The sequence below is a fragment of the Gymnoscopelus braueri genome, assembly GCF_963280865.1.
Source record: "Gymnoscopelus braueri genome assembly, chromosome: 19".
Lineage (NCBI taxonomy): Eukaryota > Metazoa > Chordata > Actinopteri > Myctophiformes > Myctophidae > Gymnoscopelus > Gymnoscopelus braueri.
The window spans coordinates 24,444,212-24,567,828 of record NC_137621.1 but is presented as its reverse complement, the minus strand read 5'-3'; the positions used below and the strand labels follow the sequence as shown (position 1 = coordinate 24,567,828).

General features: G+C 44.0%; 1 protein-coding gene across 4 annotated transcripts; it reads left to right on the top strand.

Annotated features, from left to right (window-relative positions):
* The first annotated feature begins 4,454 nt into the window (after positions 1 to 4,454).
* Positions 4,455 to 94,428, top strand: qkia (QKI, KH domain containing, RNA binding a). Of its 4 annotated transcripts, XM_080413676.1 has the most exons (9): positions 4,455 to 4,890; positions 33,416 to 33,558; positions 51,590 to 51,706; positions 59,759 to 59,902; positions 83,125 to 83,212; positions 84,438 to 84,569; positions 85,031 to 85,459; positions 88,680 to 88,754; positions 90,291 to 94,428. In XM_080413676.1, the coding sequence occupies exons 1-9, from the start codon at positions 4,743 to 4,745 to the stop codon at positions 90,305 to 90,307; spliced, it is 1,293 nt and encodes a 430-aa protein (XP_080269802.1). In that variant the 5' UTR covers positions 4,455 to 4,742; the 3' UTR covers positions 90,308 to 94,428. The 4 variants fall into 4 exon arrangements, with proteins under 4 accessions (XP_080269802.1, XP_080269801.1, XP_080269800.1 ...); XM_080413675.1 differs by lacking the exon at positions 90,291 to 94,428 and having other exon boundaries at positions 85,055 to 85,459; positions 88,680 to 90,281; XM_080413674.1 differs by lacking the exon at positions 90,291 to 94,428 and having other exon boundaries at positions 88,680 to 90,281.
* The last annotated feature ends 29,189 nt before the right edge of the window (positions 94,429 to 123,617 follow it).

The window sequence follows — 123,617 nt, the reverse complement described above, 5'->3', positions numbered from 1 at the left end:
CACTCATTGTATGTTTAACCAGTTGCCCAGCTCAGCATGCAGCACGTCTCATACACAGCCTCACTATCAGACAGACCCAGCACAAGCGGATTCCCTAAACTGATAAAAATAGTATATTCAAAAGTGCTGCTTGCTTTGCATTGCGCATTTGTTTCTGCCTCTCAGCAGGTTTTATATCCCCACGCTCGCACTCCAGCGCCACAAGCAAGTACAATGAATAACTTGCAAAACTTTGCGGGAAGCAACGGTGTTCCTGTTCTCTGCCACACCTCAGCGGTGTGAAGTCTGTCTGCGGCTGTTGCCCCGGCTTTGATTAAAGTTGGGGGGGGCGGGGGTGACGGGGGCAGGGGCTCCATCCATCATGTGATATCTGTCGCCTTCCTGCTGACTGGATTACAGGTCTAATCCACAACACCACCAAAGTAAACACACGAGGTGTGTGTGTGTGTTACATACAGCAATCTTCCCAAAACTGAGTGATTACAGTGTTAACTGTGAATTTTCACATTAACTGGCACGTGACAAAATGTACATTATACTCTAAATCGCTGGCTAGCACACATGGAACTCATTCTAGTAACCATGTTCATACGGCCACCACATGCTGAGTGCTGACACACACATACACACCCACACACACACAAAAAACTATTTTATGTCGTACCTTTGATAGAAGCTGTACTGAACAAAGATATATTAGGTATTTCTCTGTATGTGCTAGATGTATGCTGTGGTCGCCAGAGGGACATTTATTTCTGTTGTGCTGTGCTCACACCTTCCTCAAAATGTAAATGACCCAGATTCTGCTAGCACTTTTTCTCCCCATAGTCCCAACACTAGTAACTCAAAAGGAAAAAAGGAAAATCTGTTGTTGTGTTTGTTTGTATGTATGTACGGGTCTTATCAGAGCCTGTGGGGGGTGATGGGTGGGGGTGGGGGGGGGGGGGCTCAGTTCTCCTGTGACAGAGCAACAGCTCTTATCACAGACAGCCTTGCCTCACCACAGTAGCCAGCTCAAACTTTGCTTGCTTGTAGCTGGCTACCGCCCCAGGGGCAGTATAGTGCTACAGGGGGCCCTACACTGAGGGCCCTATTGTTTCTGCCAGTTAACAGTGAGCTGAGAACCCCGGGTGCTCTCCAATCATACAGCTTCAGTGAGCTAACAGCCTCTCTTCAAAAGGAGCTAAACGCATGTTCATTAATTATCTGGATCCCTGTTAATTGGATTAATTGTTGAATAGAAACCCGTGTTATTAAAAATGACGAAAACACAAGGGCTGGGGGAGCAATGGAGGGATTAATATCTTCGCCGCTCACTCCCAGGCTGTCAAGAGACATACACACACACGTGCCTGTACGTACGTACTTTCACACACACACACACACACACACACACACACGCACACGCACACGCACACGCACACGCACACGCACACGCAGCAATGGCATGTGACCCGTCTCAGAAAAATCAGTGCTCGGCAAGGTGCAAATTACCATGCGCGCTGATAGAGATAAGAAGCAAACCCATTTTCAAAGCTTGGAATAAATGCCAGATACTTTTTGATGCCAAAAATCTGTGGCTTTTCCCGTCCCTTGTATTCAACGAAGGAGGATATGAGTTTAAAAAAAAAGAAAGAAGAAAATAATATAAAGCAAACACCATGAACGATTTAGACATGAAAAAAACTTGAGTTCTCAATTCCTCTGCTGATCTCTTCATTGTTATCTACCAACATCATTTATCAGAATTGAATCTTTTATCAATAGTATCCTTGAGAGAACACACTGATATTGGTGGTAGGTTTTTGTAACCACCTGTATTCTTATGGTGATCGTGTTATTGACATGGAATTATGCAAAAACATAATATCCATGTTTCCATATTATTCTCATTCAGGAACAAATAATCCTGACAAATTGGAAACAAAAGCTTCACAAAAACAAATCAAGGTTCATAGATACAAGCTGGTTGTAACATACAGACTGAAGAGGTTACAACAAGTTTGAACAATTCATTTCAGTTCATAAAATGTATGTACAAGATGGAGATAAAGGTTATTCACTATGATAATGTTACTTAGAGTTGAATTTGATAAGTAATGATCTTTGTTTAATGTAAGAATTCTGGTTCCATGTAACATTTTGATCTACTTAAATAGGTACCATACTGACTTAAAGTCAGGTTAATTAAAAGGTTAAAAGGTTAATTAAAGGTGCCGTAAGTGATTTATTTTGGTTAAAACAAAGTTTTAGTTAAGAGGTTAAAGCTCTATATTCTGATAGTAATCATTGCTATAGTGTTTGTTCAGTAACAGGGGTCTCCTCATCTCTCCAACTCTTTAGTACATTTTTTTGTTTTCATCACTTCCAATTTCACGTGTTTATCCTGTATCCAGTGTGAGTTCTTTCTCCTGATTGGATGAAATTGGCATTGTGACCTTTAACAAACAGAAAATACATTTTCAATGTATTTTCTGTTTGTTAAAGAGCTGGAGAGACAGCGAGACCCCTGACTGAACAAACACACTATACCAATGATTACTATGGGAATATAGAGCTATTTAACACTTATTTTAACAAAACATATCACTTCCACCCTCTTTAACTAAAAATAAATGGGAATTTGTTTTTGAGGGGAAGTTTTTGTTCATTTTCCCACTCATCTTAAATCAGTGAGTTAATCTAATCAGGCTTTTGGTATCTGACACGACATCAGGGCAGTAGTACTTTAATTTCCTCAAAACCAGGTGGTGCATGTTGAAGTTAGCTCTTGTTTAGGAACCAAATATGCTCTGTCTTAATATGAGGTGATCACCATGATGGTGGTTATGACTGCAACACTGATTTCCATACTAATAGAGCTATATGCAGCCTTTGGCTGAAGGGTAGGGAAACAGCTTCCAGTCACTGGCCACAGTGCTGTGTGGGTTGTTAAGGCAACCATATCTGTCTTCTTGTTATATAGTCCCGAGGGCCTTGTCACCTACCGTGATCCTCCTAAATGCTGTTATCTGAGCTCAAGCTCAGTGCATGCGTTTGTGCACGTTCATGCCTGGGTTTATGTGCAGATTTGACTCTCTCTCTCTCTCTCTCTCTCTCTCTCTCTCTCTCTCTCTCTCTCTCTCTCTCTCTCTCTCTCTCTCTCTCTCTTTCTCTCTCTCTCTCTCTCTTATGTGTGTGTAGTACATGCACATATATTGTGATATTGAGAAGCTGGATGAAAACTAGACAGTTATCCAAGGACAGCCGCACTTTTATGACAGTAACGAAATAATAATAATATAATAATAATAATAATAATAATAATAATAATAAACTTTATTTATAAAGCACTTTTCGAAAACAGTGTATACAAAGTGCTTTACAGTGTCATGATAAAAACCATCCATAGGGATAAACAACAATAGTCAATTTAAAAATCAAACCAAAACATAAACGTATATATATACATAAATACATTACAAGTAACACATTTGAGACAACCAGTGTGGAGGATAATGACACTGACCGACAATTTCTCAATTATATTAAGAATATTCCAGGTTGGATTTGTTTCATGTATTTAACAAACATCCCATACTGAGCATATGAGATGTGTCTTAATATTCTTTGGCCAGGACTGCCATGCTGCCATGGGCCGAAGTGAAGCCAAAAGGTCATGGTACAGCTGTTGGATATTCATGCAAACAGACCGGGGGGACTACTTCCACAAAGACATGAGCGGACAAATTGAGGTCTCAGAATTAGCCGGGCCCCTCTCAGCCAACAGCTGTTAAAATCAAAGCGAGCCAGTCGTGGTGCACCCTAGGCCGGGTGTGTGGGACTGAAGGTGGTAATCAGTCGGTGTGAGTGCGTTCCCATTGATCATGGTGTTAATCTTCAGAGGTTATTAGGAGAGGTCTTCCCAAGGACAGGACAATGAGAGGGCTTCATTGATTAATTGCAACATTGATCAATGGGTCCAAAGACACATAAGATTTACCTTTTTAAGAGGGACCTGTGTAACAATATGTATGTGATACTGAATAGACAAGATAATCCATTTTCATTTCAGCACCATCAATCAGCCTACTAGTCAGCCTATGGAAAGAAACAAGAGATTGTTGTACACCCAGGAGCACTTATTGACTGCTTGGATCTCACAACTGGTTAATAATATCATTTTTACATGAGTGGGCGCTAGGGAATAACAGTAAACGTGTGGAACCCTATGTGTGATCACACCTCTGTTTAGGAGGTCTACTACATGCATTCCTGTGCACTGCACACAATTGGTCCTAATCTCTGTAGATCATTTAGCCAATGGTCGCTATTGGCACTTCACCGCCCTCATGGCTCAGCACTGTGTCCCTATTGGTGCTCTCCTCGATGCCATGAACGCCCTGCTGGCCAATGGGCGCCGAGTAGGACGGAGCCGTTCAGCAGAATACTCTCTGGCGCTGACAGTGGTGGAATCGACCGTTCCCGAGCAGCGCACACCGTGTTAGGAGAGAGTATACGACTCTGTGGAAGAAGGAGATAACGGTTTCTTTTTTCCCCCTCGTCTCTCCACTCTTAACTGCGAGAACAAATCAAACCACATTTTTCGGTTTAGAGGGTCGTCTAACCACAGCGATCGAAACGTGGGGGGGGAACGAGGGATTTGAGCAGCAAGTTTTTTTCTTTTGCCTTTTTTTTTTTCTTTTCATAAAGAGGATTCTGTGTCGGTGGTCGGCTTGTTCTCCACACTCTTCGTCGCAAAGATGATGGTCGGGGGCGAGATCGAAGTGAAGGAGCGACCGAGGCCGAGTCCCGACTATTTGATGCAGTTGTTAAACGAAAAGAAGCTCATGACGAGTCTACCGAACCTCTGCGGCATCTTCACACACCTTGAGCGGCTCCTGGATGAAGGTAAACGGCCCTGTTTGGAGCGTTTTGGTGGCGGTGGTTGGTTTGGGGGGGAGACAGGCAGGGGGAAGCGTGACCACAGCGCAGTCCGGCGCGGGTTCGATCAGGCATGCCTGCTGCATTGCATTGGGGGGGGGGACGCAGACAGACACGCACTAGCATGGGGCTAGATCTCTGTCTGGAATGAGAAAATAAGGATACCTCAACTTAAATAAAAGCAATAAGTTCGTCGCGAACGCATGGGTGTATCACCGGAGAGAGAGAGAGACTACAACAACAAGGGGGTTGGGGTTTTTAGACTTCTCTCTCTCTAGCCGAAGAGGCGTTCAGGAGGAGCCCGACTTTTGTTTTGCACTCTTTTACTTTGTGGCGACGGAAAGGGTCAACTTTATCCATCGTCCATTTTAAAGGGGGTAGTTTACCACAAAAATTACTTATTTTCTATCAATTACACACCCCATGAAGCCTTGAATTCATGGGAGATTTTCATGGCGTGTGTAATTGATAGAATTGACTAAATAAGTCATCTTTTGGGGGGTGGACTACTCATTTTAATGACGATAAATCCTAACAACTCGACGCAACCGCTGCGTTCAATTACAAGCTGTTAAAACAAGTTTGTTGGTGGAAACTAGTTGGGGAGTTTTCGCGTCGTGGCCTGATTTTTGCACGGGCTTCAGTTCAGACACAAGCCAAGAGTTAACTTGTGTGCTGCGAAAACAGCCGATCTACAAGCTCACGAGGTGTCGCTACAGCGAGGCCTTGTGAGCTTGTAGATCGGCTGTTTTCGGGGCGCGACGACGGAGCAAAGCGGGGTCTTTTTTAGCTTTTAGCTGCGTGGTGGTAGCAGCGAGGCACGAGGAAGTGGTGGAGCCGCCGCGTTCCATCAAACCACAGTTGCCAGGTTTTGCGAGAGAAACGAGCAACCAGGTCTACGAAAAACAAGCCCAAAAGAAGCAGCTAATAGGCCACATGAGAACTTTAAACCTATAAACTGTATACATGGGCTATTTGAAAATAGATCTACTAGTGAGGTTGTAGATCTGCTATTTTAAAAACTCTTGTAAAACAAATGTGGAATAATTGGAATATATTTTAAATTAAAAACATTCTAACACAAATGCTCCCTGGCACAAAACATTTTCATGAAAATATTTGAGAACCACTGGTTTAAATAATAATTTAAACATTTGGAAGCAAGCCTAAATAAGCAACAATACATGAGAAACAAGCACCCCAAAACTGCAACCATCAATATTTACAAGCGACTTTACAGAAAAAGAAGACCAAAGTCGCTTATAATAAGCCGACATGGCAACACTGCCATCAAACCCCTCATGGAACCAAACAACAATGTTATATACCAAACTTGTCCCCCAAATAAATCCCTGCTACCTTTTCCTCTCCTCAAGCAAACACCCGAGACATTATAACCAGTTCAGATGAGAGTCCTCGCTCTCCGTGTTTTTGTTTATTTAATGCAAAGATGTGTTTCTTTCTCCTCAATAGCCGTGCTGGATACCAGCAGCACATCGGAATGTGGCTGCTTGTTTGGTCAGACAATGGCCAGTGAGTTGTAGTCAGTGTGGGGGCTGCTGCACAGATAAACAGTCCAACTTTTGCCTGGTCTTTTTTATTTAGTTGCTTTTATTAATTTTTTACGAGAACAAAACGTTCTCTTCGTGATTTGGGTAGCTACGCGATCGCTGTAGTATTTTTCTCCCCCCTCATTTGCTGCAGTCGTGGTGTTTTTGCCAGTGCCTGCCCCACCAAACTGCATCGCCTTTGTCAGCTCCATCAGCACGGGCATTATTTTGTTCTCCTTGGAATATGTCTCCCCTCTCCGTGGTCACACATAACGGCTCTATTCGCCATTGACAGTATCGATATCCTAAGCGGGTTTAGTGTACGGTTTGACTTGAGGTTTATGGCATTGAACTGGGGGACACTAGAGAGCGCCACATCCCCCTGCCTGGCCGTCCCCATAGTGCCATAGGCACCATGTAATTTTGTATTAAAATGCAGCTATTCACACACTATTCAGTGTTACCATGTCGACTTATTATAAGATACTTTAGGCTTCTTTTTCTGTAACTTTGCTTGTAAAAATAGGTGGTTGCGTTATTTTTTGGGGGCATGTTTCTAAAGTGTACTTGCTTATTTAGGCTTGCTTCCACATTTTTTTAATTATTTAAACCAGTGGTTCTCAAATATTTTCATAAATGTTTTGTGTCATGGAGCATTTGTGTTGTTGGAATGTTTAAAAAATATTCCAAATATTCCACATTTTATTTCAAGAGTCTTTGAAAATCTACAAGCTCTGAGCTTGTAGATTCGATATTTTCAAATAGCTGATACATACGTTTAAGTGCTCATGTGGCCTAGTTGCTTCTTTTGGGCTTGTTTTCCTAGACCTGTTTGCTTATTTCTCTCACAGAATAATATGGCAACACTGACTCTATTGTGGGATAAATGATTGCTTATTATCTGAAAGGCAGAGGGCCACCATGAACTTGAGTTTCAGCTGAATATCTGAATGTGTGTGCCGTATAGTTTGTACTTGTTAAACCGGTCTAGAAAGCGTTGTCTTGCGTTCCAACTTCCTTGACATTTGGTAAACAAGCAATTTTTTTGACACTAACTTAAGCATAATGTCAATCTCAAACTCATGTCACCTCAGAAAAGACATATTTTGGCAGTTTTGTGGAAACGATGAAGCACCATGTGTAAACACATTTTTATTCTCTGTAATTCGAGTGCTAGTGACATTCTGTCACATTCCAACTGTAGATGGATAGACCTCTCCGTGGGGAAATTCAGTGTCATTACAGCCGACATAGGCATGAAAAAAACAGAACAGGTAGAAGGGTTAATGAAGATAAAAGTAGGCCTACAGAAATGTAATAAAGAAACAGTTTCTTATCCAATGAAAACAAAAGCAAGTCTCACAGGAGACTCCAGTGGGCCCACTGAGTAATTTCAAAAACTAGTTAAACCTGTAAACACCCAGTGTTGAAATGCTTTATTTTATTTTGTGGGGTTTGGTGGGTCCCAATTTGTTATTGATGGGTGGTAGACAGAAAATGTGTCTGTTGTTTTCCGCCACCCAACCCCCTCAACCTTTAAAACTCTTAACAATTCTCTAGTGGACTGGACAATGAGGGGGAAAGAAAGGACCATGCACACTGTGTGCCTCTTTGCATTTATTCAAATAACTAAACCTGCATAGTCTTACAGTGTACCTCTGTACGACCCAACCCTGTGCGGTTCAGATATTTTGTCTGTCATTCCTAGCATTTTCGTGGATTGCCTTTGGAGTGCACCTTTCTCTGAAATGCAGCACTCATACCTCTTGCAGACTTGTAGTTTTTCGGACTGTATACATATTTTTTTGTGCCACAGCCCAGGGTTCCTGTTATTCGGTTTTGTTTTTCTGCAAGAAAGTATGGAAGCAACTCCTACAATTCCCACAACTTCCCTCCCCAGTCCCTCTGTCTTTCTCTCACCCTTTTCTCTTCCTTCCAACCCAAAGCCACACAACTCCTCGGTTTACTGAGGTTTCCACGGCAGCAGCCCAAACTTTACATATCCGCCAAATGTTTCATGTGTGTGTGATGTAAGCCATCCAAGCACAGGCAGAGTAGGTTTGTCTGACTGTCTGGTTCCCGTTAGCGGGTCTGTTTGGTTTGCTTGCCCTCTGGATTGGGCCAGAGCTCCGTTGCGGTATTTAGGCCATCCTCCCAGTCCCCGTCCCACCCTAGTGTAAACCAACCCCACCCAGGTTAAAAATGTTTAATATATATATATATATATATAATGGCAAAGTATTGTTGCATGGCTTTAGCTTTACACACTTAACACAAAATTTGGGTCAGTTATGAACTTGTGTTTAAATCTTAATACAGCGTGCTGTCTTTAAATAATGAATGTGGCTATAAAGTACAGTGTTAAGCTACTACACATTTTATTTTGATTATTGCAGCTCTTAAGTGCAGACGCCAGTTCTCAATCAGTCTGTGAAGTAATCAATAATGCTATGTGGTTGAGATTTGCCAGGTAGGTTGGTGTGTGGTGTTCCAGTTAGGCAAATATAGAGGCAAGGGCATCAGGCCAACAGTTACAACAAACATCGCACCTCTCTGTGACAGGAAGGATTTCAGACGGTATTCTGTTTTTCTCCCCTCCTCAATCCCATAGTATTGTGGTGTGAATCATGGCTTGTCTATGAAGTTGTTTGTTCTGTGCAGCGTTCTCTCCAGAACATATCGTTGCTATTGAGCAGAAACCTTGTATATCATTCTCCACATGTCAACCTTTTATGTGTTTCCGTAAATTAATTCTCTACTTTGTCATTTAAGTGTCATGCTAAAGTAGCAAAAATTGCAGATCTACAAGCTCACCACCCGTCTGATATGATGCAAAGCGTTGTAGATCAAGAATATTTGAAACATTTTGAAAGTGTTTAAGTGTGTCAGTGGGTTGTATAAATATTTAACCAATGAAAAGTGTTAACAAGAGCTTTTGACTAAATAATTACTACATTTGTATCCATTGGAACACAGATTCTTTGACCATTTTCTGAAAAGTAAACCGTTTTGTACAAAGAAGGTTTCCACCGTGACCCAACAATTGGGAGAGGTTGCGCCGCGTTTGTCTTGCCTTCTAGTCTTGTCCTTCCACAAGTGTTAGTGTTGAGAGGGTGACAAGGAGAACAGGTGCTGCTTGGAAAAAAAGGTATTGAAGCTCATACAGTGGAGTAGAAATATTGTCACTTGTTGGGGAGGGGGGAGGTGTGATGCTGGAAAAAGAGAGGGGGGACAGAGGCAGAAACTGAAGGGCACTCCTTAGCTGTCAACGAGGCGTTGTTGCCTCGTCTCCTTGGGGAGAACATTTCAGCGTGTTGATGAAAATTGGGCGGGCGAACGCCTCTCATGAAACGGAAAAGCGTAAATGGCAGGTGCCTGTTGTCTCTCACTGTAATTTAAATGGCTAAAATATTCTTTGCTTTGTCAGAATAAAGAATATTTTGGTAAAATTCTAAAAGTGACATGGGTAGAAATCGTGCTTTTAGCTCTCGTCTTGTCTCCCTTGAGAGGAACCCCCTCCCCCCTGCACCACAATCCCCCCTGACAGCTGCACACCAACACACGTAGGTGACGAGCATTCCTCCCCACCCACCCTCAACTTTCTGCGTGCATGTTTGTGCTTCTTTTTCCACGGCGAAAGAAAACTGACACCCCCTTGTGCCCCCCCCCCCCCATGTGTAGTGGCCGCTCATAGACAACCCCACTTCAGACGTGTGTGTGTGTGCACGGTGCGTGCACGTTCCTATATCACTCCAGTCGAATATAGAGCCAGTCAAGGTCACTCGGTCAGAGTTGACAGGCCCATCTCTGAAATCCCCTTGTGTTGCAGTTCTTCATCTTCCAGAGGTGACACTCACCATGGTGTTTTTTAATATTTATTTTTATATATTTCACTTTGCGATCCTCACTTCACATTCCAGACGACAAGCTGCTTCAAATTGCTATATTTTCTCTTGGCAGGAAGAGACAGCCCATATCACATCCAGTGACTCTGTAGTAGTAGAAGTGCAGGCACTGTTGTAAGTTACTGGAGCAGATGAGAGAGAGTCACCTTTCTCTCCCCCCCCACACCCCCCCTTTCTTTTTTTTAAAGCGTGTCCTCTGGCAAGTCTCTCTACACGGAACGCAATTGTCGGATTGATCGAGACCATTTGTTCCAAGTCCCCCCACTCCCCCCATTTTCCTTACAGGCTCAATTTTAGCCTTGTTTGTGTAATGGATTTAATAGTCCATTGTTGCAGAGCGTGCTGTGTGGCAGTAACCAGGTTGCGTACGGTCCACGGCTCTGGTCCCTGGCCACAGCATCTCCTGGCATAGAGTTTCATGTCCACCTGCTTGTCCCTGGGCTGTGATTTAATAGGATGCTCCCCCGGTGAGTTGACAATGCTCGAAAGGATGGACGGACAGTCCACTACGAAGCTGCTTCTGTGCGATTGTCTGTGGGACCAGTCCCACAGGAGTACAACCCGTGTTAGATTAGCGCTCTGATAAATGGGAGACGGGGAGCGGTATAAGCTTACTTCCTTATCCGTTTGTCCATATCTCTGTGTTCCCGTCTTTCTTCATGTTTCATGTCTGTCTCCCTGCCTGTTTCCTCCCTGTCATTCCTCTCTTCGTCTCCGTTTCGTCCCCGGTAACCCCCCCCTCCCCCCCGGCTGGACTTTCGATAGCCTCCGACATGCAATCAATGCGGCGGGTAACAAGATTGAATGGCAAGTAAGACAGCTCAGGGCTGCGAGGAGGGAGCTCGCTGATGACAGCGATGGGCAGAAGAGCTTAGTGGCCATGGTGGTTGTTGTTGGTTAGGGGCTATGGTTGTTGTGCAAGCTAAAACCTGACCCCATCCTCTCTCAAGGCACTGCTTATAAGCTGGAATTTAATTAAATGAGCCATTGTGTGCTACTTTGCTGAGCCGCCACACCAGTCGCAGAGCTCGAGACGCGGGCTTTTGTTTTCTAAATCTCGTCTCTGTTTCTCCTTCTTTGTCTTGCTCACACTCTCTCTCGTCTCTGTTTCTGCTTCTCTTTTCTCCCCTACTTACCTCCATGGTAATGAATTAGGAGGTGACAGGAGTCTGACGGGGTGAGGTGTAAGGGTTGTGGTAGGAAGAACCGGTTACAGCCTGCCTTCCCACCTACGTGGAAGTCTCTCTGTCTCTCTCTCTCTCTGATGTGTGTGTGTGTGTGTGTGTGTGTGTGTGTGTGAGCTCCAGTCACCCCCATCTGGTTCCCCTGGCTTAGCTCCATACCCAGCCCCCCTCCGCCTCCTGCAGCCTGATAAAGTCATCTAACGACAGCCTCTGGCTCTTATCTCGGCCCTCAATCCCGCATGTGCTGGGGCCACCTTATCGTTGCAGCCTCTGCCTTGCCCTGCTGTCGCCCTCCCCTGCCTAGCCGACTATCTGGCTAGCTGACTGTCACCAAAACTAAGCGTTCCTCCTCCTCGACCCCCTTCCCTCCCTCTGCTGCTCAGTGTTCGACAACGTAATATTTCAGTGTTCAACAGCGTAATATTTCTAGAGGCTATTTGAAAAAGTTGTCCTCGTGTCTTTAAACGAGCCTGTACTATTTGATCAATAGTAAGCTGACCAGATGTGCAGTGAGAGTATTCTAGATTCAAGGCCTACTGTGTGTTTCCTGTCAAGGAAAGAGTCACTGTTCTGTTATTAGTTAGCCTGGCTATGACACAGCTCGTGTGTGTGAGTGTGCATTTCCAGATGATGACCAGTAGTGTGACACAGAAAGGCGGGTAGAGCTTGTCGGGGGATGTTGTAACAATTATGTCTCAACTTCTCCTCTGTGCTGACTTTTAGTTTACATATACTGGGGTTATTTATTATTTGATGTCCTCAAATTGCAAACCCCTCCCTTTGACCCCGGCTGCATACCCCCTCTTTTTCTGTCACACAAAAGTACACACAGGAGGTAACACCTGTTTTCGGACTGGAATGGTCAGTGGAGGGACCCAGACAGTGGTTTTGTTTTCCCTTCCAGACAAATGGGAGGAGGAGGAGAAGAACAAGAACAAGGGAGTGTCCAGAGAATGGAACGAGGCCTTCTCCCCACTCCCCCCTGCCTCTTCTCTGCTGTTGTTTCCCACAGAGGTTGGTCTGTCTCCAGGCTTTTCCTCTCCGCTCATTTACATTTTGGTTGGGAACGGTCCGTCTGGCACCCGGTGCCGTTTGTTCAGCTCTCCTCTCATTCCCTCTTTACGTCATGCCCGCTGGCGTGCGTGCACACACATGAACCCACATATGTGAAGTTGCTCGCGTGCTCTCACGCACACAAACAGAGGAACACTATTTCTCAGTTGAGACGAGTATGGGCCCCACCCCGTTACATTCTTTGACTGCTTGGAATAGCTCTACCACCCGCCTCTTTACGCTCACTTCGCCCCCTTTTTCACTCACAATATGTCCTCTCTCTCTTTCGCTCTCTCACAATCGCAATGTTTTTCACTGTCTCTTTTGTTAGCGTGTGTGTGTGTGTGTGTGTGTATGTGTGTTTTCTTTTTTTCCTTCTATTCTCTGAACTGCTGTTACAGATGTGGATTCTAACAATTAGGCTCCGCAGGAGGTGTTACGCTGGCATTTGTCACCATTTCTCCCTGTTCCTTTCCCCCGTTGTTCAGTATTCTTCACAGAATAGGGAGGCGGAGAGAGAAAAAAAAAGGAAGAAAAACTGAGCTGAATGCTCACTCTGTCTGTCTCTCTCTCTCGTTGCCCGCCCTTCTTGCGTTCTCTTCTCTCGTTTCGGGAGGAATGGCAAGCAAGTTGACAGCCAGTTCAGGAATTTCACCGGGAGTGCAGTCGAAGCACTTAACCTCCAATCTGCTGTTTGTTTCCCCCCACAATCCCTCATTGTGTGTGTGTGTGTGTGTGTGTGTGTTTTAAATCAATTTTATCTGTGCAGCGTTCAGAAGCTGATGCAAGACACACCATCAGTTAGACAACGAATAACCAGAAAAGATTAATGTGTAATCATATTGCAATTTTGACAGAGCTGTTATTTCACCGCCTGGCAACTTCCACTTCTTTTCCACTCGGGTAAAAATATCAAAGGCCGAAGGGCAAGGTTTTAAAATGTATTTCTTCTGCAGTTTAGAACATCGGGGGTGCACATATCTCAGTGTTAAAGTCTGTTTTCCTTTGCAACATTTGTCTTGGCTCCCTGTCAAATGTTTTTTTCCCCTCCTTTAAAAAAAAAAAACCCTCTTCTGAAATACTGTGCAACCCCCCCACCCCCCCCGATCTCTTCAATAGATCAGTCTGCCTGGGCCGTGGCTTTGCAACTCTCAACTAGGCTTCTTACCCCGTTTGTAGGGGCTGGGCTATAAATCGAGGATGAATAATTCACCTGTCCCTTAGCGGTGTGCGTTGTTTCTGTGTGACTTGCCCCACGAGCAGGCGGCCCCACCGTAACCTTCCCTAAGGGCTTGCAGAGGGCGAGAGGAACAGGGAATCCTCCGATGCATTTCGCCATTAAATATGTAGAGAGGACTCTGACCTAAACCAGGTCAACCCACTTGCTCTGTTCCAACAAACGCTTGGATGTTATGCTCAGCCTCTTTTTTTACATGGTTATTAAGTTCCATGTGACGCAACAATTGCGTACCCCCCACCACCACCACCACTCGTATCGGCTCTCTGCCTATCTTGGAAAACGTGGTATGTATGTAAACACACACAGATTTGACCTCTGCGTGAGAGTGGTGCTGCACTCGGTCAAAGAGAGAGGCAGTTCTTTGTTTATTTTTAAATGCTGTTTTACGTGGGCAGCTTAGAGTGCACACACTCTGACTGATGTCAGTTGTATTTTCTTTTTGGAGTGAGACAGAACAGGTTTGAGCACATGTCAAGCGAATGAGTGTGTAACAGAGGTATGGTTATGGAGGCAAGGCTCGAAGCAGCCATGCCGGAGCAGTTTGTGTGTGTGTTTGTGTGTGTGTGTGTGTGTGTGTGTGTGTGTGTGTGTGTGTGTGTGTGTGTGTGAGACAGAGTGATATTGACAGAAGGGCTCGGTCATTCTACACTGCAGTTGCACGAGTTCATGGCATTTTGAGCCCCCATCACCACCACCTAACCTCACACCACCCTCTCCCCACCCATGGACGTTTTTCTAGTCTCGCAATTGGCCGCCCGTGTTTGTATCTGTGGATCAGGTGATAGGAGCCAAGGGGAGACTTGAGAGAGAGTACTGCTCAACTTGTTTTTCTTTTTCAGTCTGCGACTCTGCGTGTGTGTGAGTTCTGCGCTCTACTTAACTGTGATGAAACATTCACTACATTATAGCAGGGAATGTTGCAGCAAGGAGCAGTCGCATGCATGATGCCACTGCACACAGAGACTTTATGCGCCTAGCCAGTGTTGCCAGATTTCGCGAGAGAAATTAAACTAGTTGTATGAAAACAAGCCCAAAAGAAGCGACTATTAGGCCACATGAGCACTTTAAACCTATTTGTTGATATTTGCCGGCTATTCGAAAATAGCCAAACTACAAGCTCACGATGCAACGCGTTGTGAGCTTGAAGATCTGCTATTTTCAAAAAAATCTTGAGGAAAAAAGTGTGAAATGTTTTTTAAACATTTTAATAACACAAATCTGGAAGGGGGGTCCCTGGCACAAATTATAATTACAGATGGGTGGGGGGTAGAAGGGGGTCCGTGGACAAATACACATTAATTTGGGGGTCCTTGACATGAAAATGTTAGAAAACCACTGGTTATACAATAATATATATTTTTTTAAATGAGCCCAAATAAGCAACTACGAATATTTACAAGCAACTTTACAGAAAAACAAGCCCAAAGTCGCTTCTAATAAGCAGACCTGGCAACATTGCACCTAGCCCACTCTGCATGTTCTCAAATGTTCCAGTTTGCCGAACAGCCCCTTCCTCCCCCGATATCTCGGACACAGTGTGACAACAGCCTAACTAGACGACTGTTGTAGTTGTCTGCCCTCTTGTCTCACACATTATGTAAAACAGGATTTTCTTTTCGTTTGATTCATGCCTAAGGTGTTCATACCCCAAAAGTGACAGAACTGCTGCATGGATGAAGCCAGAGAGACCCGTTGCGGCTGCAGAAGTTTTTATGTCCAAGCTATTTGTTTTTAGTGTTGTGCTGCTGACTGTCTGTTTACACTACGGCTTGAAAGTCTGCACGTCCGTTCTTATCAGTGCACTGGTTGTGACCAGATTACCGAGCAGAGACAATGGCTCAGTTTGTATGATTAGGCTTTAATGACTGAGAAACAAAGGGGCCCCTACAGCACCCGTTTGGAACACAGGAAAGACGTGAATATAAAACACAGATAACTAGCAGGAAAGAATGTGGATGTATCGTGCTCTATATGAAAGGGGTTAGTGAGTGTGCTTTTGGGCCCACTCAATTGATTGGTTGTGTGCACTGAAAGGGGGGGGAGGGTGATAAAGAACAGGGAAAAGAGAGTGGGAGAATTCCTATGTGCTGAGAATGAGGTCATCTGGTTGGCTAAGAGGAAGGTCACTGACCCCTCCCTCCCTCCCTCCATGATTTCTGATACACAAAAGGCCTTTGTGTGGTAATGGGACAGACGTATGCACCCCGGGACATTTTTGAACCAGTTCACAAGCTAGTACACGGTAAAGTGCTAGGTGTTAATTCATAACATTATTTAATGTAATATAACAATACATTTTTAATCGGGTCAATATGGCACTTTAATAGTTAAATTAATGCTGAGGATTTTACTTTGTATGCGCATGTGCGTGCCTGCATGCACTTGAACAAGATGTCCATTTTCGAGTTTGAATTGTGGTTGCGTTATGCGTTATCTTTGCTTCACCATGTCAACATTTAGTTCCAGCCATGACTTGGCTCTAGGGCAATGCTTGTGATTCCACCAGAGGCGTTTCTGACACATCCCAGAAGTGGCTCTCTGCTTTAATTCCGTCACAAATCATAAAACCTGTTTGATAGTTATGAGGACTGCCCCTGTGAGCAGATCGAGAGGATCTTTGAACTCTTCACATATATAATCTGGGCAGATAATTGGTACCGATCAGCCTTGAACCAAGAATTGTCTCCCTGGTTGTTGAGAGGGGCGTTCCTGGCCCAAAAATCTCCCCGATTGTCCTGTGAGCCTGGCTTTAGATTTTCATACTAGCAGATGTACCGTAAAAATCCGCAGTGTTAATTTATCCATTTGTATCTCCAGAATGTACAGATGGAACCAAATAAACCCTAAGGGTCCATTTGGTTCCATTTGTAAATTTGTTGAGTTAAATTAACACAGGATTTTACAGTGTGGTTAAAAGCTAGAGGATTTTACAGTACTGTGGTTAAAAGCGGTCCCTGAATTAAAGATCAAGTGTCAGTTAAGGTGATGGCCATCGCTTAGGCAGCTGCTATATCACCGAGGTGTCATGTCAGCCCTGATGCTTTGAAGTTCAGTCAAAGGAATTGAGCGTCCTCCTGCCATATGAACTAGTGGACAGACGCGGCTCCCGTCCGCTTTAACCCTCAACGTCCTCCAGGCCAGTTGTCTCAGTAAGAGCAACTGGATGCCAAGCCCATAACACGTTCTACAAGGTGTTGTTTTGTTGCACAGGATGAGATTACAGCTGTCTCTGTCTGTCACATATCATTTACTGTGAGGTTGGAGCATGTCCAGTATGGATACACACGCTTAGGTTTCATTTCTGTTCTTGCAGGGGAATCTCCCAGCTGTAAATTTGCTTCCATATACAGTAAACGGTACTGAAGAACACATGTTTTGCATTTTATTTTCTTCTTCACCTTTTTTTTTTTAATGATGATGGAGAATGACATGTGTGACTGACTGTTGTGTAATGCAGAGTCCTGTGGAGAAAGGGTAAAGGCTGCCAGGCTTGTGTGTGTGTGTGTGTGCGTGCGTGCGTGAATACAGTGGGAAGAGAGACAGATGTGGGCATCAGCGAGGTGCCAAGGTGCCAGCTGTTGTGGCACATTCAGGTGAGGAATAGTCTGTCTGGAGATGGAGTCGTCTCTGTCAGCCCCTTTTTTAATACGCCTCCCCTCCCCTCCTCTCATTTCCTCGAGAGAATTTGTCTGACACGAGTTCAGGCTGTTTGTGACGGGAGATCTTCCTCCAGCCTTATTTTTATTGAACGTCTGACACTCTCGATGAACCAGACCCCCGGCTTTATCTCGGTTCCTCCTTTGACTCATCACCAACTGCAAAATCCCTCTCCCCTCTCTCTCTCTCTCTGTCTCCTCCATCTACATCTGTCCCTCCGTGTCTTATGTTTTGCTCTGTCTCTCTCTCGCTTTCTCTCTCTCTCTCTCTCTCCCCTTCCCTCAAAACCTGACACACGTTCTCCTGGTGTGTTTGTGCTACACTGCCATCCATTTTTCAGATGAAGCAGTACAGCGCTCGGTGTGAAAGATGTTCCGTCGTTGGCCCTTGTGTTTTCCACTGGAGGAAATCGCTATCTGTTCTCCCATGGGAATGACTCATTTTTCCTGGCTTTGTCTTTTTTATTGTAATATTTATTTTGGCATCATGACTCTGCAACTCCTGCTGCCCACCCTTCTTTTTTCCCCCACCCTTGTGTATTATTCCTGTTAATTCTCTCATCTCCAGCTTGCTTTCATCAATCCGTCTCTCTCCATTTCCACCTGTGCTTCGTTTCTATCCATTCTCTCTCTCTCTGTGGTTCTGTGTGTGTGTGTGTGTGTGTGTGTGTGTGTGTGTTGTACTGTGGCAGTAATCCAGCCTCGGGGCTACATCGCCTCTCTTTCATGTGAGGACCAGTGTTGAACTTAAAGGCCTGTAACGTTGCCTGTCGGTTTGCATCAGCCCAGCGACAGCGACTCTCTGCACCCAGGACACTACCAAGACACTCCCTTCGTCTGTGACAGCACACACACACACACACACACAGGCTCTCATGGTTGGTAGCAGAGTGCATGCCTGCACATGCTGGCAGTGATTATACAGACACATACTGTAGACTCAGTAAGTCCTCACAACCCGAGCGCTTTGAGGTAGATCAGAGGTTACAGGATTAAGAAGGGTTGGGTGGCTGCCTGGTTAATCATGGTGCGAGTCGTGTGGAAACCGGACTGTCTGTTTATCTCTGCCCTCCCCTCCCCCAGTTTCCTCATCTTGACAAAATTACTTGTCGTGTCAGGCCTCCCCTGCTTTGCCCCCCCCCCCCCAAAAAACGTGGATAAACGACACTGTTCAACAGGACCATGCAGACAGAGCAAAGCCCTTTCCAGGTCTGGAAAGCACTGTTATGTTTCTCTCTCTCTCTGCTCTCCTCTTTTCATTGTCTTTCCCACAAGGCAAGTAAACCATTTAGAAGTGTCTCAGGGATGGAGGGACCATTTCAGCGTTGCCCTAACCGTGCCAAGATTGTTTGTTTGGTTCTGCGCAGAGAGACATAAACTAGTTTTGACAGAGAACTTATAGGCCAAACACTTGTTCACATGCAACGCCTCTCTGGATGGTTGGCCCAGAACAATCTAGCTTTAAGTCCTCCTGATGGCGGCCTGCACGAAATCCATCCAGATAGTTGACACACGTTCCTTATTGTATTTTATTTTTTCATTTAAGTCTAAGAGGTATTATGTGTGTGTGTGTGTGTGTGTGTGTGTGTGTGTGTGTGTGTGTGTCTATAGACATTCCTCTGGGAGATAATATTTTGATCCTGAACAAGATCTCTGAAAGTCTGGCTGTGATGAAAAGGAGAATCAGAGAGAGACACCATAACAAGATATGAGTGCCACTGTTAGTCACGTATGCGGGGACAGAAAAAGAAAAGAAAGGCTGGGACTTGTAGACAGCACCTACAAGACCCAGCATGCCCTGTACTTGAGAAGTAAGGAAGGGAGATACCAGTTCTCTGATCCCTATCCGCCGGCACACACACCTACACAGTAAAATTCTCAGTGTTCATTTAGAGTTAGATTTTTTAATTTGATGAATGAACACTGAAGATTTTACTATAGTGTGATGTAACCTGTTTATCTGGCATGTTTCCCCATGCTGACTAAGGGAATTGATTTCTAGGCTGGTAATCGGAGGCTATAGCAGCTTGTCGGACCCTCTTTCTCTCCACAGCCACAAACACATTAATTGCCATTAGCACGTAACTGTGGGCAATTGTCCTGTCTTACAGATTCTCTGGCCTTCGTTGGTATAAATGGCTCCTCGTTGCCATCGTGTGACCTCATTTCCTGCTAATGAGAGGGAAAGGAATGTGGTTGTTCCTCATTTTCTCTCACCCTGTGTACTCGAAACTCTCACACACACATAAACATGCACAGGTTATAAAGAGAAAGGGATACAATACATACATAGTAAGAGATCCTGAACGTTTGCTGCTTCCAGCTCTACTGCTCCTAATACTAATCACTACCGTATATCATTGCTGTCTGTTGGAAACCTTGTATGTCCAAAACCATTCCTTTTTTATTATTAAAAGAATTGTGAAAATAGCCGATCTTCAAGCTGTGAGATTGTAGATCTGCTATTTTTGCTACTTTTGTTCGAATGAAGTAGGGCATTCATTTACCAAAAGTTTTAAAACGTTGCAATATGGAGTTACAAGGTTTCTGCCCGACAGCGACGATATCATTGCTGATAACAGAAGTTGCTAACTGCTTGTCCTAATCTGTATGATAAAAACACAGCTGCTGTTTGCTAGCCGTCGCTATTTAGGTGTCTGTTTTGACGAAACTGCAATAGAAATGACGATCCCGCCATCTGCAGCCATTACGGTGGCTTTTTGTGAACTTCCTGATAAAGCATTTGCGTTAAGTAGCAATGTAGCTTCCTTTCCCTCGAATACAAAGGCGAGGGGGTAGATCACATGAGATATTTGAGGTTCCTTTCCCCCCCCATCTCACCTAGAAGAAAATGACAATATCTTCTGCCTCCTCCATATTGGCTGTAGGTGGGGTGGTTGTCTCCATGGTTACATAGGTGGGACAGGAAGCAGAAGCGGTACTTATCTCCTCTAGTCACATTGACAGTCAGAGCCCTTCCTTCTTTCCGCCCTTGCTTCCTCTTCTGACAGCTGGACATTTCCTGCCATTGTTGTGTGACGGCGCAGAGGGAGAGAGAGTATGAAAGACCTCTGTGTGTGTGTTTATGCCATGGATGTGAATCTCCAGTTTTTAATGTATGTATGTTTGTTTATGCCATGGATGTGAATCTCCAGTTCTGAACACCACACACACACACACAGCCACACGTAAACACACAGTCACACACAGAGACAAAAGACAGTCCCGCAAGTAGTCTGTCCCTGTCGGCCTCTGTGACAAGCAACGAGGTCTATGAAAACGAGCCCAAAAGAAGCGACTAGGCCACATGAGCACTTTAAACATATACATTGGTTATTTGAAAATAGCCGATCTACAAGCTCTCAAGCTTGTAGAGCTGCTATGTTCAAAAGAAAATCTTGAATAAAAGTGAAACATTTTGAATATTTTTGGAAACATTTTAACACACAAATCTGGTATCCCTGGCACAATATTTTTAAATGGGGAGGGGGGTCGGTGGACAAATGCATATTAGTTTGGGGGTCCTTGACATGAAGATTTGAGAACCACTGGTTTAAACGACATTCGGAAACTAGCCCAAATAAGCAACTACACTTTAGAAACCAGCCCAAAGTTGCTTATAATAAGCAGACATGGCAACACCGATGAAGCCTCTCAGTCGCAGCGCTCTTACTTCCAAGAGCCAGTCTGCCTAGCGACAGGAAGTGTAAATTCTGCCCATGTCCCTGCTGGTGGTACGCAGAGGAAAGGCTTCCCTTCTTTCCAATAGGTAAGAGGAGATGGTTCCAGTGCCACAGTATGAACTAAAATCTGAGGCCTTCCCAACCCATCTCTCTCACACACACGCACACACACAACCTTTCAGCTCGTATCCTGACTCGCCATCCTGTTATTCTCCTCCGTTCTTATCTCATATCCTCACATCTTGGTGTATTCACAACATGCATCCTGCGCTCCATTCTACATCGCATCCCCTACATTGTTTTGGGGTTTCGTGAGTGTGTGTGGGAGTATGCCTGAGGCCATAGTGGGTAAAAATATCTCTGTGTGTATGTGTGAGCGTCTCTACTGACACAGTGACTGTATAGTTAATGGGTTAAAGTAAAGCAGGAGTGTTGAATAGCACAGCATGGTTCAGGTCTCGCTTTTGTTTGGCTGCCTGATTCCTCTGGCAGGTGAAGTCTGTGAAATGAGTTCCCCCGAGATGTGAAGAAGAACCGACAATCTGTGTGTGTGCGCATGCATGTTTTCATGCTGCATGCTGCATGTGTGTGTGTGTGTGTGTGTGTGTGTGTGCACACCGAATAATCCACCAGTTTGGAGTAAGCCTGTCGGCAGCTCGGCATCCTTTTTTTCCCCCATTTTAAGTTTCTCTTTTTACCCACACAGACACAAGCTTTATTTTGTGGGACTGAAATATGTGGTTCCTCCTGGTATCGTTGCCTAGTTGAGCAAGTCTCTCTCTCGCTCTCGCTCTCTCACCAAGTATATCCTTTCAAATTTGTGGAACCGGTTTTCAGCTTATGAGGTTTCCCTTCTTAAAGCCAGTCCGTTAAATGACTATCGCTGTGCCTTCCAATTTAACGCTACATATCCCAGCCTCTTTAGATGGCAGAAAAGCAGCAGTAAGATGGCCTATCTTTGCTTGGTATTTTAGAGTGGTGTGGGCCTAAGTGTGCATTTGTGTGTTAAGATGGCTGTTTCAGCTGAGCGAGGGTATTATTGAGCTACTTTTAAAAGGTGAACTGAGGAAAGGGGAGGAAGTTTCTTGAAGCTGTGTTTTTTTTGTTTTTTACACTGCTCTGTTTGAATCTGCTTTGAATTTGTGTGAATAATTAGCAGGGAAACTACTGTGAAAAATTGCTTTATCAAGCTGTTAAACTGTTAACTGACCCTCTATAAAAGGTAATACGTCCCAGAGGTACAGGTGTGTCCTTTTTCTATTAGTGTCTGGATAATGTGCATGATGACAAACACTGCAGCATTACCTTCTTTTGCTCTGGCTTGCTTGTGCACCCCAGGGTGCCTCCGTGTACGACGTGTATGTATGTATGTATGTATGTATGTGTGTGTGCTCACAAGGTTCACCCCGAGATCCTTCCTAAAGTCCCCGCACATGGAGAATAATGAACGCTGACCCCCTGCGGCAACCATTAAGAGGAGGCCATTATGGCTCAGCATTGAGCCAGCACTCCCTGCCAGTTTCACCTCACGCTATGGCAGACCCCACTGTGTGCGGGAAACTGGCACTCCCATGGCTCATTGAGCCGATAGCGTGCCCCCCACTGGCGCACAGCCCCATAAAGCAGTTCCACATCATCAAATGTGATGATCCCTCTTTCTAATTTTAGGCTGAGGTCTTAATAGCTCTGCAGATACGATGTCGCAAAACCCCTCGCTGCTGGGCGTCGGGCTGGATTGTATAATGAGTGGAAGGGGTGGGGGGGGGGCTGTTACTGCAACTTTGCAGGAACAGCAATTTATCATGTCTATTTTTTGTTTTTGGGTACTTTGCTTTTGCACTAGATACAAATGTGGGTGATCCAAACTAGCTGTCACTAGCGTTTTGATATTATCTATAAGGGTTGTTTCACTTTCTTAGCTTTGCTTTGGTTTATAGCGATTTAAACAGTTATTTGGTTTCCAGAGCCACTGTGTTGTTTTCGTACAGGACAGTAAAATATCCCATGGCAGAGGAACATGCCCTAACAAAGCCATTTCACAAGAGAACACTGCTTTGTTCCTCACCAGCCATCGTTCACATGGCTCCATTTGGCCACATTGCTCTCCCATTCCTCTTTTATGCTTTCGCTGCCTTCTCTCTCATCCCTTGCTGTTCCAAACTTACCATGTCCACTCTTTTCTGTTTGTGTTGCCTAATCACCAGGCTAACATGCTATGGCATATTCTGAGAACGGCAGCCCCATGAAGCCATGTCCAATTTAGCACGTGCGAGCACACAGTCGCTTGATGTGACATAGAGCCTCAGAAAACACTGCATTCAGCGCTGTTGATAAGCATGTCTCTGCGACTTGTCTCGGTGGCTGTCAATATCTACACCTACTTTCTAGTCTTGGCATTCATCTGCACAGGAGAGAGGTGGGCAACCACTGTTTATGTACTTAAACCTCTGCCGTTTTCTTTAATAATGCAATTTTAATGGGTCATGGGTGGGGATGGCCGACTTGGAAGGATTAATTGACTGTAGCCAATCATCATCTCCTCACCAGTCGAAGAGGCAACACAAAAGTGGTGAAATGATTCAGGACAGAAAAGGCGAATGCGGGAGGTTGATGGATGGTTTATTCGTACTTTGGTCCACACAGTTGATGGAAGGATGGATGGATGGATGGATGCGTTGATGCTCACTCAGGTAGTCTGTCATCCTAGTACAAGTTCAGGTTTCAACGTCAAAATGGTTGTTCAGGCATTACGTTAGAGCTGGTTGGGGACGAGGTGTAGATTCATTATAGATGGGAAGGTGTATGTATTGATGGATGGATTGATAGGCATTCAGGTAGTCTTTGTTCACTCTTATCAGCCTGTCATCGGACTGAATGCAGAGGTGTTCAGAGAGGAGGCGGAGGAGGAGGTGTAGTGCTATTTCCTGCTTGTTTCCTGACGTATGTTCAGTAGATTTTCTTTTTCTCTGAGGCGGTACGCTCTCCCTCCTCCTCCTCCCTCCTGGAGTGTTATTTTTGTGGGTTCTCTCTCTCAGGAGAGCCTCGCCTGTGAACACACACAGGCTCATTAGCTTTGTGTGTGTGTGTGTATGTGTGAGTTCTCTAGTGTTTTTTTGGGTCCTTTTTATGTGTGTACTGTATGGACTTTAATTTGTGTCAGGGCACATGCATGTCAGTGCAGTCTTGCAAGGTGATCTTTACATGTATGTATATGTTTGTTTGTGTGTGTCTGTACGCGTTGGCAGTTTCAGTTCCTATCACTGATCAGAGTGCGGAACGAGCTGCTTTTGGGGCTGTAGCTGGCTAGGACACACACACAATCTCTCTCTCGCATTCACACAGCACTCGTATCCTCAGTCCCACATCAATTTGTGCTCTAGTGTTGGATCACTTCAAATGTGGTTGTGTGTGCACGCGTGTGCATAGCTTCTTTTTTTCTTCATTTTTTGTCTTCAATAGTGCGATTGACCACCTTTTCCCAATTTGTGTGAAGTGTATTTCATCCAGCCAGGTTTTGGCTCACTATTTGCCCAGGATATATACAGTATATATGTGTGTGTGTGTGTGTGTGTGTGTGTCTCTTTACTGGGAATGGAAGCTGTGAGGGTTCAGAAACCTTGTTACGCCAGTCGTTTATTGAGTGGCCTATCTGCTTAAAGACCTGACGCTGGAGCTTTTTACCCAGACTGCCCTGGGAGAATCCCACACACATGCAACGTAAATCTCTCCCCACGGCTGCCAGCAAACTGCACCGTCATTTCTTTCTGCAACCGCTTTAGGACGCTCAGCCTGTGTGAGGGCCGGCAATTAATATGCTAGAGTCGGTGTGAACTTGTGTGTGTGTGTGCCTGTCACAATTACATAATCGCCTAATCGCAATTATTCGAGTTTTTTTTTGTTTGTTGAAAATAGCCGATCTACAAGCTCACATGTCGTGAGCTCACGTTTTGAGCTTCTAGATCGGCTATATCCACAATAACATAAAAAAAACAATACAATACTTAAATATGCCCTATTTTGGCCATACTACACCATTTATTTAGATTATTGGTAAAAGTCATTTCTTTGTATTATGCCTTTGTTGCTCGCTTATCGGTGCCATATCTGCTATATGTACTGTAATGACTTCTGTGATATTATTCTCTCTGAGCCTGATGGAATGAGGGATGGGTTATATATTGTTGTTTATATTAAAGTGGGTGTAGTGATATACGGTATACTATATATCTTTGTTAAATAGCTTTATATTCCTATTATTGCTACTGTGTGTTTGTTTAGTAACGGGGGTCTCCCTGTCTCTCCAGCCCTTTAGTAAACAGAAAATATATTTTCAGGTCTGTTTACCAATTTCATCCAATCAGGAGAGAGAACTCATACAGGATAAACATGTAAAATTGGAAGTGATGAAACAAAAATCTAAATTGTGTACCAGTTCTGAAGCCCCAACAGTTAAAATATTTGATTTAATATTATGGCATTTAGTTTTTTATATTTTATATATTAAAGCTATTTGCAAAGAAACATTTAAATAGCAGGGTCATGTTTTCCCACAATGGTGAACAGTCCAATAAGCCATGTCAGCTTCAGCGATGCTGGTTCAGTGTGGGGGACCATGCAAAAAATAAGTAGGTTAGGGTTAGGAACAAGGAAATATCTCCTTAGAGACCATTGCAACATTGAAAAGGAATTCCAGTCCGGGTGTGCAACATTCACAGTAAGAGGAACAATCTCTTGTGTGGGACACATGAAACAATTTGCAGAGTTGAACAGTTTTGATTTTATTGTTGCTTTGGTGTTTGCAGAACCAGAAAATGTACCCCGATTCCAGGGAAGTCACTGGATTTCTCTGTGGAACTGCACAGCGACAGCGGTGGGACATCACAGATTTTAAGTCTTGTTTCTGGCACTGGGTATCTGTAGTGGATGTTCAGTTGCCAAGCTTCACTTGTCCCCAGGGTATAGAAATAACACATTTCAAGACTGAAGCACAGGCGATGTTCCCCTTTTTTTTTCCCTCTTTTTTTTTTTGATAGTAGTGCAGCAACATACGATATCTTCTTTTGGAGTATATGATTTTTACAGCATGCTTATTAACAGCCCTGTAAAAAAATGTGCATATGAACATCAAAGGACCACGCATATAGGCGCTACTGTAGAGATTGACTGGGGTTGGGGTTCTTGGGGTGGGGGTAAAAATAAGACGGAGACATAAGGAAGACAACTTTTATCCCCACCACGCCCCAGAAGAGCGACAGAGACAGAGAGAGGGACGGCTGTAAATTGTCGATAAGCCAGAGAAATGCATCCATTTTCATGGCTCACTCAACCCTAACGATACACACTGCATTTCCTTCCCCCTCCCTGCTTTAAAAGAAGTCTCTGCCTTTTCATATGCCGGCACTGCCAACCCCTCCCCACTGTTGAAGTGGAGTGTCGCTTTTGGATAAAGTCGTCTGTGGAATGAATAAAGGAGAGGCAGTGCATTAAAGCTCAAATCCTTGCCCCCGCAATGGTTAGCTGGGCTTTGTGATAGCTAAAGTGCATGCCATCAAAGTGAAAAAGCTTGTACCTCGCTGGAATCTTGCCTCGCTTGCCACTGGCACATGGAGTGGGGGTTGGGTAACATACATGATGTGCTGCCCCCTCCCACCTGTTCCAACCACACCCCTTTATGTGTCTGTGTGTGTATGCAGTTTTGATTGCAGACCATTGTAAATTTGACATGGCTCTTAGTTTTTGAACCATTGAACATCATGTTGGCTGGAGGTTTAATTGGTGGTGTGCTCAATGGTAGGTATTATCGGCCTAATACCAGGCATCGCAAGGCATCTAAAGCTGCTTTACTGTGGAAAGCTGATCACACCGCTTATTCACTGCTTGCACACACACACGCGCGCACGCACACACACATGTCTGCATATGAAATGGCCTGGAGGACATTTTACATTGAGCTACAGGGTGAGGACAAACCAGTTAAAGTGCCCCTACGGTGCAGGTCTATTTTAGTCTTCTAAATGGGCTACTTTCCATCCTCCTCTAGTGGGACAGGTCTACTTGGCTGATCTCCGGTCCTAAACCTGATTACATTAGCTCCTTCCGGACCTTCCCCTTCATCTCTCTCTCTCTGTCTTCCTCTGTCATTGCGTTCCTCCTTTTTACCTCTCCTCTGTTCCCCTGTCCTTGCCAAAAGTCCTAGTGCTGTGTTTACATTAATCAGATTATGTCGGATCACAGAGGCCCAACTTTGTCTACTCTTCCATCCATGTCCCCCACCCGTCCAGTCCCTGCCTCCCGGTCGTCTCTTCCACATTTTTCTTCCAGATCACTAGCAGCGCCACTACTCTAAATGCCCTGTCATGCCATTTCATCGATTGTCTGTGGCAAAAAATCGGCTATTGTTTTTGCGGTGTGTCCTGCACCATTGGCGGTAGTCAGACATTAGCGGGGTCCTACTGAGAATGGTGAGGAGGGTTGAGATGCTCAGGTTTGGCTGTTAAGCCTGAGCAAATCAGTGCACGAGTGAACAGGGTTTGTCTGGATATCATCAGATAATCCATAATTCATTAGATGGCATGCAGTGAAATAGGGGATTCTCACCAAGCATATATATATATATATATATATATATATATATATATATATATATATATATATATATATATATATATATATATATATATATATATATATATATATATGAGATTCATACGTAGCTGTTGTTAACCATGTTATCAATTTACATATTTTCCTAGACCTTTATCATAATGAGCCAATGTTTATATATAATGACGTGCTCAAAATAGGGACGCCAGGGTTAAATGTGGTTAAAATATTTCCTGCATCGGGCTGGTAGGGCTGGTTAATAAAAAGCTTCCCTCTATCCCCCTGTGCTGTGTTCACACAGAGGTAGCCTGTCAAAGATCACTCACAGATGAGTGGATACATGTAGCACACTTTTTTTTCCCCCTTCCATTTCCCTTGTACACCTATATCTCTCTCTCTCCCTCTTTTGCTCTCTCTATTTTTATTATCATTCCCTCCAGTCAAGGCCTAGTTTTCCTGCGGAGCACCCAGGGGCGTTGGGGGAAGGGTCGTGTGTGTGTGTATAGGTGAAAGTCTGATCTCACACCACTGGGCAGCTACTGCTGCCACTGCCCGGGGAAGCGGGGCCCGCTTGAAGCCACCGGCAGGGGGTAGGAGACACATTCATATGAGTGAGGCGGTGTGTGAGAGAGAGAAAGGGAGAGGGGGATTTGAGGTCAAGGGTGTACCAGGGTGAATGAGGGCTTTCTTGGCGGCTTCTTCCTCACGGAGGGATCGTACGATGGCTGACTTGTTTTTTTTGCTTTGGCCGAAGGTCTGAAGGTCCTATTCTCACCGTGAATGAACATTGATATGTAAATAAAGTTTGATAGTTTTGTAGTGTTTGCTGGAGTTTTGCATTTTATTCGCGTCAGAGTTTTCCATAGAACAAGAAGTTTGGTATTTGAAGTAGCGTATAATGTGTAGCGGTTAACCCATTTAGACCTGGAACGCATCTGTGTCACTTTAGGTTTCTTAGGCTATTCAAAAATAGCAGATCTACAAGCTCATAGGTGCCGCGCTACGAGCTTGTAGATCTGCTATTTTTGAAAAATCGTGAATTTTTTTTTTAATTTTTTTTTTCAAAAAACTGTTAGGATTTAGAAAACATTTTTAAGAATCGCCTCAGGTCTTAAAGGGTTAATGATGTCTGGACTCAGAAATGTAAAGAATGTACAGGCTTTTTTAGCTGTGTGGCCTCCTCTTGACCTCTGAGAAGGCTCGTACGGACTCGCTCACATGTACCAACTCCTTTAGCTTCCAGCCATGTGCTCGGCTTCTTTCCATTCTTGCCGCGATCCCTCGAACCTGCAAGTGAAAGGCCTTCCGTCCTCACTCGCTCGCATAATGTTCACGTTTACTCATGCCGACAGCTGCCCCCGCCCCCGCCGTCTCTCCCATATTCTTCTCGCCTCAAACCACTCTTCCCTCCTCGTCCTTTGATTCCCCCTGTTCTCTCCCCCTCTCATCCCCTCCTCTTGGTGCGCAGCCCCCTAAACGTAATTTCTTGCATTGAGGAGAAATCTTCTCTTTTATGGGAGCTTACACGGGGCAAATAGGGGCTCCACGGACATGGACTGTGACATTTTCTTTATTTTATTTTTCTCTCCGCTGCAGATTGGAGAAGAAAAGGGCAAAACTAGAGAGGAAAGAAAATAGAAAACGGTGGTGTATGGGGGTTGGAGAGAGAGAGGGCAAAATGAAATAAAAAGTAGTTTAACTTGCCTGGAAGCAATGAGGGGCAGCTCGACTCAAACACATTATGACACTTATTTTTTTTAAAGCACCTTCTCTTTCTTGTGCTTTTTTTCCTTTTCTTTTTCTATCCTATCCCTTCCATTCTGTCCTCTGGTCACTCCTCAAGGTCAAGGTTTGTTTCTTCCTGCTTGTCATCTAGATAAAGAGCTGAATAGAGACATTATCCTTTCTAAGTGTGTGTGTGTGTTAGTCTACCCATTGGTGGTTAGACAGGCCTGACAGTGAAACGCTGTGTGTGTGTGTGTGTGTGTGTGACGAGCTTCAGTTTGCAGAGTCAGGTCCTTGGTGACACACTAGCGCTGGGCTGAGAGATGTCTGAGGGGGGAATGACAGGGGATCTGTTACAGCCCTCCCCACCCTCATATAACCTCATCACACACACACACACACACACACACACACACACACACACACACACACACACACACACACACACACACACACACACACACACACACACACACACACACACACACACACACACACACACACACACCGCAAATGACAACGTTCCGCCACAATGTCCTATGTGCAGGCTAATGCCAGAGTTGAAGGACGGCTCTCCTTGCTTCATTTCCTGCTCTTCTCTCCCCCAGTACTCTGTGAGTCCTCACACTCCCTCCCTCCCCTTTCATTTCAAATCACAACATTCCTTCTTTTGTTTTCCTTTTGTCCCCCCTGTCTTCTTGTCGTTGCCAGGACGTGGACGTCTAGACAAATGCTTTTGTCGGCTACGCGAGGCAGAGGGTAATTTTCAGGTGCACGCGGCGCTTCAGAAAAGACCCGGGTGTGGAATTTGTGCTGCGCCGAAATTAGAGGTTGTCAAATGTCGCACGTCTCCGCTGATGGCCCAGCACGGCCCCCTTTATGTTAATGTGGCATTTCGGCAGGAGGAAATGGAATTGCAAAAGGTTGGGTTTGTGGGGGGGGGGGGGGGGGTGGAACGGGTGTCGACGTCTGCGCACATGTTTCCCTTTTTCATTCTGTCGTCATGAGTGATGAATGCTCCTGGTGAAGGTGGTGGGCCGTCTCGTTAGCCAGGTAGAGCCACTTGACTTTCGCAATGCAGACCGTTTAATTCCATTCTAGCCATCATCAACAATGGTCCCCCTCCCCCCCACACACACACACACACCTCTACAGACACACAGTAGCTTGTTTAAACCATTCAATCCGGGAATGCATCTACAAATGTTTTCTAAATCAAACAGGGTTTCTGAAAAACGTATGTTGCTATATCAGTGGTGCTCACACCTTTTCATGCCAAGGACCCCCAAAATGATATGTATTTGGCCGCCGAACCAATCTCAAAATGGGGACCCACAGAAGAAAAGATTTGAGTAAAAAAAAAATCAATTTAAAAAATATGAAATGAAAGATTTGCAAAAATCTTCACGATATAAATAAATAATCAGATCTACAAGCCCATAGCTATGCGCTATAAAATAATGGTTATAGCTATAATATAAAATGACACAGATGCGTTCCCGGATCTAATGGGTTAATAAGGCTCTCACCACCGTTTATTGATGTAGGCTGGAAAACGCCGCTCTATCCAGTTAGCAGCTCAGATGAATCAACGTGGCACACGGTTGATCACTTTTATTTGTTTGATTTTCAGGGTTTAAGTGGTGAACACGCCAAAGCCATATATTTCTAAGTAGCCTTTTCTTTGTCTCTTTTCTTTTTTTGTTGAGTTATTTGTTTTCTTGGTTGGTTCGTGTGTTGTCCAGATCACATTCCCGTCTTGTGTCTCGCTGCCTCCCTCCTCAGATGTTCATAGGAAAACGTAAGTGGAGGATGTGGTCTGTGTTGTCAGTGGTGCCGGTGGGGACAGATGGACAGCGTCCTCCCACTAACCTTGGGCCTCGGCACAGGGAGGAGGATTTCTCCTGTTTCAGGGTGGAGACGAGTGGATTGTGGTCTCTAGACGGAGCAGTGAGCTAATGCGTGAGGGTCAGAATGGGAGTTGGCTCGAGGTTGGATCTCTCCCACCTTGTTTGTACGGTCAGATGTGTCCCAAAGGTGCTGCCCCGCCACTGATCCACACAGCTGTTAGCCAGATGTGTGTGTGTGTGTGTGTGTTTGTGTTCATCAGTGTCAGAGACCCCATCGATCACGCCCCTGTCAATCCTGTTATCAGGGGATTCTGAGCAAACATTTCTTCACTTCCAACAGGAAATTCCCCTCGACCCGTTTTCCAAAGCCGAAACCCCTCTGTGGCTTGCTTCGGTATGCCGATTTTTTGTTAAAGGTAGCGCCAGTTTAACAGAAAATATTGAGGGGAAAGATATCACACTTAGCAATTGCCTATATATATATATATATATATATATATATATATATATATATATATATATATATATATTTTTTTTTTTTATTATTATCCTTCCTTCACCATCCACTATCTTTCCTTATTTAGAACGGTGGTTCCCAAACTTTTTAGCTCAAGACCCAAAAGAGATTTTATAGATTTTATTTTATTTTATTTACTTATGGAATACCTTTGAAAAATGTTGGGATTGTTTTTAATTGACGAAAAGTTGGAGATTTCTTTGTTTAAACTTTTTTTAAATGTAGGAATAAAGGGGATATTTTACTTGCGAGCCATAAAAATTGGTCCGTGACCCGAACATAGGTGATATAGAGGGTCCAGGGGGCTCCAGTCAGGGTCACACTGTGAGGTCAGGCCTAATATTTCGGTAGAAGAGTGTCAGTGTATGGTTTTCCAGCCTGAGTTTTTGAATAGAGTAACAGGGTTTCTGCAAGGCCCTACAGGTAGAGGTATAGCTTTACCCCACACAGCGTACTCCTCTCTGCTCCAGGCGTGCCATAGTCAGTTCTTTATTTCACCGTCAACACTTCTTAAATGATCCTCGCTTCACTCTGTGCATTCTTATTCCTCCCAGTGTTTTTCCTATTGAATGCCTCCTGTCTGCCGATATACAGTATCTCCTGCTCAGCTCTAGGATTGTGTGTGTGTTGTGTTGGGTTTGTTGAATGTGGGAAGTGAGTCGGTGTGACCAATGTGTGTCTCCTGTGTTAAAGGGTGTTACGGCTGCAGCCGTCGACCCTCATCACACCGCTACACACTCGCACTGTGCAGCATGAATGAGCGCTTTGTCTTGCCGACCCCACTGGACCACATTCCTCAGCTCTGTGTGTGTGTGTGTGTAGGCCTATATAATAGTGTGTGAGAAAGAGACGGAGCGAAAAAGAGAGGTGAAATTTGGATGTGCCACGACTCAGTTTTTTTTGTTTTTGTTTTGTATGAGACTCCAACGGAAGTCTCCATTTCCAGAGCCTGTGTGTATGAGAGAGAACCAATCCCTTTAGGTCCATTAGTTTTATCTGACAGGGGGATCAGATCTGAAGGCATATACCTCAGCCTGAGCGATTCTCCTGCTCCCTCTCCTGTCCTGCCCTAGCCACTCAAACAGACTGCTATATTAGTGAAGTCACCGGGGAAAAGAACCCAGGTGTCTGGAGGTGGCCGTAACCCCTTGCGATAAAGACGAAGCGGCAAAAAAAGAACCTACAAGTCATGTTTATCTCACTCAGTGCATTAAGTCCTTGCTGAGTTTCAAATATTAATTATCGCTCCAAGAAGTCGTCTTTATTGCATTTAGTGCATAATTTTTCTTCTGGATGACTTGTGAGGCAATTGCCAGCGTTTCCTCAATTCGTTTTGTATGGTCACAAATGTTAGTGCGGGGTTTGATACTTTTTTGAGTCAAAGCCTGTTGGCTTTAGCACAAATGGCAAATTACTGAGACTTTAATTTACGTGTGCGGTCATACGTTTTTGCACACGGACATAGATGCTGCTTGTCATTCTCTTAACCTGTACTGACCTTATGGCCTTTTGGTTTTATGTTCCAGAGATCAACAGAGTACGTAAGGACATGTACAGTGACTCAGTGAACGGCCTGCAGGACAGACACCCCCTGGAACTGCCTGATCCCCATGGACCCATCATCCACCTGCAGGAGAAACTCTTTGTGCCTGTCAAAGAATACCCCGACGTAAGCAGACACACACACACACACACACACACACACACACACACACACACACACACACACACACACTAGCACGTTTGTATTATATTACTATACTTTGGCTATTTTGTAAATAAATGGGGCTTGAATTTTATCCCAAGCCCTAAACATAAGCTCTAAATGCCTAATCCTAAACTGAATCTTTATAATTGTAAGCCTAACTCTAAAAATCTTTAAACCTAAAATCATCAGTTTCTCTTGTGAGGACCAGGAAAACTGTCCTCGCAATACCTATTTCTATAGTACTTATATTTGGCTCTGACAAGTATAGTAATACACACACACACTAGGGTCCAGTCGGTTTCAGCAGTATCATTGGCAAGCATTTACTCCAAAATTTGCCTTCTGACATATCAATGGCTGTTTAAGATAAAAATTGTTTTGTTCTCCATTAAAATCTGTATTGGAGAGAGCAATGAGTAAGGCACATTTCATAATCTGTCTGCATCGACAAATCAATAGTGATGCTCTTCAAGTATTGGGCCACGGTATCCGAACACACCCGTGGCTGCCGGGGCCCCGGGGCAGTGGATCTGGGTGACGTATCATCAATGTAATGATGGCTGCTGATGGTTCAGCAAACTTGTCACTCACACTCCTCTCCTGCTCTGTGTCCCTGTCTTTTGCACTTAGAACTATCACAATGATTACATAATCGCCTAATAGCAATTATCTTTGCATAATCGTTTCCACGTTGAAAAATATTCATATACTTTCGAACATTTTCAAAAAATAGTGGAAATAGCAGATCTACAAGCTCACAACATGTTGCGAAGCGTTGTGAGCTTGTACATCGGCTATTTGCACTATTAAGGTTTTCTAGAAAGTATAAAGTTATGTCAGTAATTTCTTTGTTTATTTAGGTTATTTGTCATATCTGCCCTGTGCAACTTCAAAGCCTAGAAGCCAAACAGCGATGGAATTTGTATTCACATGTTCCGGTGTTCAACGACTAACATTAAATCGTTAATCGCAAATATTTGTGTGACAATTAATCGTCAAGTGAAATTTCATAATCGTGACAGCCCTGTTTGCACTCCCTCTGCCCCCACACCCTTTTACCGACTTGGAGACTCACAAGTCTGTCTCAAAATGCTTTGCTCAACTAAAGACAATATCCCAGCTTTCGTCGTTCAAACTGGGTTGAAACAATTACAGAGTTCAGGAAAAAACGGAATCACTTTGATATCCTCTCTGTGATCATAGAACTATCTCGGCAAACATTATGTCAATAAGATATCGTCGTTGTCGGGTGGAAACCATGCATGTCCAAAACCGTCCTTTTTTTATGATTCTTTTAAACTCACATTAATCTGCGAAAAGACATACAAGTTGAAATATGGAGATAAGAGGTTACAGAAATATGGAGATAAGCGGTTACAGACAACGATATATACGTTTTATTAATCAAATAATATGGTAATATTTGGTAATGATACCAAAATCTGATTCACTCAGGTGGGGATTAAAAGTTTTGAACTTTTGGGCCGAGACGATTCCTAGGAAAAATATCTCAGATACAGTACACTGGTACATGCTTTCTTTCACAACCGTTCTTTACCTCAACCTTGCTTTAACATGACGCTCGCATTCTCTTCTGTGCCGTTATTTACCAGGGGAGCAGTTGATAGACGCCACCAGGGACTCATTGTTTAGAGTTTCCCATTTCATATGCAATTTTACCAATGCACTCAACACAGAGCGACCCGGTGTGACTGAGCAGTGAGGGGTTTGACATCCTGCTCAAGGACACTCAGACATGTTTTTGTGTGTTAAAAGATGGTAGATGAAGCGCTCGGATGTCTGTCCTTCACTCGGAGAGCTTACGGTTTGAGCTTCAGCTGTCATTTCAGTTGCTGGCAATTAAAGGGGAATCAACATTAAGTGGATATGCTCCACAGTAATTTGAGAGACACTCCTAAAGCCTGGTGAACATCTCATACAAGAACCCTTTGAAGTAGTGAAGTGACGGCTCAACATAACCGGACTTAAAGCCATGACCTTCTAGTTACTCCCCTCTCCCGCTCTCCTTTTCTCTCTCTCTCACACCCCTTATTCTTGCCATAAATGTCCGCTATGTTGTTTTATTTATTTATTGATAGACTGTTTGCTCAGGCCAGTGGACTCGTAGAATGTGTACCAAGTCGCTAATATACGACCGCCACATGGCTGTAACAGCAGTCCGGTCTAAATCTGGCCTGACCAGAGGAAAAAACCATGACACGCTCAGCTGTTCACCGAGGGAGAGAGGAGCAGTGAAACCTACCTCCTCAATAAATATGTTCTATTATAATATATATTCCTAGAGTAGAAAATAGAAAGCTGGTTGGTGGAATGCCTACTGGCAAAGTCTGGAGAGACCAGACGGATGGCGCTGCTTAAACAGATAGAGAGAAACACACACACACACACACACACACACACACACACAGGGTTTAGAGAGCGTGGCCAGGGTAGAGCTGTCAGCCAGACTGTAGAGATGAGGAAGGATGTGACACGAGGAGAGACGAGGCTGGAAGGCTTATCCGGAGGGTGATGGTGAGATGCTTGTGTGTGTGTGAGTGAGTGAGTGAGAGAAACGCGTATACTGTCTTTGCCTTGGTGAGGTATTGTGTGTCCTACTGGATGTTCAGCGGTGTTGTTCGTCTGTGGTTTGTGTAAGGTTGTGACCAGGGTCACTCAACCCTCCTTCAGTCCTTCCTATCCTCACGCTAATCCTAGGTGGTCAGACACGCGCACGCTCGCTCGCTCGCACACACGCATCGCATGCATCTGGATGTGTCACCTCTCTAGCAGCAACATTTCTCTTCCTAATCCCAGCAGCCAGCAGAGAGGAGGATAGAGGGACAGGGGGCAGGGCAGAGCCCAGCCAGGCGTGAATTGCATTTTCCCCCTGACAGGGCTGATAAAGGGCACCCAGGCCCAGCCCGGCCCAGCTCTGGCCTGCCCGCACAGGGCTCATGCTACCCCCACCACCCACTCCCCCCACCCAATACTTGTTCTTATAACCTCCCAGCTACAACTCCATGGCAGTATTACCATGTCTGCTTATTATAAGCGACTTTGCGCTTGTTTTTCTGTAAAGTCGCTTGTAAATATTGGTAGTTGCGGGTTGCAGTTTCTTTTTGGGCTTGTTTCAGAAGTGTAGTAGCTTATTTGGGCTTGCTTCCTAAATGTTGTTAACACATTTACATGTCAAGCAAGGACCCCCAAATTAATATGTATTTGTCCACGGACCTCCCATTTAATTACATTTTATATTCAAAATGTGTCACTTTTTTCAAGAATGTTTTTGAAAATAGAACATCTACAAGCTCACAAGTTTGTGAGCTTGTAGATCGGCTATTTTCAAATAGCCAATGTATATAGGTTTAAAGTGTTCATGTGGCCTAGTCAGCCTAGTTCATAGACCTGGTTGCTTATTTCTGTGGCAAAATATGGCAACACTGCTGCAAGGCTGTAGTTCCCAGATTGTGAAGCCAACATGCAATTGATGAAAGCTAGCTCTTTTTCTAAAGGCAGATGTCAGATTTATTCCAACTGGAGGTGCATTTTATTTTTTTATTCCGTCATTTGACGTTTTAACCTTTTAACATGGAAAAGGACTACCGGTATCTGTCTCAAAATACAGTTTGGCTTTTCGAAGGACATTTATTTATTTTTACAGCATTGGCTACTAACGGTATAATCTCATCTCCAGGCCAGACTGTTCAGTCCCTAACCTTAAGCAGATCCTCTGGTAAAGTATGAGTTCACCATTCCTGGAAGCTCATAAAAAAATTGGATCGTATTATTATACTCGGTCACATGCAATATGTGTAGGGTAGCCATGTGTGTGGTCGTGGGCCGGATCCATTTAAACCTGATTTATACTCCGTTGTACGATGGTGTCCTGCTCAGAAAATCTACAAGCTCACAATGCGTCGCACTGCATCACGTTGTGAGCTGATAGATCTGCTATTTTCCTGAGCGGGACACCATGGTTCAGTGTGGGTACAAATCGGGCATTAGGGTCCGTGGAGGTAGTGCATGCCTTTCTGCCACCCCAGTTAACCTTCCGCACCAGCTGTCAGAGAGGAAACCCAGTAAGGTTTGTGAAAAGGAGTGGAATGGTACTGAATGACATTCACGCAGTGGTGTAAAGTAACTAAATACATTTAGTCAAGTGCTGTACTTTTGTAGTACAATACAATTTTGAGGTATCTTTTACTTTACTGGAGTATTTCCCGATATTCAATACTTTTACTTCTACTCCACTACATCTCAGAGATAAATGTTGTACTTTTACTCCACTACACTGCAATTATTTGCAAACTTTTTAGGTACTAGTTACTTTGTAGATTTTTTACTATTACAAAACATACATTAACCACTTCAGTCCTATATACACCGGCTATTTGACAAGCTCAAATAGCCGGCTTGTAGATCTGCTTTTTTCAAAAGATTTGTATACATTTTGAAAACTTAAAATGAGACAATTCTGCATAAGGAGTACTTTTAGTACTTTTAAGTGCATTTTGATGCCAGTACTTTTACTGAAGTAAATTTTGAATACCGGACTTTTACTTGTAACAGAGTATTCCTACATTGTAGTATTGATACTTTTTTACCTAAGTAAAACATTTGAGTACCCCCCCCCCCTCCCATGCACACCATTAAATGTTGTTGCATCCTGGGCTGACCCCCATGTTGCTTCTCAGCATGTTGTGCAGCTCTGTGCTGAGCTGAGCAGGTTTTGTAACACAGTAATGTCTTTATGAGCTGCCGGGCAAGCCACTAAATTAATTAGGCTACCCCCTGGTGGCCAAGATGAGTCGGTGACGGTCTGAAAACACTCACACGCACGCAACACACAAACACATACACACACACACACACGCGGTATAAGTCACATGGTTTCTCGCTCTATTTTTCACACACACACACACACACACACACACACACACACACACACACACACACGCACACGCAGTGTGGTCATTAAGTCTGTAAGAGGAAAAAAAAGGAAAGGCCAAATAGCATGGTTATATTTAGCCTTGTTGATTGAAACCAGGGGAAATCTGAAGCAGGTCTTCATGGAATTACTGTGAGATGGGAGTGGCTGTGTTGGCCATTATGTCGCAGAACACAGTCATGCTCCTGTTTGGACTGTAGTGTGTGTGTGTGTGTGTGTGGCAGTAACTGTCTTCTCTGGGATTGTATTTGTACTGCATGCTGGTAGCATGCACGTGGATGATGGCAGCTAATATATTTTGTCAAGTCTCGATGGACAGGAAAGAATCCCTTTTTGTCTTCAAGATAGGACGAACCATCTCAGGATTTATCAGAAAGGCATGCAAAGAGTGGAGAATCATTTTATAATAGTGAGAGAGTGTGAGAGAGAGATGGATGAGGAAGAGATGATGAAAGAGAGAAAAATGTCTGCATCTCCGCACCATTAACGACAGAGGACACTGTAATGATAATTATTAGCCGGTGTAATATTTTGCCCCTCTCGCATTTCCGGTGATTCCCCAAATGTTCCCCTAACATGTGTCTATTGAACATGCTGGCTGGCTGTTGTGCATGCACGATTATGGCTAAAGTGATCACCCAGATGTTTTGGCTTAGTACTGTAACCACAAATATAAAGTATTGGTAATTTGTTAATGGGCATCATATTCCATTAAACACTAAAACAAAAATAGATTTTATTGAACCTGATGGATAGAGAGATGGGTTGTACCATGTTTTGGTTATTAACCCCTTTGTAATGGTGAGGAGACAAATATTGGCACAGTGACCAAATAAAATCATGATTTTCGATGAATTGTGCAGCCTTAGCATGCATGCAAGCGTCACAGATGCAATTCCATGTGCTTCCAAACAAGATGTTCCGTAACGAAGTCTGGAGTGTAAATCTAGGGTCCATATTTAAGGGCAGCAGTGACTCTAGTATCTCTAGTTTTGTCTTCTGGCATTGTTGACGTTGCCATGGAAATATGTATTTTCGTCGTCCACTCTCCTCACTTTGGAATACTTGTCATTTATTTTCACCCAGTCATTACAATTACGAAATAAACAACTAACTCATCATCACCTTTCCTTCTCTTTCCTAGTCCCTAATGCCCATGTCACCTCTCTGTCTGACTGACTGACTGTCTGTCTCTCTCTCTCTATCTCTCATTCTCTCCCCCTCTTCTGTCTCCCTCTCAGATAATTAGATTGTCTTGGTGCCTGGCTGCAGTGCAGCATGTCAATTCCACCAAAATAACTTGTCTTGCCAGCACGCTCCTGCTCTAATTCCCTTAACTGTCCGTACGTACGTACGTATGTATGTATGTATGTGGCTCCATCCCTTCCCCGTCTATGGCTACATGTGTGTCTGAGCGAGTACTCATTCTCTGTGTGGCGGGGTGTGTGCATGTGTCTACGTATGCGCCTGTATGTGTGTGCATTTCTGTGTGTGGCTGTGTGCTGTGCACCCATCTCTGCGTGCATAAACGTGTGCCCTTTTGTATGTCTGTGTCCTTGTGTTTTGTCTGTGTGTGTGTGCATGGTTGCGTGCATACAGCCATGTCACCAGTGTGCAGAGCACCATGACGCGTCACTGTGGTGACTGCGTCCTGACTGACAGCAGAGTGGCGGGTCATCTGATAACTTACATCTTCAATTAAACCCTATCTGTAGCGCGCACACACACACACACACACACACACACACACACACACACACACACACACACACACACACACACACAATGCTCTGATAGGCTGCAAGTTGACGGACAGTTTGGCGTGTCATTTCAGTTGACCTTCAGGTGTCGTCTGCTAGGGCATTTATGTGTGTCTATTTACAAGCCATTTAGCAGACGCTCTTATCCAGAGTGACATAGAAAGTGCAAGATCAGAATGGCCTGAATTCTAGTCAGCCAACAATAGGCAAAGCTGTCAAGTAAATAGAGTGCAAAGAAAACAATTAAGTGTTACAAAGTAACAAGGACACCAGGTAAACATCAAACCTAGCATCTGTCTAAATAACACATTTGGCATCTGTGGAGAAGGAAACGACACACATCTGCATAAATAGAGTATATAGCATATGTGTGAACAAGTAAACAACATATGCCTCTGACCTTATATCTAGCGTCTATGTAAATAAGCAACAAGTAGGCCTACCGATGCGAGGAGATAAGGAATGCTAGGGGTTGAGGTGCAGCCTGAAATGACTCTGCTACATTTATTTGAGATATTAGTATCCTTCTGTTTGTACTCTGTACCCCTTGTGCATAGCAGGGCTGGCTGATATGAATTCAAATCAATATCACAATTATTTCAAACCATTGCCTCGATTACAAAGAATGAAAAATATAGAGAAAATAGACGATCAATGTGGTGTTGGCTTGTAGATCGGTTAATTTCACAATTTTTGTATGCTACCATTGTTAACACATTGACCGCCAGAGGTTAATCTCATAATGTACTCACCAGTGCCAACGTTTTATTGTTGTTTTTTGTTTTTTTCACGTCGCCATAGACGTCGTTAAAATCCTTAAGATTGATCTGTGCACTGTTTGTAAACATCGCGGACATCTCCCTGTGTCTACCAGTCCAAACCACGTGTCAAACGGGGCATCCATTGTTGAGTTAGAACGGTTTATGTTAAACAGTGATCAGCGAGGAGAAAAACTACAATCGAAGAAAATGGCGTTTCAGTGTAGACTTTAGAATGGGAGCCGGCGTGATCGTCAAAACCGGATCCCAAATAATTCTGTTTCCGGTGGTGTTACAATGAAATGTGCCGTACCGGAAAATTGAGAAAAAAAAAAAAATTCGAAAAAAAGGAAAAAGCACCACAGCCCGTAGGCTACGGGATCGGCGGTTAAGCGTTGGATTTAACGGCCCGTAGAACTACGGGCCCGGCGGTCAATGTGTTAAAGGAGTAGTTCCCCCACAAAATGACTTATTTTCTATCAATTACACAGCCCATGAAGCCTTGAATTCATGCAGATTCTTTCGTTTTTGTCACATTTCTAAGCCAATAATGTGATGACCGGCGGAGGAGACTCAATGAGTCTCCATTGAGTCTCCGCTGTTCATCAAATTATTGGCTCAGGGATGCGACAAAAGCAAAAAATAAAGTCATTTTGTGGGTGAACTACTCCTTAAGTGGGTAATCGATTTTGTTGATTATAAATTCGTGTGAATTCGTTGATGTATAAGAAATAAAACTAAAAACATAAAACCTACTTCTCGATTATGTTCAAAATTAAGTCTGTTATTGGTTCTAAATATCCGTTTCAATATGTTTCCAGTTAATTGCCCAGCCCTAGCTCACACACCCTTGCTGTGCTGCTCACACACCCTTGCTGTGCTGCTGACTCTGTGAAATGGGACACCGAGTTATAGACGTACGGTGTTGAGCAACTGGTAAACAGCCCTGACTGGACGGGGCTTTGAAGGAGCAGCTGGGAAGAGAAGGACTTTTATTTTGGAGACATTTGCAGACGGCACAGGGATGTCCGACTTCAGCCTCCGTTAGCATGGTTAGCATGTACAGGAGCACATTTTTCCCAGTTTGTACATGAAGCTTTTGCTTCTGTGCTATGCTAATCCACACCAAATAGCAGCTCTGTAGTACTCACTGCAGTGCAAAGCTTTGCCTAAAATGTTGTGTTGGGCTTGCATTGTAACTTATAATACATGGCACTTCAGCCTGTATGACAAGTAGCCAGACAGTCAGTCATGCTGTTGAACGTGGCAGTAATTAAGTCAAGCTCACAATGCGTTGCAACGCATTGTAGATCTGCTATTTTTGGTGAACCTTTCCCCCAGAATAGGGATGCTATAGTGCTCAAGTGGTTAAGTTGCCTGTTAAAACAATCTACCTCCCCCTCCTTTCCGGTCTCCGTGGTGCCCAAGCTGCTGGGTCGTCACAGGAACAGCTGTTTGATCCCAGTCAAGTCTTCATTTGCTGGTTATTAGCCCGCCCTTTGATGCCAAATGACTCCAATTGAGCATCACAAATGACTTCTCTGCACAGGGATTGGGGGGGGCACAGGGATTGATCACAACAATCGCCTCATGCACTCGGTTGTTGGAGGCAGCATGTTGAAAGCTGCCGCCTTTGCTGCTGTTTATGATTCTTTAAGTGCATGAAAGCAGTCAAAGGATGCTCGTTTGTCTGCCCCTTGGCTCAATTGCTTAGTGCTTCATGTTTGTCTTTTCTCAGTCAGTCTCCATCAGCCACCATTCAGGTGACACTAATTCAAGGCAAACTCGGTCATTCAATGCAGTTGTTTTTCAATGGCAGCCACATAATGAGTGTTAAATATTTTTCTTTGCTGTTTGAATGTGGGTGTGAGCCACTTTAATTTGCACCATCTCTCTCGCTCACACACACACACACACATGCACGCCTGCCAATAACGGGGAGCATACAACGCGGTGCAGTGTGACCTTGTAGAAAGTACAAAATAGGCCTTAAGTGGTTAAATTAACACTGAGGAATTGACTGTGCAGCCTTTTTAAAAGTTCCTTGTCTGAATGTATGCACATCAATAAGAAGAGCAGTCTTTCAGCTGGCATAACAGAGGGCCAGGAGAGATGCCCTGACTGAGCCCGAGTAGAATAATGAAAAATAGACTAGCGGTGTCATTTCCAGTTAGCTGCATGCAAGTGTGTGTGTGTGTGTGTGTGTGTGAGTGGGCACATGTGTGTGTGTGTGTGTGTGTGTGTGTGTATGGGGACAGTAATTAGGCTGGAGGCCGTTGCAGACACGCTTTTCCTGGCAGGTGGACAAGATGTGCGTGCTGCAACACACTCCTGTGTGTGTGTGTGTGTGTGTGTGTGTGTGTGTGTCGACCGAGAATAACTGGGAACTAATTAAAGGGGAAAGCGTGCGAGCGGCTTGAGGGGGGGGGGAGTGGATGAACAAATGTGCGAACGTGAACGTGAGCAACTTATTTCCGCTGCAGCGCATCACTGCCACAGGAACCGGTACAGATTTTCGGAGATAAGATGTAAAAATTAAGACTGCGGCGATGTTCTGAGGAGGCAGATTTTGGATCCCAGTACGTCTTTGCTGGTTTGCTCTTGCGTGAAAGTCATTAGGCTGGTTCCCGCGAGGGTGTCATCACATCATCATGCCAGAGCCTGATCTCCTCCTTCACCCCCTTAAGTCATTAGCAGCCCCAGGACCGTACCACACCTCATCTCACCTTGCCTCACCTTGCCCAGAGAGAAGGAGATCAGGGGATATTTAGATCTCACTAGTTAGCCAGCCATGCGTGATGATTTTTTTTCTTACCCTCAGTTAGTGGGTAGAGAGGGTAATTAAACTGATGTCTTAGATTGATAAAGAAATGCGTTTGTTGTGGTGTTTTTTCAACCTATGCGGTCATATGCCTGAAAACCGTGAATTGTGGAGTTGTAAATTAGCCACAAACCTTCAGGTGAATATATTTAGAACGGCTCTCCAGCTTTGTGTTGCTGTGCTCACGCTACTGTGCTGTGTCCGGCCCGTGTGTCTCTACAGTCATTAGGCAGAGGGAGGGAGGGAGGGAGGTAGAGAATGAAGGACAGAAGAAGCAGGTTGCTCACAGAGGGATCAAAGGAGAGACACACACACACGTGTACCCAACGCAGGAAATAGAGATGTGGATGAAACATGACGTTGTCGTCAGTCATTGCTGACACCCCCCCCCCACACACACACTGCTGCTGCTGGACCGTACACTGTCTCTCTCTGTGTGTGTGTGTCTCTCTCTCTGTCGGTCTCTCTTTTATCCACAACAGTAGCTCCAAACACTCTCACACACACATGCACTTAGCCAAGCCAAGTCGCATCAGTGTACATACCAATATAATTAATGTCACGTTTAGATAACTGACGTTTTAATTGTTTGCTCCATTGTTGCAAAAATAGACTGTATACAAAGTATTCTGTATAGGCTTTCCACGCAGAGCCATGCACTCATTCACTTGAGCTATTTAGTTCATGTTTAGTTCATCCAAGACTCACAGCCCGTGGATTTTATATATTAACTAAAATATGGGATCTGGCAAATCTTCTTTATGTCTGATCCATCTCTCTCACACTCTCACTCTATCTATCCCCTATCTTCCCTCTTTCTCTATCTCCCTCTCTCCTCCCTGTGGGATAAGGCTGCAGCTACGTAGCGTAGCGTGGCTAGCATAATTCCACGGTGCTCTCAGCCTTGTCAGAGGGCAGTCTCCTATTGACTTATGCTGATTAACTAACGCTCGGATGAACACTGAGGCAGAGGCTGGGTGCAATTTAACTTATCTCTCCCCTTTTCTACTCTTCCTTTTTTTTCCCTTTTTCTTTTTCGCATTTGCTTATTTAAGAGTTCGTGAACCTTGCTCTCCACTCACCCCTTGCTGCTGTTTCATCCGGCATCAATCTCTGCTCTTCCCTCAATCTCTCTCTCTCCCTATCTCTCACTTCTGCCTTCAAGTCCATTTCCTTGCCGCCCGCAACCCCAAAATAAACCCAAACAGAATTATCAAAGGAGCCTTGGATTAGGCGCTAAATGCTGGATGTGCTGAATGGAGTGCTTTGAAGTCTATAGGGCTTTGAGGCGAAAATGTCACCCGTCAGAATCAAAGTCTAAACGTCCACTCGTGCGCTCCTCAAATGCCCTGGCTGGTATGGCATCGCCTCAAATCACCTGGTTCGTCCATCCTTCCCTGCAGGCCGTGAAATGCAATCTTCCATAAGTTCATCTCCGTTCAACCTCAACCCCCCGGCCCCTGCCCACCCCAGTCCCCTCTCTATCTCGATCCTTTTTCCCATCCTTGTGTCCAGCACTGCCTAACCTGTGTGGAAATGTACGTGCGTGTAGTGGGCGCTTGTGTGTGTGTGTGTCACGCAGGGGAGGTGCACAAGATGGATTTAATTGAACGCATGAACATTTCAGCCCGCAGATGAATGAGCGATAAACGGGCGGGCAGCCAGCCGGCGGTTGGGGAGGTTGCGTGTAGTCGAGAGGGAAACATTGATTTATTTATTCTGCGAGAGATCTGCGCAGTGAGGGAGGGAGGGAGGAAGTGGGGGGGGGAAGGGGGCTGACAGATATGCAAAAGAGGGATGACTGGATGCAGCGTACATAGACAGACACAGACAGGGAGAAGAAAAGGATGTGTGCTGAAGGAGCATCCTGAGACAGCCGTGAATGGCTGAGGAAAGACGGCTTTTATTAGACGTGTGGAGAGAACAGGGGTTGGTGCAGACAACAAAACACCACCGTTCATCTCTGTGCCCTTGCTGGGATTTCTCCCTTGTAATTTGGGGTGAAGTAAAAAAAAACAAAATATTGGAGGAGGGAGAGAGGGAGTAGTATCTTTGACATGAGAAACAGTTGCGGGCCAGCCATTACTTTGGTATGAGTTGTTGCCCAATAAAACTGTTGAGGTCAGGACAGCGAAGGGGGAAGAGTGAGGGGAGCGAAGGGGGGGAGCAAAGATAGGGAGAGAGGCTGAGAGAGAAAGAGGGAGAGAGGCTGAGAGAGAAAGAGGGAGAGAGATGGCGGCGCCCGATGTAGCAACAGTTTCTCGATGCACCGCACCGAATGAACTGCTGCTCATTTCCCTGAACCCTACGAGCGTGTCGATTGGTATTCTCCTCGCGGCTCGGCCAGCCACTCCTCGCTCTAAAGCCCCGCGTGCACGAATGCGTGATCTCATTTCCTGTCTTCGTTCTCACCATCGCCACAAACAAACACCACTGTCACATGAAACGATTGTTCTGCTTCCCCGAGCGCTGTTGGTGGAACCGCCATCGTCTCCCACTCATTCACGCCACAGCGGCACAAATCATAACACACTGACGCGCGCGCGCTCACAGCTCTTGTCCTGCGCGTGCACTCTGATGCCCTCTCACACAAACACACACACTTTCACGGCAGCCGGCTTCTGAGTGTAGCCGAGGGTGTCTGCAAGAACTCTCTGTATAGTTCTGCAGTCGGCCACTCAAACATGGAGATGCATACATACACACACACACACACACACACACACACACGCCATAACCCGCCTGTGGAGTAGCGATAACGGGGTGGGTAAACAAAGACCCTTTAATGTCAGGGTAAGCCCTCGTCCTGAAGGGGGCTTGGTGTGTATGTGTGGGTCTGTGTGTGTAGTAGTTGCTCTATCTGCCCCCGTGTGTGTGTGTGTGTGTGTGTGTGTGTGTGTGTGTGTGTTGGCTTTCAGAGCTTCGAGGAAGAATGCGATAAAAGAGAGATGGGGTGAGAGAGGGGAGAGAGTCCATCCACCAAAGGTCCCAGTGTCTCTAATCTCCTAATGCCGTAAATGAGGGGAGGGAATAGGAGACGAGAGGCTGCTGAGAGTTGCAGAGTTGGCAAAATAAAGAGTTTATGCATGTATTCTGTTCACCAGATGGCGATGGCAAGAGTGCATTTGTAAATAGAACGTATAAATGATTTTTTTGCGGGGTTATTTATTTATTTATGTATTTCCTCCCTCTTTTGTTAGCTGGAGCTGATTTTAGCCCAGAATGGCTAAATCGGAGTCTTTAATGACTAGTTGTGGGAATAGCGGCTAACAGTGTGAGAGAGTACAGCTTTTGGAATTGAATATATTCCATACATAACTTAATGTAAGTAGGTTTACTAGTAGGGATAAATGGGGCTTCATTTCCACTTCACTTGAGACTACTGCAAGCATCCCCCTGAGTGGTGACAAGTCCTCCATGACCCCATCGTCATGTTCCCCATGGGGGTCCCTAGGCCGCACTTTCCAGACCACGGTCGGGGAAGAAACAAGAGCACTTGTGTGCCCGTTTGAGGGCGGAACAGAGAACCTTGATTTCTTTGTAGTGGCTGCGTAGGTGGTGAGGTATTTCTGGTGAGTTGAGTAGAAGAGAAGTGAAGGTGTCTTTGCGAGGGAGGGTGCTGTATCCATCCTACACTTCTTGGCGAGGCTTGGTGGAGTGGAGTTACTGGCGGGTTTAAGCATCCCCTGATGACTCCAACACACGGGTTCTCCATTGTTTTCATATTCCAACAGCTTAAAATGGCAGTCGCCCTTTTCAAAACGGCCTCTGTGAGAAGCGAGTCAGACTTCAAACTGCAGAGCTCAAAGGCACTAAAGGCCAACCAAATATACCGTAGGTAGAGGTCTTATTTAAATTCTAACCTGCAGTCAATTTAGGCTTGGTTTATTTATTTTTTATTAGGCATTTAGGGTAGCCTTGTAGTTAGACCTGGAAGGTTTTAATTGGACAAGGCGGTGTGTTTTGTCTCTACCATATGTGTGATGAGCGCAGACGTGCAGTAGAAACCCAGACATTTGATGTGGCCGCATCTCGGAATATTCCTCTACTGAGACCAGGCAGTGCGTGCACTAGGGTACGTGCACAGCATTTGTGGCTGCTAGCTTGCGCGACATTTTGGCCAGACGTGATCCCTGTGTAACCTCATCACCATTAGAAGCAGGACTGAGTTCCCAACGTCAACAAGAGACATACACACACACACACACACACACACACACACACACACACACACACACACACACACACACACACACACACACACACACACACACACACACACACACACACACACACACACAACATTTTGCCTATCCTATGCATACACTTGCTTGAGCACCAAGGAAAGAACGCAGGACGAGTTATTATTCCAGTGTGGAAAAACCATCACGTTTCTTTTTTTTCCTTTTCTTTTTTTAATGGGCGATGGTGGGACAAGAGAGACACTTTTAGCCTCTAACCTTCCACCAGAGACTAGTGGTGGCTAACTGGTTTTGTTCATAATTACATTTCCAGTTACTGAAAGCACGAAGTTTCCCCTTCTAGTCTTCTCTCTCCTCTCTGTCTCTCTCTCTCTCTCTCTTTCTCTCTCCCTCTCCCCCTGCTCCATCCCTACCCACTTCCTTCCATCAGTCCGCTGCTCACTGTCATGTCCAATCATCATCAACATATTCATGTCCAGAGAGAGACCGAGAGAGCGATGGTATAAGCAACACATAGAGAAGGCAGAGGAAGTGAGATGTTAAGATTCTATTTCCATGTCAGTTTGGGGATTTCTAACTAGTGAAATCTTGACTTTTTGGATCGGATACCTGCATGGATTTATTTTAATTTGTACGCCTGTAGGCCAAGCTGTCTATAACAGGGGTTATCTGTATGGACTATGTATCCCCACAAAAGTAGACCAATCACAGCTCATGCTGCTATGTGCATGACTTAATGAAACGAGCACCTCCAGCCACGAAAGCCTGAAGTGCCTGGTGAAGTGAAATCTATGCGTATTAAAAATATATATTATTTTAATTGTTGTTATTGTTGTTGGGGGCAACTGGCTCATGAGGTACAATGACCATTTTGATTTGATCCCTAGCTCCTAGCTGTCTCGAGCAAGAAGATGAACCCCTTAGCTGTTCATGAGCAGGTTGTGTGAAAATGTGTTACTGTAAAGCATTGTTAAGTGCTTTGGATAAAGGCGCTATAGAAATGCAGACCATTTGTTGGTGAAGTATGTAACCTATAGCTATAGTATTTTTTTAATTGTTAAGATATTTTCTTCTTTGTTTAGATGAGTGTAGGGGTAGACATGCAAGATGCGATGGGAATCTGTGAGTTGTGAGTACCCCGAGTTGGAATCAAAGAGCATGTGGTCAGTGCACTAAATGTTTGAACCACGAGGCACCCCCTTTCAAAAGAATTATGTGAATGAAGAGAATTTACTCAGATCGGTCTTGCGGTTTGCTTCCTTTTTAACCTGTGCTGTTCAGGAATCTGATTCCAGTTAAAGACAATGACGAACAGACAGTATGGATTGGAGACATATTGAATGTTGATCTGTAAAGCTTGTGATATCTCTTTTAATGTCCTACCGCCAAGCTCTATAGTGTGTGTTTACCCCCAGAGCTATGGGTTACTCTGCAGCTGGTACTGTAATGCAGAAAGACGGCTCTCTCCTTCATTCCTTGAGTGTGTGTGTGTGTGTGTGTGTGTGTGTGTGTGTGAGAGCATGTATTAAAACGCTGCCATTGTGCATAGCTGGTCAGTGACCTCAGAGAGTGGACACTAGGCCACCTACCACCACATTATCCCTCAGCAGAAATGCACAAAAACATACCCTGCGTTTGGATTTGTGATGACTTAATCAAAGTGATGCCCCGGCAAGACACACGCACACACACACCCCTCGGAACGCACACCCCTCTGAAAACTGTCGTCATTCACAGGAATTCTTGTCTTTCCATCCACAGGGTGTGTGTTAGTAATACTAGCCCCAGACAGATTCAGCCAGGGAGTCGGGGACCTCTGTCTGTGACAGTGACACGAGTTTCAACTCTGGTCCTCCTGTTTGTTTAACAGGAACCACCTTAGATTTGTAATGCATCTCTTTAATTACACACATCTCCTCTCCAACAGCCTTTTTTGGGGGGATTTGTTGATATATTTTATTTATTTGAGGAGGCATTGGAGTGTGTAAGCAGATGTGACTGCAGTTAAAGAAGTTAGCGCTGCGGTGTCACTGTTCATTGTTATGACCAGAGAACGGGAACGGTTACGCTTGGGATCGCCATAGCAAAAGCCTTCCACTGTGACATTATTACGCTTCAGCTTTTGGAAAATATGTGCATGACAGTATAAATATCCCATTTTCAATAACAGTAGGTTTATTTTCCCCATCACGCTATCCTCTCGCTCTCGCTCTTCAAATGCCAGCGACTACACTCGTGCCATGTTTAAACACGACCGTTTTGTTTCATCTGTCACCCCCCCCCCCCCCTCCTGAACCCCCACCTCCCTTCTGCTCTCCCCTCCTTACCTTCTGTTTTTGTTTTGGCTGAAAATGTGTTGGATTATTTCAACACAATTCCCCTTTATCCTGGGAGAAGCCTGCTTCAAGTGGTGAGGATTACGTCGGTAAATACATTTCCTTTTGGTACAAAGCCGCAAAGCCACTCACCAGTGAAGGGGGGAGGGGGGAAGGGGACCTCGATAAGAAAATTGCGCCAAGCAGGGTGCCTCACCTCACTGCAACCCCCCCCCCCCGCCCCTTTCCTCTTAACACCCTCTCTCCGCCTTTTCTACACCTCCATCCCTCTGTTCCTCGCGCGTCTCTAATTCCCTGTAGTTTCATTTTCCATTTCCCTCGACTCTCAAGAAAGATTTCATTTTCCTGTGGCCTGGCAGGCTGCTCCCAGCGTGATGCGCTAATAAAGACTGTCTGGCTCAGCCAGGTAGGGGGTTCAGTACCGCAAAGTAGTGGGGAGGCCTGTCGCTGCCTGGACTTTGTTATTAACCAAGTTCAACCTGGCATCCCTATGTTGGGCATGTCATTTAACATTTTAGAAATAAAATGTATTTTTCTTGTGGCAAACTCAGTGCGTCAAGAAAATGACTCTTGACGCACTGAGTTTGTAGAGAAGCTATTTTCGTCATTTGTCGTAGGACAAAGTATACTGTATAGTCACTATACAGTATACCATATACACATATTCATACTGTATAGTCACTATACAGTATACCACTATACTATAGTGGTTAATTAAGTTTTTAACCACTGGCTCCATTCCTCTAACCCTCTGTCGAAGGCTGAAAAAAAGGTCCTATAATGTCTAGTGTGTGTGTGTACGGTATGTGTACCCGTGGTTTTTGCAGCAATGAGCATGGCATCCAGCCGAGTGGTCTTGAGTCCTTATGGGTCGTTTTTATTTTAATTGTTTTATTCTAGACATCACACTTCATTCATAGGCAGAGTTAATTGAAGATGATTGTGAACCATGAGTAATGGTTGGGTGGGGGTTTAAGTGCTTCTCTCCAATGTGGTCTGATTCCAATCACAGAGGTCCCTGTGTGAAATAACTCAGTGCTATAATTTAGCCTAAATGTCTTAATCTTTCAATACTCGATATTCAGTGGTACTCTGTAGACTGACTAATCTCTTGCCCTTCTAATTTTCTCTCTCTGTGTGTCTTCTCTTTGTCTGCTCCTGCAGTATAACTTTGTGGGGAGGATTCTTGGTCCTCGAGGACTCACAGCCAAGCAGCTGGAAGCAGAGACTGCATGCAAAATCATGGTGAGGGGCAAGAGCTCCATGCGGGACAAAAAGAAGGTAAGCACCATTAAACCATCCATATATAAAAAAGATTTTAACCCCCCTTAAAATATATATATTTTTATAACCTTAGTCTACATAACCTCTTCACAAACAACCCCAAAACAAAACCCTAATGTCTGTAACCTCTTAAATAAAACAAACCCCCTTTGTGTTCACTTAAATTTGACCAGTGTCAAAGTGCTGGCTCCGTTCAGCAAGAGCTAATGTGAGTGAGCCTTTATGTGATGCATTCTGTCGGTACTTTTATTATTTTGATAATATATCCAGGCAAAAGACGACGCACATTTTTTTTTATCCAATCTTCACATTAGGGATCTGTGCAACGACTAATTTCACAGATTATTTTTTTTAAAACAAACTTCTCAAACTGACTACACGACTAGTGTTTTTCAATACATTTACGTTAATAAATAATGTTAAACCGACATAGTATTTCTGTGCCTGCTAGCAGGAGCAGCAACGTTTCATTGTAGACACACCCGTGGCTACAATAGCTATATCAAATACTGTAGTATACCTTCGCGACACGTTTTGAGCTTGTACATGGGATATTTTCATTACTTTTGTATGACACTGTAGTATGACCAAGTATAGGGCATTCATTTATGAAATACAATTTAAAAAATATATATATTTGGAGATAAGAGGTTTCTGCCCGACAGCAACGATGCGCAACATACAGCATATGTCGCCTATAAAAGTGCCAATCCTTTCATAAAGGTATTTCTTAACGCTTTGAAACTACCCAACACTGTGAAACAAACACATGCACACACACACACACGCGCACACGAGAGAGAGAGAGTTGACGCCTGTCTGATGTCTGCATCCAGATATCTGATAGCACTGGCTGTCAAAGGCTGTACAGTGGAAAGTGCAGAAGGCAGGAGTGTACCAGATAGTGCAGGCCAGAAGCTGACTCTATTCCTGGACTTTTAAGAGCCGAGCAGCTGAGGCCCTTTATGCCTGTTTGGGGCCAGAGTTTAGATAAGTTCAGATGAGTTTAGATAAAGGCTCAAATGGTTTGGTTACAATGGAATTTAGTCGGTCTTTTTAGGGTTATTCTTTTTACGAGGCGAATATCGGCGAGAAAACGGTTGCATTAATTGTTTTTGCGCTTGTTCCAGGTACAGTAGCTGATTCTCAGGAACACTTGTTTACTTACCTTTGGCACTTAAACTTTGAAGTTGTATATTTTCCTCAGCAGTTATTGCTCTCTCCCTTTAATTTACCAGGCAGTAGTGCTGCTTTACAATTCATTTGCATAAGTCAGGAGAGAAGTGTATTTTATCTTGCACACATGGGAATCCACACACACACACACACACACACACACACACACACACACACAGTTTACGGGCTGCATCAATGGTAGGCTGTACAAAGATTCCCAGCGGAGGGCTACACTCCTAGAAGCTCAGTTTGCCGCTGTAGGGCCTCCTCTTCCCCTTTTCTCTTTGTTTTGATTCTCTATTCTTGGCTTAATTCCCCACCTCTTCTACCTCAGTACCTCTTTAGTGCTTTTCATTACCACGGCTCAAGATGGAGATGTTCATTTAAGGTTCTTTTTGGAATTGGATTTAGCAAGTGTTAGTGGTGATTGGGTGAACTGAACACACTAGTGAGCACGTGTACACGTATACACGCACACGCGCACACACACACGCGCCAGGAGAGCTCACTTTCCTCACACCTCATTTGGAAGTTGCTCTCAGCTCGTTACATTAATCTATGATTATCTCCTATAATCTTAAAGCTTAATGACCTACGTCCTGCTTGTTTTTCATCCGTGTGTCTGCGGGACCTGTCCAAAGCCCTGGACAATTACCTCACCAACAATAATGGCCCTGCTTGCGCATTGAGACATTAATGAGAGACAGATTAGCATGCGATGGCCCACGTTTTTTTGCCATAATGGAGTCAAGGATATTCTGCACAGAAAATAGGTGTGTAGAAAATGATTTTTTTTCCTAAGGTAGAGGAGGCATGGCGTGTGTGTCTTTTCACACCTTCGCCTCGCCCCACCCCCCCCACTTGGCCTCCGTGTTCACTCTCTCTCAGCCCTGTGGCATACTGAGCAGCAGTAGCAGCTAAGCTAAGCTAAGCCTGTGTGTTTATTCAGGATCCATTAGCGGCAGCGTTTTTATGCTCTCAATAATTCAGATGGCTGCTCTCTCCTGGGCGGCGCCGCCTGACGGGGAGCTGGCCCACTGGAGCTGTACAGAGAGAGAGGAGAAGAAGAGGGAGATTCTGCGGTAGCTGCAGGGTGAGAGAGAGACTGAGAGAGGTAGAAAAGAGGGGGAAAAGCCGGAGGAACAATGGCAGAGTAGAGACAAACGAGGGGGGGAAACGGTGGGATAAAAGATGACAGGAGAAAGGGGGAGAGAGAGCAGCAAGTCGCGTATATAGCGGTATAGAGGCAGGTAGAGGGAGACATATTTGAATGTGGCTAGTATTAATATTAATGTTTTCCCTGAGGCGCAATGGGCCAGAATGGAGGAGGGGGGCTCCCACCTCCCTGCATGGAAGGAGCTAAGGCAGTGAAGATTTAAGTTGAGCAGGAATTGCTATCTAGGGAGCGGCTTTGGAAGCGTTGCATCCCTGCAAGTTGCTGACCCCAACATACACCATGTTTTGAGTGTGTGTGTGAGCCTCGGCCGTATGGTTTAGCAAATTATCGGAACAGTAGACCGAAGAGACAAATGCAGGATGATAGTCCTCTCCCTAGCCTGCACTTCATCCTCTGATCAAACAAGACCTGTGTGTGTGTTTGTGTGTGCGCGTGCACACTTGCAGTTCTACAAATGGACTACATCTGAGAGTTTTCCTTTCTTTTTTTACACATTGTGTCCGTACTGGACCGATCACGCAACTATTCCATAGGGACGCTCTTTGAAAGTGCCTGTGACAACACAACCCCGGCGTCATGCTCCGTCTCGTTTCTCTATGGAGTCTTGTCTAGTTTGTTGTCGTTCCTTCCCTCAGCCTTCAGATGCAGCCCACAGGGATGTTGTTGGTCCTTTTTGATGACTATTGTCTGCACAACGAGAAGGAAGGAAGCTCCCCTCGGAGCCTAATTTCCTTTCAAAGTTTCATCTAACATGGCAGCTTCAGCCGTCTGCTTTCCTGTGCCTGTGCAATAACGCTAAATAGAGAACAACAGCAGGAACATGGCCAATTAAATTACGCATGTACGAGGTATCGATCACCTCTGCAGCGAAACGGGGGGGAGTTTCCTTCCTCTCTCAAGAGCAATTCCATAATCCTGCTTTGGCGAGCACGCAAATGTGATATTACAGTGAGCAGCAAAGGTGGCAGTTTAGGTTTGAGCCACGGTAAGCATCCTTTACGCCTTGCACTTTTTACTGGAATTGCTTCATGGCAAACGAATTTGCTTTGATTTGTAGGTTTATGTGTTTTCGCTGATTGTCCCATCGCATAATAGCTGAAGTTGTGGGATCAGCACAGTCGCTGGCAGAACACATTAGGCCTCAAGCTCGGGCCTGCACCTCTGCCAGCTGGTTGACAACAGGCATGGCACAGCTTCTCTGTTTCACCACTCAAGGAGTAATGCATGGCATCGGCAATCAATAGGTTGAAGTTGATTGGTCTATTGGCGCGGCCGGCCGCAAACCTACTTGTTTAGCTGTTTGGGGAGTTTTAGCTGACTTGTTTTCTTTCTCTCTCTGCCTCAGGGTGCTGATTGCTTGGCCGGGTGCGGTCCAGAGCTTGTTTCTGCTTTTATTAAGTGTTTACAGGGGCCTATTATGTTGATGAGAAAAGCAGAAGGATGTCCAGATATTTTCCTTGCAGCCAAAAATTGGCTTCCAGCGTAGAGCTGGTGATGGCTCTGGACACATGGAACAGATTGTATGGGTAGTGGGTGACAGTTAGTCGGCACAATAATTTATATCTTTCCTTCTGACGTGGTATTAAAGAGAGGCTCTTAATGCTCACGTATTGGTCTGTTTTATAGCCACAAAGGGCAGCTTGGAGTGCATTTGTGCCATTGCTAAGTTCTGGTACTAATTTTGTATTTAGATGTACACTTGAAGATTTTTTTTTTTTTGAAACAGTATATAGGAACCTCACTGGATTTGATTTGCATTTAATTTTGCTGGCCAGAACTGCAACCCAAGTACTTCAAATGGCTGTAATGGCTATCATTTGATATTTTAATTCAGTGAGTCCCCTTCAGGCCTCGTCTGTCCTTTAGTGCCCCGGTGCCTGGCTGCTTTGACCTGCTGGCATTTCAGACTCAGACCCTCCCCACACAGTCACAAACAAACACACACATTCACACACACACCCCTCCCTCTTTCGGAGCGGCCTTTGAAAGCCAGGTTAAAGGCAGGGTGAGGATAAGTGAGAGAGGGATGGCTGGGTTTAAATAGTAGTATGATTACTCTCAAACACCCCCAATGTTAGATCAAATGAGATGGCAGCTGACCGACTGTAGTGTCTGTGGAACTTCCCCAGTTTGACACAGCTTTTCCTATACAACTGAGTGGGGGGTGGAGACGGGCGGGATCGAATGAAAATGACACATGGCACCGTCTATTTCTGTAACGCTGTCTTCATGTGGAGCGTACCCCCCCTCTCTTCTGTGTTAGGAACGTTGCCTTGACTTCAGGATTTATTGGGCTCCAACAGAGGGTTTGGAAGGCCCTTGGGTTGAAACAGAGGTGTGTGTGTGTGTGTGTGTGTGTGTGTGTGTGTGTGTGTGTGTGTGTGTGTGTGTGTGTGTGTGTGTGTGTGTGTGTGTGTGTGTGTGTGTGTGTGTGTGTGTGTGTGTGTGTGTGTGTGTGTGTGTGTGTGTGTGTGTGTGTGTGTGTGTGTGTGTGTGTGTGTGTGTGTGTGTGTGTGTGTGTGTGTGTGTGTGTGTGTGCAATGGACAGTGGTGGAAGAAGTACTCGCATTCTTTTAGTTAAGTAAAAGTCTATCAATACCACAATGGTTACTGTAACAAGTAAAAGTCCTGTATTCAAAATCTACAAAAGTACTCATTATGCAGATCAATCATTATGCAGATCAATGTGTTTGATACGTTTTCAAAATGTATACAAATCTTTTGAAAATGCATCTACACGAAGCAACGTGTTGTGAGCCTATAATAGTATTGTATAATAATAATAGAAATTAGGGCTGAATTGAATATGAATATGTTTTGTAATAATAACTAGTGGAGTACAATATCTGCCTGCATCTGAGATGTTGTGGAGTAAAAGTGTAAAAGTATTAAGTGTCGAAGAAAAATACACTCAAGTAAAGTAAAAAATACCTCAAAGTACAGTACTTGAGTAAATGTACTTAATTACTTTCCACCACTGGCAATGGAAGGATAGCATCTCAGTGTTATTTTATTCATGTGGGCGATTTCCCCTAGAACCGTTTACTCCCTGGTATCTGGTCATGGCCCTGGCATTAGATGACGCCCGGCGTTGGGCGTGCTCTTCAAAGAGGGTGCCAGCATTCCTTTCATCTCTCTCTCTCGCTCTTTCTCTCTCTCCCCCCTCTTTCTCTCTCTCTCTCTCCTCTTTCCATTCCCCCTCCCTCCTTCGTGTTTGTCATGCTGTCACTTTCTCTCAGAGGGCACTCCATGACCTTGTTCACAGGCAGTCAGCCTGATGTGAGTGCTGTACGTGCGTGTTTGTGTGCACACGGGTGTGCATGCTCACGTATATGTATTTCCTTCTCTCTCTCTGCTCCCAGTCATATACCTTCCCCACAGCCCCGGACAAACCAGGGTTTTACACACACACACACACACACACACACACACACTGGATAAGTGCTGCAGCCCTGGGTGGTGGGCTGTATGATGAAGGGTCTGTGTCTATATGTAATATGTATTTTTGACCCATGCGCCATACTTCTAGAGGCAGCCCTTGTTTGAATGTCTGTGTCCGCGTCCCTTCCAGTTTGTGCTGAGTCACCTTCCAATCCCCATGTCCCTTAATAGGCCATAAGCAAACAGTCATGGTGAAATAATGGCCTGGCTGCTGAAACTCCCCCCCCACACACACCACACACACACACACACACACACACACACACACACACACACACACACACACACACACACACACACACACACACACACACACACACTCCCCCATGTGGAAAAGGGGGAAACGAGAGAAGAATATTGAACTTTTTACGTGTGTGTGTGTGTGACCGAGTGTGTTGCAAAGAGCAGTGCCATGGCAACTGCTCTCTGCAGAGTAGAATGCTGGTGGGTGGCACTCAACTCCTAACACTGTGTGTGTGTGTGGGTGTGTGTGCTTACACACTTGCGCGGCATTTGTTTTGACCTATTGAAAAACGTGTCAGGTAGGCCTCCTGCCGAGCACCACAATGCACCGTGGGCAATTAATCCACGTCTCTCTCCACCAGCGTTGAACCGGGCCAAGTGGCATGACATCAACTGAGCGGGTCTGGTTCTGTTTTGGACTGCATGGGACTCTGACCTCATTTAGCATGGGACATTATGTCAATGTGAAATGAAATATTGTGTTATTCAGTGGCTCTCAAACTCTTTTTTAAATTGTATTTCACATGGTTTCCTTTTGCACACCATTGTGAAATAAAAAAGTATGGTTTCATTTGCACACTCTCAGAGTTACAGACCTGTATGGGTCCATTTGGAAGCCCCCTCAAGGAACCCTGGACCCCACTTTGACAACCACTGTGTTATTTTGTGATTGTACTATCACCAATCAAATATCCCACTTGCTTGATGCTGAGATGGTCGTCTCATCTGAATAAAACATTGTAGTTGCAAGGTCGAGACGGTGTGCGGGATCCACTTCTTTTGTTCTAATCAGCTTCTCAAAGCGTAATTTGAATCAAATGTTTGAAAACACGCTGTCATATTAATATCCCTTTCTTCTTTTATCGCAGTGCAGGTTTCGCAGTAGAATCTGAGGTTAGGCCACCTTTGTCGGCCATTAAACTAGACCTCAACTCCTTACCTCAGGTGGGGGTTGAGGTGGGGGTTATCTTTCCTAACCGCTCGCTTTCATAGCGTGGAGTGACACGCGATACAACCTCAAAAGCTTTTTAGAGCTCTCTCGCTGTCTGCTATACGCATTTACCGTCAGTGAAGCAGCCAGGACAGACAGACCGAGGCTATCACACCCGCCACGCTTAATGGAAGAGCATACTATTTAAAAATAGTATATATAAAAAAAGCTAGAAGCTTTCTATATGCCTCTGTGTGTCCTCTACGCTTTACCTTCTCTCAAAAGAGCCAGGTGCAATAGGGCTTTTTACCACAGCTCCTGGAGAAGGCAATAAAACTCAAAATGACTTCTTCTCTCATCCTCCGAATTCAAATCAGGATGGATTGAAAAGGCTCTCTATTTAACGTGGTTGAAAGGCTGTCAGGGAGTGATGGTTTCATTCTTTTCTGCCTTTCAAGGGGTGCGAGTGCTACAATATAGCTCCTTCTTCAAGCTTTGGCTCTGGCCCGTTTTTTACCAAGGCAAAGAAAAAAAAAACCTCTTCAATTGTTGCCTCCTGCGTGCTATTTTCCACACACAAACATGATGGCAGGCACACGCAGGCGCTCACGCGTGCAAGAAACACACACGCACAGCACAGTGGTGCCTCCACCCTGAACAGTATATCTATACACTATTCTTAGTAGAGGAGTTAGTAAAGGCGAACCACCCCTCCATCTCTCTCACTCTCTGATCCCGTCATCCATCCATCTTGCCTTGTGATGTTAATTGCCGTAGGGCGAGCTGTCGTCTGCATCTCTCTGAAGCAGGGGATCTATTAAAGCAGGGTGTCCTTTCAAAGTTGAAGCTAAATAGCTGACTAAAGGGCCATGCCTGTCATCCCGTTTCTCTTCAGAGTCCCATCGTCCTCGTGTGTGTGTGTGTGTGTGTGACTGTGTGTGTGACTGTGTGTGTGTCTCTGCCACTCGCTTTCACTCCCTCTGATATGCCATGCTACTACACTGACTCTCCAACACACCCACACTGTCACATCCACTCACTGTGTCTCTCTCTCTCTCTCCCTCGCTCGATCTCTTTCTAGGAGGAGCAGAACAGAGGAAAGCCAAACTGGGAACACCTAAACGAAGACCTTCATGTCCTAATCACAGTGGAAGACACGCAGGGCAGAGCCGAGATCAAAATGAGGAGAGCCGTGGAGGAAGTCAAGAAACTCCTAGTGCCCGCTGTGAGTACACGCACGCACACACACACACACAGACCTGATGGAGGTCTGCATTCTACGTGCGTTGTTGTTGTTTCAGGGGGACAGAGAACACAAACGATAATCGCCAAGTTGTGATTTGGATTCTGCAGGGCTGCGGCTCTGTCGGTGTCACTGTTCCAAGCCTTAATATGTTTGCTCAGCCAAAGAGCTCAGTACTGTTACTGCTACCCACTACGCCACAGATGGCACCGCCCTCCAACCCTACTGTTAGTGTCCTGTTTACCTCCGTATATAGACCACGTTGGTTATACACCCCCCACCCCCCCACCACAATGGAAAAACACAGTACGCTGAGCACGAGCGTGCGTCTTTTTTTCCCCGTCCCCTCTGCTACCCCTCTCACTTCTCGATCCCCCCTCTGTGCTGCCGGAGATGACTGCCGGTGGCTCGAAGGCCACGCACGGCGTCTGTCCGGTTGCCTGTGGCGACCAGGCAGGCCAAACAGCTGCAGGCTCCAGATCTGCCGTCAGGTGGCGAGGCCCGGGGATCTGCTGACCCGCGGAAACGAGGGGGCAGCCTGTGCCAAGACACACCAGGCTAGGCCAGACCAGACCGGCTAGCAATCTGCTCCCGCCGCCTCCAGTCATGTTCATTACACCGGTAGTAGAGTCTCTGTAAGTCTCTGAGAACGTGTATTTTCCAACAGGGTAGTTCTGTTGGGTATAATCTTGAAACGTCAGCTGAAATGATTTCTCACTACCACGGCTGCTGGCTAACAATGCAGACAGCCTGGAACAGTGTTGTTTTTTTTTCCTCCTCCTCATTTTGCAGCTGTGAACGCAGCCCAGGTTTAGGTTTCGTTGAGAAATGGAAGCATGAGAGAGAGAAAATGCCTATGCCTCTATCGCTTGCATTGTTGGTTCCTCCCTGTCAGAGCCTGGCAAGGCTTCAGTCTAGCCTCAACACGAGACGGTGGTTCAATCCATTTCCTCTTGTTTTAGGATTAGTTGTCTCTTGTTGTATCTCTCTCTCTGAGAATTGACTTGCTTTGTTTCTGACTGGGGAAACAGTAACACTGATCTCCAGTCTCCATGTGCGCAGTGAAGACATCCACACACTCACTTGTGTTTGAATGCATGTGCTAAACTTGAGGATGATGCTGTGTCTGCAAGCGACAGCACTTTGATGAGCGAGGCAGAGTGAGTCAGTCGCACAAACACAAGTTGTCTCTTACGTGCATGCGTGCACACACTACCAACACACACACACAGTGAAACCTCCTTCACTGTCCTTCTTAGTCAATGCGGCCTTCAGTCGGCAGTATGAGCTGAGTGCCACGGAAATAGCATCGCCACTTTTCCAGATTTTTTTCCACTTTGACAAGTGTTTTGAGGGTGCTCTGGTGACTTCCTTCCGACAGCGAGGCACAAGGTCTGCGTGACCCCTGGCTTTAAGCTTGGTCAGCTCGCCCCATCAATTTGGGGTTGGCGTTGACTCCTAAATAAAGTGCTATAGCTCTCAAGGAGAAACTCTACCCGTTTCATTTTTCAAACACGTAGTGGCCATTATCTCCTTTTTAGTTGCTAATGAAATCTTGAAGTTAAGCAGGTTCACTCCCTTAATTCAAATAAGACTTTTATGGAGTGAATTAATGACCCATTGCAGCACTTGAGAAGCCATTTTTCTTCCATGCATCTTTGTTCATTTAAACATGATGAAAAGATCTTTCCATTAAATTCCCATAGTTTTTCTTGTCAAATATGAGTAAAAAATTTATAGAATTTGACGTATACTTAAGGCTCCTTCTGTGTACTGTATGCAAACAAAATTAATAATTATAATTTAGCTATAAAATGTCAGTCAGGAAAGGCCCCTTTCACTCCGGTAGAGAAAGAGAAGAGACATTAAATCTTCCGTGTTGGAATTCAGTTTTCTGTTTGTGTTAAGGACTGTGCCTTTAATGCACATTATTAGAATTACATAGACATTGGCCTAGTTTTTGGCCTATATAATTGTCATGTGCATGCCAAGTAATTTGTCAGTGACTGGGCGGTTATTTCTGCTGAAGTCTTAAACTCCAACAGTCCTCTGTTTTAAGAAAGTCGTGGTGCCGTTTTACCGAATGAGCGCCAAGGGCATTGTGTTCTCCTCTAGTGGTGTCTTCACCATTAAGTGTGTGTTTATGTACTGTATGTACTGTATGCATGTGTGCGAGCACGTGCCTGTGTTTGTGTTTTATACTGTATGTGTGGGTGGGCATCAGGGCTGGCTGGCAGTAATGCCCTTTATCATGCTAAAATAAATTGGATTAAGCTATGGACGTGAGCCACGGCAATCTCCAGCCTTGCTATATGCCGTACTAATGAAGGGCATCTTCTCCACGTTTGGCAGCATGAAATTGCCTTTATTGAATCGCACGGGGAACAAAATGGGGTCACGCTTTTTTTTTTAAATTATTTTTCAAGAAAAGACAAGCTTAACTTGTCACTGAAGCGGGAACGGCTGCTTGTAACCCTGAAACAGAGAAACAATGAGTGATGCAGAGATGCTTTCTTATGTTCTTATATTGCTCTGCCATTGAAAACTGCTGGTAAAGAAAAGTGTATCGACTTTAATTCATGATTATCTTTTTAAAATGACCTAATAGTGAAACATTGTAAATGAAATATGTGAGCTCATAATGTGATTTAAAAATGCTTTTGGTCCCTTGTGTAGTTGTCATCCGCTGTATTTATGTAGGAATGTATGTACTGTATGTAATGTATGTTAGCAGGAACATTGACTCAGGTGTCTTGGCCTCTTATTGGCAGCTCCCCAACCCCTAGAGGCCCTGAGATTGATTGGCAGCCTGGGAGAGGGTGCTGATGGGAAGTGGCGAGGGTTCAGCAGTTCCCCGTCACCCCTGGTAGCACTCGTTTGCTCCCCAGTCCCGTGAACTCTTAAACTCTCTGTAAACCGGGAGCAGGGGAAAAATCTGCAGGATGAGAGAGTGAGGGATGGAGAGAGATCGAGAGAGAGAGAGAGAGATGGGTGAGAAAGCTTGATTGAGCTGCTCTTTCAAGTGTGGATTTATTCCACTGATCCATCACTTGCACACACAGTTAGCACACCCGCATGCACGCTACAACGTGCATGCGTGCACACACGCACACACACACAGACTATGACCCTTCGCCCATCCCTCCTGTTGTCTCCATGGTTAATAAGACAGAGCCTGCAGCACAGCCCACTGCACTCCATGTAACCTCTAACCGGAATCCTGCAGAGATGTGTGCCCAAACCCCTACTCCACTCTGATAGGCCTGCTTCACTTCCCTTTCCTGTCCTTAGAAGGCCTGGACAAGAATAGCAATTGGCCTGAAGTTTCATCTCGTTTGACGGTGAATGACTCGGCTGTGATGTGTACTGTATGTCTGTCTGTACAGTACATCAGAATGAAGTTGAAATTATAAATGCGACCAGGCTCTCAATGGACTTTGTGTAATTAGATAAAAGCTTAAATCAGAATCCATCTGAATTATGTTGCAGGGCTTGTTAATAATCTCTACAGATTTTTTTTTCTCCTTGTCAAATAAAATCTTGGCTGGGGTTCAGCGAGAGATTCTGTTGCGCTTTATCGAGATGTGGCCCGCCAAACAGCATCACGCGCGCCAGGGCGCCATGCGACCACGCAGCTCAGATCAGGACGGTCTCTCCCTGGCTTTGGATTGCACATGCAAGACACATTGAAATGCCAAACCAGAGTGTAGGATTATCACGGTGGCACACGATACGACAACACGTGTGAACAACACGTGGTTCACCATAGCCCGGGGAGATGCATCTAAACGCTGTCGCTAATTGAATCCAGTACCTAATGCGTGGAACATTCTACACAGAGCTGGAGAAGAGTGGGAGATGGAGGACAGTTGTGTGTGTGTAATGGGGAGGGGGGGGGGGGGGGTCAGGATTTAATCCAGTTCATTAATTGGCTTTTACATTTTCTAAAAGAAAAACAACTGATAAATGGCTTCCCCTATTTAACCGCCACTGCACGTACGGGTAAATCTAACAACCCCTTATGAGTCCCTTTGGTTACATTTGTGCTCTCTTCAGAGTTAAATTAACACTAAGTATTTGAATGTGTTGCCGACAGAGGATGGCTCTTTTGGTCTGCATTAAATGGTAGCTCGGGTGTGACGGCTAGGTGACGCATAGTGGTGTGATGGCTCGGTGGGACAGCTTATTTAGATCTGTGACTGATCCTCTCTCTCTGCAGGGAAGGCTTTGGCAGATGTGACAGCACGACCCAAGGTGACACCATGCGCATACTCAGCGCGTGCATATGTGCATCTGTGTGTAAGCGCACATGTGGATAGATTTGTGTGTATGCACACACATCACTTCCTGTGTGTGTGTGTGTATGTGTTTGATTGGCAGGTGTGTGCGTGCTCACGCTGGACGTTGTTATGGATATAATAAATCCTCATTTGTCCCCTCAGGTCACTGCTGTGCTATTTAATTGGCTTCCAGGAAAATGGCAGGAGATACAGTCAGACACAGAGACCCACTATAGACACAAATCCTGTCCTCGAGCAACCTGTAGGGTTTCCTTTTTTTTCTCCATTGCAGATTAGAACACCGCTATAGTTAACTTTACCTTTCATTTGTAAGCCATTTACTTTCTTTGCTGTTGAACAAAGAGCCCCTGCCGCGCTGGCTGCTGAAGGCAAGGTCTTATACTGGTGCGTAATAAGCAAACTTGCCTATGTACACTGGAGAGAAGTTTGGCAGTAGAAATTGCGATCAACTGATCTGTGGAGTTGATGAGGACTTGAAGTGACAATGTATGCAGGGACGGAGTGAGAGATGTGGTGATGACAAAAGATTGTAGAAGTCAAATAGACTAACATCGTGCAGATTTGTTTTTTGCAGAAGTATTCTTCAGGGAAAATACGTTTTGAATATTTGTTTGAACATCGCAGTCTTGTCTCTCGTCTGATTATCCTGTCAGGATAGAATTTCTACTCTTTGTACAGTAGTTCATCTTTAGTTTCGAGAGGAAGTTCACAGGAGCGACTTGCCAGCTCACCATGTTTGTATTTTGGTTCTTCTGCTTATTTATCATTTTGCTTAGAGACCAGGGTCCTTGGGCAGTGTTGCTAACACCCTAATCGTTGTGTGTGGGCACACTGAGCTGCCATGCCTTTCTTTTTTTTGGTCATCGTAATGTTTTGTCTTAACAACAGTGCCGGCGCTCACTTCGAGGTAACAACATAATGGGAAGTTGGCTGGCCTAAAATCTATGACATGCTGCTCTGTCGCGTTCTCTCTATCCAAAAACCCTGAAGAACCATCATCATAAGGACACCAGCTCTCAGAGAAAAAGACAGGAGGAGCTGGTTAGAGAAGGAGCACTCTGGCCCCACAGAACTGGGAGCACGTCTCCCTGAATTGGCCTGTCCTTGCCGGGAACAAAGTGAGCTGAGGTAGCAGCTTGAACAGACCAGCAGCCTCCAGCACTACTCTCCATTTTACTACATGGCATGGACCTTGTATTCTCTCGCTCTCTTGCTCTCTCTTTCTCTCTGTATCTCTCTCTGTCTGTCTTATCTCTCTGTTGCGCTCGTTCTGTCTCAAGCAAGTTGAATCTTTTGTTGTTGCTATTACTGTATTCATTTTACATCGTTTACATGTGATGAAAATAGAAGGGCTTTGTAGTTCTATTTCACATTGGGTAGGACGTTCTCTAATTTAACATTTTCCTGTATCGGCATCCCAGAGATGGGTGATTATGTATTACACACCCACAGCCAGTCTGCATGGGCTACCGTCGGTTGCCATGTTCTGTTCAACCCCCACCTCATCCTCCTTTTTAAGGCCAGACCCCATGTATCTCTCTCTTGCGTGCTCTCTCTCGCTCTCTCTCTCTCCCTCTCCCTCCTCCTGCTGCTGACCGCTGCGGTGGTAGGGCATAGATGGCGTGCCATTGGGCAGACAGATGGGCCATAATGGTTGCCAGGTTTGGTGATCTGTGGGGTGTAGTGTCGGCACACGCCAGTTCTCACCCAGTTTGGCAGAGTAGCAGTGCAGACAAAAACATGCACAAACAGGAAGGAACAGACTCACAGGGACAATTTTATATATTTATATACACACATGCTCATGCACACACGCACATGCACACACACAGAAGATGCAGAACAAGGAGAACTAGATTTAGTCTGTTTTTGGTAGCAGTGTTCTGTAGACTCTGCAATCAATAAACGACACACACACACACACACACACACACACACACAATGTTTCCCTCTCCCCATTCCTCTTTTCTCTTCCTCTCTTCCCTCCCTGTCAGCAGTGTATGACAAATGAGTACAAAACGCCATCTGGCCGCATCCATCCATGTGTGCCTCTCCAATTAATGATGTTTACTCTCCGTTAGGCCTACCTAGCGCTACCATTCTCCTCTTATTTACTCTTGATCCACTCCCTCCTCTCATCCTCCGCCAGTGCTTGGGATTCAGCCAAGTCTGTAAGGACCAGAACTGGCTTTTCTTATAGAAGTCTGATTGATTCTACTAAAGTTTAATGGATATTTTTTATACTACCACTGCCGGTGTGCCCATATGCAAGGCAGTTGGAAAACGGCACTATAGCCAAGGAGCAAGCACTGCTCTGTGGTAGAGCATAAGCACTGCTCTGTGGTAGTGTGCCCGCTGCTGTTTTCTCTACAGTGCAGGCATTTCACAAATGACCACTTAAATGATCAACTTTCCCAGTTTAACAGCTCCCAGCTTCCAGGTTAACGGGCTAAATGTTATTGTTTCCTGCAGCAGAAAAACTGCAAGGGCTGCTGCCTTGAAGCCGATTTGATGTCAGTGGAATGCATTCCTGTGTCCTGTGATGAAACACACGGAAGCATCCAGCTAGTATCATTACCAGGTAACTCAGCCATGCAACTCGGAAGCTTTTCAGGCGTTTTGTAGATGTTTGTAGTCCACCTGGTGGTCTCTGCCACGTCCCCTCTCTCTCTCCCCTCTGGGCTGTTAGTACCTTCATCAGGCTAATGAAGCGGCAGTATTGGATCATATTAACCTGCTGATCTCCCACCTTCCCTGGACGCCGCAGTTAGAACGGTCCAGATCGCAGTGCAGCACTCGCTCACTCACTGTGTGTGTGTGTGTGTGAATGTGCGTGCCTTACAAGCCCATCCCACCTTCACGTAGACCCCGTCTCCCGCATGAATGTTAATCATCTTTTTAATTGGGTTCCTTGACTTTGTGACCTATGCTTGAGTCGCCACGGCTGCATCTCTTCGCACTCCTCCTCCTGCTCTCGGTGGTGTGTTTGGGTGTGCGCGTATGTGTGCGTGTATATCTGTTACTGGTCTCTTGTGCAGGTCTAATGCAGCCATCAGCAAGAGGCTGTTCTAGTGGCGGGGGCCTGGGGAGAGACTAACCTTTGACCCATCGCTCCCTTCCACTCCCGTCTCCTTCATATTCTCCACTCATGTCTTCATCGTATCACTCTCTCCACTTATTGGTCCAGCCCCGTCTGCCCCATTACGTGCCACACCCATGTGACCCAGACAGATACTCTGCAGTGCTCTGACACAACAGTCCCAATGCCGTGAGAGGAGAGCAGGGCAAAGACCACCTCTCTCCTGATTCCTTGTGAAGTATGAAACCCCCCCCCCACTGATTAATGAACCACCAAGTGATACGAGGAATTGAAATTGACCGCTTTCCGTTTTCACCTGCAGGAAACGGACACAGCGTTTCCGACGCGTCTGTCAATAGCGATCACGGACACGCACCAGGTGACTGGCTAGCGCGCAGTAAGGGACTGCGATTGCTCGTGTCAGTTGGTTTCCACACATGGAAAACCGACACACACACATTATCCATTAAATTTGCCTTTTCCTCTCTCGTGCAAATGTGCGCACACACAACCACTGTTATCCATTTTACCTTAACCGCTGATAATTGTGGCATCTCAGCCCCCCCGTCCAACTGCATAGATGATCAGGAAGTGGATGCCTGCCTTCCTTCCTAAATGGAATGAAAGCTCTTCTCTCTAAATATACCACAAGCACAAACCAAAATAACAATAAAGGAGCCCCTTTCTCCTCAGACTGAGCCATCATCCGTAGCACAGTGGCAGTAGCTTCAAATAGCAGCCTGGCTGGAAGCAGGCTCAGGCACGGCCCTGTCTGGCATCTCATCATGCCAGCACAGAATGCCTGGGAAAAAAACCTAAACATGCACACTGGTGCACACACACACACACGCACACGCACACGCACACGCACACGCACACGCACACGCACACGCACACACACACGCACACAAACGCAGTGACGAACGCATACAGTGATTGGCAAGGTATTTTTCCCTGTGAGCTTTCCATCTGGGAGGGAGAAGGTTGAAGGAGTTGAAGGCAGAGAGAGATTAATTTCTGCTAGGGAGAGAGTGATTATTGCTTCAGCGATGGTCATGGCGGGGAAACCATCTCAGATCCCTTCTGTGATGTACGTTAGGACACCAGGTTGTCTTATGTTTTTATGCATGTATTGTTTACTTCCTCCTTTCTCTACTCACCCCCCAAAAATCCCATTCTTTCTTTCTCACTCCTTAATTAGGGCTACTCTCTCAGACGGTGAATCATAAAGACAGAGGAGAGAGAAACATATATTTTCCGATGCTATGCTGCTATTTGTCATGTTCACAGTGGTGCCAGTATAAGGTTTCTACAACACAGATGCATAATTTATAACGACAGACGTCCCTTTGTTGTTTGTGTTTGCCGTGCCTCATTTTAATGGCGTTTATCTCACCAGGCGAACAGGAACATTCACGCCTTCCACTGGCGTTTGCTCCCTCGCTCTCTGTCATCCGTCCCATCTCTCTGTCTGGTTTCTTTCTCTCTCTCTTTCTTCTTGTGTTTTCTCTCTCTGCCTCACTCTTGGTTTGCCTCGTTATTCTTGGGGATTGTTTTCCGGCTCGCTCCTCCATTCAAATGTATCCGCGGTGGGCTTTGAAGGCCTTCAGCTCCTGTTACCAACACATGGATTAGAAAACACATCACTTGAGCTGTCTGCCGCGACGGTCATGCAAGACAGGAGTGTCTGCGTTCATGCTACTGACATCTTTGTGAGAGAAAAAAAATAAAGGAGCCTCGTCCTCATAAATCATGTTGACGTGCAAAAAAATAGCCTCCATTCTCTTCTTCTAAGAAAGTGTTAATGATTTACAAGCGGCACACTTAACATCTTTATGTATCTACGTAGTTGTGGAACACGTAATGGCAGTACGTGTCTTACCGTGTGCCAGGCCCTGCCTGGTTTTGGTTTCGATGCCGGTTCCATTTGGTCTCAGCTCTGAGCTTCCTTCCCCTGCCGTCACCCTCCTCCCAGTCTCCATCTGTCCATCCCTCTCTTTATCTTCCGGCTCCCGTGCTCTCCCAGGGGGCAGACAGGTGGCTCTGACCTCAAGAGGAGGTACTCCCGGTGGGAAGCAGTCTGCCCAAGGCCCGGCCCCCCTTCCCTGGTCTCCCCCCCTCTTGCGCTCGCTCTCTCTTTCTCTCTCTCACACACACACTAATCCCCTGGCCCTACCGCTGACAGCGAGGCAGGCTTCCACACACTGTGTGCAAGAGAGTTTTTGGAAAGACGTTTCTGGAACCCAGAGGCACAGCCAAACCCCTCCCGAGGTACACATGCCAGGAGAAAACCTGGAGATGCTCTTCCCTGATGGGCATGTGGGGAAAACAAACACATGTAAAGTCACGATCTCACCGTCTCCGCTGTCACACCTGATGCCTAGTGTGCTGTTTTTAAAGAAAAGGTTAATGGTCATGCCAACACATAATTAGCATAGTGATTTAGTTTAAATCCTACATGCTTAGCTGACCAGGGTCTGCCAGGGCTCTATACTATGACCGCTCCTTTTGTTTCCACCTACACCCGGGACAAATTGTGAGCTTGTAGATCTGCTATTTTTTCTGAATGCCCCAGAATAGGGATGCTGGGGTTCATGTAGTTAACATGCCCCCTCGAGGAACATGGTCTCACGGCTGTTATATATACATATATATATATATAGTATATATATATATTTTTTTAACTAGAGTCTATTGCAGTGTAATGAATATGGAAGAAATTTGAGTAAACGTGAGTGTGAGCTCATCATTTGGAGATATACGAGACCTCATGAGTCAAAGTCTCACCAGTTGGTCTTGTGTCACGTTTCCAAAAATGTGTGTCAGTGTGTATTTGTGCCACATGGAAATGGTCCCAAGAACTGCCCTACTTAAAAACAAAAAAGTGAAAATAGCTGATCTACAAGCTCAAAATGCATTGTGACCGCTTGTATAGCTTCGATTTTCTCACATTTTGAAAAATGTTGCATGCCCAAAATAGTGACACCAGTTGAAAGTGGTTCATTTCCACTCCCAGTCTGCTGTTACCTACTACTACATCACCTGCATCTCAGCTCATGGAACCAAGTTACACTGAGTGTTAATTTAACTCTACGATCGATTTTTACACTTGAGTGTTAAATCACAGATTTTACAGTGCACCAGTGGAAGAGAGGAAAACCGCAAAGCCAGGGAAAAATAAAACACTGTGTTATTGCAATAACAACGGCACTGGGTGGCATCTTTCATCTTCACCTTCCCTCACTCTTTCCATTGCTCTCTGACCACCCCTGGACAGCAGCAGGCTAGACTAGTGGGAATGATTCAAGACTTAAATGCCTCTCATTGTCTCTGATGATTCATTGCAGTACAAAGTCCTGACTCCCGACAACCCCCCCGATCAACTTTTGAAACTCTGCATCCCATGTCACTTAACCAAACCTCTGCTTTTTAATCAACCGTGCATTTGGTTCACTCCCCTCTCTCTCTCTGTCTGTCTCTCTCTCTCTCTTTCTCTCTAGCTAGCACGGTTGCTAATCCATCTCCTTCTAGCCTTTGTGCCAAGGGGCCTCGGTTCTGTTTCTTGTCCTTCCTCCACTCATTTAGGTTCTAAAGGCAACTTGGTTCCCAAGTGACGTTGCCTTTCTTCCACCATGTGTCCCCCTCCAACCGCTTAGAAAATAGCCCCACTAGTGCTGTCCTGTTAATTTAGCTTCTCTTTCGCGTGTGTGTGTGTGTGTGTGTGTGTGTGTGACAACTCTACCTGAGTCTCTACTCACCCAGGTCCCTACCCCCATTATAAAATAACCTCTTTCCTAATCCACCTGGTTGTGCTGGGTTTCTCCAGGGGGGGTCTCTGGGCATCCTGGCCCAGTCTGGGGTAGGCAGAGGCAAGCTGAGAGGCCTAGGCAGCTTTAATCTGCCCTGGTCCTCCAGAGGAGGGGAGCGGGGCCCTGCAGGCTCCTAGCCAATCTCTCTGCCTCTCTTTGAAGGTCCCCTTAATCCCTTTATAGTGAGGGCAAGGAAATGTAGTAATGTGTGTATTGTGTGTACTGTACGTGCACGTGTTTGTGTGGGGAGTGCACTTAGGGCGCTGCCCCCCTTCAAGTCCACTGCCAATATAGTCTCATGCTCATTCTGTTTCTCTCTCTCTCTCTCTCTCTCTCTCTCTCTCTCTCTCTCTCACTCTCTCTCTCTCTCTCTCTCTCTCTCTCTCTCTCTCTCTCACTCACTCACTCACTCACTCACTCACTCACTCACTCACTCACTCACTCACTCACTCACTCACTCACTCACTCACTCACTCACTCACTCACTCACTCACTCACTCACTCACTCACTCACTCACTCACTCACTCACTCACTCACACACACACACACACACACACACACACACACACACCAACGCACAAACTCCATACAGTGCACATTATCCATCGTCCACCCACAGAAGGTTCTGGGCATCCCCAAGGGTCCAACTTTGGCCAGGGTCTGACATCTGGGAAGTGCCCTGGGGATACGAGCACACACACACACACACACACAGCTTTCATCTCTGCCACTGTGTGTCGCAGCGCTCAGGGAGGGAAATAGGATTGTGTGGAGCTCTGCATTCAGAGAGCCCAAAGGCAGCCCGTCACATTCATCTCCTAGGCTGTGATGATGCTGCTTCACTCTGCCAAGTATGACTTCAGTCACTTCAAAAACCAACTCCACTCTCTCGCTCCAACTAGTCCACTCTGCCCACTTTCTTTCTTTTTTTCTTTCTTTCTTTCTTTCTTTTCCTCCTCCTACGCTCTTAACACAGTAAAATCCTCAGTGTTCACTTAACTCTGAGAGTGTACAAATGTAACAAAATTGACCCTTCCGGGTCCATTTGGTTACATTTGAGTTTCTTTTACACACTCTCCCTACTACAATGCTCTCTCTCTCTCTCGCTCTCTCTCGCTCTCTCTCTCGCTCTCTCTCGCTCTCTCTCGCTCTCTCTCGCTCTCTCTCGCTCTCTCTCGCTCTCGCTCTCTCGCTCTCTCGCTCTCTCGCTCTCTCGCTCTCTCGCTCTCTCTCTCTCTCGTTGTCAATAGTGATACTTGAATCTCTTATCTTTTCTTAGATCTTTTACATATCATTGACTGCTTCTTTATGTGGAACCTGAGTCGTGTTCAGTACAACACAGCTCACCAGCAAAAATTTAAACTATTCATTTTAGCAAAGGCATTCAGTTATTCTACTTTCTCTGAAATGTTGTTATAATACAAAACAAGGCAATTTAGCAACATTAACACCTCCCTCAACAAGCTGCCTGTCTTTTTAATTTAGTCTTCAAAATGGCCTCTTTTTGACTGGGATTTCCTCCTGTTCACGACTTCCTAACTTCTCTTAGCCCTGTCCATGACTAATGGCCGTCTGTGTATAAGTCCATCCTTGTGTCAGAGCCCTGTAGTGTCCTGACCCTAATAGCTAACCACCTGTTTGCCAGCCGCAGGATCACGATGAAAGCACCGATCTGTCTCTGCCCTGTGGAGAACCACACACACAGATTGTTCCACATATAGTCTTCTGTGATCACATTTGATCCATCAGCACAGAGAGAGTTGTATTTGAGGGCTCCCTGACAGAATTGCAAGTCTGGCTCTTACCATAGCAGAGAGTAAAACACCGCTTTGTGGATGGAAGATGGGGTTGCACCCTGAATCGTATAGCTTTTCACCAATATCTCATCTAAACGGCTAGCCAGGCCTGGGTTAGCTGGGCTGTCAGGGCTCAGGTCTGGGGTTACATCCCAGTGGGCTCTAGGTATGAATTACAGGTCCTGGCTCGTCCGAGTTCCCCAGATCCGCGGGTTTAAGAGAAGGCCTCCGACCATCGGCTCTGAGTTGGGATCTCTGAATCTGATGCAAATCCCACGGCAGTATTTAAAGCTCCCAAATCATCCGAGGCCAAATCCCCTCAAGATATTCCCCCGCTCGATTGGATGGCATTAAAGGATCACAGCGACAGAACAATACATCGTCTGGCGGGCCTGTTGGAGGAAGGACTAAAAGGGAGGAGGGAGAGGAAGAGGAAGGGATGAAGAAAGAGGAGATTGATGTGGGGGGAGGGAGTGTTGTGTGGTTGAGGCAGGCGACGGTCTCATATGGGAGTGGGGGAATGAGGTTAGAATGCCGGAGATAAAAGTCAGACAGCTGTCTGTCAGGGCTTACACAGTGTTTGGGGCTGTACTAGACAACATCCCGTTCATCTCTCAACATCTCGTGTTCAGGTTCCAAGTTCTTTGTCTCCCCTGCTGTTAGTTCATAACATCATCCGTTTGTCAAAGCCGCCACAGGCCAACCAGCTTTCATCATGTATCCATCCGAATCATGTTGCTAAATCTGTATATATCTTTTTTCTAGGTTATTTATACAAAGTTTAATCCCCCTCCTAATGCTGTTGCGTTAACATGGAACCCAACCTGGTTTCTGAGGATAAACAAGAATCGCTCAGAATCCCCCTCTCCTATTGTTCTGGAAATGTTTTTTTGATCATGGATCAAAATGTCTTTCTTTTTTTTGTGGGGGGAGGGGGGTTCAGTGAGCTAGAGGGGGGCAAGAAAACACGCAAATGGAAACTTTTGTTTCTTGACGTTTTACACCCTTTGCCCCATCTTGGTGGGATATTGCCTGTGTGTATGTGTGCGTCAGTTGATATTGATGGGGCTGCCACCGAGCACCAAGGCTGCCTGCTCCACTCCTGTCTGGCCCAATAAACGGCTGTAATAAGCCCCATAGATCCAGTGGCCAGTGCCAATGCCAACCGCCAGTGACTTTTACAGGCTCTGACTACAGACTCCAATAGTTATGGGGCGTAACTTTGTGGAACTTTTATTTAAACACATGTAGCCACATTATGGATGTCCTCGCGTCTCCCATCTGGTGCTGTAGCAGCATGACAGCATGACTCTCATGGGCTTAGCCGTGATGTAACAACAAGTGAAGAAGATGAAAGAGGTGAGTGTATTGCATGGCTCTGGTATGAGCTGTGATTGACAGTAATGGGGCGGAGCAGCCGTGCTGTGTTTGTAATAATCTGACTGGAGCCAGGTTCACTTCTATGCTAATGAGCTAGCATGTCGACGGTTTAGCATGACTAATAGTGCCTGCCGCTAACTGACACTGTCTGGGAGTGAGAAGGAGAGAGCGAGGGAGAGAAGAGTGAGTAAAGGGGGAAATAAAGAGGCTTTGTGGGAGTGTTGTGAAGGTTTGAGACATTCGGAGAGGAGAGTTGCAGGAGATTGCATTGTTGCTCTTCAGGGAAAAGGAAAAATACAGTTGAGGCCCGATTCTCTGGTAGATACGCTTGCAAGAGCCAAGTGAAGACGGGGAGGGCAAGAAAATAGCCTTTGAAAGAGCAGGGGCAGATTTGAGAATGAACAAACAACACACTTACTCCAGCTCTTTCTTAAACACTGCTGTTTATTGGACCGAAAATCTTCAAAACTTTTTCATCTTGCCTTCTTGTGGTAGCCAATTGATTCACAGCCTTGCCTGTGAGAACATGGGAGTCAATCGGTTGGGATTCAGTTGAGATTTCTTTTTCTTTTTTTCTCATTTTGTTTTCTCTCAATCCTCTTTACAAGTTTGCTGTGGTGGACTTAAATCGCTTAAACTTTCAGTTTGTCAGTTAGTCATTTAGTTGGGAGGTGTTTTATGGCTCGCTACAACTATTCATTCCTGCCTCCATCACTGTCTCCCCTCCTTCCTCCCCTCTGTTTTCTGGAAGAGTGTGGAATTGTTGATAAGTCGTCTTGGCAGAGCGGACAGAGTAATCATTTTCCTCCAGATGTTAGAGTTTGGGAGGGAACCAAAAGAGGGAGAGAGAGAGAGACGGGTGGGTGGGTAGGGGGGGGGGGGGGGCTGCAGCAGCGAGAAAAGCCAGCTGCCGTACATGCCAGTCGCCTCCCCCTCGACATGAAGTCATCCACTCCTCTGCGCCTTCTCTCTGCTCTCCCTCACGTACCTCCTCTCCTCAATGCTAAGTTCCTCCTTTCCTCTACTTTTAATTCAGTGGTTCTCAAACTTTATGTCAAGGACACCCAAATTGATATTTATTTGCCTGACCTGGGATCCTCTTCCGTTTTGTGCCAGGGACCCCCCATACAAGATTTGTTGTTTTAAAATGCTTTAAAAATATACAATTTAGTTAAAATAAAGACAAATTCATTAAAAAAAAGGCAGATCTACAAGCACAAAGTTCTGCAGGGGACCTCCTGCAACTCCCCGAAGGACCCCTGGGGGTCCCCGGACCTCACTTTGAGAACCACTACTTTAATCAGACCACTGCACTTTGCCCTCCCTCCCCACTACTCTCTCTTTCTCTCTCTCTCTCTCATATATTCCCCAGTTCTCTACATTTCTCTCTGTCTCTGGAGACATCCAGGGCTGGCGGTGTTTACTGCTGAGGTAATTGGAGTAGTTTGAGAGTACCTGACCCTGGCCCGACTCAGGCCTACTTGTGTGTGTGCGTATGTTTGTGTCATCATTGTCGGGCAGAAACCTTGTATGTGTCATCATTGTCGGGCAGAAACCTTGTGTATCCATATTTAATGTTTTTTCATAATGTATGCCCTATATTATACTTTGTAGCATAGTGTTGTGGAAAAAGTAGCAAAAATAGCAATGTGTTGCATCGTGCCATGTTGTTCTTTACGCTATTTTTTTGATGAACAAGCCCAAAATATGGATACCAGGTTGAAAGTGGCTGTCAGATGGTTTTATAAACCTCTAACCAATTAAGTATTAACAAGAGTTTGACTAAATAATCTCTACATAATCAACTGGAACACAGTTTATTTTTTCCATTTCCTGAAAAGTAGCGTTTTGGACATAAGTTTTCCCTCTGACAGCAATGATATGTTGGATCTGGACGTGTGTGTGTGTGTGTGTGTGTGTGTGTGTGTGTGTGTGCGAGCGCGTGCATGTTTTTGCCTGTTAGTGATGACTGGCAGAGAGGCTAGTGAAGAAAGTAGCCCTCCAGCCACAGTGTCAGCCCACTTGGGAACCTACAAATTGGTTTTCACCACTCCCTCCGTCTTGTATTTTCTTTCTTCTTTTCATATTTCCTCACAATTCCTCTCCTCTTCCCGTCTCTCTCTCTCTTTCTCTCTCTCTCTCTCTCTCTCTCTCTCTCTCTCTCTCTCTCTCTCGCGCCATCTCTACCAACTCAAAAGAAAATCACAAGTGATCTATCTTGAACTCGCCCCTCCGCACATACTCTCCCTCTCCCTCCCACTCTCTCTTTAATTTAGCCTTTCCCTCCCTCTGTCTCTCTCCGTCTCTCTCATCGTCATTCTATCTCTGCAAGCCGCGAGTCTCAAAGGCGCTCTGTCTCTTCTTGCCAGATATGAACGAAGGCTCCATGACTCGTGTTGCAGACGTGAGCAAAACGCATCCGCCCTAATCCAGGCGCCTGTTTGTTTATCTGTGGGTGATGTAGGTTTTTTTTGGGGGGGTAGGGGGATTTAAGGGTCAGAATGAGGGTGTGTATCTCTAAACGCTGTCAGACAGCCTCACATCTGTTTTTCATCTTATGGGACACAATCACACACACTAGATTTCCTATGTTTTTTCCTTCATCGCCGTTAAAGTTGTATTGGTTTCATTGTACAGATGTTGAACATTATCAACATTTGGCACGATTTGTATCCCCTTCTTCTGTGTGTGTGTGTGTGTGTGTGTGTGTGTGTGCGCGTTCCCTTATGCCTGCCGCGTCTGAACGAGGAGAGAGAGCAAGAAGCATGACTGCGATTTAGCATCCACAGGGTTGTCAGGTAGGCAGTGGGACACAGCTCCCTCCTCCTCCTCCCTCCCTGATAGCTTTTACCGCTCTGCTGATTTCACAAATAGGCCTCATTGATTGAATCTGATTCCTGTGGATAGAGCAGCATTATTGAGTGGCTTTTCGCTGATAGACAGGAACGTGTGTGTGTGTGTGTGTGTGTGTGTGTGTGTAGACAGAGCGATACATGGGGACAGTAAAGGAAAACTTCCTTTTCTCATCCCTGTGTATCTGTAACCCGGCCAGCATTTCTCCACCGGGAATCCTAGCAACTCATTGCCTCACCCTGCCTACACAACACCCGTTATTTATCCTCTGTCTGCACGCACGGACACACACACACACACACACACACAGGCTGTGGACAAAATAGGTTAATTGTGATGGCATCTTGAGTAAAGCTATGGGAAAGTATCCAACTGCTTGTCCTTCTTCCTCTTCATCAAACATTCATCTGTGCGGCGCCTCTGACCCGGTCACCCGCGGCTAGTCTCTTTACTTAGTTAACCCAGTCCTCACCGGCTACGACACTCACACGCCACTGATTTAAAGCCATTCAATCCAGGAATGCATACTGTGTAATTTTAGATTTGTGCTATAACCATTATTTTATACTTTGGGCTATTCAAAAATAGCAGATATACAAGCTCGGCTAGCTTGATCTGCTATTTTTGAAAAATCTTGAACATTTGTGCAAATCTTTGAATACAACAAAACAACATTTTCAACTCAAATCTTTGCTTCTGAATGTCCCTGGAACAAAATATTTGATAAATGTTCGCTTAAAAAATATATATTAAAAGATTATTTTGCACAAATATTCACCATTTTTATTTTAAAATAATGGTTCAAATCTAAAATGACCGATGCTTTCCCGGTTCTAATGGGTTAACACTTTATTTGATGTGATGTCACAGTCAGCTGCGCGGCGGACCATCCGCCTTGTGTTTTGTGTTGCTCAGCAGGTGAAGCTTGATGATTGCTACTTCTGACTGTTTAGGACTTCCGTTTCCACTAGAGGTCTTAGTTTTTCAGTTATATTTATTTAAGGTAGGATGGAAGATCACAGATATGATTAGCATAATGTGTTATTTATAATAAATGTCCCATATTAGCAAAGCCAGTCTGTTACACAAGGTTTGACCATAGTGCACGTTGAGGCAGGGAAACTGAAACAACGCTGATTTTAGATGCTATTTACAGCATACATACAGTATACTGTTTACTGTACATACTATTTGTTTTACATTGTTCATTTGAGTTGTTTTGTACTTAAGTTTTGATTTTAGTTTCTTTTATCAAAATAAATGTTCCCCCTTTTAGTTTTACTCTTAGTTTTAGTTGACTATAATAACCCTGGTTCATAGCCAGCACCTCACTAATGTAGGGGTCTGTTTCCACATTACCTCTATGCCTTTATGTACGTTATCGTTACGTGCATCCTTTTGTAAACAATGTTGTACATTCTGTGGTAACATTCATGAAAAGGTCTCTTTCAAATTGCATATGTGGGCTATCTGATCATTTATGTGGGCAAGCCTTTCGGTATTGCATTCCACAGTTTCAGTTTTTACAGTGAATGCACTGGAGAGAAGAGCTTATTTTCAAAATATCTTGTACGTAGTTGCATTTTATTTTGAACAATTTAAAACCGTGTGTGTGTGTGTGTGTGTGTGTGTGTGTGTGCTCAAATAACCCATTTTGGGCGGGAACCCCTATTTGTAACTATACCATTTGGGGTTCTTGTTGCTATGTACAGTATATAGCAACATACATTTGTCGTAATTTTTTTAGAAATATTTGACCTTTTTCAGAAAACTTGTCACAGTGCAAACGTCATAGACTGGCAATGGGCATTGCACTAGAAATGACTCATTCACTACAGTGGACTGATTCCAATTTCTAGACCAATGAATCAAAAATTACTGGTGAACGGCCAAAGAAAGTGCTCTTATTGATGGATAGTCATCGTCATTCAGCATAACCTTACTACTTCCTATCCACTAAATGAAGGGACTAACGCAGGTGCGTGCAGCAATAGTGGAATCTGTAACTGGACGGAGACATCGTTGCCCACATTATGGTTATAAAACAAAAATGATCTCCCTGGCTGTGTGGGATTCTCCTAACAAACTGTGTGTACTGATGGGATGGCGCTGTATCAGCGGGAACGGAGAGAGGACACACACACACACACACACACATGCACACGCAAGTACACAGCTCATCCTAGCTGCAGCAGCATCTGTGCTCTTCCCCTCTCGCTGCCCTCTATTTTGCCTCGCTCTCGTCTCAACAGGCGCTGTGCCACCTATGCAGAGGTGGATGGATGATGGCACGCTCTTCCCCAGCGCCCATTTAACCCCCCCAACCCTCCAGATCCATCATCATACATCACACACACACACACACACACACACACACACACACACACACACACACACACACACACACACACACACACACACACACACACACACACTAGAATACACTGTGACACCAGGCAGCACTCGCATCCCAGCATATACTGCTTCTGAACAATAGACAGCTAGCGCACACACAACCCCACACACACACACAGCCTGAGCTTGTCAAGGACATCCCCATCTCTTCTAAACAGCTACCAGTTATTTCATTCCTCTTCCTCTGCAACCCCCACAAATCCCTTGCTTCCGCAACTTGAATCCACTATTCTGTGTATTTTTTAAAAGCTCTGCCACATCGTGAAGCGTCCACACGTCGCTACTTGGCAAACCTAGCGACGGTTATTCAGTCCAACATAGCCCAGATTCGTCCAGTTTGCACTGAGACTGGCAGGGCTCACTGGTCCTGACAACTACCTGCTCCTACAGTACTTACACTATGAAGCCTGATTTATATGAAAATAGCCGATCTACAAGCTCAGCGAATCCCAACTCGTTGTGAGATCTGCTCTGTTTGGTGGGGGACACTGGTACACAATGAAGTATACATTGTAGCGTATACAGCAAGGCTCATTTTATGTTTGGAGTGTGTGTGTGTGTGTGTGTGTGTCTCATGCACACATGACTCAGTTTACACCAACCTATGATGTATGACAGTAGCCTAGACAGCCCTATTCTGTGCTTTTACATAAACCATAAATGCCTTGCAGCATAGTCTTAATAGATGATTCCGGTTTAGCATTTCATTAAGAATACATCGGAAGGTGTTTTCTTCCCCCCAAGAAGGTGACAAAAACTGAAGGGTAATCATCTAAACACGTACATCCGTCTTATTCTTCAGTATCTTATGTTTTTGTTAAGTATTTGAAGGGGTTTGTGGGCACAAAAAATAAAAAATGAATTAAGCACTAAACTGGAACCTGCTACGGACATTACTATTGGCTAGTGTTATGTATCCCACTGGAGTTCTGGGCAGAGCTGCTAGATATTATGATCCACGTTAAACCACCAAATGGTTATAATAACTGCTATGGTTTCTTTAGCTCTGCATACAGGATAGAAGGGCATCATTTGACATGTTGTCAGCCACCTCCCCACGATGTATAGCGAGTAGATTCATGTTTATGTTGTGCTTTTTCTCCTCCCTTCAGTCATTTCTCGGTTTTGGCTGACTTCCAAAGAACCACTGACACACTTTTGGGAGAGAGAGAGAGTGAGAGACCATGGGAGGGGTGGAAGAGCGATGTACTGTAGACAGACGGGGGCAGGACGTAAAAAAAAAACTGTCTCAGCCCTTGAAGTCGAGTCATTTATCTGCTGTATTTGTTTGTTTGTCTAGTCTGTAATTGTTTTCTTTATCATATGTAGCTCTGTTGACCTGCAGGGTTGTGGGTTTGGTTAAAGTCTGCAATGCCAACAAACATACAATAGAGGCCTGTAATGGGTACATTGTGGTTTAGCAAAATTTCTAAATGATGTATTTTGTATTATTTTTTTATGTGCAGTAGTAGCGTCAGAACCACAACCCTAAATGACAGTGATTTTACCTCTCCTTTGGGGTGGGTTAGCTGGCTAGTGCTAGCCTTGTTAGCCAGCAACTCGGGCCATGTTTAATTAGCCTTGTGTGCTCATCACAGCTCTGCAGGGCAAGTGGTGCTTATCTCACCTCTAATATTGAAGAGGATGCTGAAAAGGGTGTGTGTGTGGCTAACATCACTTTTGGGTTGATATTCGGGAAACCACAATGGATAATACATCCACTGGTGCATTGACTAATAGCAGGGGAAAGTGCTGTAACTTTGGAAATATTTGTTTGCCACTTAACACTGTCCTTAGTAGAAGAGAGTGGAATGGGAGAGATTCCTCACCTTAAGTGGGAGCTGTGAAGTGCACTAACCTGACGCATTTACGCACATGTACGCACTTATAACACACACACCTGTCTACTGTGAAGCTCTAGCCTTACTCTTTATCAGACTCTCACTTTTTCTTGTTCTCAACGGAACCCTCTCTCTCTGTGTCTGTCTCTCTCTCTCACACACCACAGACAGTCCATACCTTGAAGAGGAATCTCAGGGGAGGGCTTAACCCTGAGTCTTCTTTCTTTTCTCCCCCCCTCCCCCCCCCCCACCCATCTCTCCTTCTTTCTTTCTCACCTTCAACATCTGTCCTGCGTTACCTCCTGAATAGCCCGGCACACTACTGCTGAACTGTGAATTACTCCCAACACACAGGCTACTCACACAGATCAGATTGAGATATAGGGGAGGATCACTGTCTGCCCCTGTGCCTTCATTACTGCCACCACTAATAGGTTCCGACGTGTGTGTGTGTGTGTGTGTGTGTGTGTGTGTGTGTGTGTGGTGATTCCCAACCTGTGCTGGTGGGATATTGCAATTAATTGACAAAAAAATAAGATTTGATCGAACATTAATAAAACCAAAATAAAAATATTTCTTTAAAACCTTGAAAAATCTGTTTACAGTGTGATACTGATAAATAGTAACTGAGAGTATACATTGATCCAAGCTGTAACACAGTCAATTGATAGATCATAAAAATAAACATGCGCTGAAAATGTACGTGGCCCACCTATCTCACCACTAAAGTGGTCAGATTGGTGGGCCCCAAGTGGGCCCTGATCCAGAAAAGGTTTGGAACCACTGCCTTAGTGTGTACATAATACGCACGTGCGTATGAACAAGTCTCCTAAACATTTTCTCACCTTGTAGCAAACCAAACCGTCCAAGTCTCATTTCAAGCACTCGCTGTAATAACTCAGCATTTAAGTAATAAGGCCTCGTCTGTCTGTCCATCTTTTCGTCTCTACCCTTCAGATTGCAGAGTGACTAACACACAAGGACCTGCTTAAATTATGATGTATTACCTGGAAAATCACTGGGGCTTTAGCGTTGTCATGGTTATTGAGTGCTCGCCAGCTTCAGGGGAAATGGAGCGGGTAGGGAGAGGAAGTGAGGGGGGGGGGGGGGGGGGGGGGGGTATGTAGATGGATGGATGAATGGGATGTGAGTGGGAGGAGGGGTTCTATCTTAATTGCTTTCCGTGAATAATTTCGGTCCCCTAATTTGGCAATAATGATGGTGGCTGCTGCTTTTGTATTTATTTATCCAAACATTAATTGACGGGACTGACATTAGCCGGGGCGGTTATTGCGCATTTGATTGCGCGCAAGGGAACAAAGGAAAATTACAGCAATTATCGTCTTGATATGGATTATGAATATGCATTCTCGCTTCTTAACGTCTGTCAGCGGTTTAGCAACAACGGAAAGCACTCTGCCGTGACGGCGCTGCTTCTGCTTATCGCCATCTCTTGTTTTTCGCCCGAGGGCCCAACCAACACAACATCCCACCCCTGTGCAACTGGTGTTTGTAGAGAACGGAAGAACGGACCAACGCTTCGCATTCAGTCCAAACGATTTAGCCTGCGTCTCTGTCCCCTTTCACCAACGCTCAACACTGATTGATTGTCTCCAATGGGCTGTGAAGGGGGGGTGTTGATGTCTTAACTAGTATGTAATTAGCATGCAGTTTGTTAATGCACGTGCATCTTCATAGTTGTTGTTTTTATTTTTTTGTGGTCTTACAGGCAGAGGGAGAGGATAATTTGAAGAAGATGCAGCTGATGGAGCTGGCGATTCTCAACGGGACATACAGAGACACCAACATCAAGACACGTAAGCATGCATATTGCACACGCGCATAATTCCGTCCATCTAAGTGGGACCATACAAATGTAGATTACACACCTCGTCTAATCTGTTAACCTCACTGACCAAATTGAAAACGAAATGCCAAATAAGAGACATTGCAACATATATCTGATCACTAACTGATGTTAGCGCGAGCTTTACTGATCTTACTGAATACACATCATAAGGCTATTCTCGAAAACCCCACTCACGATTCCTGTGTCCACTCGTCCAGTCAAAGAACACACACACAGCACAGGCTCAATATCGGTCTTTACTATCGCTCTTTCTATCTCTATCTCTATCTCTATCTCTTGCTCTCTCTTCATACATCCCTCCATCCATCCATCCCCTTCCCCTGCCATCCAAATGCAATTGCTCTGCGTCACTCCTACGATGGGTACCCTTTAAGCATTCAGTGCACTGCAGAATGATGAATCCCACGCGCTTGTCTCTGCATGACAGTAGCTGTATACTGTAGCTCACGCATCCACACTGGTTTTGTCCCTGGATCACACAGATATTTTGTTTCCTTGGTCCTCCTGTGTAAACGCATAGCCCATACTGGCCCAAAGCCTCTGCCTTTGGTGGCTGCTTGGTGGTGGTATTGTCTGGGACCCTTACTCTGTGTTGTTTTGAATGATAATACATTTGTTTTTGTTTTTAGAGATGCCATGGTTCAAGTTTATTAATATGAAATTAAATAAAGGTGCGAAACTCAATTGGCTGTCAAATTGAAAACGTATAGACCTGAGCTATTTAGGATGAATTAATTAGCCCATGACTTGACCATTGTAATTAGATTGTATTATCTACTGTGTGAACCATTTGTTCTGGCAACCTCCTTTTGGGGATGCGTATGTGTCTCAAATCATTGCTGTTGGGCAAAACCTTGTATGTCCAAAACCATACATTTAAGAAATGGGGAAAAAATATCCTGTGTTACAATGAATCCAATGTAGTAATTATTAAGTCACAATTTCTTGTTAATGTTTCATTGCTTAAATCTATAAATCCCACAGACAGACTTAACCACTTTGAATCTGGCACCCATATTTATGGCATGTGATTATACACTGTCACATGACGAAATTAGGTATTCATTTATGGAAGAAAAATAAATGTTGAAATATGGAGATCCAAGCTTTCTGCCCGACCGACGAAATGCAATACCAATTGGAAATGCATTTTATTTGTGTTTCCCGAACAGAAATGGACTGCTGGCCATCGAGAGGAGTAACGTTTACTGACATGGCTAACAACTTAAGAATGACACATCAGCATTATGACCACATATCAAATTCCAATACCATGATGTGTGATCCCAGCTCTCCTCTCTATGGTGAATTGATCCATTTCTGTTTGTCCTCCTCCCATGTGTCCTGAAACCTGTTTGATCACATACTGCAATACATTTATGTGTAGCCTTAGTTGCCATGGTGATTGGTATGCTTGAATTTTAGCTGTGCATTGGGATGATTGCAATTGCTGCATTGTATGCTTTTTTTGTGTTTTGGGTGTAAGGGCATTTTTTTTTGTCATGTTGAATGTCATTTTGCAGCACATTTTGGCTTCTGTGGGTCAACACTGTGATCATTTGCATGGATTAATTTCCCTTTTTTGCTCCTCTCCCCTGTTCTCCCTGCCACTCCTCCTCCTTCCTGCTTTTGTATTTTCCCTCTCGCTATTTTCCTCCTCACCTGTAATTATAATCAACTGCACCACCACACTTTGTCTTTTGTCTCTCGCTCTCTCTCTCCCTCTCTCCCTCTCTGCTGTCCTTCACTCTCTGGCTTATGGCAGCCCCCCTTGCGTTTTCTCTTGCAGCGGCGGCGGCAGCTGCCCAAGGCCAGCGCCTCATAGCGGGCCCTCCGGGCCAAGTCTTGCCTCCACAGGCGCACATGCGGCCCCCGACGCCCGGCGGCGGCCCCATCATGAACATCATCCGGCCCGCGCAGATGGCGGCCATGATGCCCAATGGCACGCCCGCCCTGATGCCTCCCGGGCCGGAAGGCGGGCTCATCTACACCTCCCCCTACGACTACCCCTACGCCCTGGCACCCACCTCTCTGCTGGAGTACCCCATCGAGCACAGTGGGGTTCTAGGTAAGAGACCCTGGGGCAGCATGGGTGCAGCGGCCTTTGCCCAGCCAGGACAAGAGGGCTTGTTTTACGCCGGGGCTGGGATGCTGGACGCGGCTTCCATGAGCCACAATCAGGACTTTATGAAAGGTAAATATGTCGTGTCCACCTGAAGAGTGAAAAGAAAAAAACAGACAAACTCACAAGGGTGGAGGTGATGATGGTGGTGGTTGGTGGTCACGGACAAAAGGCAAAGAAAAGGGAGGGGCGAAGGATCTTTGGTTTTTTTTTCTGTTTTTTTTTTTAGTTCATTCAAGGTCTTAAAGCGAGGCTGTTTGTCAGCGTTTCACTTCCCCAGTTAACAGTCAACACTCTCAAGATGGTTCTGCTCTGCAAGGTTCACATCGAGAGGAAGCGCCTCGATCCGAAGCGTGCACACCGATACGAGACGCGATCACACGCACGCATGCGCGCACGCGCACACCACCGCCTGCACTCTAACCCTTTCATGCACTGGCCTGGAGGCATATCCAGTCTGCTGGTAGATCCCCCCCCGGATTTCTGAAGCTTTTGAAATCATTCCTTTGTGCTGTCCTCTGCAGGCAGGCCTTGATGCCTGCAGAAAGTCCCTCTCGCTCTCTCTCCCTCCCGTTGGGGATGTTCATTAAATTCCTTTTCTTTTTTTTCCTGCCAGCCTCTATGCTTCAATGTCTTAGTTTCACCCCTATTGAACTCCAGCCCAGCGCTAATACCTGACATTCCCCCTTAGTTTGTATGTCAAGCGTACGCTTAATGTCAAACGCACGCTCCACAGTGCTTTTAACTTAACACATACCAAAGAGATATATATATATATATATATATATATATATATATATATATATATATATATATATATATATATATATAGCTGACCACATACACAGTATATATATACGTGTGTGTGTGTATATATATATATGTAGATGTATCTATAGATCAACAATTGTCATGTTTGCATGACATTGCTGTTCAACTGTACCAGATGTACATGCAACGCAAACCAGATGCCTTTATCGGCGGGTGTTCCCCTCCCTTTAACAGTATGTTGCGCCTCAGGTGCCGACTGTACCATCGGACACACAAAGTGCTATTCCCACTGACCTGTGTGTGTGTTTGAGCCCGGTGTGGAGCAGAGAGGAGCAGCTGACTGGCTTTTCTCTCTTTAACTCTCAGGGTTACACCAGCTTAGTGCATTTTATTTACTCACGCCATCGATCGGTGCCTTCAGCAACAGAGCCCCAGTGGAACACACACAAACACGTGCGTGTGTGCATGCTCACACAATTGGCTCCGCTGCCTTTGCCAGTGTTGCCAGATCTGCTCTTTTCAAAAAATCTTTAAATAAATTTGAAATATTTGGCACAAATCTGGTATGAGGGGTCCTTGGCAAATCATATTTTCAGATGGGGGTCTGCGCTATGGACAAATACATTAATTTGGGGGTCCTTAATGATTGCTTAAACAATAATTAAAACATTTGGAAGGAAGCCCAAATAAGCAACTACATTTTAAAAACGAGCCCAAAAAAACACAACCCGCAACCCTACCAATATTTACAAGCAACTTTACAGAAAAACAAGCCCAACGACGCTTATAATAAGCAGACATGGCAACACTGGACTGTACCTAGCAAGGCTAGGCTGCAGAAAGTCTAACGAAACTTCATGCCATCTGCTGCTTCAGAGTAGCATGGAGGTGGCAGTGTAGTCAGTCAAAGCTTGGAAGTACACACGCTCAGTTTTCCCCTGACAACTCCAGAATAAAACCTTTTCAAACTAACTCACTCTTTCAACTTCTTTCAAAACGGGCTCACCTATTTATTTATCTTTTCTTGTCCCCTTTCCCGTACTGCGTCAAGTACTGGGAGTAGTTTTTGCTCTGCTGCATCGGGGCGTTGTCACAGTGACCCGTATTACGGGTCCAATGGCCCTGCCCACCATTTAGCCAATGAAGGCTCTGCACACAAATCTCTCTAAAGGCTTTCACTGTAATGAAGAGAGGAGAAATATGGCAGTAGCCACATCGCTCTTCAATCCTTGGCCCCGTACCAGAGCCGACAAGGGCCATCCTTCCTGGCAGCAAAACGAAATCTAAAATATTGACGCCGTTGCATAAAAGCTGGAGAGAGATGACCTCCAGAGTGCTAAAATGGCGTGGAGTTCCTTTGCTAGCTCTTTGCAACACTTAGTTTTTTTTTTTTTTTTTTCTTCATAGTGAACCATTACATTCGAGAGCTTTGCCTTCTCCATATTTCATATCTCTCTGCTATCTCAGCCTTTAAGATCTACATTTTTATGCAAAGCCCTCCACCCATTACAGGAACACAACGAAGTGTTGACACAGTATAGTTTTGTTTTGCAACTGTTTGAGTTGCCACACACACGGGAAAGACTAAAGTAATTTGTAACAAATACTACAACGAGGCTAAATGACTGCCTCGGCCATCGGCAAGCAGCCGATCATCTTAGGAACTTAAGAACTAGTGAAATGGCAGGAAATAAGGATTTGACAGGGACTGGTAGATGGCGCTAGAGAGGCAGGCAGGTAGAGTCTGGCTCTGTTTAACCACTTAAACCCTCTGGGCTTAGTAAATTGGACCCGAGTTGGCTCTGTACTTGGACCGCTTTTTTCCCCCTCTACACCAAATCTCTTTCGGCAGAAATACTTTTGTCTAACCACGTATTGGAGTATCCAAGTGTCCAGCATCCACATTCCCCCCAGAATATGGCTGCTGGGGTTCAAGTGGTTTTTATTACATAAGATAAGTGGACCTTCACCTAAGTCTTCCTCAGCACCCCTCTGGATCCACACAACAGGAAGCATCACACTATTTTTGCCGATAACCTGAGAGCCTTTTACCTACCCCACCCACTCCACCCGCCCACCCCAATCTCTGAACAACCCTGAGCACTGTGGAATTGTTATTACCTTAAGTTATACATTTCTAAATACCAAGTAAAAGAAAGTGTGTATTATTATATTTCTTTTCTACCACATTTTTTAGTCAAAAAGATGTCTGTATTGTGTCTATATGTATTATATTCTGTATAATGTTATTGTTATTGTCCTGTGTATTATTGTATAAGCTGAGCAGTATAAATGACGTGGTAACAAAAAAAAATGTGAATGTGATTACTGTAAAAGATGACTGTTTTGCTTAATTTATATGCCGTCGTATGGTGGTGTCACGTGCCTAAAATAGCAGATCTATAAGCTTGCAGAATTGCTATTTTTGGCACGGGACACCGTCGTACGATGAAGTATAAGTCAGGCTTTTCTCTCCCTCAAAGTGAATGGTTTCTAACCTTGTGGACCTGTTGCGATCTAGGTGCAATGGCTACTAAAGTGAGACGGCATGACACGCGGGTCCATCCTTACCAAAGGATTGTGACCGCTGACAGAGGTCAGTTTAGTCTCTTTAAGACACACTCTGCTATTGACTTGTATTGCAATGCTCTGTTTAATGCCTAGATGATGCCTTAGTCAGGAATTTATATTGTCTGTGTTCCATTATTATTATTATTACCGTTATTATTATTATTATTATTTCTTCCTACCACCACCTTTCCTACCCCATACATCCACACACCAGCTAAATGGTTGACTGTGGTATGCACATGTTGTTTACATTACAGTGTTTCGTCTAGATAGATTAAAAGTGTATACGTATTGAAGCTCAGCAAAAGTGATCTTAAAAGCATTGGTTGTGCATGGTAGTGGGCCCAGGACAGGTAGTACCTACACAGGCAGTGTTTAAGCTATTTTATGACATTCCTCTGATGTGAGATTAGAGCCTAAAAGAGGGCAGACTCTGTTTCCATACATGATTTATCTCCTCTGCTCATAAGGAGCGCTGGAGTGAAGCAGCTGAATATTGTACAGCTTAGAAAGGAGACCCAGAGTAGGGCGAGAACACCAGTACCCAGTAAAATCCTCAGTGTTCATTTAACTCTTGAGACGGCACAAATGTGCCCAAATTGACACGTAAACGTCCATTTGAGTCCAAGGGGATGCGTAAGGGTCCATTTGGCTACATTCGTACTACTCTGAGTTACAGAGAGAGTACAAATGGATAAATTAACACAGATGATTTTACTAGCCTATCGGCTGCCTCGTGTTTATTTTTTTCTTGCCTCTGAGTTTGCATTTTCCATTTTATGGATTTTATTTTCGCTATGGAAGACAGACACACGCACAGACATAAGCTGAAGTAGCTTGCAATTCTCTCCAGTGTATCAAAAAAATATATTAAAAAAGAAATCCAGGCAAAATATTTTTTTTAATGCTATTTCAGTTGTACACGAGGTACTGTCATTTTATATTTGAACATTTTATAGCAAATGTATTTATGCTCCTGTATATACATTATTAAAAAAATATATATAAATATACTTATAAATAAATAAAGAGAAAGAATCGGAAAACAGCGATTCATCTATTCATTGCACATATTCATAACACCTACCGTAGTCACTGTACCGCATAACAGTAGTTACCGCCAAGTCCTCCTTACCACTAATCACACTGTGCGTAACTTGCATTCCAACTCGAAAGAAACTAAAACACTAGATTTTTGTACTATTTTATTTGTTTGTTTGTCTGTCCGTTTTGTGACACCTTTGCTTCTGTTTGTTGGTACTTGGGGGCAATAATGTAGCGCTTGAATTAAACCCACCTTAGCAAACTGATTGAGGGTTGGGGGCTTGGTAGTTTTGGGATCGTGATGTAGCCTACGGCGTCATGATTAAAACCAGATGACGTAGGCGGGGTTAGACTCTTTTTGGCGGGAGATAATAGCTAATAGAAGGGGGAACCACATAAAGAGATTGCATTCATTTTATTGTTAAAATGATGTCATTCCAGTCTCTTCTTGCTGACACTAATATCCTTTCTATCTTTTTTTTCTGTTTGTTTTTGTTTTTTGTTTCTAACCACCTAGCCGCCACCGGCAACTAACACATGACCTTCTGACCTCTGAACTCTTCACCCAATGACGAGCTGCCCCAAGCCTGCCTGCTGATCAGTTAACTGGTAATTGCCTTTTGCTAGCCTCTCGGACGCAAGTGTGAAAGAAAGAGAGAGAGAGAGGCGCCTGCCCCGTACAGTTACCCTAACCTGTTATGACGAAAAAAACGACGAAAAAAAAAAAAGAAATGAACACAGAACCTTCATAGAAACACAACAAAAAAACTGACAAGTTGTGTGATTTTCATTTGTTTTATTTTTCTCTCTGTTCGTTGAGTTTAATTCCCATTCTTTCTCTTTCTTTTTCTTCATGAATCATATCCTGGGTGGATGTTTGTTTTTGACTCATGAATCTGCACTGAATTATATAGCAATAATGACCCCCGCCCAACCCCACCCTCTAACACCCCCCCCTCCCCCTCAAAAAAAAATCCCCTACTTCTAGAATGTTGTGATTTGGTGACCTCATCCATATGTATTAATGCTATAAATGGGAGCCGAACCCCAAACACCATGCTGTCTCATAATGATGACATCAACCCCCCCTCTGATGTGTAACCCTGTCTCCCCAAAAACAAACAAAAAACAACAATAAAAAAACAACTCCTCAGCGCCCCCTCCCACCTTCCACTCCGATCCAACACCCGCTTATTAAGAAAAAGAAATGGAAGGAAAGAGAACACTCACACCAACTTTGTTTAATATCTGTTTTTTTGTCATTTTAATGTACAGTAGTGATGTTATTGAGCTCTGAAACATAATTATGAGCCGACACATTCTGGGTGTGCTGCTGAAAACAGCTGTCTGTTTTTTAAAATGCATGGCTAAATTGATGCAAATGGAGCTTTTTATGATTTCTGTGTTTGTTTCTCTCTCTCTCTCTCTCTCTCTCTCTCTCTCTTTTGAGTCATCTTTCTTCACTTTAATTTCAATGCCTCTATTGTCCACATCTCACTAATTAGCTTTGTTTTTGAAGGACTAGCAAGAAAAAAACAAATACACAGGTTGAGAAAAGGCAAGCTTATGTGAGAGAGTCTCGTCAGGCCAGGTAGCCGAAACTAGGAAGTGGCTAGGAAAGGTCAGGATGGGCAGGGAAAGATTTGGGATGAGGAGTCCGTATTTTTATTAATACTATTTTTGAAAGTAGGATGTGTTGCGGTTTTGGGGACATTGGAACAGTGCATATAACCTGCTAGCTACTGACCATAACCATGCCCCCACACCACACTGCATCCATTATACAGTGCCTGATGTATTTAGTCAAAAATATCTCAATGCATTATGAGCTGTGATCTAAAAGACAAAAAAAAAGTATTTAGTGTGCATATTTAGCCAAAGGGTTACCTATTGAATTATATCTATAACTTGCAGAGGGCTCTCTTGGTAATTTTAGAGTTTGGAAAGGGTGTGAAGTTGTGCCTGCATTCAGCCGGAAAAAGACAGCCAATCATTTTAGATCGAGATTGTTCTCTCATCAGTGCCCTAGCTTTCCCATGAAGTGACATACCGACAATTAACACTAATGCTTAATGTATGCTCTGTCGTACAACGGTGTCACAAGCCAAACATTTTCGATCTATACGCTACCCTACGCGTCGCTTCCTCGATGCACTGTGAGCTTGTAGATCGCCAATTTTGGTACACTACACTGTCGCACGACAGAATATAAATTGGGCTTCACTCAAGATGCTATACAGTACATTACTGGGCAGGGAGGTTTTGCACATACATGCTTTCCTCTCTTTGATTTCTGCCTTTTTGTTGTTTGGACTTTTTGTTTTGATTTTCTCTCTTTTGTTGTTTTTGCATCTCAGCATTTGGCCAATTGGTGTTTTGTGTGTTTATGACTTAATTTTTAACCTTTTCACAATAATCAGGTTGGCATGATAACAAGTTGACCTGCAAATGAGAGAAATACGTTTTAGTCACTTTTATTAATGAGTTAACTTTCTTTTCTTTGTCACACTTGACAAACCATTTCAAAGTAAAAGCGCATCCACAATGTGTCACTCCCTCCGCGTGATGCTATTCCAGCTCCTGAGCCTGTGGGCTTTTATTTTTAAGTATTTTCTCAAGAAAAAAAAAATAGGATGTGAAAGCCATGCCTGCCTGTTCAAATTGCTTTATACATACCTTATATATATATGTATGTATATATATATGTGTGTATTTATATATATATATATATACATATATATATGTATAAATATATATATTAAAATGTAGATACCTGTCATTGCATATATAAATACAGAAGAGAACAAAATTAGACAATTTTACAGGGTGCTGGAGAAGACAAAAGAAAATATATTTTTGGCAATTTTAGCTTTTTATACTCAAACTTGCAGTTACAAAATATGAAAAAGAAAAAAAAAAGTGGGGGGAGTTTAAAACAGTATTTTGGGGGAGGGAGGGTGTTAGGAAGAACGCTGTGTTACCATGGCTATTATTGGCTAGGAAAATGAAGACCAAAACAGTGATAAACCCTAGGGATGTTATAAGAGCCAGGTGTTGTGCTGAGAGTTGGACAAACATCCAGAGAAGTTTAAAAAAAGAGTCTAGAAATCAAAGTGCCTTATCGACGGTCGTTTATGTTTTCCAAGTATTAAGATTATGTTCAATAATATCCAGCACCAACCGGGATGGCGCAGTTAGGAATGGCTAAGTGATTATGCACTCCTAAGATTTGAGCAGGGTAGCTCTTGCCATGTTGCAGGGCTACCATAGTTATTCTATGCAAAAAGAATAGCAGTCGTTTGACCAGCTAAACATGTGCCATGGTTTTGTCTTCCTGAAATTTATTTTGATTTTTGAAAAAGAAATTATTTCTGCCCTTTACTCAGCCATTTGAGCAACCGTTGTTCACTTTTTATTTCCTGTGTTTTTGGTTTGTAACGATTTTATTATAGTTTTGATTTTTTTTTTCTGTGTGTGTGTGGTGACTGTGACTTACTCTTCCAAGAACAAATTGAACTGCCAATAGCAACGCAGTAGTCTGCCAGAACATGCTTTGATCGTAAGCTGAAAGTAAAAAGAATCAGTTCAAGGAAATTGATTTTAATGGGGTGGGTTCGTCCAACTTGGGGAATGCCTCTTGTTTGTTTCAAAAGCTGGAAACTGAAAGCAATCCAATCAGTGCCAATGTTTCTCTATAATACCATTGACAATACAATTCCCAAATCTTTAACATAATCGTATGATTTTAATCATTGGCAACCAAGCTGCTGGCTATTGAATCAAGCCCTTAACCAGCTCCATCTCACAACCAAAGAGTTTTCAGTTGTTGAAACTACTGATTTTTTTTTCCTCCTTAAAAGCTAACAACAGGAAAGGGAAAAAAAGCAGTTAAGATTGATTAAAGGAATTCCTAGGTCCTGACAACCACCCCTGGCAGTCTGTTCTGTTAAAGATTTCCTCCATCTTGCTGTTACACCAAGAGGTCAAATGAATTCGTTTTTTCAGTGTTATCTATTTTGAAAAAAAAAAAGAGAGAAATGCAATATTAAAAAGTGGAGCAAGAGATGACAATTCAGCATTTGACAGTATTAAGAAAATTCCCTCTGCAATGTTACAACGTGCTGTGTCATTGTAAAAGGCTGGATAAACGTCCCATCAGGTGAATGGTGAACTCTATACCTACCGTACTCTCTCTGGCCTGCCTACTACATGTATGATAATGTAATTAACAGCCATTGTTACAGGTTTATAATGTATTTTTCTAATCTCATTTTATATGTATATTATAAATCATTTTTCTGACTCCTTTTTTTCTTTTGTTTTTGATGAAACCCACTGCAACTTTTATTTTCCTTTTTCCCCCCTTTTTTCTAAATGCCCCCTCTCATCTCTCCCCCCTACACTACCCCTCTCTCTTACATCTTCAAAACTGTCTCTCTTGTGGGGAGTGTTGCCTTTCCTAGTTATATTTTGTTTTGTTTTTCTTGCCAAAAACCTAGCTTGTTTAACTCATTAGCGACTTTATTAGTTTCCTTGTCATAAGTATTTTTACATGCTTGCATTTAGTTTTCATGGTGTATGCTGTTATTCTTTTTTTTTTTCTTATTAACCTCTTGGCATTTATTTTAATAAAACATTCTTAGTAAGAAATTTTACTAACTTGCTGATATTTTTGTCTTGTGTTTTTAACCAGTTTCATGAATGTACTACTTTGGTCTGGTTCACGGACTAACAAAATTAAAACTGGTGTCTGGCCGCCATCACTTACACTGACTGACAAACAAGCGCACGCGCACACACACACACACACACACACACACACACACACACACACACACACACACACACACACACACACCAGTTACATGTACACATGCAAAAGCTCTCTTTCAACGTGCTGTACGTATATAGGACATTCGCAACACATTAAGGAACACTTTTGCAAAACACAAACAATAAAGACATATTCACTCACCACACAAAAACGCACTCACACAGCCTAACTGGAAACTGTGCACGAGCCGATATCCGTCCCTCACTCCTGCTCACGCGCTCTCACCTTTTGTTGCTGGAAATAAACAGAAATGTGCTGACACTCTCCCTTCAGTTCCAACACCACTACTTGCTCTCGTTCGTCTCTGTGGGGGACCGTTCTCGCTGGTTATCCCCGTCTTTCAATGTCAGTGGAACCTGATTTATGTGCCGTCGTATGATGGTGTCACTCGCCAAAAATAGCCCATTTGCAAGCTCACATCGTGTCGCCTTTGCGACCTTGTAAAAGGGCTATTTTCAGCGAGCCACATTGTTGTATGACAGCGTTTAAATATAGCATGAGTCTGGGAGACAGACCTGTCCGTCTCTCCCCTCCTCCGCAACATGGGAAGTGTTGTATTGGGGAAACAAATGGGTTGTACTGTAACAGTGGCTTAAGCCAAATTTCTGCTTTATTTTGTGACAAAAATGCACACCTACAAGCTCACAACGCGTCATGTATGTGACACATTTTGAGCTTGTAGGTCTGCATTTTTTTGCACTTGACACCGCCGTGCGATGAAGTATGAATCAGGCTTTACACAAGAGCGACTGCCATTCTCAGGGTCAGTCAGTTGTCTTCAACCAAACACTCTGATTAAATAGATTTGCTATCATTTTCTCAACAAATAAATGTTTTACCTCCATATATTGATGTCAGACCGTATGGGTTTACTTACTGAAGGTATCCTCTGCTTAGCCCTTTATTTAGTTAGCAGGGCTAGTCTTTTTCTGTGTGCTATGCAAAATGCTGCCCATTATTATACAGTGTTACTGCATAATATGCCTAGTCATCACAAAGGGATTTATTTTACTTGTAGCTGATGTTCTTGACTCATCACCACGTTGTAGAGGGTAGAAAGCCGTTTACGCTGATCCACATCTAGATTTGGAACAAATCTAAGATGAGTGGGCTGGTCTGAAGCTGGCAATATTTCACTATTGTTTTATGAATTACTAGCACTACAAGTCCTATGAGTTGTTAAACCAAGAGTGGTTTATACTGGGTAATAACTGGCACATCAGACAGCATTGGTAATAATAAATAATAAGAAACAAAGCATAGTGCTTCTGTTGTACATATATAACCATCATCAAAGTCAACCCACATTTTGAAGATGGAAATGAAGAGTAGCCAATGTGACACTTTGGGATCAATTTCTGACAGTTCCTTCCATTAGACATGATAATGTGGCATTCAGCTAGATAGTATTTATTGTGAGCTTTATTTAAAAAAGATTCTTCCTTGTGGGAGCCCCGTCTGAATCCCAGCCAGCGTGTGTGTTATTCATTCTACTAATGTGTCCGTGTAGCCGTCCCGGGGTTCATTCAGCTCTTCACTGTTCTACTCTTTTGCTTCTCTCCCTCGTCCTTCACTAATTTGAGTTTTTTGACACTGACACACAAGCAAAGAAATTAACTTCATTAATCTCCTTATTACTTTAATAATGCACCGAGTGTTGCCTCCAGTTCTTTTTCTAATTTAATTTTGTTTATTTTTCTTTTACCAAGTGCACAACAGAAGCAAACCTTGACCTTAACCATTCTAATTCCCTTTCACGCCTCGGCAAGAAAACACCAATTAAAGTGTCTAACACCTGACTCATTCTTTCCTGTCTGAAATTAACATTTCGTTTTGTTTTCTTTTGATTTGAAAATGGGTGTTTTCGTCCTACAGCACAACAACCTGCTTGTACACCAGCAAAGCCAGAGACAGATATTGAATGACCAGCTGCCAATCAAACCCCGTTTCCTCTCGTCTGAATTTAGAGCCATGTTTTATAAATGAGTTCTGAAAGCGTACGCTTTCTGCATCTATGCAGAATTTAATTGGCTTCCCATGTTTTTTATTGGCTGTTCTGTATCGAATAACCGTGGCTAAGATCCATCCATTAGCACTGGGTGTGTTTATGCTGTCACCAGCACAAGTGTTGCTTTTTTATGTCGGCGAGGTTTTTAAAGGCTCGCCTCGTAAAATTGAGCTGATGAAAAGAACATCAAGTGGAACGTTATTTTTTCCTGAGCACAATGCATTTCACTTGACTAACAAGTGCCTTATGTGACTTTTTTTTCAAAGATATATATTTTTGTATCATTCAAGGGCCAATTTTCTGTCTCCCCTTTCTCTCACCCAAAAGCTTTAGGTGCAGCATTAAACTAAAAGCCCATGCGCTTTCAGCACACATAAGTTATTATATATATATATATATATATATATTGAACTGGAACAGATTTGACCAAAGTGAGAAATTTGGTCGTAAAGGCTTTCTACCATTTAAGCTTCAGTTTAATGGTAAAGTTGGCTCTATATTTGATTAGCTGATAACTTTTTTTCCTTCGCTCTACCCTAAAATTTCCCGCCTTCTGATTGGACCACACTGTGCTGTCTGTGGCCCAGTCTCAGTGCCTTTCCTAGTCTGATGAATACTTAACAATACAACGGAGTCGTGCACCAAAAACAGCTGATCTACAAGCCCTGCTGTTTTTGGCGCGCTACTCTTGTAGCAGGGCATTCATTGTATTTATCTACTAACTACCTTTCCACCTGTTAATGTCAAGTCGTATCTCTTCTTTTTCTTCTTCGAAGAAACATTCCTCAAACGATCCAAACGACAGCAGGTTTTACCCATCAGTATTGGTCTCTCAGTGACCTAGCACTCAGGTGGTTAAAGGGTAAATGCTACCAAAATAAACTGACACATTTTGGCCCCACTGGAATTATTTTTTGTTTCATTTGTTGTGTGTTTTGTCTGTGATGAATATATGCATTGGAAGCATAATTTAAAAAGAATGAAATAAAAAGCTATTTTTGTTTTCTCCTGAAGTTATGACGTATACTGTAAGTTCCTCATTCATAGTGGTGCACTAAAATATGTGAGAATTTTTTTGTGGAGTTGTAAGTTTATATGTGAAGTAGTTTTCATTTTGTTTGTGTTACCTTGTTTATATAGAGGTGTAGACTAGAAATCTTGAATAGGGTGTCAAACATGTTATGGCAGTTTTTGTTGCTCACGCCAAAAAAAAGGAAAAAGCAAATGTTTCATGTGTGCAATAAAGAACCATATTTACAAGCTTCCTTCTGACCGCTATACCTGGTCTGGTCCTTGCCTCTGCCCTATACTTCTTTACTGATAATATGATTTCTCTGGATTGCAGTGACCTTCGGGCGTTTCAAGGTAGGTGCACGCCGGCTTCCGCAGGAAATAAAATGTGAAAGTTCAGCGCTGGGGGAAATTACTGCATAAGCTCTCTAAGTGAGATCAAGCTCTTTTAACGTGGAGTCTGTAAAATGTTGGAAACGCTGCCCTTGTCTGTGGGTCGACACTAAAGCTTTCTCTCTGGAGATGGTATTTGGCGGTCAAATCCCTTTCCAACTGAGGTCAGTCTGTTGTTTAAGCTGACTTTTAACGAGGCTGTGCCAAGTAACAACTGGGGCAGACCTGTTACATCACATTGGAGAACAACAGACCTGTTCTATCGCATTGGAGAACAACAGGAGGGAACATGCCACAATTTTCCTCCACACTTCAACCCACTTCAAGTTTTTGTGTTGCCAACCTTGGCTTATGAAAGGTCATGCAACGGTAACATCGTATGGTAGCTGGTTACACATTAAGACATTGACTGATTATCATTTACACAGACTGCACAAACTCAATTTTGGAATAAACTCTGTGGTAAGGAGTTAGGTGTTTGTGTGTGTGGTGACATTGCTACACAGTTAACACATCAGTGAGGTTAACTAGTTGCTTAAAGAATGACACTATTAACCCCCATACCTGCCAACTCTCCTGTTTTCACCAGGAGACCCCTGTTATTTGACCCGACTTCTTCCATTTCTCCTATTTTGGGGGATTCCACCCTTTTTGTGTGACCCCTCACTGATATGCAGCCACGGCCATTCAAGTTAATTAGCTAGTTCCTTGAGTTTTTGATATAAATCATAATGGCAGTATTTGATTGTTCTTTTTGTTGGAAGGTGTGAGTGTGCTCTCTCTCTTTGATTCTGGCACACACACCCTCTTTCTGAATGGGAATGTTACTCTTTTACTGTCGCTTTATGTATATTATGTCTGGATAAACTCCAGACATAATGGAGCCTTTTGCAAAGGCTAAAATGTAATTTAGATAGCATGTTATGTAAACAGATGCCAGGTCATTTGTAGACCGGCCGCCTATTACACGAAAGGTGAATTAAATAAGCCTGGATTTAAGTCAAATCCAGGTTTGACAAAGTCTGGTCCGTACAGCCTGGTTTATTCCGTTCCATGAACGCCAAGCCAGGCTGAAAGGGAGTGACTTTGTCGAGCTAGACCTTGTCAAGCCAGGATGGTAAAGCCAGGCTTCACGTATTCCTATAAAAGACCATGAAAGTCGATAGCAGAATCCTTGAACTTGACCAATCATGGAGCCCAAAACCAGAGCTGCGTTCTTCTCTGTGGCTGAACAGCAGCACTGCAGCAGCTCATGGAACAGTGGCGTTCCCAGGGCAGGCGAGATTCAGATGCAGATACGGGAAGTAAACCGGAGATGGTGTGTCTTGCCAATTTTTGTTGCACGAGTCTTGTTTTTTTTTTCAGGACTTTCAAAAAGCGTTAAGCATTGGTTCTCAAAGTGGGATCCGGGGACCCCCAGGGGTCCTTGGGGGGTTCCAGGGGGTCCTCAGCAAAATGTTATTAATAAATATGGCTCTTTTATTGCTACTTTTAACTTTTTAATGGATCCTTTGTAAGTAAAGCCTGATAAAAGTGTCAAACTCCCAAAATCCACCAGAATACTGGAAATTACATCTAATCTGTTTCCCCCCTGGGGAAAAAATCTCCTGTTATCGGACGGTCTGAGGTTGGCAGGTATGTTAATCGATGCTTCTTTGCCAAAATAATGACTGCGCAAAGTGGTAACGTGAGTAGTGTATGACATGTGTTTGATAGAAGGTTGGACACTGTCCAACCTTCTATCAAACACATGTCATACACATGTATTTTATTCACGTTTCTCTCTCTTGCATTAACGTTGCAATGGTTCCCTCTCAATAGAATGACGTTTCACACATTATTCTCAGTTGCCGACTGATTCACATTCACATGGTTTGGAAAATGAATTAGTCATCCGTAGCACTACACCCAGTCACCCGCTCCTACCGATTACACATTTCTTGTATACAGCATTAAAGACTTTAACTTTTTAAAATTATAAGCGGGCATTTCATTTGGGATTGTATATCCTTTTCTCCTTAAAATTTCTATGTAGGCGTTATTTTTGCTTTATAAAGACCAGTGTCGAAAGACAGGAAACCAAGGGCAGAGATAGGGGAGACTAGACAGGAGTTGGGTCAAACACGGGTCGTAGCAACTCACAAAAAGCTTGTGGTCAGTGCACTAACTGGTTGAGCCGCCAGGCATTCCAGGGTAGTAAATATGAATTTGCACTGATACTCCCCAAAAAAAGGTCAGCGGTGATGAAGACAAATCTCTTTCTGTACCATTCTCTGCTGGAGGACAGAGATGTTGGAAGTGACTTTAATGTCATGCAGGCAGGAAGCAGTAGAAGAAGAAGTGGAGGGCGGCTGGGGTGAGGCGGTGGTGGCATCCAATGCATCAAAGGAACATTTGTCGCAGAGACCAGCTGGGTTTTAAACAGAAAAAGAGAAAACTAAAGCTGAATGTGTGTGTGACTGTATTCACAACTAAAAGTGTGTGTGTGCGACTGTGCGTGCGTGTGTGTGTGCGCGCACGTGCACGTTTGTGCGTGGGAGGTGGTGTAGAGTGGAAGTGTTGCGTCAGTGACAGATGAACCAGCTTCCTGTGGAGTGAATATGGGGCATTCATCAGAGTGCAGCTGTTTCTCCCCATCTCTTGATTTCACCTCTCTCTCTCTGTGTGTGTGTGTGTGTGTGCGTGCATGTGTGTGTGTGATAGAGATAGAGGGGGAGTTGTTTTAGAGTACACAGTTGTTGCAGTTTTCAAGCCCAGTTTGATGAATGAAGCTCCATAGTTCTTAAGGCACCTGTGCCAAGTGACACAGTCTAGCAGCTGGATTTGGTGTGTGTGTGTGTGTGTGTGTGTGTGTGTGTGTGTGTGTGTGCAGAAAATGGTGAGACCGTGTAGCTCTTGCTTTTTATATTAATTGGTTAAAATCCACTTTGATAAATACCATTCCCTTTTCTCCCGCCAAATACAAAAACGGTCTCATTTACATAATGCTCTATAGTCAGCCACCTGGCACTTCCTGTGCGGCCTTGTCCTGCGCCATTAACTGACCAAACCACACACCATTTCACATAGCAGGGACTTTACTGCAGGCCCAAACATCACATCACATAAGTCAAGCCGAAATGTTGCTGTAAAACGTATAGTACTTTACAGTACACATGTACCGCAGGGTTTTATTTGCTGGGGTGTATAAGGGGAAATCCATGCCTTTTGTTTTATATCCCCCTGGTCATCTGGTCATTCATTTTTATGGCTGGTGGGGATACTGTACTGTGTGTTCTATCCCTGCTTCTGGTCAAACTGAACTAAAGCTAGAGACTGATGGTAATGTGCTTAAATAACAGACTATAAATGATGGTTAAAATCAAATCATTTGTGCTCACATGAATAGTTTCTGTTATTGGAATGATTTACTTTTGTTACACAAATTAATGTATTGGGTCTGATTTTGAGTATATTGATGTAAAACTTTTACTTGATTGGGTTTTAAATTAGTGTTTCTAATTAGAAAAGCCTCCTGTGGACAGGTACTTACATCTGGTTCGTCCAATGTGATTGTGATGTCCATGTCAAATAAAATAAACATAACATAATATAATAGGTGCATTTCCTTTTGGGTGTGTAGTATCAAATCTGATACTTTTGATACTTGTATTTGATAATAACACATTTGAACAATTTAACCACTTAAAACACATATACTTCATTGACCGGAGCCCCCTAGGCGTCTGTACTTAGCCACCTCCTTTTCCCCCCCTCTACACCAAATCTTGAGGCCCCAAAAAATAGCATTTTTTTTGTATTTTTTTTTTTTATAAAACCCTGACCATTGGAATACATACAACTACTCCAGTCCTACCCAGGCTAGATATTTCACTTCTCTCTACTGGCGCTCTGTGCTGAGAGGAACGTACACCAGCTGTAAAGGTCCTTGCACACTGGTGCGTCTTTTCGTTGCGTTTTTTTTACAACAATGAAAAAAATTGAAAAAACAATGAAAAAAAATAAAACGCAACGAAAAGACGCACCAGTGTGCAAGGACCTTAACTGTTAGTAAATAAAGTAAATCATCTGATCCTAACGCTCCAATTTGGAACAGCCATGATTAGGCAAACTGATTATTCCCTCGCGTCCAGACGTTGACGTAAAGATGGTTTGGCTTGCTGGGCTAGTGCTCGTGTAGAGCTTTTTCTTTCTTTCGTTCTTTTGAATGATGTAGACAGGTGTAAGTAAGTACTGCAAGCCTGCTGTGTCTGCTAATGCTGACAGAGCATGTCTAACAGTGTGTGTGTGTGTGTGTGTGTGTGTGTGTGTGTGTGTGTGTGTGTGTGTGTGTGTGTGTGTGTGTGTGTGTGTGTGTGTGTGTGTGTGTGTGTGTGTGTGTGTGTGTGTGTGTGTGTGTGTGTCTTGGTGTCCTGCCTTTCAGTCTGTCTTGGTCTGTCCATCTCACTGTCGGTTACTACAGTATGGTACAACTTCTGCTCAGGAGGTAGAGAGCCACACCGTTAAGATCTACTCTTCCCCATTCATGCTTTCTACATGAACCCAAGTCAAACCGACCAGGAATGCTTTGCGCCCCTGCTCTCAACCACACCTTTCCCTGTTCGCTCGTTTTGCTCTTCTTCACTCTGCAGGAGGAGGGTGCCAAGAGACTTCAGGGTCAACTATCCCTCCTAGGACCATTCACACATCACACCTCCCTCATCCTGTTTAATATACAACTTAAAGTCATACTGTGTAACTTTTTCTCCTTTATCTCTGGCTTTGGCATAGGATCCTTTTCTACATAGAAGAAAGAAAGACCCGTTATATCACATCTGTGAGGCTGCTAACCTCTCTCTGTGTGTGTGTGTGTGTGTGTGTGTGTGTGTGTGTGTGTGTGTGTGTGTGTGTGTGTGTGTGTGTGTGTGTGTGCGCACACGTGCGTGTGTGTGTGTGTGTGTGTGTGTACGCGTGCATGTGTGTGTGTGTGTGTGTGTGTGTGTGTGTATGTGTGTGAGAGAGAGAGAGAGAGAGAGAGAGAAGTGAGTGAATCAGTTCTTATGCATAGCATGTGGGTGGTTGCGTCACTGACTGTTCATTTCAGAATCGCACGCTTGTGTATTGTGTGTGTGTGTGTGTGTGTGTGTGTGTGTGTGTGTGTGTGTGTGTGTGTGTGTGTGTGTGTGTGTGTGTGTGTGTGTGTGTGTGTGTCTGTGTGTGTGTGTGTGTCTGTGTGTCTGTGTATGTATGTGAGTGTGTCTGTGTGAGTGTGTGAGCTGACTGGGAAATGAAAACCCTGACCCAATTTAATACACCTGTGTCTGATGCACTCTGCCCCGGCACTCAATCACACGCACACATATCTCAAACCAGCTCAATGGTCCCGTTTCACAATGTGACAGGGTAAATGCAGCTGAAGGTAGTAGACGGCTAATCTCCGCCAGGTAAGCATGCCCTAATAATAATGTTTATTCCGTGACGAGGTAACGTCCAACTGCATGTCTCTCTCTCTGTGAATGTGTGTGTGCTCTGTGTGGAACACAGAGCCGTCAATAGAGGCATCATGCATATACTGCAACAAGCATTAGGCCTCTCTGTTCCATTAATTTCAAATAGGACAACTAGTAAAACATAGTCAAACATAGTGCTTTCATGATTTGTGGACATCGTGTGGTGTTGGATATATAGTACATCAGGAAGTGTCAGTTAAACACTGTTAGATGACCAAATCAGGAGAATTGGAAATCTCTGGCACTGCCCGAACGATGTGAAACTGTGCACACTTTTGGTATGCGGTCAGGTTTAGGCCTGGCTCAGGGAAGAGGACGCCCCTGCCATGCATAGTCCACCATGGGAATTGTATTGGTTCTTTAATTGTTATTTTATTTTTGCTTGTCAATTATATTTTTTAATTTCACTGTATTTTTTTAATTGTACTGTTTGACCCCAGGAAGAATAGTCACTGCTGAGGCAGTGTCTAATTAAATAAACAATAAACACACACTTCCTGGATGCCAGAGCAGAACCTATGCCCCAAATTGTTCAGATTGGCTTGTTATAGCGCCACCAGGAGGCCAATTTTTGCATTTAAAAAAAAAAAATATTACTCCTACATATTTTGTCCAAACATCAAGCAAATCGGGACACATTAACTCTATAGTCATGTGATGAAGACGGATCTGTCCCATTTTTCATATTCCATCAACATTGCTGGCCTACAATAACATACCTGACCTGGTGGAGACCTCTAGTTTTTTATTATTTCCCCATTTTTCAATGGTGTTTGGTGCCGGGGTGCAGGGTTAGGGATTTAAGATGGGGCAAGGAGGGGTGCAGCCACTCAGCTGACATAGATAGGGGGATATAGCAAACATGTATTGATGTGTATTCTTTATGTTAGTCAATATTTGTATTCATTAAATAAAACATATGCATGCTCATGTGTTGGATTAGTGTAATTGAGCTTTTGCCTTTTTGCCAGCTAACAGGTATAGAACTGTATTGGTTTAATAAATCAATGTGATTTTTGTTGTGCCTGTACCTGTTCCCTTTCTCCTGTAAAATGAAATAAAATGTTATTGAAAAAGAAAAAAATTGTGTCAGAGGTTCTTTCTTGGCCTCCAGGGACTATGGGTGCAAAGTTTCACGCAGATCGGTCCAACAATGCCAGAGATTTGCTGTTCACAGACGGACGGACGGACAGATGGACACACTGGCGGAGACAATAAATTCCTATAATCTCCAGTGTAAAAGACAACTAAAATAGATAACAACAACAACATGGGTTTATGAAACCAACGTAATTGTGACATAATAGGTGACATAAAAGGCCTTTGTACAAATATAATGTAATACGGCAGTTGTGAAATTTACCTCAGTCAAATGCACATTGTGTTACTTTCTAACCATTATGCTGCTCTGCCACACACAAACACACATGCACCCACAAACACACCCACAAACTCATCCACGCCCCTGGGGCACAAAGAGATGCCACATTAGCATGGCACTATCTTTTCCTGAAAATGTGTGTGTGTATTGGAAGACTAATGACTACATTGTCCCTGGATGTGTACTTTCTGTGTGTGTGTGTGTGTGTGTGTGTGTGTGTGTGTGTGTGTGTGTGTGTGTGTGTGTGTGTGTGTGTGTGTGTGTGTGTGTGTGTGTGTGTGTGTGTGTGTGTGTGTGTGTGTGTGTGTGTGTGTGTGTGTGTGTGTGTGTGCGTGTGTAATTAATCTGTGTGCACGGCGGGTGTAAACATTAAGAAGGACGCAGTTTTGTGTCCGATTAATCTCCTCTGTCAGATCTGCTTCCGCACTAAATCTCAACGCTAGGCCCCGGCAGGGGACCCAATCATGGATGGCTGTACAGTCAGCACACAGACGCAGACACACACACACACACGCACACACACACACACACACACACACACACACACACACACACACACACACACACACACACACACACACACACACACACACACACACACACACACACACACAGACTTAAAATATGCTTAATTTTGTGCATGCTAAGGTGTATCTCTCAGTATCTGTCTGTGTGGTTACCTTCGGCACTCTATCAGTGTAGCCCACAGAGCTACTCCAACTCTTTGCCAAACCCTAACTCACCAGCCCGGCTCAGAATCACAGCAACAACTGTTGCCTTCTAGAGACATCTTTTAGTCCTCACTCACCCTCCACACTCCTCTTCCCCAGTGGTTCTCAAACTTTTTCATGTCAAGGACCCCCAAATGAATATATGTATTTGGCAGCGGACCCGCATCTGAAAATATTTGGTGTCAGGGACCCCCATACAAGATTTTTGTTGATCAAATGTTTCAAAATTATTGGAAAATTGTCACAAGATTTTTGGGGGAGTTTTCCTTTGTAATTCGGGTGTATTTGGTTACATTTGTACACTTTCTGAGCTACAAATTGCTAAGTTAACACTGAGGATTTCACTGTGTGGCTGCCTACTGTATGTCCCATGCACCTGGAGCCCTGTCTCTCTCATCTAAGATATTACATTTCTAATTGAAGCTGACAGCCACATCCATTTTTCACTGACTGACTGAATTAATGTGATGCTGGCGTCACATACATTAGACACCTCTCTATGCAGGTGAATCGGGAAACCCAGCAAATACAACCGCTGTAAAATTACCCTGTTAATGATGAGAATGGCACATCTGGGGCCTTCGTACTCATCAATATGGCTGTAATTGGCACAGGAGGCAGAAATAATTGTACAGCAATTAGTCAAATTAGGGAATTAGGAGCTGCTCACCTCTTGGTATTTGAGCGTGCAGAAGTGCGGCGCGTCACCAGAGCACACGTGTGAGCCAAGTAGAATTCATTTTGATGTCTGGGTATCAACTAATGATTTCGCAGTGTATCCAATTACGCTACACGCCTGTGACATCAGGGGAAGATCGTTTGATTTAGACAGAAAAAGATAAAGGGAGGAGAGAGAGCAGCTGAGATTCAACGTATAGTAACTGTCATGCAGTACTGCGGTTCTTGGAGACTTGCTGCAGGCGCTGGAATGGAAGAAACCGAGAGATGATGCACACCCACAGAGATGAAGCAGGAGAGCTGAAGAAGAAAGGACAGCTGGGAAAAGAAAGAGAGACAGGCGGAATGGGAGAGAGCGATGAGGAGAGGAACACAGTATTTGGTTTCAGGTTGATGGTAGGTATTTTTGGCTATGTGAGAAGATATAGAACATGCCTGCTCTTATCACAAGTGCATCGCTTTCTCTTGCTTCCGTGTTCTCATAACAGCCTGTCCATCTCTCCTTCTACCCGATACAGTACAGTTGAGAAGCCCCCCCCCCTCTATTCTTCTTCCCCTTTCTCTGTTGTTCTTATGGTTTCTTTAATCCAACTCAGTTGTGTCTTTGCTTGTCATCCTGACTAGCTGTCTTTATTTTTGGTGTTTCTTTCTTTTGCTTGTCGATGGGGGGTTATTCATTTTCGAGTAAGACTCCAGTTTGTTTTTCTCACCTACACAAACTTGGTTTTTCAATCTTTCTGGCTGTTTCTAATCTCACTGGCTTTTCACATTTAAGTAAACTCAGCCAAACTAAGCCCATGTTCCTTCACTTTGTAGCGTTCTCCATTATTAATCTTGCAATCCTTAAATTCTATGTCCTACTTGGGATTCAAACCTAGGTCTCCTACACAAGGGCCGAAATTTCTACTTCTGAACTAAGACAGAACGCCCACTTGGGCAGGGGATAGACTAGGATCAACTCCTTTTTCAGTTTTCTGATCCGGTCTAGACCGGATATAACTTTGCGTCATCAGTTGGCCGGAACCCACAGCGGAAAACAAGCGCGCCCCCAAAATGAATCCCCTTGGCCAGGGGCGTAATCATTTGTTTTGTTTGGTATAATTGTGTAGTTTTGTTTGGTATAACAATCATTTGGTATATATCCATATTTTTTTCTAACTCGCAGCGTGACCGGCGAGACTAAACTAATTGATTCGCATTATGTGGGGGAACAAAACAATGTTCCACCAACCGGAACCCCCTACAAGAAATTCATTGGTCATTGTAGCCCAAGGTCGGTTGTCTCTTGAAAATATGTTTTTGTTACAGAGGTTCAACTTAATTCAAATAGTCAAATAGTCTTCTATTCATCTCCATGAAACATCCAGGCCACAGATTCATTGAAAACACCCATCCTTGGTTCTGGTGACTGATTGTCCTTCTATGCATGAGGAGGCCGTGTTTTTTCAATTACTGTTTTCATTTATTTTTTATAATTTTGGGGGGAAATGCAGGCTTATATTATTTTATTTGTCTGTAAAGATGATTTCTCCGGGCATAGCTATCTTTATGAGGTCCCATGGGAGTTGAGTTCTGACTGAGAATTGTATTTACAGACTCACATGCTCTGTTCTGGTTGCTGATGTTGTTGTTGAGTAGCGTCGTCATATCATGTATTTTATCTGTTACAGAGAAGACCAAAAAGAATAATTGTTCATTTAGCACATTTGTAAACTGTGTCAACAATTTGTAGTGCAGCGCTGCGATATATTTTTCATATCCTTGGAATGATATGGTAATGCTGCAATACTAAATTATTATTGTAACACAGATGAACCTACTGTACACATACTCTCAACACCTGCTTTTTTATGTGGATCATAAAAAAGTTTTTTTCTTTTCGTTTGTTTTTGTAGCCAAATAGTTTTTTGGAGCAGTGAGAGCAGAGAGTACAGTTTATTGTTTAATAAACAATTGCACAGCAAATTTTTTGCTATCTATCTGTTTGACTGACAGATACAGTATATTCATTACTGAAATAGCATTGACTTGGTTGGTGCAATGTTGGGGGGGGGGGTGCATTGATGTAATAAACTACTTGATTTAGTAGCTTAGCTTGCAAAATTTCTGTATTTAGATATTTGATATTTATTTTAGCAGACACGCCCCCTTCCTATACAAATCCATTGTAACTTCAAACTTCAAAACTTTAACCATGTTAGATTCATTGAAAACACCCATCCTTGGTTCTGGTGACTGATTGTCCTTCTATGCATGAGGAGGCCGTGTTTTTTCAATTACTGTTTTCATTTATTTTTTATAATTTTGGGGGAAATGCAGGCTTAAATTCTTTTATTTGTCTGTAAAGATGATTTCTCCGGGCATAGCTATCTTTATGAGGTCCCATGGGAGTTGAGTTCTGACTGAGAATTGTATTTACAGACTCACATGCTCTGTTCTGGTTGCTGATGTTGTTGTTGAGTAGCGTCGTCATATCATGTATTTTATTTGTTACAGACAAGACCAAAAAGAATAATTGTTCATTTAGCACATTTGTAAACTGCATGTGTCAACAATTTGTAGTGCAGCGCCGCGATATATTTTTCATATCCTTGGAATGGTAATGCTGCAATACTAAATTATTGTACTGCAAAAGCTGAATCCGAACCATCTGCAGTAACCTCGCATCACCAGTCTTTCCACCTCGGAGGAAAGCCTGGTATTCGTTATTAATGGCCCGTGTGATCCGGTCTAGGCCACGCTTACTGAAAAAAAAAAAAAAGCAATTCCTCTTTCCGGAAGTTGCGGGTTTGGCGGGCCGCTTTGTTTTGGTTCCCCCTGTTGTTTCCCCAATCCCTATTTAAATGGAATACAATTTTCCCGTGGGATAACAAAGGTAGACAGATGCTAAATAGTCTCCGGAAAGTACACTCACATTTATATAAAAAGAATAAGCTAAACTACGCCGCATCAAGGATTTTATTAGGTAGGCCCTATTGCAATGCCCTTGATCCCGGCCGTACTGGGGCACATGTCACTGGGGCACATGTCCCGGCCACTGGGGCACATGTTCATGTTGTTACTTGAAAATATAAAAAAATAAAACGCACACACACACACACGCACGCACGCACGCACTGCTTCCAAATCCAATAATTTGCTTGCAACCCCCTCCCATTGCTGGTGTAATGTGCCCCATCTAGCCCTGAACTAAATGAGAAGATTCATTATCTCTTGTTTGGACAGGGATTATGCTGATCGGCGAGGTTTAAGGCGGAACATATAAAGACTCTTAATAAAATTCTTCAGCCGTTGCTGCAATGTGTCATATAATTTAAGTCGCCTCTTCACCCCCACCCTACACATGCACGCACACACGCACGCACGCACGCACGCACGCACGCACGCACGCACGCACGCACGCACGCACGCACACACACACCTTCCATCCTCACTGACTTATTGCAATCACCCTCCTTTAACCAATTAAGACATGAGGTCGATTCTACAAATGTCTTCTAAATCAGTAATTCTCAAACTTTTTCGTGGCAATGACCTCCAAATGGATTTATATTTGGCCGTGGACCCCCATCTGAAAATGTTTTGTGCCTAGGGACCCCCAGAAGAGAAGATTTGTGTAAAAAAAAAAAAGCTAAACTATTCAACATTTTTCAAACACTTTCAAGACTTTTAAAAAATGTTAAAAAATAGCACATGTACAAGCTCACGCGCTGTGAGCTTGTATTATCTGCTATTTTTGAGAACCACTGTTCTAAATCACTGTTCTAAATCCTAAGAGTTTTCTGAAAAACGTATGTTGCTATGCTATATAGCTAAAATGTAAAATGACACAGATGCCTTCCCGGTGAATTTAGACTAAAACCAAGTATTTACCATTCATATACAGCACCTGTAACTACAACACCTCTTGAGCCTGGTCAAATAAGCATACCATCTAAAGTAAAGTTATTTTCTCAGCTGCCAAAATGTCAGCTTTTGATCATATTCTATCTATTCAACACAGGGTTGTCTGGAACATAATTCAAGTTTCACCAGAAAATATTTATTTAAGCATGCATGCAAAATTGTATACCATAATAGATATTTTATATAAGCATAATGCATGTTGGATGATGCATTTTGAAAGCAGAGCTTATGAGTGTTATTTGTCATATTATACTGTAGGGTGGGAGTGTCTAGTCGTTGATTTCCTCTCCACTTGCATCAGAGTTCAAGTATTCTTTGCAGAGTTCAACTGTGCATACTTATACCAGTGATTTTCAAAGTGCCACCTGGGGACCTCCAGGGGGTTTAAAATAAGTTAATATACAGTAGCATCAAAATAAGTTTAACCACAACCAACCAACAACATTTTGAAAATTGTAGAAAAATCTTGAAGATTTGTGAAGAATTGTGTCAATTTCCCCCAGACAGAGGCCATACGTTGGAGCTAGATCAATAGCATTCGAGCATCTGAATTCTGAATAAAAGAGTGCTAACCTGTAGATTGACGCTCAACTACCACCAAGCCAAGAGCTACAGCAGTGTATGCATTCTTTTTTTTGTCTCCGCCAGCAGAGGCTATGTCTTCGCCCCTGTCCGTCCGTCAGTCAGTCCGGGTGTCTGTGTATCTGTGAACAGCCACCATTGGACTGATCGGCGTGAAACTTTGCACACACACTCACAGGAGGCCAAGGAAAAACCCCAAAATGTTCAAATCAGCCTGTTATAGCGCCACCAAGAGTCCAATTTGTTTTCAATTAATTGTTTTCTATTGCTCCAAAAACATCTAAAACAGTGATCAGTGTGCATTTCTTAAGCTCCTCCCCTGGGGGTGGGCTTTATCCTTGCTCCTCCCTACCGGAGCTGAAAAAAAGAGCATGAGGAGGGACGTGGGCTGCCTCCATGCTCCTCGCCTTACAAAGACCAAAAATAATGAATTACCTGGACTAAGATTCAAACCCCCAATCTTCGAATAGTGAAACCTCACCTTTGCTCTCATGCCACCATGCCTTTCACACTAAAGAGATGTTAATATTGTAATATGTAATATTTGAGGTTTAACACATGGATAATAGCACTGCGTCTTGCACTGATCTTAAAGGGAATGGCAGCGGGTACTCTGATTGGATTGATTAAAGTAACGCCCAAACACACCCATGACGAATTCAGGGCAGTTTTACCGCATAGCACCTTGGTGCAGTGCGCAGATTATCGCACCCATAATAGCAAAATGGCATTGGTCACGCCTCCATGTCATAAATTAAGTAATATGAACAGTTCTTACGTTTGAACCACAAAATAGAGCCCTAGGTGGGCGGACCGCAAGGCCAGCGGTCTGGGCCAGGAGACCAATTAAAAAAAGAAGAAGTTTATATCACTCCTAAGGATAATGTCCAAACCTCACGCAAATCGGTACACATTATTTCTATAGTCATGTGATCAAGACATATCTGTCATTTCTCATGATCTCCATGATTGGCTCTGATTGGCTTCAATATTTTGCACAAAATACCACAAATCATGAACACAGCGTCCAATTGTCGTGAAACTTTGGACACACACATTCCGACTAGGCCTAGGAAGAACCTCCAAATTGTTCAAATCGGCCACTTGGTGCCGCTAAAAGAGCCCACTTCACATTTTGGCCAATAACTTTTGAACCGTAGGTCATTACTTCTTTGGATCATGACACAACATATAGGCTCCCGGCCATTTGTGCCAGATTACATTTTCCGCCATTTTCTGTTTTCTTTTGTGCTACTACTACTATTTTGTCCAAATTCGGTACACTTTATCTCTGGGGTCATCGGATAAATATGTCTGGACTTTCAGATACCATTCCAATTGGCTATGACAGCCTTCCAAAGTTTGCAGGCCCTGGGTAGGCCACCCGTCCGGAGACCTGTGCTCTGAGGAGCACACTTTTCTAGTTTATTTCTTTTTTTGTTAAATGCCTCGGTGATGGGAAATACATGCATGAGACTGGAATGGTGCAAAAACACTCTGGAGCATCACGCGCGCACACACACACACACACACACACACACACACACACACACACGCACACGCACACGCACACGCACACGCACACACACACACACACACAATCTGCATCTATCCACCTCCTCAATAGGTTAATGATCATAGAAGTCAGCCCATATGAGTCCTAAGCAATTCCAACTCCAGTTCATTTCCTGAAGCTGTTTGTGGCGGTGTTTTTTATGAAGGTATCCGTCATCTTCATACGGGCACAATTTGATAGCATGAAGGAGGAATGGCAAAGAGGCAATTCATTGTCAGCTGAATTGGTTGGAAGAATGGCATCCCGTTAGCCATGGCGCTTAATAATGGAAATAGAAATAATATTTGAATATGTTTTCTTGCCTTTCCTCACAGGCACCCAGAACGTTCACCCACTCTTTGTGTACTCTTTGTTATTTACTTGTATTGCCATTATGCTACATATACTATTGCGTAGCACAGAGGCAGCTGGGTGCTATTGAGCCGACAAAAATATGAAGCATCTATTCTTTCCTATTTCAGAATTAACTAAGGTGGAAAAGTGCAGATGTGAGTAAACAATGGCCATTATTTGGAGTGTGTTGGGTGAATGTGGCTTGGCGCTCAGGGAAATAAGTATGCATGGAGTAGGAGAGTGGTGGTTGGTCACTGTACACACACACACACACACACACACACACACACACACACACACACACACACACACACACACACACACACACACACACACACACACACACACACACACACACACACACACACACACACATCCTTGTATTACTATACTTGTAAGGACAACATTTTAGGCGATGCGTTTATGAGCTTGTAGATTGGCTATTTTTAGTGTGCGACGGATAAATCTACCATAATAATAACCCCAACCCTATAAAATGTACCTCACATGTCTAATCCTAATCCTAATCCTAACCTGAATGTGTTCCTAATTGTAAGACTAAATCCCAAAATATTCCTTAGCCACAAAAAAACATTTCTATTCCTCAAATTGTGCTATACTTGTGGGGACATTTGACCCTCACAAGTATAGCAATACAAGCACGTGTGCGCACACACACACACACACACACACACGCACGCGCACGTGCACACGCACGCACGCACACACACACAGGTCACCTGGGAGTCGCCACACAATTACTTGCAGCTGGCAGCCTATGCACACAAACACACAGGAAGTGTTGCACGCATAAACATGTCATTGCTGTTGGGCATAAACCTTGTATCTCCATATTTAATCTTAATATGTTTTTTTTCATGAATTAAAGGAGTAGCTCACCCAAAGAATTACTTATTTTCTATCAATTACACACCCCATGAAGCCTTTTTTTCATTTTTGTCGCATTCCTGAGCCAATAATTTGATTACCGTAAGATGCTAATGTATCCGGTAGGAGACACAAAGGAGTCTCTTTGTGTCTCCTACCGGAAATACACCCAGTCATCAAATTATTGGCTTAGGAATGCATCAAAAACAAAAAAATCTCCATTAAATCAAGGCTTCATGGGGTGTGTAATTGATAGAAAATAAGTAATCTTTTGGGTGAACTATTCCTTTAACAATCTACACAATGCATTGCTATGTGACGCGTGGTGAGCTCATAGCTTGTTTGAAAAATGTAACCCATAGTAACATGCCCAAAATGGGGATGCCAGGTTGAAAGTGGTTAAGTCTGTCAGACTGTGTTTTATAAATTTTTAACCGATTAACTAGAGCTTGAGACTAAATAATAAGTAGGCTACACTGGATAAACTGGAACAGAGCTACATAGTGCTGTACGTTCTTCTTTCCATTTCCAGTAACGGTTTTGGACATACAAGGTTTCTGTGACGATCTACGCCTGTGTATGGACATACGCTTCTGTGCACACGTCAAACCTATTAACATTCATCTTCAGATACAAGTTCAATAGGAGGTTCCAAAACCATATGGTATACGGTATACAGTATTACCGCTGCTTCAGTCACCATTAACATTAATGACTTAAACCCTATACTGGTTGACCGGAGTCCATCAGGGCTATACTAGTTGCGACGCATTGTGAGCATGTCGATGTGCTATTTTCTGGAAAGGTTTAACCAAGAACCAAGAACGGATGCTGGGGTTTAAGTGGTTAATTCACAAAACTAAAACACAAGCTCTCCCCACTCTCGATCCTAGAAAGCGTCGGAGCACAATATCATTTTTTTTAAAACAAATACATAAAATATGACCTGTTGGAGGGGGAATCAATATTGCATGTTTGTCTGGAGGAAAGCTGCTGATGCATTTGCTGTGCTGACTTTTCCAATTTCTACATCTGAGATTACCATCGCCTTCGAGTGTGCCTCTCATTTTGAAAAACAGAATTTAATTCAGTCACTGCTGTAGCGGTATGCCTCCAGGCTCTGTGAGAGAGGGGAAAGTGTATTAATGAAATGAGAGACAGAAAGTGTTATTTAAATCATCTCAACAGCATAACCTAAGGCCTGACACGGCTTTCTGTGGCTTTCTGGACGTGTTGAGAGAGGGTGCTGCATGTGATGCCATGCCCCCCACCAAACCAAACCAAATAAAATCACACCAAAGCACGCCAAATCAAATCAAGCCAATTCAAATCAAACCAATTCAAATAAACCAAAGCAAATTCACCCAAATTTAACATTGTCCTTTGTCTACATTTTGGATTTAATAAGACGTGATCAAAAGAACTCATTCCAAAAATGCAGACACGGTACATTTTGTATCGCGTTGTACTTATCATTCGCATGTCCTTCTCTGTGTGCATGCATGTGTGCGTATACGCACACGACACATGCACAAAGACGCGTGTATACACGCGTCTTTGTGCATACTGAGGCAGGATCAGCTTTAGGAACTACCTGTTCTCCCAGAACAATTAAGCCAAACCTCTTTACAGTATCTCCGCTCCAATTAATTTTAATATTTAAACAGCTACGCTGAGACTTCTGAGCCCACTAACGCAAGATTAGAATAAACCTAATTAAATATTGATGGCCATAAATAAACAGTCTAATTTGGAGAGCTGCCGTGGTGGGTACTATGTCAAGAAAAAAGGAAAGGATTTAAGATGAAATGTTATGCTTATTAGCTTTGCAAATGTTGAGAGGTCAGAAGAGGAGGTCAAAGTGAGGACAGTTGAACGGATGGACCAATAAGAAGGATGCAAGCAAGACGGAAGGCGAAACACACAGTAAAAAAGTTAATTTAACCACATGAAACCATACGTCCCTCTTCTGGGATGAACATAGACATCAAAATAGCAGATCTACAAGTTCACGCAATGCGCTGTGAGCTTTAAGTTCGACTATTTTCCGTTAAGAGCTCTGTTTTACAGGGAAAAAGGAGGGTGGCTAGTATAGACCCTGGGGGACTCCGGTCAAATAAGTATCCTTCTATAAATTCCACAAATCTCATCACACCTCCGCCTCCGGTCCTTGCCGATACGCACGCCGAGTTTGAAGTCGGTCAGTCCCTATATGGGCATGATGGGCATAACGGTCGGATAGTCGGTTTTGGACAACCGGATGTCCATAATATTGCGCGTATCGGTTGGATCGGCAGTTCTGGACAAACCGCCTATCTGACCGACTCGACATCAGGCACTCCCTCAGGTCATCGCTGATGACCGTGCAGACAGACGTACAGAGATTTTGTGCATTTATTGTAATATTGTAATATCAATATCATTGTTATTATTCACTTGTGTTATTCTGTTATTTTGGTACTGTGCATTATGAATTAGAAATATGTGTGCGGTCTCATCTTTCAAACTACCTCATATATTTCCTCCCAAATCTTACGGTTGTGTATCAACTTTTCAGAACAAGAACATTGTGTGCTCAGCTGAGAACTGGTATCCTGCCTCTTGTTATTGAGGTAGATAGGTTCTCAGCTGTGTCAGAAGAGAATAGGATATGCAATGTATGTGACCTGAAAGATTTATTTGATGTAATGCAAAAACAAAAGCTGATGATGGCCAGAAGTTGGAGTGGTTGTTTAATTATGAGGTATTTAAGACAGTACATTTTAGTTTCTGGAGCCTGGAGTAGAAGACAATCTCACCTTTTCAAATCGGTTCATGTCCGGTCTCCTGTTAACACATTGATTGCCAAGATCGCATCGATGCGTTCTTTCAAATCCATCGCTTGCGTGCCAGGATTCAAAAGAACGCATTGATGCGTTCTTTTGAATTTTCATTGTTTAATCTGTGATCGCATGGCTCTGTTTATTTCTCATCAGCACTTTCGTTTTCCACTTACGTCACACTCACCCGGAGCCGGATGTAAAAAAAAAAAATCATTTCCGGGTCACATTGTTTTTCTCCGGTCATTTTCGTCCAGAATAGGGAAAAACACGTTTTTTCACACGGTATAAAAAACGAACGGACAGCTCAACTTCTATTTTCTTTGGTCCGGGTGACTAACAGTCATCGTCGTAGTGTATCACATCGTTTTCAGGCCGATCAGCGGATTAGGGATTGTCGAAAACATAACATCCTGTGAATGATCGGATATGACGTGGGCCTGTTTGGGAGGGGGCGAGCAAGGTGATCAATGTGTGGATTTGCTGCTCTCTACTGGTGGAACTGTCGTACGTGCTTAACACCACAATCAGAGAATTTATTTGAATGAAAAATTACAATACAAAAAAAATAAAAAACACGCAAATTGCTGGCACAGGGGTGAGTATTTATTATTATTTATTATTATCATTATGAATAAACTCTGGCAGTCAATGTGTTAAGGTGTGAGGTAACAGGCCCAATGCTGTATTTTAAGTTGTATTTACTATTTATGTAATCTGCCATCATGTACAGTATGAAGCTTGTTATTCGTTTGATCATTGTTTGTGAATTATCATGTCGGTTCATTGTTCATGTCAAATGAAATATAAAAGTGTCCTGTAAGTCCATATGGGCCGCGGTTCCTTGGAAGCATGACACTTTAATAAAGAAAAAATCATCATCATCATCATCATCATCACAAGAGCCACAATACTTTAGGGTTATTTCTAGTCTGCAGTTTTGATTCAAACGCACATAGTTTGATCATTTCATTTGATATGCTATCATCACACTTTAACAACAAACATTACTGGGACATAAAATTGCAGATGAACATACATTTCATATCCAGGAATTCACATTATAGTCACTAGCACTGATTATCCCTCTAACTATCTGCTCTAATTTCACACGTTTCCCATTTTAGCTAGCCTTGTTGATTATTCTTTTTCCTTCTCAGAGGATGAGTTGAAGATGTTGGTGAACTTCAAGACAGAAAACAAGTCGTTGACAGGCTGGTCACGTGCACACTAAGGCCTGACTGACAGTGAATCTTTCATGGCGCATGGGAGGAATGATGAGAGCTTGATTAAAGGACATGGAGACAGGGCCTCCCATGTTAAATCAGCCCAGACTGGGAGGCTGATGGGACAAGAACTTGCACATCCCAAACTTGAGAATAATGAATGAGTCGCACACCTCACAGAGCAGTCATTTATCTATTTATTTATTCATTTATTTATTTATTTAATCCCTCTCTTTCACCATCAGACAAACAGGCTTCTCTGACTCATCCCAATATGAATTTTATCAGTTAAATTTATGATTATATGAATTAAACTGAGCTCAATGCCTGTAAAATCATAATTCTTTGCAGACCACCTCCTGTAACCGTGATTGCACATTTAGAATAGGGATTACTTCTTATTCTCTTGAAATATATCACTGGCAGTGCTGACATAATGTCCTTTTTTTTCTTCTATTTTCCTGTATTAAAAATTGCACATGACTTGTTTTAACCAACGCCCACATAACGTACACACATGCACACACACGCACATGCACACACACACACACACACACACACACACACACACACACACACACACACACACACACACACACACACACACACACACACACACACACACACACACACACACACACACACACACACACACACACACACACACACACACACAGACACACACACACACACACACACACATTCTTGAATTCATAAGACTGTATGTATGCCAAACAAAGCAGACAAACATGACAGCCTCCTGACAGCTCCCATAGGCTACACACAGCCCGCTCCGTATTGTAGCTGTCGGGCAGAAACCTTGTATCTCCATCTTGTTTTTGCATAAATGAATGCCTTATTTTAGACTTCATTGTATATCACTGTGTTACGCAAATGTGACCCATTGTGAGCTTGTAGATCTGCTATTTTCTCTATTTTTAAAAAGTTTTTGGAGGTTGAAAGTCTCTTTGTGGGTTTATTCATATTTGCCCTATATGAATAGTATTAACAAGAGCTTCTGACTAATAACTACCCTGGCTCTATTGGAGCACATGCTCTTTTTTCAGTTTCCTGAAAAGCAAAAACTTTCGACTTACACGTTTTCCGCCCGACAGCAACGATATACATTTTTGAAACTTATTCCGGGGGGTTAGGTGGGGTGGTGGGGAGGCTGTGTATGAGAGAAGAAACACCACATGAATAAATAGAAATCAAACACTTGGTGTCGGTGGTTTTGGCACTTTGAGTGGAGATATGGGGGAAGGTGTCAGGGAGTACAGATCCAGGTTCTGACAAGGGGGGCTGCGACTGCAGCAGCCGCTGTCAGGCCGCCAGGTGGTGATGCGTGAATGTGGTAAGAGGTGGGGGGTGAAGGGGACGATGTGACGCGGTGGAATCCTCCGTCGGTCGGCCGACCCCCCCGGAGGGCTCTGGGTGCTGGGGTCCACCTGTCAGAGGTCCAGCCGCCCGCCCACACCCACGCACGTGACGCACGCACGCACGTACGCACGCACGCACGCACGCACGCACGCACGCACGCACGCACGCACGCACGCACGCACGCACGCACGCACACACACACACACACACACACACACACACACACACACACACAAGCCTATTAAGCATACAGAGATGTGCATGCATGCATACATGCACCCTCGCGGACACATGTGTGCACACCTACAGTACTGTAGGCTACATGTGCAAACCCACACAAAAGCACACACAAAAGCACACACACAGGCACACACACACACACACACACACACACACACACACACACACACACACACACATTCTTTATTTGAGTCCACATTTATAAAATACATTACAAGGGCACAAATATTTTTCAGTTGCTTTTGATGTCCCGCACACTCGAAACAACATGTGTCTCAGTGCTTGAATCCACACAAGCACGCACGCAAGCTCAGATATTTGACTGTAGTAGTACTGCCTGCATGGCAGTGAGCAGAAGGCAGATTTGTGGGAGACTATTCAGGCATCAGACTATAAACACAGCTGGTGCAGCTGAAAATTGTATGATTTCATTTTGACACCCGTTGACCCTTTCCTACAGCTTAAACTGTAGGAAAGGGTGACCTAAATATATTTTTTTATTTATTTAGGTCACAGCTATTCTAATTCGATCCCAACTTGGTGAGTTAGTTGAGATGATTGCTTATATCCAAGAAATTGAATACACAACCATCTGGTCTTCTTGAAACAGTAGTATACTCCACAGCTGTGACTTCTTCGAACTATCTGATGATACCTCTTAAATACCTGAATATGAGCCTTTAAGTAGTATTGCAGTCCTCTCTCTCTCTCTCTCTCTCTCTCTCTCTCTCTCTCTCTCTCTCTCTCTCTCTCTCTCTCTCTCTCTCTCTCTCCCTCCATTCCCTCTCCATTCTCTCTCTCTTTTTATTTGTATTTCTTTTCTCTTCTCCCTGTTTCTCACTCTCCTCCATGCCTGTCTCTGTGGGTTTCCTGAAGGAGAAGACAGACAGTGGGCAGAGTGTTTCTGGAGCCAGGAGGCAAAACAAGAGGCAAGAGGCAGAATAAAAGCCTCCATTCATTGCCTCATAATGCCCTATTCACAGTGTCCAGTGTGCTTTTATCATTTAAAACATTCTCCCAGTACAGAGCGCTCCATCCTGCCATTGTGTAGCCATCATCTGAGGAGTTATTTCCTCAGAAGCAAAAAATAGCCCTATGAAATACTGATTATCAAAAATGGGCCCCCAGGGCCCCCATGCCGAATTGGAACGTCAGATTTCACTGGCTTCCGCATCCTACTGGTGGATTATGGGCACATTCTAGTAGCTCTACTTTGTCTCTTTTGAACTCTTGTTGATGTTGTGACAGAAGCTTTGGTTACCAGCTGTCAGAGAATGCAGAATATAATGCATCACATTGTCAGCTCGAAGAGATATAATTATGCTCAACTATCAAGTTTTCAAGGCCAAGCGGAGGTAATGGCTCTTGTGTGAAACAATAATCTTGTGATACATCAGTCTAATTGAAGAAGAAAAAAAAGAAAGAAAAGAAAATCTGCTACATTCACTTTGTCACATTGCAAGAAATCTGCTTTGTTGACATGGCAAAAAACATGAAAGGATTCCAGTAATTGTGTGTGTGTGTGTGTGTGTGTGTGTGTGTGTGTGTGTGTGTGTGTGTGTGTGTGTGTGTGTGTGTGTGTGTGTGTGTGTGTGTGTGTGTGTGTGTGTGTGTGTGTGTGTGTGTGTGTGTGTGTGTGTGTGTGCGAGCTTACACGTGCGTGTCGTGCATGTGTGCGTGTGGGTGTTTGCATGCATACATGCGTGTACGCATGCATTTGAACTGCTTGTGTACATGGCAAATAACACGAAAGGATTCCAGTAATTGCGCATGCACGTGCGTGCGTGCAGGTTTGTGCATGCGTGTGCGAATTTGTGTGCATGGCTGTGTGCCATGCACACATTGTATGTGAGTGAGCGAGTGGGTGGGTGGATGGGAGAAAGTCTACGTGCTTGTCAGCTTAAATGTGTTTTCAATGTTTTCCATGTCTCTATTATTTGTAACCCGATCCTTTTGTGACGGGTATCAAAATTAACACATGTTGATGTGGCGTGATTTTGTGTTTGATTAACTCTTTCACTTCCAAGGACGACTTTTACGACTTTTTTTCCAAAGGGTCAGACTGCCAAAGACAACTTTTACGACTTATTGTGTTTTTTGTTTCATCCCCAGATGCACACAGATCCAGGAGATCACGTGATCCCAAGATTTACGGCTCAATTGACTTCCAGGTTAACGTCTTTGGGAAATCGTCTGTATCTCGCCTCCTGTGTTTTACTATGTATTTTGGACGAGTCGTCCTATTTTCAACGGCCTATAACAAGCGGACATGGGGTCGCAATGAAATTAATATTTTTTTCTGAAGCACAGTGAAACACCCCGTGATTACCAATTATCAGGGGATCGATCATACTGGAGAAAAGATATTCTGTGACTACTTCAAAAGGTAATAAAATCGCTGGCAGTTGGTGCACGCAGCTAGAAATAAGTCTGGCAGCGAAAGAGTTAAGTGCTCCTATGAAGTTGACCTTTGGCAACTCTGGAGCCCACAGCAAGACAGCATCCACGTCACACAGTACCGGAGTGCTAAGCAGTGAACGTTGAATATAGTTAGAGATCAAAAGCAGACAGAGTTGAACATTTTGAGGGAAATCATTCAGTAATAGAGCCAATAGAGAGGTATTGGGTATTGTGCAGGCAGTAACCAGATTCTGCAAAAGACAAAGAGAGAGAGGGGGAAATTAAGAGCTACCTGTCACGCGTATGTATACGATCGACGCAAAGGTGCTAAATACTAGCAATCAGGGGCAGATTCATCAGAGCTCTCTCTCTCTCTCCCTGCCAGAGAAAGCAGCGCACTGTAATTACAGAGGCTTCAGCCTCAGTGACAGCCACCCGCGTTCGCTGCAATTTTGCCCAATTTACGTTGGAAGGCTTCAAAGGGCCTGTAATTTCAATCCTTTCAGCTTTATGTTAATGCATTGGCTAGGAGAGTGTGCCCGCGTGCTCACGTAAAACAGGCACGTGTGGCAAGATGTGCAAACAACACAAAAAAGTATAGCAGCACTCAAAGGTAAAGGAACAGTAGCCATGTTGGCCCGAGAGCCATGGTTTTCAGCCGATCGAGTGCACTATTTACCTGGGAGACCAAGACAGGTCATAGAAACACAGACACACACACACACACACACACACACACACACACACACACACACACACACACACACACACACACACACACACACACACACACACACACACACACACACACACACACACACACACAAACACACACACCTGTGCATGGCCACAGTCGATCTACAAGCTTACAATGTGTTGCATCACAAGGCGTTGTGAGCTTTTAGATCTGCTATTTTCACAATTTTGGAATATTTTGGAACATTTTCACCTATAATTACATGCCCAAAATAGGGGTGCCAGGTTAAAAGTTGTTAACACCATCAGAAACCTAGCTATTGGCTGAAGTCATCGGTGTTAATGGGTCAGTGTGGACAGGGTCACTGACCTCTAGCACTTGTTTGAAATCCACACAATGAGATTCACTCAATCAAAGAAGGGGGAGCCAGTCGTTTAGGCAAGAAAAACATGTTGCTGGGGTCAAAGGTCATTCCTCCTCACAATGTATCTGACATGGCAGAGACAAGGATTAATGAGGTCTCTCTTCTGTGGTAGATTTTCCATTACATAGTCCAGCTTGCTCATGTGTCTTAACCAACATCTCCATAGATGTTGCTATATAAGTATAAATTACGTTTGAGCTGAGTTTTGTGGTATAATTTATCATCTCAACCAGCCATAGGCGGAGCGAGAAATTATGTTTTTACCCCTGTGTTTCTGTGTGTCTGTCTGTGTGTTTGGGGCTAATCTCAAACAGGGGTGTAGCACAAAATTCTGGACCTGAAACACAACCAGTCTCTGTTAATCCTCGTCCTCTCTTGATGTGTTCACACATCTTTTGAAAATGCTTTGCAAATAATTGATTATAATTAATCAATTAAATAATAATAATTATTATCATTATTATTTAGATTATTATCAACAATCATCATTTATGTAAAAATTAATGGGAACGTAGCTTGTACCAGACCCACTGAAAGAGAAAGTTAGGCTATACAAGTATGACACTCTTTGATCTCGCTGCGGTTCATGTAGCTAGCATGCTTTATAAATACTGAATATGAATGGGGTTCAACGCTGGAACTACAGTTCAGTTGTTTGTAAATATCGGTTTCTTCATGGCAAGTTATTGTCTCCGCCAGGCCGAAAGGCATGGCGAGAGAGTATGTTTTACCCCCTGTCCGTCCGTCCGTCCGTCCGTGTGTGTGTGTGTCCGTCCGTCTGTCACCAGCTAATCTCTGGCACCGTTGGCTTGATCGCAGCGAAACTGTGCACACACACTCCCTGGATG

What these genes read in the sequence shown, in the direction of transcription:
- qkia (XM_080413674.1), top strand. Translation starts at nt 4,743, where the DNA reads ATGATGGTCGGGGGCGAGATCGAAGTGAAGGAGCGACCGAGGCCGAGT. An exon ending in CTGTCAAAGAATACCCCGAC is followed by an intron (nt 33,559 to 51,589) that starts GTAAGCAGACAC and finishes CTGCTCCTGCAG; the next exon opens with TATAACTTTGTGGGGAGGAT. An exon ending in AGAAACTCCTAGTGCCCGCT is followed by an intron (nt 59,903 to 83,124) that starts GTGAGTACACGC and finishes GTGGTCTTACAG; the next exon opens with GCAGAGGGAGAGGATAATTT.